Source organism: Poecilia mexicana, unplaced genomic scaffold (assembly GCF_051168715.1).
Source record: "Poecilia mexicana isolate PSO_F unplaced genomic scaffold, ASM5116871v1 scaffold_3, whole genome shotgun sequence".
Lineage (NCBI taxonomy): Eukaryota > Metazoa > Chordata > Actinopteri > Cyprinodontiformes > Poeciliidae > Poecilia > Poecilia mexicana.
This window is the reverse complement of record NW_028263372.1, coordinates 18139784-18267451: the sequence shown is the minus strand read 5'-3', so window position 1 is coordinate 18267451 and position 127668 is coordinate 18139784. Positions and strand designations below refer to the sequence as shown.

General features: G+C 39.4%; 2 protein-coding genes across 3 annotated transcripts; one reads left to right on the top strand and one right to left on the bottom strand.

Annotated features, from left to right (window-relative positions):
- Positions 1–34778: 34778 nt before the first annotated feature.
- Positions 34779–99757, bottom strand: igdcc3 (immunoglobulin superfamily, DCC subclass, member 3). The gene is made up of 14 exons (XM_015002038.2): positions 98259–99757; positions 91877–92182; positions 60142–60286; positions 59925–60055; positions 59205–59342; positions 55878–56036; positions 50208–50373; positions 41329–41576; positions 39519–39683; positions 38878–39066; positions 37764–37868; positions 37487–37622; positions 37140–37350; positions 34779–35966 (listed from the first exon to the last, which is right to left on the bottom strand). Exons 1-14 carry the CDS (start codon positions 98323–98325, stop codon positions 35841–35843), a joined length of 2292 nt encoding a protein of 763 aa, XP_014857524.1. The 5' UTR covers positions 98326–99757; the 3' UTR covers positions 34779–35840.
- A 2333-nt stretch (positions 99758–102090) lies between these two features.
- Positions 102091–126520, top strand: ano5b (anoctamin 5b). 2 transcript variants are annotated; one of them, XM_015002036.2, is made up of 21 exons: positions 102091–102383; positions 107707–107751; positions 113146–113210; positions 114831–114935; positions 116906–116974; positions 117129–117413; positions 117541–117660; positions 118138–118253; positions 118350–118484; positions 118693–118798; positions 119107–119167; positions 119481–119632; positions 120322–120396; positions 120480–120705; positions 120807–120985; positions 121078–121175; positions 121849–121979; positions 122100–122305; positions 122392–122570; positions 123485–123590; positions 123695–126520. In XM_015002036.2, exons 1-21 carry the CDS (start codon positions 102308–102310, stop codon positions 123917–123919), a joined length of 2760 nt encoding a protein of 919 aa, XP_014857522.1. In that variant the 5' UTR covers positions 102091–102307; the 3' UTR covers positions 123920–126520. The 2 variants fall into 2 exon arrangements, with proteins under 2 accessions (XP_014857522.1, XP_014857523.1); XM_015002037.2 differs by lacking the exon at positions 107707–107751.
- The last annotated feature ends 1148 nt before the right edge of the window (positions 126521–127668 follow it).

Here is a 127668-nt window from a genome sequence, read left to right as displayed (position 1 = left end):
CACATGAAAGCTCTTCCCTGTGTACATCCACATAAGCATGGACATGATTTTCTGTTCTTCTTTGTATGTTCCCCCAGGTGTAAGCCTGAGTAATGGGTCCAATTAAACAGTTGCTGTAGCATAGAGCCCTTACATACCATAAGTAATAGTAATGATCAAGACAGTCAGCAGTTAATAGGCAATTCTCCAACCTCCTGAGACACTGAAGGCCTCCTGCTTCCCCCAATCACCTAATAAGGGCATATGTTGCAGATTTGTTATTCCTAATTGTCTTTGGTTTCATTCTCAATAACACAGAGAGCATCAGTGAGTCTATGCGCAGCGTTTGTCTTTGTGAAGCCAGAAATACTATTGGTTATTTCAAAATGGTGACGTCAGAAAATCTATGAAATTAGATTTTAAGATACAGGCGATGCGATGCATTGTTCGATTTATTTCTGCGCGCTCCAGGAAATACTTTGCTTAGCATTTACTGCTAAACAATGAGCTGAGCTCAAAGCAAAGCTCGGCAGAGCTAATGAAAACTTGTAGATTTCTCCTTCAGTTTATCATTGCAACCAACCTCCTTCACATTGTTTTCAGATTGTGTCTGACAAATTGCTCCTGTACAAGTATCGATTGGTGCATCCTTCACTGCTGACTGTTAAAAACAAAGGTTTCAAGTACTCTGCTATCGACTGTAATTACTACGACAGAAGACTGGAAACAACAGTTGAATTGAACAGGATTTCCTGGCAGCTTGTCAGCACTCATCTGAAAATCTGTGCCACAAATCTCCTTAGACGGGATTGTTGTGTTAGCTCTCCGAAATGTTTTCACATTTTAAACATATTGTTTTAATCGTCTTTGGAGAAATAATTCAAGTTATCTGGAAGCGAATTGTGGAGTTGCGCAAGTGAACACGCAACAACTGTCTGGTTTGATTTGATTGTTTTACATTTGGGAAGTTTTAAGGACTCACTGAATGGCACCATTTTAAATGTTGATGCATTTCCTGATTAATCTTGACATTTTTCCTGGTTTTAAAACACGTCTTCTCTGTCTTTCTAGCCGTCCTGCAGACCGTAAGCGATGCTGCTCGTCTGTCACTGTCCCAGCAGAGGGGTGAGGCAGAGAAGAGGCCATCTGGACTGGGTCAGACTGTAGCAGCGACCACACGGGTCGTGGCCAGAACTCCCTTCCAGATCATAATAAGAGTTGTGGTGGGAAGAACCACGACTGCAGCTATGGGAACATTTCCCCACTACAGTGGGACTCTTTCTTCCCATGCACCCCCTTCCTTCCGCTCTGCGGATCTCACTTTCTTCACACCTCTTGAGATACTTCTGTGTGTACATGAGTTGATAAATCCTTTTTTGTGTTGCCCCATTTATCCGGGCTTTGTCTGTGTAGTGCTAGCTTAGCTTCATTCAAGAAGAGAGCAGCGTATCTGTGATGAGGGAACATTTAGGAAAAGAGCTTTTGTTGCCGATTTGAAAGAGTCTGACAATTGGTGGCACACTGATAGGGAGCAAACAACAGTCAGTGCACATTCACAGACACACAATGTCCTGCCAGATATGCACGCTGCAACACTCAATGCTCACCCACACATACATGCGAGGAGAGATCCGCTTTGCTCCCAAAAAGTCCACCACTGGTGAAACAAAAACGACAATTCAGCCTTTTAATCATGCATTTCCATAACACTGGGTCAGTTGCTAGTACACTTCTCTTTCCTCTCTAGCATTGTGGAAATGTCTTTGCACAGTGAATACAGTGCTCTGTTTGGTGTCTGACACTCTTGACCTGCATTCTTTTTTTTTGACCTGCATCCCTTCTGGCCCTCTTTAGCGCTTTGAGAAAGTCCCCACTGTGTAAGGGAATCCCGGTGAACACCTCTCTATGTTCGCTCCTCCCTTACTGTGAAAGATAATAAACTCATAAGAGAGTAGGTCACACTTTTTCACATCTATCATTTCACATCTATCATTGCTTTGTGACAGAGACAGCACTGAGAATGGAAAAGGAAGTAGAAATTACAGAGTGACAGTAATATCCTGGGTGCCGATCAAAAACCTTGGACTATTCTGCCACTTGGTGGTCTTGACGCAGAATGTGGTTAAGTTGCACGTGGCCTTCATCTCCAGCAGGAGGAAAAGGAAAATGTCTCTGTCCTTGCCCACTCAATCCGTGCATTGATCTAGCTCTGGACGACGGAGAAGTCTATTATGTTGGAGATTACCGTTGAAGCTTTTTGTATGCCGTCCTTGTGTTGGCGATTCAGCCGACAACTCATTAAGTGCTCAGAAGCCCGAACTCTGACCTGAATGCAGCACAGACATCATCTTCAATCAAACAAAACATCTCATTCTCCCTCATTGTCTCACCTTTAACCTCTTCCTCTGCTCTTTTTATCTCCTTCTGTTGCTCACATTCACCTTCTCATTGCAGCCAGTCCCCTTCTCTATCTGAGTTTTTTTTTTTTCTACTAAAACAGATACCAACAATATGTCAGAGAAAATTCCATCTGAATTTATGCACATTGTGTCAGATTACAACAACAAACACATAATGACCAGATCACAGAACTCTGTATTTGTGAAGTGGGAGAAAATGACACACGATTTTCACATTTTCTTCCAGTTTTTAGACAGAAATCATATTGTTTCATCACGGGGGTAGATTTACATTGTTGCCTTTAGCTAAAGACTCAAACCACAATGAATGTAAGGGCATTCGTTTATTAATATACTGCATTGATGTACTGTTAAAACACATATCTCAACATGTTATAACTTTTCTGTTACAGTTATGTTACAGCTCTTGACTCATAATAGGACTGAGAATATGCAAGAAGGTTGCAAGCTCAAAAGTGACCACAAAGCAGCAGAGAATGCAGCTTAACTCAGGCATCAGCACAATGGAGACCCGAGACCAAAGCAGGGATAGCTACCTCTGCAGCTCGAGTATGATCTCAAAGGATGAAGCTGGATGTGCCATTTTTATTCTGTGAGTAGGTGGAGGAAATCAGGGAAAAACGCTGCCTGAAAACAGGTGCTTAACATGAATGGAAGACAGAATCTGCCTTGAAATGTTCTGCCTTCATTTAGCTCAGACACAGAGACAAAACAATGTAGAGAGCTATATATGTAGTGACAGGTCAGCGTTTGGACACAACTCCAAAGTTAGTGAGAACATCAAAAGGTGAGATAGCTTAAATTTAAAATGTTTGTTGGGCCAACAATTTGATCGCCACACAGAGTTTGTATTATGATTATTTTTAAAAAGAATGACACAGGGTAAATTTCCCATGCAGATTTAATGTGAAGTGCTGAATGCCAACAACACCTCCTGTCGTCCTGCACTGCCAGGTATGTTATAAAAACCTGCAGCTGTGTGGAGTATGACTGTCTTCGCTTGTTATTTATGTGAATGGCCGGAGGGAGCTCAGATGTGGCTTGTCTTTGTAAGTTCATGGTGGAAATATTTTGGGAAAGAGGCCATAAAAAGTAAAAAAAAAAAAAAAAAAAGGACATTTAAAGAATGCTCTCTTACCTGAGAAACTTTGTTGTGCCTAATTTGTTGTCTTGATGCTCTTCCCTCAAGTTTGGGTTGTTCTGTGCATTAAATAATAATAATAATAATAAAAAAAATGTTTCTTAATCCAGTGGCAAAAAGGGTTATATTGGTACTCTGTAAATGATTATTTTCCCCCAGTGAAGCTCACTCATGTTTCCTGCATAGCAATCTTTGTAGTAAAAATGCTCACTATTTTATTTTTTTCTGGTAAGTGGTGAAAATCATACCAAGATTGCGATATTTAATTCACTCAAAATGTTTAGATTTTTTTTTTTTTTTTTTACATTAGTGACCTTTACTCAGTAAGTCGACAGGAAGAAGGACATGCAGAAAATAAAACTATAACTAAGGAGCTGTGTAAAAATGTGCTACAATTTAAACTGTCTTATCTTGTTTTGCATAAACAGGCTGTTCACTGCTTGTATTTTCCCTGTCAACCTCACCTTTCTCTGAGAACGGTATTTTGACTGCCAGCCATGGATGTCAACACAAGCAATTCTTTTTTTTTCATTTAATTGGATGTCAGCTGTAAATGGAGCAGCAGGGAGTCTGTTGATGTTTTCTGGTTGCTGTCATTTAAATTTTTTCTCACCAGAAACGATACACAGTCAGTGATTGAATAGCTGCATGCCAAGATACACTTAAATGCTCGAAGTATTGAGGAAACAATTTTATTTAATACTGCAAAGTGCTTTATGTTTTCCATGGTATAGTTAGGACAAGGTATTATATATATATGTTAAAAAGATGTGCAGCTTTTTCTCATTGACATTATTTCAGGCAAAACCTGTCTTATTTTACGACAGAAGTATTTCAACATATTAAATACAGGAACATTGGGAAATATATATATATATATATATATATATATATATATATATATATATATATATATATATATACATACACATTTTTAAGATTTTTTATAATTTCAAATTCAGTATCCAGTAAGAATTTTGTTCCTTCTAACAAAGACTGTACAGATTGTGATGTCTTGGCTTATACAGATTTACCTGAAACATCTGGAGAGAAAAAGTTTATTTTTATTTTTTATTTTTTTATTCAGCATAAAATATCTGGCTCACTTCTAGGAGTTTTTAGTGTCTTGTCTCTCACATTAATTAGCTAAGTTGTCCATTAATTCACCTTTCAGAAAGAAGACACGAGAAAAAAAAAATTTTTAAGCTGTTAAATTGGCTCATCATCACATTGTGTCTGCCCTGTAGTTATAGACTGCTATGGAAATTAAGAACATGATTAATAAATACCTTTGCTTTGATACCTTTTAATTTTTCTAATTGATTTTCACCGCAGCCCAATGGATGAGGGTCCAGAACTAGTTGGTCGATTTTTGTCGCGTTCTGGTCAGGGCCAATTGATTTTATGACGAGGTTAAATCCCCAGGACCAAACCGATCAATTAATCATGGTTGATTTCCAATTGCCAGGGCCTGGGGAGTGTAAGATCCCCCTTTATTACATTTGGGACGTACAGGATAAGCCTTGAAGAAATCTGTAGCCATAATGATTTCCTACAAACAGGGAAGGCTATTTAATGTAATAAAGAGTGACTTTCGTCAGTTTAATGCATCACACATTTTGATTTTGTAGAGAAAAAGACTGTAGTGGTGATGTTTTTGAAGTCTTATGTGAGTAGGGTAAAACGTCATGAGACGATGATTAAATGATGGTATTTGATAAATGGCATTAACCCAGACCACAGTCCAGTATGTGGGATGTTTGGTAGGGATTCTGGCTTTGAACATGAGCAGGGATTGTATCTGTTATTTCTGTGTAATTTGTTACCACATGGAAATTATTGGCACTGCTGAGACCGGCCACATTTGGGTAAGGACTTCACAATTCATTTTATAAACTGAGAATATTAAAAGAAGTTACATAGAACATTTTTTTCTGCGGTTTATTTTTGAAAATGTCACAATACATTAAAAGTAAATGAAGAAAATTAAATAAAGTAAAAAAAAATCTAAAAAACAATAAGTGACATGAGATTTTCTACTTTTGATTCATTTATTTCCCAGCAATTCAGGTGAAGAACATTAAGCGGCTACCTAAGAGAAACTTTCACACATCGTGCTGTCAAACTTAAACCTTAGGATCTGACCTAGCAAGGTCACAGGTTATTTGGAGTGACCTGCTAAAAGTAAAGTTTACCTGAAAGAGGGATTTTCTGTTCTGTCCAAAAGGTGGTAGTATTTTATAATAGTTTAATCATGCAGTTTAAATGAACCTGTTGAAAAGCTCTTTTATTTTCTTTAAATAAAATGCCCTACTTGCATTTTGGTATTACACCCAACAGTTAAAGAAAGAAAGTCTGGTAACAAATGCTCCTTTACTCTCTCAACCTAATTAGTAATGTAGAAAAAGGTCATTCTTGTTATAATTACACCTGTGGTACTTTGTTCAAATCAGCTTGACCAAATGTACTAATTATTACTTTCTTTAATCATGCAGCTCCATGAAACTGTGATTGTTTTGTTCAAGTCAGAGACATAGTCAGAGAAGAGGCCTCATAAAAGAACGGTGAGGCACACATTTCTCTGATTCTTCAAACATTATTATCATGCTGTAATTGATCGTGAAGTGTTACAGACTAACTGATGACTCTGTGTTATGAAAATACTCATGCATACTGAGCAGATGGAGATTATTTCTTGGTGTGTCACTATAGCAGCAGGATCTGTGTTATCGATTCATAACCAGGAAAAGAGAGAGAGAGAAATATCTGTGTTATTACCGTGTTCTTGAGAGGCATTATCTCTTCTGAAACTAACAGTGGCCCATTTATTGAAATGCAAATTTACAATCACACACATCGGCATATTTTTCATATTGAATATGAGCGGCTGAACTGTGACATGTTGTGTTGCTCCGTACTCAGGTTTGAGGAGGTAAAATGCGATCAAAATCAGTAAGGGGGAAAAAAATCCAGCTTCTGATGCATGTGAGTGTTGCATCTGTATGTTAAAACCTCCTTTCATCAGCAAAATTGAATGTGCATTTCATAATTTCTTTTGACTGCATAGAATAGAAATGCAGCAGAAGCAGGAAGGACATGAAAGAGGAAAGGGAAGTAAATGATGTCAGGGTCAGACGTGTGCTCCGTTTTGTGACGGAATGAAAAATTATAAATCTATAGCAGAGTTTGCCCTCGCTTTCTCATTTTTCTTCTATGGATTTGCCTTTCGCAGGAGGATACAGTTGTTTTAGGAGTTAGACTGTGGCCGTTGAACCTGCTCCTCTTTGTTCTTTGTTGCAGAAAAAAAAATCTGCATAGTCGCCGAGAACTAACAATTAAAACTAGCCAGCCTTGAATTCCAACTTCCCTTTCTCCCATCTCCATATGAAAAGTGCTGCCAGTGTGATGCACAATGAATTATTCAAGAACTGTCTTTGTGTGCCAGTGTACAGTATGTAAATCGTGGGAGATAGTTACGATAATTGAATAAAGGTGGAGGACCTTAACTGATTTAGGAGAAGAAGTAACTGCTTTTCTTAACACAGCTAAACACATTCATATGCTGATTAGTAAAACTCACTTCACTTGTTTTTTTTAAATTCACCAATCAGCCCTCTCTTACAGTCCACACACATCTGCTGCATGTTTAATTGCATTTGTGCACGACGTTGATTTTGCATTCATCTGCTTGTTAATAGCTGACTATTCCAGCACCAACAGAGGAAATGAAAGGTCAGAAACACAAAGAGAGGTCAAGTAATGAGCACCTTAAAGAGTTCCTTGTACTCGTGACACTATTTCTGACCTTTCCATCATCAATTGTAAGGAATCCAAAGCATGGATGAGATTACAAATCAGGAATGGAGAAAGCAAACATGGAAAACCCAAAACGGATAAGTTCTAATTTCTTCCTTTTTACGTTAAAACATAATTATCCATCTCCAAAAGGCATGGATATATGACCATCAAATTCACATTTGCATACCAAAATTTCTCATTGACTACTAATTTTCAAGTGTTTAGATTCGATTTAGTTCAATTCATGTATGTAGAGTCAAGTCGCAACACGTCATCTCAAAGCCAGAGTACTTTCATGTAATTTACACAACAACCTTGCATCCAGGCTTCCGGTGAGATAAAACCTTGTTTTTCTTGCTTCAGCTCAAAGTTTTCTTCTCTGAATGTTCACTGTCCCTCATGACTCTGTGTGAATACTAAATCTCCAAGACGGTTGTTGAACTCGGCGCATTAAAAATTCATGCTGCAGCTCTTTATCCTGGGAATTCCAATTATGCGGTGGACCACTAAATTGTGTTTGCATTCACAAAAAACAAATTTGCTGCCCAGATTACATTTCGAAACTTTTTTTGTTTCTTTTTTCTTTTTGTGACCAAATTGAACCCAAAGACCCTATTCTGAGCAAAATGTGAGTAGCATCTTGCATCTTGGTTGAATGGTGAATTTTCAGGAGATGTAAAAGTTAAGTGAATAGAATAAAGTAGCTGCCAAACATTTAAATCCTTCTAGTATTCATTAATAATATTACCTTCAATGATGCAAACTCATAAGTAGTTGTTTCCAAAATAATTTAGTTGTAAGTTAAATGTCTTTTATTGCTCTCATGACAAATATTATTTTAAACCCAAACACATTTAAAAGAACCCATCCCATCAAACTTTGGCAAAATGAGATGTATAATGAGGAGGTTGCTCAATAAAATGCATATGAAATTATAATTAATCTGTAGTAGATGTTTTCCAGTGAATTAAGACTCCAGGTTGCAAACTTTGTCTCTTCAGAATATTATTTTAGTCTACGAGTCAATATAACTTGAGATACACACATTCTCTTTAGATAACTTTAGTCAACTAATTTAGTATTTTCAGCTAGCTATAGTAAATCTTTCTCTACAAGCAACAAGAGAGGAACAGACAATGACACTTCCACCTCCAATATTTACATAAATGTGGATTGCTGTTTTCCCTTTTCCCTCCTTCCTCATTTAAATAGTAAAGCTTTAAATATTAAATCATTCTTTATGCAGCAAAGCTTCATTTAAATTATTTCATTTCCCTCTGCTTGCCTGACTCTACTTCACCCCTTAAGTTAAAAATGAATCCTGGAAGTTTAAAGGCTTCCTTCCTTCATTCAGCTGTGTGAAAAGCTCAACCAGTCAGATGTACTCCTGTGCAGATCTTGAGGAATTTCTTTCTTAAAGCGCCTTTAGTTTTTGGTAAATCAAGATGAAAAAAAAGCTATAGTTACAAAATATACAGTAATATATATAAGCGCACCTTTAATTTAACATCTATTCTTCTCCTCTGAACTTATTCATGTGAGTGAATTTAGAAAGAGAGCTCAACATTTCCAGACATTGATTGGGAGTCTTCTGGATACGTATGTCCAGACCGATCCTCCTCAAGTCCCTGAGACGCTACAAGCTACCAGCAGCAGCAGAGCATGCAGGAGGAATATTAGATGTTTAGACAAAAACATAGCAAAATTCTTAGTGGTAAGTGTTCGCCTCTCTAAAGCCCTTATTGCTGTTTGGTTGACTGTACACAGCACCAGTTGACGGGAGTAATTTGGGAATGTGTGGTGTCCTTCTCGGCAGTGAGATTCAGATCTGTTTGTATTGACCTAAGAAGGAAACTGCTGTCTCATCAGCAATACCCCACCAGATAGTCAATCACCCTGCACAACCTGGATGCTCCCATGGTGTAGTTTAGCACAGACACACACACAAATTCAACACATGGACATGTGCGCACGGGTTACACATCCTGACTGTGTGGATTTTTTTTGCATTGCAGGACACCGAGCCAAGAGGTCAAATTGAGCAGGAATCAATGTTGGAGGTAAAACTGCAGATTTTCTCCTCGCAACACCCAAAGACGTGGATCAACTGAGAATTCCCTTTTCCATCACTAATGGGTGTTAGCTTGATGAAGCAGAAATACATTCATTTATTTGAATTTAAGCATCCCACTAAGTTTATTTCAGACATTTAAACATTCTCCCTTTTGTTTAAATAAAGGTGGAAAAACATTGGTACTGGGATTTTTTTTTACCTCATTGACCTGCATGTCCTATGGAGAAGAAAGATGCCATTGTTGCCAAAACTTCTTTGTGGGAGTAAAAGTAAGGAAGACCATCTTTGTCATGACGTACTGAAGATAGGAGTGTCAGAAAGGGTATCAATGGCTACATGTTTTATTCAGTCTCCCAGGAGCGGATCATGGATGGAATCGATGAGGAGGCCAAGCGTGCCAGACTGAAGGGACCGAAGACTGGAGCCAATTGAGGCAAACCAGGCTGCCAGCCTCTTTATGGACTGTGTTCTTTGTCCTGCTCTTAATAAGGAGAGGACGGACAATGCCACTGAGTAATATTCCATACCTGGCTGTGTTTTTTTTTAATTTTTTTATTTGAGACAGAGCAGGACTTTGTTTTGATAATAACAAAGCAAAGTTATTATCAAACTTCTGCATGAAGCAGGAGCTTCATGCAGAGACAAATACCCAATTTATGATGTCAGTTATTTTAGATGGTTACAGATATATAATTTGCTATTACAGAATAGGAAAATTTAGACACAAATATGAAAAAATTAAATTGTGCTTGTTTTACATAAGACAGTTTTTTTTTGTTTTTTTTACAAAATCAGCTTTTTACTGAAAAATAGCTATAAACAAAACAACATTCCTAGTAAGCTGTAATAGAGTTGGGTATGTTATCTCATATATGTATCTATACGCATTGCATTGTTGTATTGCTGAATGCAGACACACACTAACTAAACACACTGCATCAATGTTTGAGTTAAAAAATGTATTAATACTGTTGATTCTGCATGGCTCAAAAATTATGGTTATATTTTATATTGCTTTTATATGAGTTTGCTTTGCAATGAAATGTTTTCCTCAGCAGCAAATTGAGACCAAAAATCCCAAATCTAGAATCTGTTCATGTTTAATAAAAATGTTAACAATATTTCTAGTAAGTTCTGAATGCTCAAGGCCAATCCTTAAAAAAAATGCTGTTCTATATTGCGTACTTGATTATTTGTTAAACTCTTTCATAGATCTAAAAACAAAAGCATAAGTAATTAAGAACATGCAGTGACTACTTCTGACCCTTAGGGGGCAATGCTTCTCTTTCCTACAACGAGATGAGCTTGGTGTGACTACATTGTGTGTCCGTGTGTTCGTGCACCACTTTGTGTGTCTTTGTGTTTCGTCATCCACACATTACCAAGAAGGCAGACCGACAGCATCATGCCCATAGGCTGAGACAACAAAGGGAAAGGCCATTCCCTGTAATGGCTGCAAAAACAGCACAAAGGCCCGTGATCTGCTCTGACTCCCTGTATAACTGGGCCAAAAAAGATGCGTCTCAAAAAACATGCAATTTTAAACTCGGCCGGTTTTGAGGAAAGGCCAAATCTGTGTCAGAAGCAATACATATGTCGTAGTTGAAGTCTTGGTCTGCCAGATTTATACTGTCATCTAGTTACTTTTCAACTCTTTATACAAAGAAATGTCCATCTGGTGAGCTCAGAGGTATTTTATAGTCGCTAATTGATTGTGTGATTAGCAACCCAGCAGACTCCACCCACCTCATGTCCAGTTAAGAGTAATAGTAATTGACTAAGCCGTCAATGGTAAAGAAGGTCGGTGACCAGAGAAGCCTGATGATGGAGGACCAGGACCTGGGGTACCGGCAGTCGTATCCACCGTGACCTTCACCTTTCCCCCACACAAGCTCATTGATTTGATTAGACAAACCAGCAGCAGGGGTTCCACCCTCCTCCCCCCGCCTCTCCCCTTTCTGTGATCACCCACTCATCTCTCTCCACATTAGCCCGAGTCTTGAACACATGAAGCTTAGAAATGGGCTTTGTGTTTCGGTACAGGGGTTGGTACATCCATTAGGGCGAATATCCTTCATCCTGCGGGTGATGATGCAACATGAGAGCAATCATTCCACATGATCCAATCTTAGTGAACCACAGGATTAAAGTGGGCCCTCGGGCCAGTCCTCATGTTTATGTGTTCCTGTTGTCAATAAAACAAACTCAGCAGCTTTATGTCCTTTTGTTTGGTTGTTTGTTGTCCTAAAGCTTCACTCAAAGGCATTGTATGCATAAAATATCCTTGACTGTGTGTTCTGCTGGGGCTAAAGAGAAGAGGATTAAACAGAGTTATTAGTGCCGATGTTCCACCCTGAGAGGGAAAAATAATAATAATCAAACAGACCTAAAAATGAAAAATCCTAAAGCTGGTATCTGAATAATTCAACTGTTCTCTAATCCACGTCTACCTTACAGCCTGAATTTCTAAAATAACAAATCTCATAAATGTAGAAGTGGCTGCACTGAGAAAGAAGAACGTAAATGGTGGGTGCTTGTTTTGCAGGATTGGGTGAAGAAAATGAGAAAGTGAATATGACGTCTCCTGGGACTCTTCTGGGAAGGAGGCCAGGTGACTAATGGAGGTTGGGTTGGTTTGGCAGTATAACAGTGGCTGAATATGAGTTTTGGGAGAAGAAAAATATAATTCAACAAACCACTTATTAGGCTACAAGTCAAACAACAACAGGCCTCTTCAGACAGGTCAAGGAAAGCATGTTTGAAAAATAAGTACAAATTCAACGTGTTGCAATGATTAGACAATTGAAATGAGAGACTCAAATATTAATCAGTAAATTTTACAAATACCAGCTGAATTTTGAGTTTAAAAAATGCAGTAAATTTAATGTGCAGCATGTATTTTCTGTGTGAAGTTAGAAATGTTGTGCCTGTGTTCAATAAAATTAGCTATGATCTACAGTCTGCATTTTCCTCAAAGCTTTCAGACAGATGGCATGCTTCTCATGAAAAGGTACAGAGGAAATCCTTCACCTGCAGAACATTCAAATAGAAAGACTTGGACAGTAACATAGAAAAATGTTCAGTATTTTACAACTGAATCTTTATTGAGTAAAGTCGTATCCAATGAATCTGAAATACCTGATATAATTCATGCATTTGTGATCTAGCTAGGCACAATAATGTTTGAATGAGCATTAATGGTTCGTGTACACTTTGATCCCAATTAAATTTTTTTAATGAATAACTTGAATTATTGATCACAGCAGCAGCAGCAGCAGCAGGAAACAACGATGTGACAAAACTTTATGACAAACTCTGCTAAATTCAAGCATAAAAGAGTGATCAGTTGCTCTCTTCCTATAATCTGTTTGTCGGCTAAGCGCCAGGCTGTGAGTTGCAGTCATATAGTGTCCGCTTGTACCGAACTGTTATTGATCAAATTTTAAATGTAATCATAAAAAAAAAAAATAATAATGTTCATTGTTATGCTTAGTCCCAGAAATGTCTGAAAAGCTGTTTTTTCATGCAGGAAGGAAAGCCCTTCTGGTTAAAATGTTTGAAACGTTACATCTTTTCAAACCTTTTCCGTGGTGATTTTACCCATAATCTGGACTGAAATACCTCTGATTTTATTTTTAATTCACTTCAGTCATATGTCTCGACTTATTTCCAACAACAGCATTTTTTTATTTTACACACAATGAGTTGAAGTACACATGAGCTTGGATATTAGGCTTGCAGAGAGCTGTAAGTAAAGCTGAGAGCAGAATGCAAATGCAAAATAAATATGCAAAATAAATATGTAATGATTAGGGTAATAGCCAGCAGATGTCTTACTGATCCAACGCTGGCTTTCCCTCAATGTGAACACAAACAACAGTAAATAAATGTTGTTTAAGGTCACATTAGTCATTTTTGCACCTGCTCAGCTACAGAGGGTTATCACCAACTGGCCTCATCCAGGCGCAACTTTGGTTTTGTGGTTGAAGTTTACCATGTACCATCCGTTGGTTCATAAGAAGCGAAAGAATTTTATAGCGAATGAAGAAACGCAACCAACTATGAAAGTACAGATTTGTATATTTTTTCAGCTGTTGCAGCTTTAAGGATACCAAGGAACAGCTAACAAGCTTTGAACCATCTCCACCTTCTAAACCATCTCTATACACAAACTTTCCATTCAGCTGCCCAGATGACAGCTGGGCAAACACTGACCCCATGTGTGCCCCTTCCCTACAGCTTATAATCTGCCCCTACCCCCACCAGCTTCCTATTTGGGCCCCTTTGCTCCATCAGTAGGCCCCTTTTTTCAGAATTTCAACAAACCACCTGATTAGTCGAACCGTGGGCCTAGATGCCCACCCAGGTTCATGACACGTGGGACTCAGGGCTTTGAAATTATGAGGAGATCAACACACCACCAAAGTTCACCCAAAACAAACATCAGCATCAGATTTGTTTTGTATTCATAGTTTCATGAGTATTTGGGGGGCTAAGAAGAAGTTACCCATGAAACTAAAACATTGAGAAAAAAGTCTGCATTTAGTCAAAACTGGCATGAAAACATGCTTAATTTCAACGTGCATGAGAAAACCCCAAATGTCTGCTTCCAAAAGCATCTCAGCAAGTTGACTGTCCACATGGTTGCAGCCAAAGCACTATTACATCCCTCATTGCTTCTGTAAGCTGAATCTTAAAACTCCAAAACACGTATTCTCCTTTTTTCAAATGTTTGAAAATGCATCTTATTACAGCTCAAATCTACCAGTTTCTAATTATAATCATATTTATCGACGACCAAGCCACTAGTTTATCTGAGCTGGCAAAATGGACTCGAATAGGCAATATTCCAAAGTTGAATATTCCAGATCACAGTTAAATTTAACTATACAAACACCATAATTTATACACTTAAATTATAAAGTTATAATTTAAGTGTATAAAAAGTTTAATGACTATTGCAGAATTTGACTTCTGACTCTAGTAATATTTTGTCAAGTTATGTAATATGTTGCTGGACCCAAATGCAGCAGGCAGAGTTACAGAGTAGATTTTATAGTTTTAATGAACAAATTAAGAATAACAACTTACAACCAAAAACCATGGAGAACACGGGGAACACAGGGATCCAGAGCTGAGCAACACAGGAATCCAAAAATGACAACAGGAAATGGATGGGGAGATAACGGTGTAATGGGAGGAACCAGCAAGGAGTGACTGAGAATGAGGTGCTTAAATACTGGAAGGTAGAATGCTGAACAAAAGAGCTGGGCTGATGAGCTAAAGTGTTGCAGGTGTGGAGAAAGAGCAGACAGGCTAACGAGAGAGAGAGAGAGAGAGAGAGAGGGAGAGAGACAAAGTAACATAGGGGGCGAAGGAGAGCACTCTGAGGACTAGGAAATTAATCTAATAAAATAACTAAATAAAGGAACATGATAAAACAAGAGTAACTAAGAAAAGACTAGACACAAGAAATAAATATAACTAGAATAACTAAGAAGGAACTGAAGGAAAAGTAGAAACAATGAGAAGAGAAAAAGTAGAAAGAACTAAGGAACATAAATACTAACTAAACTCAAAACAAACTCAAGCAACCCAAGATCCTGACATATTTATGCTGAAGAAAATCCACCCATAGACAAAAAACACTACTTATCACAAAGTAGTACAATACAAAATATATCTCAAGAGATCATATCATTATGTCCTAAAGCTAAGCAGAGTTTCAATGAGGGTAAAAATTATACATTTAAAAGAAAAAGAACATGTATCTAGTTAACTAACAAAAGCAAATCTAACTGCAGCTATCCATCTACGATTATAACACCAGAGGAAAAACACTGTTATTTCAATAAAGATGGGTCCATACAGAAACATGCTATATAAATAATATAGAATATTCTTTAAGAGGAAATTCCTTATTGATTTTCTTTTTTAGCCCAGGGCCCAACAGGGAACCATGTGACTTCTCTGACTGGAAAAAACTGGCAGATATCTGAGAAATTTCACTTCTGTGCTCTAACTTGATGTCCACTGATAAAATAAAATGTCATTTACTCAATAAAAAATTTGTTTTTGTTTGCATTTCCCATCCCATCAGAATTGCACGCTGTGCCGTCTTCACAATTTTCACTAAGCAAAATCGATTAAGAAAAAGTGATTCTACGTCAGAAACCTTTTTTGTTCTTCCTTCCATGTTGCATATATGCATGCTCCCTTCAAAAATTACTTTTTATCTTGTTAATTTTCTACTTTTGTATTTTGTTGGTAGGTTATCTTTTGCATTTGGAAATGTGCTTATTTGTAAAATTATTTATTATTATGACAGTGCATCTTGATTGATAGTCAACAACTCAGTTGTCAATAAAAATCCAATGCCAGGTTGCTGATAACATTCATAGAATAAATGTTTTGATGTTACGTCAAAGTGTTGAAAAATCTGAAGTAGGACAGGAGGAATTGGTAAACATGAATGTTTCTTTTCAGTGCAGTTCTGTCATCTTTTTAGCTCTAAACTTACAGTAAAAAAAAATGCTTTGAGACGTTGACTTCGCCGTATCGTAAAGACCTCTGGTGCTCTCTGATACTAATTGCATCATTTACAGGTGTTGGTTGAAAGGTTTTTTGTTTTTTAATGACATTTCCTCTTATAAAAATAAAATTATAATAGCTAGTCTACTTGAGCTGCATAAATCTGTCACTTGACTTAAATATCAAAGTTGAAATTGCATCTATGGCTGAGTGATTTCTTCAAATAAATTGATTAAGTTCAACAACAAAAAAATAATATGAGTAGATATTCTTTAATTTACATGCCAATAAAGCCTTTACCCCACCTTTGTCAGCTCAGGCTCATCCGGAGGTCAGAGTTATTTACCATCAGTTCTACCAGGAAAATATTTTGCTGCAGTGGACCCACCAACACATCTCTGCCATGCCTCCATCCTCTCCAGTTTATGCTTCTGCTGCTGGCATAGCAACTGCTGGAGCCATTCCTGTCCCGGGTGTGAGTCCACACCCTGGGGTCTAATTAATACAACACACTGTGCATCCATATGGCTTCCTCAGGCAGAGAGAGGGAAGGAATAGCGGGGCACGGACATACAAGATACACTGGAAACATTCAGAGTTTGCCACATTTTTCCACCGCCTGTCAATTTGCTCTACTTCCAGCAGCTTAACTCTGTTTATGGAAATAAAACAGCAATCCAACAAAGCAAGATTAGGCGCTGCAGATTCTATACATACAAATGTTTGAGACAAATAGTCAGTAAAACTCATCCTTTTTTCATTTATTTTCCCATAAAAAAAACAAGGCCACGCATTTAAGTGATGGAACAAAGCCGTGAAAACAGATCGCAGTCCTTGAAAAGCTTTTTGTTGTTGTTGTTGTTGTGAGTATGGATTAGAGACAGGTGTGAGCTGCTGAAGAGAGACTGGCCAGGGCAACAGGCAGAAAGACGAAGAAACAGCAGTGTTAAAAGTCCACCTGTTCGTTTTAGCACTACAATACCCATAGTGCATCTGTTCGTTACCCATGGTGCATCTGTTCGTTTTTTTCTAGTAGTTCGACTTTCATCTATACCAGTAAGTCATCGCTTCTTTCCTGTACTTCTGTGGTTCAGTGGCATTAAAATCCACCAATAGAAAAATTCTGAGCTGCATGCCTATTCCTTCTGACCGAGGAAGATTCAATTGACGAGACATCCGGAATTAGTGCAAGCTAGCACGCAGTCTTTTACAAGTGGTCCTTCGAGCCGGAGCTCGTTGGTTGAATCAACAACATGGCGACTTTACAAGACAACACTTCTCAAGAGGAAAGTCACAAGCATAGTCCCCGTCCACGCAGGAGCAGGAAGCTTCCGGGACATCTGGCGGAATATGAGCATGACCTACCTGATCCAGAGGAGTCAGAGTCATCAACAAGCAGCGGTTCAGACGAACCCGATAAGGATAAGAAGCAAAGATGGGACAAGATGGAGGCAGTATGGAGCAGAGTTTTAGAAACGATGAATGAGATGCAAGTCACCATGAAGGAGACCAGTGGTGCATTAACCAAGCGCGTGGAGCAACTGGAGCGAACATGTAAGTCATGCAGCCCTCTCCTGCCACACGGTCACACTCAGCAACGTGATAGAGCAGAATCCCTTCCTGCGTTCCTACCACAGCCTCGAAGTGTGGGTATACACATCAGTCACACCAGGGATCAGTCGAACACCATGGCACCAACAAGGCAGGATAACAGAACACCTGTGAACCTACTAAGACCAGTAGAACCTGCTGCATCCTTATCATCTCTAAAGGCAAGCCCCACGTTACAGACAGCACTATGGCCAGCTCCACTGTCTTCAGACTCCAGTAATCAGCCAGTTCCACAACCAGATGTACTTGCAGCACCTCAGACTATGTTCCATCCACCACCTGTGTCCCAGCCTTGGATGAACACGGCCTTCCAGCCAGTAGGTCAGTCTGTACCTTCACCTGTTCCACAGCCGAGAGGTCCTCTGGTTTATCCAGGAATCCAGCCAGCATCATTACCAGCTCCACCTCCTAGAGTGAGACATGTGATACAGCCTGCTCTACAACCTGACATTCAAGTATCACAATCCATGCAGCTTGGGAAGCTCGAACCGCATCAGGCTGAGTCTCTACACAGTCAGAGATACCAACATCTGCAGCTACCAAGCAGCACCAACCACGTACACTCTGCACCATCATATAACCTCTCTGCAGGCTCTGCTACACCTCTGTATCAGCCACCACAGGGAGCAGCAGCACAGCAGAACTACAACCAGCATCATGCAGCTCCACCTGCTGATTTTCCCAGCCATTACTCTGCTACCTACCCATCACCTTCAGTTGCATACCAGGCATCAGCCCCCCTAACTTCGACAGCGGAAGTCAGCCAGCCAAATCTGATGGAGATGATTGTGGCCTCATCATATGGCATCCCAAAGCCTAGACTGGTAACATTCAAATCTGGCCGAGAGAGTGAATTTGCACTATTGAAGAAAGGATTGGACAGCCTACTAGGGCCTCATGCACACCTCACAGAGGAATATAAATATCACATCCTGCTGGATCATTTAGAGCATCCATGTGCTCTACAAGTCGCCAGGCGCTTTATTCATGACCGCACTCCCTACACTAGTGCAATTCGAGCATTGGAGCTGAGATATGGACAGCCTCGACAGTTAATCCAGAGCGAACTCAGTACTATCCTCAACTGCTCTCCTATTAAGGCCGGTGATCCTCAAGCCTTTGAAGATTTCTCCTTGGCAGTGTCTAGCCTTGTAGGTCTCCTCAGTACTATGGATGATGTAGCAGCCAGTGAGCTCCAGTGTGGTTCACATGTAGACAGGTTACTAACCAAACTTCCTCCAAGTTACAGAGACAGTTTCATTGAGTACTGCATCACACGTGGCATTATACGCACTGGCAGCAGCCGCACATACAACATGTATGACCTCTCTGAATGGCTCGAGCGCAAGTCCCAAGTTCTTCAGCTATCCAGGCAAGCCACTCAGTCACAGTCATCAGACAGACTACGATCAGAGAGAAGTAACTTCAGAGCGCCTGCAGGGTCTAAAGCACAGAGTAAGTCCGCATCCATATATTATGGCTCCGATCCTGCTCAAATACAGCCAAAGACAGACACCAAGGCTCAAGCTGTTAGTCCTTCTTCCCCTTCCAAGAAGAAACAGAAGTTTAAGCCATATTGCCCATACTGTGAAGGAACAGAACACTACCTCAGTGGCTGTGTAAACTTCAAGAAGCTAGACCTCACAGCTGTCGCCACTTGGCTAAAGGATAAATCAAAATGCTGGCGATGCGGCCGTAAACACACTCCAGAACAGTGCACTCTGAAGAAGCCATGCACCACCTGTGGAGAACAGCACTTATTAGTGCTTCATGACCTGGCTGATGCTAGAAGGCGGGACCCTAACATCCTAACAGTGAGTACCAGCAGAGTATTTCTGGATCCTGTCAGTCACTCTGGCCGTGTAATGCTGAAGGTTGTGCCCATCCAGTTACATCATCAGAGGAAATCTCTAGACACATATGCTCTCCTTGATGATGGCTCAGAGAAAACCATCATACTCCCAGCTGCTGTTAAGTTATTAGGCTTATCACCAGAGGAGGAAACTCTATCTCTGCGTACCATCCGTCAAGATGTGATCCAGATAAAGGGAGGCTACGTCTCATTCCAAGTATCCCCGAAGGCCCAACCAAAACTGCGTTATAAAATAACACATGCCTTTACTGCTCAACAGCTCAGCCTAGCTGAACAGTCGTGTCCAGTGGAGCTCTTAAAGGAGAAGTATCACCACTTACAGCAAGTGCAGCTAGAGGGATTCAACCATATACAGCCTCTAGTGTTAATCGGTTCAGACAATGCTCACCTCATAACTCCCGTCTGTCCAGTCAGGCGTGGCCCAGCCCGTGGACCTGTCGCTGTTTGCACTAAGCTGGGGTGGGCCATCCAAGGTCCAAGCAGTAGTATGCCTACACAGCAGGGAGAGATGCACTGCCTGAATATATCATGCCTTTCTCCTGCTGAGGCTTTGCATCAGGATGTTCAACGTCTGTGGCAACTGGACGCTCCCATACATAGACCTGAGAAAGAGGTCACACGCTCGAAGGAGGACAGAGAAGCCATAGCCATGTTAGAGGCTAAGACCATCAGGATTCCAGTGGATGGTGTGGAGAGATATGCCACCCCCCTGCTGAGGAAGAAGGACTTCCCTCAGATGCACGTCCCTCCAGAAGTCGTTAAAGGCCTGCTGAGGTCCACAGAGCGGAAGCTGATTAAACATCCGGACCTGGCACTCACATACAACCAGGAGATTAAGAAGTTGGTTGATTCTGGTTACGTGGTGAAGCTTACCCCAGAAGAGATTCACAGTTCTACTGAATCTTGGTACGTGCCACACCATATGGTACATCATAACAACAAGGCTCGGGTGGTCTTCAATTGCTCATTTGAGTTCCAGGGCACCGTCCTCAATAACTACCTCCTGCCAGGCCCTCCACTGGGGCCTACACTACTGGGTGTACTCCTCCGCTTCCGTCAGTATCCTGTGGCAGTGAGCGGAGACATAAAGGCCATGTTTCACCAGATCCGCCTGCTCCCTGAAGACTGTCCTCTGCTACGGTTCCTGTGGAGAGATGGTGAAACAGAGAGGCTCCCAGATGTATATGAGTGGAGAGTCTTACCTTTTGGAACAACGTGTAGCCCTTGTTGTGCTACATTTGCCCTTCAGAGACATGTGAAGGAGCACCAAGACACTCATGAAGACATCTATAAATCTGTCCATACAGCCTTTTATGTGGACAACTGCCTGCAGTCCCTTTCTGACCCACAGGAGGCCAAGTTGCTCATTGACAGGATGAGGGAGTTACTCTTCCAAGGTGGATTTGAGATAAGACAGTGGGCCAGCAACCTACCTGAGGTGGTTGCCCATCTGCCCAGCATAGCCAGGTCAGAAAGCTGTGAACTGTGGTTGAACTTCAAAAGCCTTGATCCACAGGAGTCAACATTGGGTCTCAGCTGGCACTGCCCAACTGATGTCCTGGGATACAAGCATCGCCCAGTGTCTTACACGACTGTCACGTTGCGCAATATTTATAAGGTGCTAGCCAGTCAGTATGACCCACTGGGTTATATCTGCCCTTACACCACAAGAGCAAAGCTCATTGTACAGGCCCTGTGGATTAAAGAGAGAGGATGGGACGATCCCATAGAAGGAAGTCTGCTTCAGTGGTGGCTCGAATGGGAAGAAGACCTGTCTAATCTCCAACACATCATCATCCCTCGCTGCTACAGTCCTCACAGCATCAGTGGTACCTCAAACGAGGTTCACATCTTCTGTGATGCCTCTGAGAAATCCTATGGAGCTGTTGCCTATCTGAGAGTCACAGAGCAACAGACGCACATCTCCACTTCTTTCATCATGGCACGCTCAAGGGTTGCACCCCGCAAACAGGTGTCGATTCCCCGACTGGAGCTGTGTGCTGCGTTGACAGGAGCCCAACTAGCCAAAGTGCTCCAAACTGAACTCTCATTACCCCTGCACTCTGTCTATCTGTGGACGGATTCTACTACAGTGCTACAGTGGATCCAGTCCAGCTCCTGCAGGTACAAAGTTTTTGTTGGGACTCGGATTTGTGAAATACAGGAGTTGACCTCCTCAGAGCAGTGGGGGTATGTGAACTCTGATGAAAATCCAGCTGATGACATCACAAGAGGGAAATCGCTGTTAGAGCTTACCATCTCCAGCCGCTGGTCACAGGGCCCCCACTTCCTCACACAGGCTCCTGACACCTGGCCGAAACCCCCGACAGAGTTCCCAGATTGTGGTAATGAAGAACTCAGAAAGACCGCTTTCTGTAGCTTCACATCTATATCTCAAAGTCTGCCAGATCCTACACAGAGCACATCGTTAGAGGACCTGGTTCTGGCCACCCACCAATCCCTGCATGGGGCGGCTGCCACCTCATTCACTGCTGCCGAGCGTCAAGAAGCAGAGACTCAGTTGCTTCGCTCTGCACAGAAGGACAGCTTCCCAGAAGAGGTCCAAGCCCTCCAAGCAGGTGACACTGTGCGCCCCAGCAGTCGCCTTAGTGCTCTTTCCCCTGAGTATGACAGCCTCAGTGGACTGATCAGAGTTGGAGGCCGCCTGCGCCAAGCTATAGATGTATACCCTGACAGCATCCATCCAGTTGTGTTAGCTCCTGATCATCCTCTGACTCGTCTCATCATAAAGCACTACGACGCTCAACTGCTTCACCCAGGTGCAGAGAGACTCTATGCAGAGATACGACGCACCTATTGGATCCTCAGAGGTCGACAGGCCATTAAGAAACACCAGTACCAGTGCGTAGACTGTAGGAGATGGCGCGCCTCACCTTCCACACCAAAGATGGCTGACCTTCCCTCAGCTCGTTTGAGACTCTACAAACCCCCATTCTGGTCTACAGGCGTAGACTGTTTTGGACCGTACCTAGTTAAGATTGGACGTCGAAGAGAGAAACGCTGGGGGATCATCTACAAATGTCTGACCACTCGATGTGTTCACTTGGATCTCCTCCCTAGCCTCGACACTGACTCTTTCCTGATGTCATTACGCAGGTTTATTGCTCGCCGGGGAAAGCCATACGAGTTGTGGTCTGACAGAGGCACCAATTTCAGGGGAGGCCATAAAGAACTGCAGAGTGCCTTTGAAAACATGGCCCCAGTGTTGCAGCAACAGTTGGCCAAACAGACCATCAATTTTAACTTCAACCCGCCGCATGCTCCTCACTTTGGGGGAGCCTGGGAGAGGGAAATCAGGTCAGTCAAATCAGCTTTACAAGTTGTCCTGAAAGACCAAATTGTGGCAGAGGAAGTACTTCTAACAGCTCTCATAGAGGTTGAAGGCATCCTTAACTCTAAACCTCTCGGTTATGCCTCCTCTGACGTGGCTGACCTGGACCCCATTACACCAAACCTTCTGTTAATGGGGCGGCGGGATGCAGGATTACCACAAGCAGTGTATGGTCCTCATGATGCCCTGTCCAAGAGAAGATGGCAACACAGTCAGGTCGTCAGTGACCATTTTTGGAAACGCTTCATCCAGGACTACCTTCCAGGACTTCAGTTACGACAGAAATGGAGGAAATCTACTGATAATACTGCTGTGGGACAAATTGTGATGATTGTTGATTCCAACCTTCCCCGAGGACTGTGGCCCGTCGGGACCATCACCAAGGTTTTCCCTGGGACGGATGGCGTTGTTCGAGCTGCTGAGGTGAAGGTCAAGGACAGCATCTACATTCGCCCGGTAACCAAACTGGTGGAGCTCCCGGAAGTGCCTGAAGATTTGGACCCTTCTTCTACCTAGTGGACTTTGTATGAGTGTATTTGTTTGCAAATACAGGGGCGGCTGTTAAAAGTCCACCTGTTCGTTTTAGCACTACAATACCCATAGTGCATCTGTTCGTTACCCATGGTGCATCTGTTCGTTTTTTTTCTAGTAGTTCGACTTTCATCTATACCAGTAAGTCATCGCTTCTTTCCTGTACTTCTGTGGTTCAGTGGCATTAAAATCCACCAATAGAAAAATTCTGAGCTGCATGCCTATTCCTTCTGACCGAGGAAGATTCAATTGACGAGACATCCGGAATTAGTGCAAGCTAGCACGCAGTCTTTTACAAGCAGAGAAAAAAAAAGCACTGAAGAGCAGCAAGTGGGAAGGAGTGAGAGTGAGTAAATGAGTGCTTTGTCACACGGTGACAAAACACACATATTGCCATGACTGTAAAAGCAAAACATCAAGAGCTTTGACTTTTTCCTGGAAACAAGCACAATAAAACTCTATTTCTATTTACTTTAAAACCAACACTGAAAGCCATTTAACTTCCCCAACTTCTCCACAAAACAAATGTAATTCCCACTAAAGCTTGCTCTTTTTTTTTTTTGAGCCCACTCCCACATGATTGAGTGATCATTGTTTAACATCTTTGTCAATGAATGTATGGTGTAACAATCATAAACTCCATTTGATATAAATATTGCTATTGGCAGAGTTGTGAGACAAAAACAACTCCTGAGGTTGACCCTGCAGAATGATTGGCTTCCTGCATTGAAGACGGTAAGCAAGGTTTTGTAAAAAAAAAAAAAAAAAGACAAACTGGTGATGGTGGGGAGGATGTTAATACTGTTAGGATAAATGAAGGGGTGAAGTTGTACATATATTAGCCACAACAACTGGAAGATTGAGCTGACCGAGCAGCTGAGAGGAGACAAAGATGTGAATGTTGTCATCCGTTGAAATTTTGGTGACAGTTTGTTGATGCTAACCAAAGAAATAATAATTTTCTGTCGTGGCTTTAAGGATTTAATATGATTTTACTGGACCATTCAAATTAAGTGAAGCAGGTTTTCGGGTTTTTCCTAATTCTGAATCAAATAAAGAAAGCAAAGCAGTCGCTTCCCACCATTGGACTCGTGCACTCTTGGCAATTTAAGAGATTCATTTTAAGAAAACTTTATGCTCGCTTCAATCTTGACAATTTCCATCCATGTAACAAAGATATCAGAATCGGTGTACGTTTTATTCTACGTTGGCCAGTGTTGGTGCAAACAAACATGAAATTTGACTCCCCTTACACACTCCCTAAGAGCACAGACATTAAATATGAATATATATATAACCAAGTGACCTCCACAACCAGAAAGCAATGTTAGGACCTGTGGATAAAAATTCAGCGGCACTCTGTCTGCCCAGAAGCGATGTTACTGCTGCTAAATCATGTGGTGAACAATTTCCCAGTTTCAAGATTTCCACGCAGTGTTCAGGGCCATACGCTTTGAAATTACCAAGTGCTTCGGGGCACTTTTGTGTCTGTTGAAAACATTTCTGGACACAATTCTCAAATGTTCAATTTGGCAGGCTTTCTTCAGAGAATATTCCGCATGGTGTTCATAGATGTCAAAGAAGATTACTAGGGAAATTCACATAATTTCCTTAATGATATGAACTTCTGAGTGGAAATTTAAAGCCCTGCCATGAAAATACTAACTCAGGATGTAGTGCAACCTCAGTGTTTATGAGTTAAACCTTAAGTCGACACACACAATCTCTCCACCACTATGTGTTTTCAAATCTTTACACTTTTGTCCATGCATTCCCACCTCCTGCATTAATCGCTCTTTTACTTCTTGAAGCTGAAGCTTGAATCCTCACACCTCCATCCTCTGCTCCCTTTGTTCCTCCCTCATCCTTTCTTTGTCCTGCTCTGCACATCAGTGTGCACACAGGGGATGCAACATCTCTCCCCCTCCCCCTTCCCCATGCTTTACCCTTAACCCTCCTTTTTCCTTCTTGATGGAGCTCAGGCACATGGTATGCCTTAACTGGTGAGTACTCGATCCAATCATGTGTGTGTTCGAGTGATAAACGAAGAGAAAGGAGACGATAAGCATCCATCTCTGCATGTGGGCTCCACACTTATTGCCAAAAGAAAAGGCCACCCGATTTATCTTTAAATACATATAAACGTGTAATGAGGTCAACCGTCCTGCCTGCGTGGTCATCTGCAGCACAAAGATTCCCTCGGCACACATTGCAATCACATCAGCCCTCCTTTTCTCAGAAACAGTCACTCCATTAATGCTTCCAGTGCCACGTCTCCCGTGGCCTCAGCATGTTAATGCTCACATTCTCCATCAGTCACCCTCTACCACAGGACAGTCCGTCTTAAACCAGAGCCACAGGCAACAGCATGGGGTAGGGAGAAGTGGCAGAAATGATACTATCATTTTCAACCACAAAAACCCCTCGCTTGAAACACACCCACAACAACGGTCTCACAGTTTCTCCACAATTTACACAATGCAGTTTATTTGCATTTTTCCCTCGGAAAAAATGTGGCAAAAAAAAAAAAAAAAGAACTCAGTTGCAGAGATTTTTAAGCATATATTTGTTTTCCTTATCTGTATTGTTCATCTGTTTTTGTTCAAGGACTTTTCAACGCAGTGCTGAGAACAAAGAATAATAAAAAAAAAATAAACAGCCCTGAGATCATTAGGCCAATGCATTACCTAGTGTAATGCATTTCATGATTACATAATGCAGAAATGGCACATCACATGCATAATAGATACGTTTTAAAATAGTGCAGTTGCTGAAGACGATGTTCTTTTTGTAAATGAGGTGTATCTCATTTACAATCTTCTTTAAAGATTCTTTTAGCCATCTACTCTTCTCTGTTGTTACTCTCAGGAAAAGTGTGCTCAGCCCTGGGACTTGTATTTCTTCACTCTCGGCCAGTTTTTGGTGGGTTTACATTCACAGGCAGAATCTAGTTCTACTTCGGTTTTTTTTTTTTGTTTTCCCCCAGATGGTTTCACATTTGGGCCAAGCACCTTCTGATACATGGTGAGATTTCCTAGCGGACTCCATTACAGTGAGCTGGCCAGGTCCTGCTGCAGCAAAGTGTTGCCAAACCATTGCACTTCACAGCTGGTATGATGTTATTTTTCTGAAATTCAGTGACTCGCTTATGCCATGCATGTCCTCTGTTCTGCTTTACAAATAATAAAATGTTAAACTCATCTGTGCAGAGAACATTATTTCAAACTTTAGCCCTTCCTTCATGACAGGTAAAACTCTTGTGCTGTCTCTTTCCAGCTTTCATATCAATAGTATTACCTGCTGTAGGTCCCATGGTGTACTTTTAGGATTTTTGAAGAGTTCTTTAATCGTCTTGCATCCTGCTTTCAGGCTGAACATCATTTGAATGTTGGCAATTGTTATGAAACGTAGTCGCCTCTTCGACTTCCCAAGAGTGGATTGGCTGATTTCAGATTGTTTTGGGATTTCTTTCCATCCCTTCTCAACTGGAAGGGGATATAGCTATTCAATTATAATTACATTGTTATTATTGGTATGGATTCCAATATCCATTCATCCCATGTATGTCAGTAGCTGTGTCTTCCTGCTGGGTTGCAGGGCGACTAGTGCCTATATCTCCAGCAGTCACACTGGACAGGTCACCAACCAATTAGATATTTATTCTGCATTAAGTGATCATTTCTAAATCCATTCTTCCTCAGTTTGAATAGAACAAATCACTATCAGCTCATGGTATCATGAGGCCTTGAGTGCTGCAAGCAGGCTCAATGTAATATCTATTACCACAGAAATATCCTTGAAGTCTGACTCATCAAAGAAACTTTGATAAGCTACTTTCTCCTTTTCCTTTTCTTCTGTTGTCTGGATTGTAATCTTTTCTGTCTCACAAAGGCACCAGACTCCGAGATGTCCCTTCCACTGAAAAGGGGATGTTTTTTCCACTCTTTTGCTCAAAAGTTCAAAAAGTTTACAGAGTTTACATCATTAATCTTGCACTTAATGAGATACTTATGTTAAAAGGCGTTTGTGTTGTGACTGAATGGGTCAGTTTCCCTGCAATAATTCAGAACGTTTGCACAAAGCTCACAGGAAAGCTTGCAGACAGCACTTTTCTTCAGATAAATATCTTCTACTGCCAAACATAAAACCTTTTTGAAATAAGGCTGATCCAATATAGTATTGATTTTGAAGTTCTTTTTCTTTTTTTTTTACAATATTTGTGGGTTAGATGTACACAGACCACACAAACGTTACTACATTCACCTTGGAATTTGTATTAAAAACATGAAACAGGAGCAGACAGGATGGTTTTTATTATAAGCGACGTGACTGGAGGGATGTCACCTGGGAAGTGTGTTAAGGCAGAGAGAAAATCTGGAAGTAGTAAAAAAAAAAAAAGAGGAAGGAGAACCAGAAAGAAAACTGTGAACATCAGAGGTAGGCGAATCCGACTGGCTTTGGTCGCTCTGACCTCTGAACCCTCCTTCTCTCTCGGCTGCTCCCTTGGAGACGCTTAAAAGTGATTGGTGTGAGGAACCAGAAGACATCTGCCCACCACCTTATTGTCCTGCGGACTCTCCTGGGACACTGTGGTCTCGCTCTAAATGCTGTGGGGTCAGAGGGAACTGGGGCCCAGCCGGGCTTGACCAGTTGGGGATGAGGTTTCACAGCTTTGGTCTCAAATTTTGTGCGTCTTGGTGTTTGTTGGTGTTCATATGAGGAAGCGAGGGGAACAATTTCCGGGTTGCCACTGTGCTGATACCTATGATGAAGTTTCACTGCTGCTCCACAATAGTAAAATACATTCCTTTCTCCCTATCTCCACATCGAGCTTAAAAACTATTAAAAAAAAAAAGTAAATAAAATAAAAAAAATCCACAATGAGGAAGATGGTTTCTGGGTTTTAAAATTCTCAGAGGACATTGTCCATGTTTAGCTATTAGACATTCATTAGGATGCCTTCCACTGCATTGCTTTTGTTTTATTTGTACTCAGTTTTGTATCCCTGCAAGTATGACTGAAATGAAAACATTCAGTCCGAAAATTGATTATGAATTAATGTTTTGTGGCGGCCCTACTGCATTCCACACTGGTAAAATATCCAATATTGATGGTCAGAAGCACAAACAAAAGGTAAACTTCCTTTGGTGCATTACACAGGAGAGGCAGATGCAGAAGCAGCTGACTTATATTGGACTCCAGATTTGTCTCAAAGTGCAGTCATGCATTGAGATTTAGCGTGATTGTAAGTCTGGCACCAAACCTCATCGACCAGGAGCTCTGGGGCTTGTGCTCGATAGTCTTTGTCTAGCCAGGAGGCCACGAGTTAATGTGCCGAACAGGAGAACAGAAAGGTGGAAAGAAGAGAGAGAAAGAGAGACCATCAAAGTGCATTGCATTGATCAGCTGCATCTCTGTGGACCGCTAGAAGAAAGCAGAAGAAAGCAATCAAACACAAGTTTTTCATGCAAATTACCTCATTTTCCACAAGGCACACAGGTATGCAGACAATAGAAGACCAACACAAGGTTTATTATTACTAGAGCTAGTTTATTATCACTGATATTGTCTTTTTTCCCTTAAATCAGTGTTGCACAATGAACCCTAAAACAATACAAACCACTAAAAATGTTTTTTTGTTTGTTTGTTTTTACATTTATACATACACACATACAGTACATACAGTATATGTGGATATGTATAGAGATTTATAATTTAGACGTGTGACACCCTGGTTTAAGGAGAGTGTAAAAAAAAATTAATGGAAACATACAGTAGAGATCCCTGACAATGTTCAGAGAACACTGGTTAAAACATCTTGTGTTGACCTGAATCGAACTGTGGGTAAAAAGCAGATACTGGCAGTGACCTCAGCAGACAGACACGCAACAAGACAGACCAACAAAAAAAAAAAAAAAAATCTGCCACACAGACATTTTTATGAATGATGATGAGTTAAATATAAAGACTTGTGTCATTCTCATTCCTTCAGTGAAGTTGATCAGAGAGATAACGTGAAAATGTTTGAAATGCACACTGTATATTTTCTGTGTTCAGTTTGGCACCACGTTTGAACCCTGCAGGACATAGTAAAAAAACAAAACTGCATAGATGAAATGAATGTTTGTACTTGCAGCCATTAATCCCTGTGCAAAGTTTAAGATTACCAAATAACCTAATCTTATAGGTAATAATCCATTTTCTCTAATGACTTCTTACTACTGGAGGTAGAGACAACTACGTAAGAAGTTTCAATCTTACAAATCTGAAGTTTAGTTTGCAACTTAAACGATCATGTTAACCTAATAATTTGTTGAATTTTGTATTTATAACTCTTAGTGAGTACCCTAAGTGCAACGGGTTACAGCAGATCAAATTTCCCTACTCCTACGAGTTTATGCTGACAACCTATTGACATAATCTTTTCCCTTTAAGGCATTTTTGAATTCTCTCTTTCCACGTTGGGTTAGCGAGAGTAGCATTGTTCTTTTATTATTTAACAGAAGCCTCGGTATTCAATGTTTTTCACCAGGAGGCTGTTATTGACTTAAACCTTTGATTTTAAATTTAAAGGACAGGTGTTGTGTAGATGGTCACACTTGTAGAGCAAATTCTACCCAGGAGCTCTTTCCCCGTTTCTGAGGCGTAGAGAGTGGCTTTAGCTCACGTTGGTAACATCGATACAACCCAGACATCCTCCTCAAGCAAAGATGGTGTGAGGGGAGAATGAACACAATGTGTTACTTTGTTTTTTAAAAAAAGAAAAAGAAAAAGGTAACAAGACTGACAGGACCTCACCCCGAGACAATCATGTGAACAGGATGCCAGATGGGAACAGGATGAGGATAAGGTGATCATCAGGCGCCAACGAGGGGCAAGACAGACTTTGTCAACTGAAAAGGTCACTCAGCCTTTTTTCATCAATACACACCATTAAGACAGATTGACTGACGATGTGAGACAGGACCATCAATTAGTACCATACTGAGATCACAACATTACTTTTGCCATTATTTGGCTGAATATCACAGTGTTACCATCACAAATCCAAAAAGAATTAACAATTTTTTTTTTTAAATTGAGCTAAAATAACACATTTGCCTTCTTGTTGTTGTTTTTTTTTATTCTATATTTTCCATGCAGATCTACTGTAGAGTTTACTTTGCCCACTACCTTTAAATACACTGGATCTATCTGCCTTCGTGAAGGAAGCATAAAAAAATATAATACTGATCTCAAACATTGAAGAACAATTACTGTAAATTACCATCTGACGACAAATTACTTTAGAAAGTCTTGAAGCCCAAGATGAGCCTTAAGCAATGTGTGGTCTTTTGGGTAAAGAAGAAAGTCTCCAAGCAGGTAAATTCATTGGATTTGTTAGCAGTTCACAATCATATCAAGGTCATTTGGCAGCAGTTTGATTAAAGTCAAGGATCTTTCAAGGAAAAGGGGTGATTGAACTGTGTGTGAGCTTTTAGAATTTTTTTTTTTTCTGATTTCACACACATCTGTGCCACTGAGAACGGGATTACTTACAGACGTACATCACCAATTTAGCTAAACTAAGCCTTTCGTCTTTCCTTCTGACTTGATCTGTTTTCGTGTTTAGATGATGCATATTAGGAGAGAGATAGACGCTCAAGGAAAATGAGTTAGAGTCGCATTTCATCACCTTCCTCCAAGCGAAACAAACCCTGTGAATACCCAGCCCACAGCGGTCTATTTATAATGATTTAACGATTATACATCTACTTTTCTAGTAGTTGCTGTGTAAAAAAATAATTAAGCTTTTGATGATTTTCTAAAGCAACTTAATTTTTTTCTCCTTTGCATTCTGAACCTGAATACATTTTGTCCAAGACCCAAAAGAATCTAAGTCGTCATTGTGAATGTTACTGTTTATCACATTATTTTCCAAAGGCTGCTGTATAACCTGATGTGAAAGCATATCCCTCCTTAGGCGTGCTGCAGAGGCAGATGAATAAAAATATATATGAACTGACTCATTACTCTCCCAAACTGTTTCTTTTTACTTGAATATCAAACAAAAATAATCATACTTCACAGGAAATCATTTTGACCTGAACATATTGCAGAACTGTGGAAGAAATCAAGTTTGAGTCATAAGAGCAAAGATCAATGATTCCTGAGCACAATCTCTCACTAAAATTCAAGGTTTGTTAAACAAAGAAGAGAAAAAAAATGCGAACAGACTGTAAAACAGCTTAAACGAGATTAATCTCCACTTTTTACTCAAGGTGTCAGTAAGAGTCACAGGGTCCTCTGTGCTGATGGAGTAACAGCAGCAGTCAGTCTGTGATGACAGCGCTGAGGAACCCATTAAAGCAGACGACTTTCTAATGTTATTCTGCAACATGACAGCCTGACCTATCAAAGTCTAATCGCGCAAACATGATCGCCGTTGAACCAAAGACCTGGTGGATCAGGTTAAATAGCATGGCACTCAGACCTGTCACATCCACAAGGGTGGGCAATTTCCTGCAGGAAGAGATTAACCTTCATTTACAACGAGGGGCGGGGAAACGAAGTACAGAAGAGAATCACACTACTCATATCCCTAGTGAAACTACTCCCAACAGAGGTTAAATAAAACACTGATTCTCGCTGCAAGTAGCCCTGGAGGGAAAATATCACATTGGTGGCTAATAAATATACACAGAGGAGACATTTAGCTTCAACGTTTGATCGACTATTTTGACAGTTTACTGCATTCCCCCCCCCCCCCCAGCACGTCCAATGTGATATTAACAATTAGGTACAAGAAGTATATGCAAGAACATCTGCAGAGAATTAAGTGTACATAATTTAAAAGGCATACAGCTAGAGACGATCTATAATGATTACTGAGATGGTAACCACATATACAGTACAGAAGTGCTGGTTTGCATAACACGTGAAAATGACTGCAGAAGGTTGGGGGGACTCGTACAACTCTACTTTCCACATTTTTGGAAAATTGTGTTAAGAGAGGAACTTTGTTAGGCTGTTTCGCATTCCGAGTTACGAGGAAAGTTTTTTATTTTTTTTATTTTATTTTCCCACTCTTATAAATAATCTGAATTTAGTCAAGTTAAGGTCATAAGTCAGTCTTAGCCAGAGAGGAAAATCAATAAACCAATCGTGTGGAATTGTGTGAGTTGTGTCACCCATTTTTTTTTTCTCTCAGCTTTCTTGGCACAAACACACCACAAGTGAGAGAAAATAAAATAAAAAAAAAGTGAAGCACATTCACATCTAGAACTAGAAATGAAGTATGAAGTGTTGACATAGTTAGTGTTTGACATAAAGGTCCTGAAAGGTTCTCCCTCCATTTTGTGCGGCCGTGTATCGTTTTTGTGTTTGTCTGTGTACTAAAATTCACTGCTTTACTGTTCATAGTCGATAGTTTCTTTTATTAGGACCTGAGAAAAAGGCCAATAACAGGGTTGAGGTAGGTAACCAAAATGCATCTGTGATGACAGAGAGCACTGAGCTGCATAGAGAGGCCCTGTGATTGTTTAGCAACACAACAATCTCTATGTGAATGTTTCATTCAGCCCCGCTCTCTGTCTGAAGCCATCAGAGTCTAGAAAGGCAGGTGATCCTGAAGAGTCTGGAGGGAGACGGCTGAGCAGCTGTGGTGGTTATGGGCAGAGTTACAGTAGATGAGAAAGACATGGAATATTTTTCATCTACTGGGCACCAGATGTGTAAAAGGCTACTGATTTTTTAAAAAGAAATTGCCAGGTGATGTAATGCTAAAGACAACAAAACAAAACAAGACCAAAAAGTAATGCAGCAACAAATATTCATAAAAGTGTTAGAGATACACTGCTGTCAATCTGTATTGTGAAAAATACGATTACTTTTTTCTTTTTTGGAAACTCATATTTGGTCTTTTTTTTAATATCCAAATCACATGTGTGATGTCGACAACAGCAGCTAAAAATCCACATTTAGGTTCTAGCTTTGATGAGGGATCAATACCACTCTTTATATGCTATTTATCTACACACACGCAAAAAAAAAAAAAAAAAAAGATTAGTGATTGTGGTGGATAGATTATGTTGATATATGACAACCTCCTCCATCATTTTCTGTCTTTAAGTTAAAATAAGCCAAGTTATATTAAGGTCAGCTAAAACTAGGTACAGCTCCCTTAAACCTTTTCAATTTTATCACTGTAAGCCAAAACAAAACAAAGTTTTGTAGAAATAAAGCTATGCAATGTGCTTCTAGCAGTTTGCTTTGGGGATGCCTTTGTTAGGAGGAACTAGTCGGAGTTGACAGGAATAAGGCTGACAAGCTTTAACATCCAGTCAGAGTTGCAATAGAGATGTCTAAATCAGGAAGTGTTAATGTTTTAGAACAGTCCGGTCAAAGTCTAATTATAACTCAAAATTTGTAGGAAGATTTTGAAAACTGATGATCAAATCTGGTCTCAATCCACTGAACCCAGGGAACTGAATATTTATGCCCACCATACTTTTCAGATCTTTCAAAGCAATGTATTATTTTTCCACCACGCCACAAATATACACTATTTGGTCTAGTTGGTTCACATAAAATCCCAATAACTTTGATTAAGGTTTGTAGACGGACCGACAAAGTTAAAATGTTTGAATATTTTGAATAAGGCAGTGTAAATAAGCCAAGTCTTGTGTTCTGGGATGCTGTTGCTTCTTTTACTAACCAACAGCATAGAGATCTAGAGTAATTAGCTACACATTTGTTGTTAAACGTTTTTGCCCGGTTCTGCTGACTCAACTTCTCTGATTGCCAGCTGGACAAAAACGGATGGAGAGATAGATAAAAGAGTAGCATTGATCTTCTCATATCCAGCAAAAACTTACTAAAATGTAGTCATTAAAGTGGTAACACCAGTAATCATAGAAAAATAATTTCATTTTTTTCTTTATTTCTCCATTATCTGTCTGATAGGATTAAATCGATTAAAAACAAAACTATAGAGTATTAATAAAATAGAAGAATATAATAGAAACAGCCTTTATTGTCCCAGAAAGGGACAATAATCACTGCACCACCTGTAGTTGCATTGATAATATACTGTTTCTGGTTTAGCTTGACAATAAATATCAGATCTTTTTCATCTTCAATACTCGTGAGGATATAAACAGCAACGCAGTGTATCTCTAATGAACTTTTCCTTACACTCAACCTATCGCTATTGACAAATGTGACCTTTAAATAAAAAGGAAGATAGCTCCCAACTCAGCTCACACATATTTTTCAACTCATTGTATACAATGTTGTCCGTCTGTCATCTTGCATGAGGTACCGACACTCTACAAACATCTCATTCAGCAACACGGCGGGGAGGGGAGCCAGGACTTCACAACAAGGGGAGAAAAAGAAGGGTCTTCATTATGCAATAAAAAAAATAAAACAAACTACTACAACAACAGTGACAACATTAACTTTGTTATCTTGAGGTAGAACAATAATTTCAGCATTTGGAAGTGCTTTATGTTGGATGCTCTTTTGTCCGTTTTTACATCATTAAGAAGGAGAGACGATTGTTGACTTCTGAGGTAGAGCAGCACCTGATGTCGCAGTTACGCAACCAACTGGTTCCTCCAAATTTGTCGAGTGATCGTGAGCACAGGGGAAGGTAAAGTCATTACAGCTTCCCGCAACACATTCATTCCGGCTGAGGTAGGCTTAAATCCACTTGTAAGGTTCACACAGCCAAGTCTAGAACCTGCATGAAGGCCAAAAACTCATAAAAAAAAATGTTGATATTACTGAAATAAAGTCCTGAGACAGAAGATATCGAATCCCTGGAAGAAGGTTGAGGTTTTCTGAGTACGGAGGTGGACTCATTGGTGGTTAAGAGCAGGCAGCGAGTCTTTGACATCCACAGATGCACAGAGATAAGACCAAGAACTTATAACCGCTTCGACGAAGGGATGAGAAGGTCAGAATGTGGGTATGCATGTGCATCTCAAAGTCTGGTCTCAGAAAAAATGTGAAGTAGTCACAAAATCAGGAAACCTGACTTCTGCACAGCAGAACAAAGCATTTTATATATTTGGGGCTCATCCAGCTAATTGTTTTTATATAGCACCATCCAGCAGACCTTACAACATTCTCTCTTTTTGGGAATGTTTCATGAAATATTATGACTCTGATTTTGCAGGTTATTTTGTAGGAAAATTTTAATGCAAAAATAATAGCGTAAATTACACCTGTGTGCACAAATTGATGCAATTTTGTGACTATTTCAAATTTCCCCAGCGACAGCTCATATATATATAAACATAAAAATACATTTTCAACAAGGACATTCAGGGGTCTCTATTTTCTGTGCTGCCAAACACCATAAAATGAACAAAACATCCCATCAAACCGTCCCAGATCCTCCAGAACCTCTTAACTTACTCATAAAAAAATTTCTTTGCACAAAAGGAAAGAATACTTTGAAAAGAAACACTTGTCGACCTGAGTGAGAGAAAAGTCTAAGTGGACACTAAAAGTGTCGAATGTGAACGGGCCTTCATACATGATTAGCCTTGGTCCGGCTGAGCAGCAGCGACTGAAGAGTGCTCCTGAAACGGCGTCTCCCTCTCCTCTACAAACTCATCCAAAGGTATCGTCGACAGCTGGGTGTTGTTCAGAATGTAAGAGTTTGACTGAAAAAAAAAAAAAACAAGCAAACAAGAGATGCAAGTCAAATACCAACATGGATGTTTAAAAGACCACAATGTTCCCCTTTTAATTCTTTTTTTTTTTTCACTTTTTTCAGACAGTACCTACTGCTTAACTTTAGCATATTATTTAGCTATAAGATCACAAAGTGATTATGTCTATTTAAGTGCAACATTTATTTATAAAAAGCTCAACTTTAACTCTGTGGACTGAAAAAAAAAAGATTAAGTGTTAAATTAGACTGTTCCTGACAGGTAAAAATTTATTTTGGCTGCTTCACACGTTGCTTACAACACGACAAAAATACGGGTGCATTAGCAGCAACTCCACATTTTTAAAGTATCAACGGCACCGTGAACCAGTTCCATCACATATACAAAAACACCAGACTGCTGTCAGGAGGAATCATGACAGAAAACAGTTTCTACAATGGTTGGTAAATAATAAATTAGATGCTAACAGAGATAACAAAATATTTAAGAAAAGAATTTGGATAAGTGACAAAAAAGAAAGTGAGAAATTTGTATTAAAACATGTACTTGGGTTTATTGATCTGTGTGTGAAGTCATTTAAGTTACAGTTTATTTTCTTATCTGTCAAGTTTTTTCACAAAATGTGTATATGTTTAAACCACATACTTAATGTTATTTTTTTTGTTGAAAATGCTTTGTTTTGGAACTTATTACTCTAAATATAAATTAATGACTGACTTTTTAAAAATGTGTCAGTATTTGGAATAATTCATAATTTCATTATTTCAGTTTTTTTCTTCAATGGGAATTGCATATGCATGAAAAAGAGCAAAAACAAAGTAGAGTGCCTGAGTGCCACATCACTTGGAGCTCACCCTCATACTGTTGATGGCCGTGGCTGCATTTTTCACTATTGTAGTGGTAAATGTACCTCAGTTTATTAATAAAACTAAAACAAAACAAATGTAATACATTTCAAATTTTGTGGGATTCTGGATCTGCACACTAAAACTTTGGGTTGTGTGTTTTCAGTGAAGAGCCGAGACTTCATTCAGTAGGGCTGATTCTTATTCTTACAGAAAAAACGAGGAAAAAAAACCGAAAACATTGCAAAATCAATTTAAATATGTGTTTAAAGAACCACTACTTTACGTCTGAACCACAGCTCTGTTTGTCAGCACACACCATGCAGGCATCCTTCGTGTTGGGCTGAGTGAAGAGTCTCTCCAGCTCGTTGCTGTCGACCACTTTCTTCCCTGCAGCGCTGCCATTGACCTCCATCTCTCTCCTGGCAGCCCTGTTGAGCCCAGAGGCCCCCTGAGAAGAGGAAGAGGATTCCAGGACTGCGCTGTGCCCTGCCTGGGGGGTGGCCTGAACTGTCTTACACATCATTAGCCTGGAGATTGCACCAACAGACACACACACACGCACACGCACACATATATATAACACACTTTACTGCTGTATGAACATTAACCCTAGAAAATGCAGGCAGGTTGTTTTCATTCATTGCCGGGGATGTTTGCTCTGACCTGCCACGGTAGCTGAACACGAGGAAGAGCACGCAGAAGACGATGCAAGTCACACCGATGTGGATTCCAATTATGATGCCGGTGGTGGAGGTTTTGCTGTGTTCGTCTTTCACACAGTCACACGAGCCGTCCAGCACTGAAGAAACGCAGAACGTGTTGGTGAGGGAACGGTGAGGTTCACGTAGGAATGATGGGTTAACTTGATGTATTCAGAGAGAAGATGAAGAGGGTCATGTGTGACAGTATGGCGGTTATTCAAACAAAAATAATAAATCACCAGATTTTTCCAGTGCCTCGCGAAGTGAGACGAATCTGGTGGTGGCATTCCCGTCTCCGTGCTGGTTGTATGCAAGCAGCTTTATCTCATAAACCATAGAAGAATCTGAAGAGAGTAAAACAGAAAAAAGGTAAAAAAAAAAAATTATAATCTTTTCAACTTTTAGTCAGAATAAGATATTGTTGAGCTCTTTAACCATATGAATTCAGTTTTAATATTTAGTAATGTAATCCATATTGCTAAGTCTTTCATGGCAGGATAATCATTTTAGATGACAACCTTAATGAGAGATGCTAGCATTGGGAACATCATTCTTTATTTAACCTTAAGTATAAGAACTGTGATTGATGATGTTTAATGACTTTATAAAGAATGCATAATACCACTCTGTGTGTAAAGCCCTCTGCACATTTGTTCATAGACTAAAACAGAGCTTACATCACAGGACACCGAACATGAACCTAAAACTATTCTCAGAAGGAAAGAAAGAATATGTTTCCTAATCTGAAAACGATTAGAGAATTAACATTATTATGGTAAAGAAATGCTTTTTTTTGTTGTTTCTCTAAAATGATGTGCTTTATGTTCTCACTTTTATCCTTCTGAGGACATTAGATTACACTGCAGTACTGAGCAGGACATTAACTACCATCATCCTGAAGTGATGGTAGTTACTGCAGCATGAGCCATGAAGGAAATACAGCATTTAAAAATAATAATACAACAACATTTTCCTTGGATAGAATGAGAATCAGTGCATCAGAGCTCTCGTTTAGCCAAGATTTAGGAAGTAGAGAGTGTCTAAAATGTACATAAAGCAGCCAAAGTCCCACGAAAAGACATTACAACTTTCAAAAAGCCTGAAGAACCATTACATTTACTGGCTTCTTAAGTCTTGTGCATTAGAAGAGAAAATATAGAGAATTTACATTTGCCCATCATCCAACTATTTTCTGTAGCAAACATTAAATTGTGCCATTGTTAATACATTTTGGCAAATCATCTCACAATTGTAGCAGCTTAAGAATATCTTAGTTTGAATGCCAACAAAACACACCCCCCCCCCGCCCCCCCTCATCATAACTTGCAATTGCTGTGCAGCAGTGGGCCTCACCGAGCTGAGTGATGTTGTACTGAGTGATGTTGCGAAGAAAGTGGATGGGACCAACAAACAGTGGTGTGTGTGCTCTCCTGTAGTAGAGTCTGAAGCCTTGATGTGGGCCCATCTTAGAGGAAGAGTCCCACGTTACTTGTACAACGCTGCTGTTCAACACTTTGGTGAAGAGGGAAGGAGGAGCGGGAACTGCAACGCAAAACAACATGTCAGTCAGAAGAACAGCAGCAGGTGGGAACTGGTTGAAAAAGGATCACCGTAAAACACAGACTAGTCAACAGCATAGGGAAAACTAACAAAAATACTTGAATTTCTAACAACAATGGGGTTGCTTGGTCTTTTAATATTTAGAAAAATAAACCAAATGCAAGTGATCAACAATATGTCAAAATTAGATTGCATTTGTATGTATCATATTTATTATCTTCTATGTTTAATAATCTTTGTAATCAGCTTTTCGATCTGACGTTAACAATTGTCAAATCTGAAGCTAAACCAAACCAGATTAGCAGGCATCATCAATCAGGTCTAAGATACTAAAGAAGTAATCCCAGGGTAATTGGTCCGATCCTGCTCTCTTGCACGCTGCGGTAAGTGATTTTAATGGTGAGAGATGAGCTTCCTCTGCAAGTCAGACCCACCCTCGCCGTGAGTGCTCTCTGCAACGCTCTCCGAGGGTTTGCTGGCTCCGTGGGATGTGTAAGCCTTGACGTAGAACGTGTAACTGGTGGAGGGCTCCAGGTCACGGATGACCTGCTGCAGTGTCACCTTACTGACCGCCTCCTCGTACTCCATTTCCAGCGGGTCTGGAAGGGAGAAGATGGCGGAGAAAGAAGATGCTGTTAGAAGGAGTTGATTTTGAAAGGTTCTAATTTAGGAGATGAACGGCTGGCGAGATGAAAATGTTTTCTATTAGAGAGAAAATAAAACATAATATAAAAATGTGATATATAAATTGTATTTTTTTTTTTGTCATTATTGTCCACTTCCTTGATTTTACAGCGGTTCTTCTGTGAGTTAATAAGTACTCCAGTTTGGCCCCGTGAGCCTAAAGATTCGATGATGGGGTAATTGGGTGGAGGGTGGAGTGATGAGTGGATAAACGGGGTAAACGGGAGAGTTGGACAGGTTACAGGATTTTTATTGCTTTTAATTCAGACAGACCCAGCCATAACTGCTATCTACACCCATTCCTCAGTCTGTCGGGCCATTCGATCTGCTGGTAATTACAGCAGATCCTACGGGTTGGTCCTCCCCGGGGCCCTTAATTACCCATCCTAGAGAAATACTGAGGTTACCATCCGATGTGAGTCTCACAGGTTTTGGACGAGTGAAAGTGTGCGTGTCAGTGTGTGAAAAAACCTTACACCTCTCAGTCTTGGCAATGACAAATGTGTTTGGTGATTCAATAACAAATGTGCATCATTTTAAGCCTGAAATCAAAAATGTAATTCCACACAAACATCCATACTACGACACTCTTTTACAATTAATCACTCTCATCTTTAACCCACATAATGAAGTTTTTTTCTAAAGAATATAAGATAAAGTGGAGTAAGACTAATGGTTGACTTTGCTAAGCCTTTCAATCAATATGCACTGAATGTTTTGAATAATTATTGGGTTTTCCCGTTTTCATTCTGCTTTTGGAAATTTAAAGTAAGGTCTGAATCGCTGACAACCATCAGATGTCCGATGTTCACCATCACGCATCTCATGGGTCGGTACACCGCACGTTTCCGTCCTCCTACGCTTCATGTCGAGCTCTGATCTGAATTAAAATGCCAGTTCAGAAGATCAGACCAGCATAAGTCTCAGATATGAGCATGCAGCAGAAGTTACACCTGGCAGCATCCAGGACTCAAAGAATGACCTTCCAGCTTTGGCACTGCACTCAGTCTTCGCCTTCACTTTGAATGCAAAAATAAAGACAAAACAAGCCAAGTAGGCTTTGGCAAGAGATGCATTCAGACTCAGTTTTATGTATATTTAGTGCTTTTTGTTGAAACGCCTGTGAAGAGAAGATCTCCTCTGCTGAATCTCTTACATATGTTAAGACACATTATATGTTCTTTGTTGTAGCCCAAGGTGCAATTGCATTCACTGTGCTGAAAATATGCGGCCACATGGGGGCTAAAGCTCATCTGGATTGGATACCAGTGTTTCCCGAATTTGTCTAAAACTACTTAAAGCTCTAAATTTGAAATCAGATCACACAGTAAGTAATAGCTACTCTCAGAGTAAACAGAACTGTCAGTGTGACAAAATGAGCCTAGACAAAGATAAATACAAAACAAAACAAAAAAAAAAATCTGGATTTGTCTAGTTTGCATCCTTTCACTGGGGATTCTCGGTGTCAAATCTTCATGTTGTGAGACTTGGAAAAATATTTCTTAAAAACAGCAACAGAGGTGTCAACATACATTTCTAGTTTCAGTCTAGAAGCCCTACCTGATGTCTTGCGAATGTGCAGCACATATCCGATGATGTCCTGAGTGTTCTGGTTGGGCTCCTTCCAGGACACCTGAATGGTGGTGGGGGAGAGGGCCTCGGCCTGCACCTGGGTGGGCTCGCCAGGCAGTCCATCCGCCCACAACACGGTGAGCCGAGCGCTGGCCTGAGTGGAGCCAGCGCTGTTCTCAGCGATGCACTGGTAGATGGCCTCATCCTCCTGGCTGATGCTGTAGATCGTCAGGGTGCTTTGAGAGCAGTGGAGGCAGCAGGAGGAGGAGGAAGAGCGAACAGAGACAAAAAGAAGATGGAAGAGTTGAGTTTCTAAAACTGAAAACTAACACCACAGTACTTTCACAAGTATTCAACATTGTGTATTAACTGCTTTCTGTACACGGACTAAATATTCCCACCCTTGAACACTTTGAAATGGTGCAATAACAAATTAATTTTCCAACACAAAGACATGTATACTGGATGTCAATCAGACTGAATGGAGAACTCGCATAAATAACAGTTTAAGACTTTCCACTGATTACCATTTGGATTTTGATTGGGACATTCTAACATAATATGCTCTATTTTAAAGTTTAAAAAAATGTATCAATCACTTGTCTGGTGTGTTCATTTATTTTTTTATGCTAATATGGGAGAAACTTTTTTTTCCACAGATGCTAGATGATAAGTATGTACTAATTATGTGAATTCTTGAAGGCAGTTAGTTGGACTGGTTCTCATTTAGAGGCACCAGAGAAAACCGGATCCGAAATCAAATGAATGCCACAGCTTTCTTTTTTTTTATTTTTAATTCTATTTGAAATTCAGTGTTTGAATACATGTATCTTCACCGTAATTAAAAAAGTATAATTGTCATTCTAATTTAAAATTCGGCACCACTGATGGTAGCTCTAAGACACTAATTCCTAATTAGACACAATGAAGTTTGTGAATGTAAAAAAAAAAGAGTAAGTGGTGTATGAATATTTTCACATTCATACATTATTATATCACTATACATTATATTATACATTCATACTGTATGTTATTATTTGCAAAACACCAACCTTTTGAACGTTAACTTGCAAACACACTATTTCAGTGTCACAACAGCACAATCGCAGTGTCTGCTGCCTGGTGGCAGCCGTGATAAATAAATGACGTTGGGGTACATGAGGACAAATTTCCAGGTGAGTCAGAACGCGGACCACTGAGGTGTGGACCATTTTAATCTATCATGTTGATGTAACGCCGCCGATGGCAGAAATGTCACCTAACCTTGTGGAATCACTCAGTGTTGGTGTGCATGCGTTCAAGAGTTATGGCACTGTATGTCATGTATGCTGCGCTCTGAACAATTTGGTGGCTCCTTGCTGGGGGAAAAAAAAAATGAAAGCACTGTCATATTGTCCTGTGTTATGGGCATTTATTAGGTTCGTGATTACGCTAAAACATGTGAAACAGAGGGAAAAAAGTTTGTGGCGGAAACTGTGATACAGCATTGCATGTTAAAACTGGCTGGTCACAGCACAGCTCAGATGTTATGAAACAGTGGATAATTTAATAAATGTCCAAAACTAAAGATGTCTGCATTTAAGCAAATGGACTTAAATCTATTTGCATCATGTCTTGGGGAGAAAGTAGAGGATACAGCATAAAATGTAAATGGGACATTATTTCTGTCAAGCGCACAAAGCCTGGTGCTCTGCTGAGTGAGAGCAAAGAGATTTGTGACACAAATTCCTGCATGACAGACAGCAGAGGAATGCACGGACCGTCCTCACTCATGCAAACCGCATACGTCGTGTCCTGAAACTCCCCTAGGATCCAATACACCCATTTCAGGGTTTCAAAAAATGTAATTTTCCTGCATCAGTAAAACCTTTCATCTGCCTGCGCACACATGTGAATTCATGTACCTATAGATACGCACGCACACACACACACACGCATATATGCCCCCCACTCTCTACTGCACTGCTGCCACTCACTGCTCTTTGTCCTCGTGGTTCTATCTCTGCTTGGTTGCCTTCCCACTCACATGGCAGATATCTTCTTAAAGAAAACATATAAGGCAGCTTTGTATGCGATTGTGCATGGATATGCACAATATATATTCGCTTATGTGTGGAGGTTTTAAGACAAGAACACACACATGTATTGAAACATTTTCAACACTATGGAGGTGAGGGTAACCTATGATTTTATACGTTTCTTTTCTCTATTTTAAGCCAAGACTATTTTATTTATTCTTTAATATATGGAAGAACAAACTCACAAAGCACAAGCAGCGACAAGCGAAAGAGTGAGCTATGTAGAAGTGCTATTGAAATAAAGCTGATGTCAAGAACCCCCCCGACTGTGACATTTTAAAGAGATTAACAGGACTTTTCTTTTTTATTTAGGTTCTGCTGTGCATTAAGTTTAAACAGGAAAAGTGAGTGGCACATGATTTCAACCTCTCAGAGTACGTCCCTAATCTGTCACCTGCTGTTTGTGAGAGCCTGCCAAGCTAAATGTCATCTCCCTTTGATGGACGAGATTCATCCTTGGAGTGTTGAAGCAAAATTTATCAAGACGCCACCAACTTCCACCAAGGAACTGCAAGTAATTTATGGAAAGAACAGCATGTCAGCCTGGAGGGTTAAATTTCAACACCTCCTGGATCCGGAAAATGGGGCATAAGGAAAAAAAAAAAAAAGAAAAAAAAGTGGCATCTCAGGACTCAATAGTGGCGTATGGTTCAGTTTCTGGGTCAGTACGCAGAATTAAATCATTCCATTTCCTTTTCAAAATAGATGTGCTGGGATACAGCTATGTGCGGCAGAATAGGCTGCGAGGTGGAACAGCCATTATTCCACCCAGCCTGCCAGGTGGATTCAATCTGTATCGTTATCAGGTCAATAAGGTCCAACCAATCTCACCTCTGACCCTGAAGGTGGCTGTACGCCAGGCCTCAGCTTGCCAATCAACCATTATATTTGTGACAGCCTTTCATATTTGCGATGGATAGAGTGTTAGATGGCAGTCAGTCTGACCAGATGCCAGAGAAGCAGGAAAAATAAGGAGGCCCCTCGGGAAGCACCACCGGTGCCACCGGGGCTTGATGGGCCCCCTGTGTGTGCGAAAGGAAGTGGAGGGAGGCGAGGGGGGATTTTCTGATTGTTGACAAGGTACAGTAACATTCAAAAGTGTGTGACAAGCCACAGACGTGTGATCATATCCTGCTGAAGTGTAGCTCAGAAGTGGTGTTGAACACTTTTTTACTGTGACATGAAAGTTTAAGTAGAAATGAACAAACGACAAAAATATGTTAGAGTACAAGTTGGTACAATAGTGCGCTTGATTTGTGTCGAGAATCTGGGACTGGCATTACACATGCATGTCAGAAAACTAGTGCTAGTGGCAGATTGTTTATGTTATTGGGGGTAATTTAGATTACCAGTAGAAGCCAACATCATTGTATTTGTCTTCACTCCAAAGGAACATGTCAAAAAAAAATAGAGGGAATGCTGTTTATACCTGCAACTTGCACTAAATTTTGTATGTGCAGAGGGCATATTGGATACCAACTCAGGAATGCTGGGTAATTTCCAACTTTCCCAGTTAATATTCAAACTTTGGGGATGTCGTTCTTGTATTCCTAACAGGAAATTCAGAAAATCTGACTTTGTTTTTAGTGGAAAGGAAATGCACCATAATTTAATAAAAAAAATAATAATAAAAAACACTTCTGTTGGTATTTATGGATGAGTCTGTGTTCATGTAATCAAATTGCATTACAAACACTTGTGAAAAAAGAAGCATAAGAAAGGAACGATTTTAAATATCAATTTTACAGAATTCTGAACCAAATGAGTACATTTATTTATTTATACATCATGAGGAAAACAATGTGAAACTAAAAATAAACCACATAGCACAAGAAAGAAAGGCAAGAAAAAAATGCATCTTTAAAATAATAAAAGACAAGACACCACAATCACACTCAAAAAACAAATAAAATTAATAAGCTGGAGCCCAAATGTCTATTTGTGTCACCTGAACAAATGATCATATTATCAATAAAGCAAGCTGTAATCCATATATATACTTTTTAGCTTCAAAGCTTCCTCTAAAACTTGTTATCATGCTACACATTTTTTATTCCCGATTCAGTTCGGTACATAACTTAACTTCCAAAACTGAAACACATCTGTGTTTTATGGTAGTTCTCATGGTCCTCTCGAGACACAACTCAATGAAGGTCGCTTTGCAATTTAAATGATTATTCCAATCACACAGTTCACATTGATATGCAACATTAGACCCTGGATGTACACAATGTGCGAGGGACAAAAGGAAGAAAGGCGAAAGAGAAGAAAGGATATGGGAGGCGTAAGACTGGAATTCAGGCTGTTCGCTTGTTGTGAGCGCCCTAAACCAAGCTGTCCTGTCCTGACAAGCTGACAGCATCATTTACTCATCAGTTTGAGGTCACTTCACAGATTGACGGATGAGGCAGCGGGTCAGGGTGGAGGGGGAGCTGACAGTGGGGTTTTAGGATCTGTTGTTCAGCTGCTTAGTCCATGTTTACCCTCTGTTGTTTCCGAGCAGCGCCCCATCAAAAGGCAGTGGGGCCGTTCTGGATTCAGCGAGAGTGAAAAGGAGGAAAATATGGGGACAAAGAGAGAACAGGAGGAAGAGGTGTGGATGGAGGGGGAAGGGAGGCGGAGCTGCCTGCGCCTTAAGAGGAGGGAAGGACCAAAGGATATGACTGATTATAGGCAGGTCAGAGGTCAAGGCCAATGCCCAGGCCTCGTCTCCAGATATAATGGGGCAGGAAGAAATGCATGGGGTGAAGAGAGAGAAAACACAACCCTCCAAAAAGCAGGCAAAAGTAGAAAAGAAGGGAAACGAACTTTGAGACCATTTCAACTACAAATTTCCACATCAGCGTGGAAGGCGGTTCTCAGATGTTGGCCGTTAATTAAATTAAAGAGCACGCCGCTCACACGCTCACTTGGAACAAGTTACACATTAATTATTTCCTGTCATCGGCCACAGTTTCACTTTAAGACAATGCCGACTGAGCTTTCATATCGTTGTGCCGTCTGATGAGAGATCACAGCGTGCGCGTATTGGCTGATCATGCGTTGCTGCTTTGCAGACATGAGGATGAGGTAAACCCTCATATGCATAATTAGCAACAGCTTTAACAGAGGCTTTGAGGAAACGTGTTTCACAGGAGCCTGGTCAGTCGGGGCTGGTAATGAAAGGCCTTACAAAGCAGCGTGTCTGTTTGTGCTTAGGAGAGTGTGCTGCTGCGTGTGACAGAGTCTTTTGAGGTGTGACGATTCACCATGAGCGCCAAGTCGACTCTTCTGTCCTGTCATTCAGCCAGCTTCACTCCCTCCGTTTCTCGGTGTGTGGATTATGCATTCAGATGAGGGGTAAAGGTCAGCATGATAGTGAATTTTTATGTTTTATTATGCACATGTGTGAAATGAATGAGGCTATGCACCACAGGCCTATTTGTGCAAATATACGCGCTTGCTTGCTTTTTTTTTTTCAAATTTTGATTAATGCACATGCAAACGCGCGAGTGAATTAAACGTACAATCGATTCTGCTTCCGATTTGCACTTGAAGGTCAGAGTCATGGGAAATGGCAAAGAGGAGAAGTCTTTCTATGTGCATGCACACAAACACATGGTAATGTGAGCCACACCACCTTAATCAAAATCTTTCTACAGGGGCTTTTGTACTGTATATCCTCTAATCCTCCACCATCAGCCATAATATGAGTACATAAACACATGAATATACACGTGGAGCCGGATAACTCTGCCGCGTGCAGCTCTTGAATTTATTTACATGTCATTACTTCCGATTTGGGTGCCACTGGAAGGTAACTTGTGCCTGATCTAATTTGATATTTTTTGATTTCTAAAACATTTGACTTCAGATGAAACTCTACAAGCTTTCCAACAACGTTGGTTAAATGTAAAATTTACCGAAGGCCCCACTGCTAGGCAGAGTAACAAACATTTTAGTATTAATGCCTTTATACAAATTTTTGCTGTGTGGCTAAAACTGATTGAAAACATAATCAAATGTTACTAATGAGAAGATTGGCTTTCACTGACAATAATTTAACTATTAAAGAAACAATAACTGTAAGAACGAAATGTTTAGCATTTTAACAGTCGGTGTGAGCTATTGCAGAAATGCAACATCGTTCACCCGTCGTTAAAAGCTTTGGTCTTTAATGGAACTTATTATTCATTCGTTCTGAACTTGAAGCTGTTCTTCAACATGCCTTTACAAAAGTTGTACAAAGTGGAGAATCAAAGCACAATTCATACCATCCACAACTGTGACGCAGAGATGTTCGCAAGTATTTTTTTCAAAATCTGAGTCAATTTTAAAGACGTGGAGGCAAGTCCAAGAAGTCGAGACAAAACCGACTGAGCTGAACAGTCGGTTCAGCTCATATGCAGAATCATAACTCTGCATATGATTCCAAAGCTGGACTGTTTGTCTTTAGGTCTAAAATACCAATAATTATATCCCACTATTTTAATCTTTACTAACAGACATCTTTTAATCTTTTAACATTTATTTCACCATCCAAAACAAACCGATAAAGGTGGCTTCATGTTATTTTGAAAATTGATCAAATGTAACATTTCCCCCCATTAAAAACAGAAGTCAGCATTTATGCTCTAAGAAAAATAAGAGAATCAGTGTTTTAGGAGTTACCTTAAGATAAATCAGGTGCACATCCAATTAAATTAAATGTTGAGAATTAACCAGTCAGGAGCTGACAGCATCAAGACCTCATCATCTCAACATTCACGGCTGCTTAAAGATTTAGCAATATTGATATTATAAAGATCTACGTTTGAAGAAAATAGCAAAAAATGAATAAATACCGATTTCCACCAACAAGGGTTCAAATAAACATTTAGCTTGGTGTTAATTTCAGTTTGGTTCATTCAGAGTATTTCTGCAGACAACAATTTATCTCCCAGGACGCGAGCGCAATCCTCCGAACAGCTTTAAACACCTTCACATCTGCATTATTGCACCCAGCTGTGAAAAAGAATGACGTTGTTTCATGTTCTTTCCACCCACTGTGCAGTTCAGTGACACAGTCTTAAGATGCTCTTGAAGCTGCTCTGTTCTCCACACGCCTGATTGCATTTCTTGGCCACCTAGCTGAGTTTATGGGCTCATTAGCTAATGGTGGGGCTCAAGCTGAGGTCTGCCTCTGTACCCAATCACAGAGTTCAGTTTGTGATGCATGGGATTCATATTACAGCGGGTCATCTGTAACGGAGGGACAAGGAAACGAAGTGACGCTCCGACTACTCATTCCATCTTTCAGGTCTCTCTTCCTCTTTGCCCATTTGTTCTTCCTGCAGACTCATCGTTTCTCCCTGAAGTGCTCGTTCATTTCCACCCTTTTTAATTCAACATTTCAGTCGGGCTTCTCATCCATTCCTTTCCTGTTCTCTTTCTGCCTTTAGCATTCTCTCATTCCATCTGTCTCGCTAATACAGGCTAGTAGATGCAAGTAGGAGTGGAGAAATTAATGTGAGCAATGGGTATGTCTGCTCTTTTCACTCACTGCAGCGAAGTGTAAGCATTGATTTTTTTTTTCTCCAGCATATTTCATTCAATACATTTACTTCATTCTTCTTTCATGAAAAATAATGATGTACTTGGATAACTGTGGCCAGGGTCAACTGGGAAAATTGAACTTTGGATGTGCCTTAATCTATAAAAAAAAAAAAAAAAACTTGCATCAAAAGCTCGTTTTAAAATGGGATTTTGACCCATATTCATGTAGACAAAGTTCAGTTTTCAACCATCTCACAAGAGGATTAGGGGAAGGATGGAAACAATGCACACATAAAAAGATTCAAACCACATGCGTAAAAGGAGTAGGACAGGGAGCATTTGTCCACTAAATGAGAAGTTATTAAATACAACATATTTAAAAAAAAAAAATCTCGCAGGCATTTATCAAATTCCAGATTTCCTAAGTTCACTGTGGGTTGGATGGGGAGGCGACGGAGCCCTTCATCGCAGTAAGCAGACGGGGTGCAACGGGTCCAGCGCCACAGGACCAAAACAGAGACAAATTGATCAAACACCCACACAGGCAAATTGTCCACTAAAGTCAACTCAGAATTGTAAATCATCCTAAAATGCAGAATTTTCTCATAAACGTCTAAAAAGTGGCTTAATTTTAACTACAAATGCTGGTATATATTCCAGTAAGGATTGGAGTTTGCCAGTAGATGGTACCGATTGTTTTTTTTTTTTTTAAACCATCAAATATCTACTTAATTATCTTTAAGCTTGTATACATGCCTTCTCAATAAGTGAGAAATGGGAGCGGCTCCAACCCTCCTGTGACCCTGGAGCATAAAGTGAGTATCACAAAAGAAGAAATCAATGAATTGCACAGCCTGTTTAGTTTTTCCCATCCTGCGTAGTTGGTACTCTGTAACCGTAGTAGCATCCAGATGGAGCCTTGAATACACACTGTAGTTGATAAACACATCTCACTTAGGCATAAACCTCGAGGCCCATCAAGTTGAAAGTGGCGTTTGGCATCAGGATGTTCACGGGATTTTATAAGAAGTATTTGGTTTTAATCAGATTATTAGAATGTTTTTCTGAGTAAAGAACTCAATCTTTACTTTTTGCATAAAATGTTTTGCTCCCACGTTAAATGGCGAATTATTGGGTTGTTCGCAGAAAAAGATTCAGCCAACAATTGCCGACTATGTAAACTGGAAATCAATTGTTTCAAACAATTCCAACATTTTATGCACGCAGCATTTTATAAACGGAGACCCATAAATGCAGAGGGTAATATTCTTCTACCTGTTGTTGTTCCTGAGCTTAACATGCCCCCCTGGCTCCAGGACCTGCCCGTTCTTCAGCCAGGTGAGCTGAGGCTCAGGCTCACCCTGCACCTGGCAGGTGAAGATCGCCGTGGTGCCAACTGGTCGAGCGATGGACTGCGGCGGCTGAACAAACTCTGCCGGAGCTGAAAGAGAAACGGAGAACGTGATCAGACAACGTCGCTCCTTCAACCCTACACGTCGCTGGGATGCGAACCTGCCAGATACTTCAAATATTATGATTTTAAAGACTCGGTCCTGAGGTGTCAACATAGCAATGGAAGAGAGAGTAGGTGTGAGAAAAATATAAGTGCCTAGGGTGTAGGAGTGAGGTGTAAATACTGGCTTAAATCTATAATTCAGGCAAGGGTCAATTACCTTGATTATGAAAGACAAAGGATCGATGCTCTAATAGGTAAATAAAAAGGACTGGAGGGAGGTAAACAGAAGGGTAAAAGAAGGAAAGTAAGACAATGTAAAACCTGCTTCACAACATTTCTAATTTGTTTTAAATTCTTCACATAGCTAGTCTGCTACTAATAATCTTTTTTTTTCAGTTATTTACATACTAAATTTACATATCGTTTCATTTAATTCATTTTAATGTTTATTTATTTCTGTTGTCTGTTGCAGAAATGCAGCTCCCAGTCTGTTCAATCATATCAAAGATTCATTAAACCTAATTATTTATGCATGAATGAACACAGACAACATTATGCTAATCATACATTTGTGAATCAACAGCTTAGTTTGATCAGAGATCCAACAGCTTCTTATTTTTATTAGTATTTAAAAAAAAAAATAAAAGTAATATCTTTAATGTTGCTCATAATGCAGCCTCTTACGTTCTATTACATTTGTGTTAATATGTATGGCTAACTCATAATTTTATTTATTTGTCTAGCGGTTTATCCAAGCTAATAGCTTAAATTTGGATCTGTTGTGACAGATTATTAAGATATATGGCAAAGGAAGAGATATAGATGACTTTGGATATGAAGTCTATGTTGGAACCATATGGGCTAAAGGAGTCAGAGGAGAATGGTTTGGGAGAGGGAACAGGAGCTCAAATAACCATTTGTTACAACCAGAATGTGGAATGCCATCTCCAAACGTCGGACCTTGAAGCAGATGGTTTGAGACAGTAGGAGACCACACAGACTGCCAGTGCTGTCAGCAAATAACAGAAAACTGAGGATGCAAATCGCAATTGGATGATAATAGATTTGAAAAAATGAGCGACATGACTGCAATTGTCTACACTTTGACCAGATCTTAATTTGTATTTTGGAAACGCAGCCCTCATATCTACATTGACTCAGTGCAACACAATACAAGTAAAGGTCTACCTAATAAAGTTGTATGTGTACAAATATTTTCAATTGCAGCTGGAACGGTTTAAACCTATAGCTGCCTTTAAGTTAATAACTAGGTTTCTTTGTGATAAAAACCCGGCCAGGGGACGAAAACAAATACACATATTTTGCAAAAGGATATCTTTAAGGTTTATACCCCACTGTTGACAGGATAATGAAATAGCAATATTAAAGTGCTATTTCATATTTTAGTGGTTTTATGCAGACTTATGGGCACTGCTGGCTAATAATTTCTCTGACTGATCTAACGAGGTTTTGCCTGTGTGCCTTTGCTCTTGTTAGATAATATGAGTAGCTTGGGGCTAGCGTTAAGTCTCACTGGGGTCGGAAAATAATAAAAATGCCCATGACAAGGCGAGTTTACAACATGGCATATTCTGCAGAAGTTACAACAGCTGTAAATCGTGGACAGGAATGATGGCTAAATTAGTCTGGGAGAACTGCTGGCACAGAAAAAAAAAAAAAAGTTTACCTTGGTATTAGCTAATATATCAATGTACACAAATAAATATTCAAATAAACTCCCAGAGTGAGTCTTCACACATCCCAGAAGCTCTGGGTTTATGCAGATGGATAGTTATACATATTATTGTGTAAGCAAACATGTCTTATGGACAGCATTGTTTTGGATTTTTTTCTGCTTTTAGCATTTTCATGACTGTTGAGCGCGTCTTGTTTTCACTACCATGATTGCATTGTACCTTAGTAAAAACAAATGGGGATCAGCAATGCTTTCTGCTTTAGTCGTGCTCAAAGTTCTGTGATGAAACAAACTTGCCAATAAAAAACAACCAAAAAAAACCCATTTTATTTTCTCTTAAGTTATTGAGTAAAGTAAATCCCCCGAGAAAAAGGCTGTTCTTCTTCCTCATTTTCTCTCTCCTATATTGTCAAAAACAAACAATAAAGAACAATACTGGTGCCATAAAAAAACAACAAAACTTAAAAACAAACTCTACATCCCAATAACTTCATGTTGATAAGGTTTTATATCTGTTCATTTTTATCTACAGCTTTCAATTAGCCTTGTAATATTTAACTTACTGTTTACTTTTTTATTAAAATATATTATTGTAATGAATTTCACTCTACAGTGTGTCGGCAGGAAATCATTCAACATGCTTGTGTTTTTCTATACAATTTTAAAAGAAAAATCACATTAAAAGTAGGCCTATTTATTGGGATGCTTTTGTACATGCAGCCTATGTTCAAACTCAAAACTGTAATACATTCAGCCACATAACTGACTCATTTTGACATTTTGTTTCTAAAGAAGATGAAACTATTCAACATGTTGGTGAGAACATAAACACCTGAGTTCAATGTTATGAAGAAGCATCTCTTTCAATAAACCTTTGCAATAAAGGAGCAGTAAGCCAAGGGAATAGTTGCATCAACATTTGGCATCAAATGACATATTGACAACAACGAAAGTATAGAACAGGAACAAAATAATTTTATATATATATTAATATATTTGATATTGTTTTAGTTATTATTGTTTTCCTAGTATCTTGTTTTTCTTTGTCCAGATTGTTTCGAGCTCCTCTTTGGTTTTCCTCCCTGCTGTTCAGCCTTTATTCTTGTTCCTATCCTCTAACACCAAACATTATCTGATGCTTTTCCACTCCTCCAATGAAAAAGCAAATGTGCCTCTGGGCAGTGAAATAAAGGAGAAAGCTGAGAGCGTAAGATGTTTCTTTCATTTATCTCTTTGTATCCAAGCCTTATAGTGCCTGTTTTTGTTTTTTTTTCTCCACTCTGGCAGTTTTTATTTTTATTTTTAAAGCTGACAAACTCAAAGGCAGAGATCACCGGGAGCACAGGATGATATTGATTTGCACCTCTAAAGGTGCGGGTCAAATCATCTGCACAAGTCATTTATCTTGCTCCTGCTTTTCACTGCTGGTCCCAACAGTTTGACTCCTCTTTGAGTCTGTTTTTGCACCAGAAAATTATCCTGATATAATTTCTCAAGATGTCTATTTCTTGACTTTGCAAATACCCTTGTCTGCATTACTCTAGTTTGATTTTTTCTTTTTACTGGTCAACTTGTGTTACAAATGGATAATTATTGAAAATCAGTTCCACGAATGTGTTAAATGGCTTATTTCCACAAAGTAATCGTCTAATTCCTCAAGGACATCCAGTAAGTATTGTTGTCTGATATGAAACAGCGGCAAAGACACACATTTTTCTGAAGTTAACAGAACCGCTTTGTTTTCACAAATCAATGACAAAAACCGAAGAAACTGACAGATAATTAACATCTATGGCTTTCAGATGTTGTCCCCAGCTAGGCCAGAGAGTGCCTTAGAGTTGACAGGCTGATGAAATGAAATATTGATTGGGATCAATACCACGATGGGCCGAAGCAAAGTGTGGTCTATTTGATCAATTTGTGAGCAAGGTAGAGGCTGACTGTTTCCTTCTTGGTGACAATTAATGCACAGGGCCACCATCCTTTTAGTTACAAACATCAATCTTTCACCTCTTACACCTTCGAGGCACAGTTATGTGAACAACTAACGCACACAGGGACGCTACTAACCAAAAATCTTTAGGTACATAAACAGGTCAGCTCCAAAGGGCTGAAGGCTCGCTATGCATCAGGATTAAGGATTTTAAAATGTTTCAAGTTTCTTGTGTGACAAATTAAAAACAAGCTCAGATACATCTATACAGTTCCACTACAGCTGTGTTGTTTGCAGCGTATTGTTACAATGTCACTTAAAGATGGCCTTGCTGCAGAGTCAAAAGGGATGAAACAAAAAATGTCTTTGCTGTCACTGCGTTAGATGCAGCGCAATGAGACGGCAGCCCTGGGTGATGAAAAGAAAAAAACAAAACAATAAAATAAAGAAAAAGGATAGGATGATATTAAGAATGAGAAAAATAGGCTTTTTATTATACATTTCACGCAGAAATTATAATACAGAGATATTTTCTTTCTGTAATCGCTCACAAAGCCATTAATAGAAATATTAATTGCAGGCACAATGTGTTTGCTTGGAGGACTGCTAACGGCAGATATTGCCTGGCTTGTTTCAAGAGACAGAGAAAAAACAACAACACATTTTTGATTGGAAGATCAAACTACATGACCCTTTAAATAGATAAAATATTTCATTTTATGAGTAATTTGACTGCTTATCTATTTTCTAATATTTAGAAAATACATAAGCATTCTTTTTGGATATTGTGAGAAAATATCTGTAGAAAAACATTGTAAGGGAAAAATAAAAACAGGTTGCAGAAGGAGAAGAATTGTATTTTTTTTCTTGGCTATGGCAATAACAAAAATCTTTAATTAATTAATGCTTTTAAAAATAAAATTTGTTTAAAGAAAATGTCATTCTTTATACTTTTAATTTTTATGTTCACAGAATCCACATTTTTCTCTCTGAGCTCCCATCCATTCAAAACCTTCGAGTCTCATTTGTAATCAGCCAGTGTCACGGCGCTTTCTGCGCCTACAAATGAAGAGCAGTCTTTGCTCTCACTATTTTAAAAAAAAAAGCCATTTGCCATAAAAGATGTAATCAGACTTGCCTCCATAAATTTATTACTCTGCTTTTGATAGAATGCTCTCATTTAATGGCTAACACTATTAAAAGTTGCTCTTATCTCTATTCATTGTTTGAGTGATTACATACAGCTTCGCAGTATAATTTAGAGAAGTGACTTGTTCATGTCATACTGTAGATGTGATTACCTACTAAGCCCTTGTTAGTTAATGTTAATGGATTGATGGATGCTGCTAAACAATTACCCAGGTAGTTTATCATTTTTGCTCTGCCATTACTGAAGATTGTGCATCCTGACCTTTTGAGTAATTTAGCTTCGTTGAAGCTGCTCAGTATTTTTATTTTTATTTTTTAGCTTCTGAAATTCAGAAATTCATCCTAGATGACAGCAACTGCTTCTGTACTTTTGGGAGAACATTAATTTAAGATATGCTTGCATTTTTCCCTTTGGGGTAGAGTTATGCAAAAACCATAAGTATGAGTATGAGAGAGATTGAAGCCACCCACTAGCTCAGAATTTAAATTAAAGAACACCTACATGAAGCACACTTGTCACACAGGTTTCCCATTTATCACGGTGGAGACACTGCCTCAGCTTAAGGCATAAAAGACTCTGCTAATGCCTTGGTAATCATACAGCTTCATTCTGAGCTGTGCGGTATTCTGTGACCTCAGCTGTACCTGGGCACATGTAAAAAAAAAAACAGGAATAACTAAAACGGAAAACGCTTTTTATTGAGAACTCACCTTGGACTACTAGTCGTCCTTGAGCAGTCCTGCGAACGCGCGTCCCCGGTTTGTTAGCAGCACACACATAAACGCCAGAGTGCTGCACACCGACATCTGAGATCATCAGGTTTCCTGTTCCAAGCACCTGAATTCCCTCCACTCCGATGGGTCGGCCATCTGATCAGAGATGGTAGATAAAGGAGAGCAGTTCACAAAGACAAGAAGGCACTATGCGGGGCAGGTGTTACCCAGATATACCTTCATGTAGTGTCAGGGATTATCAGGAGTGTGTGTGCGTGTGTGTGTGAGGATTAGACAAGGTTTAAAAGCATGAGCAAGAACGAAACAAAATGCAAGAATACGACCACCAGCTGACAGTGAAAGTGCTATTTCTGTCCCTCAAGGATGCAGCTTTCACAGCGAGTGAGGCGCAGCATTATAATGTGGAGATGGCGCTGATGCAACAGACGCAAGGAGGAAGGTCAGAGTTTTTACTTGATCTTTGAGTGCAGCGGTTTCCACTTGTTAATTTTTTCACGGCTACATGATTGGTTGAAACACTGTAGGACAAAGCTCTATTTGTATCACAATTCTGGAGTGCTTGGGTTTTGCATTATGATTATTTCCTTGTCATTTACTTTATTTAGATCTAGTCTTTTCAGCTCACCTCTTTGTATTTAGTTTTGTTTTGAATTTTTGTGCATTTGAGTTTGATTGGTGTTCAGCTTTCCAAACCTCCAGCTGTCCCTTGTCTCCTGATAGCTACACCTTTGTGGGGTATAAACGCCTCTCAGTGTTTGTACTGGGTTCTCCTCATGAAAATCCTTAATTTCTAGGTTCGGGTTCCCCTTCTGCTGTTCCCTGAGTTCTTTGTAAGTCGGAAAAAATAATGTTAAACCTTTTACTCGCTTTAAGAAGATCTCTGTGCCTTTGTTCTTTCACCTTCCCATTTAAAATCTGGTTAACAAATAAAGATCTACATATATTTATAAGCTTATTTTTTGATGCCATCTTTTAAGTGGAGCTTGTGCAGATTTTCTTTTTCATTCGTATTGTCTGAGGTTGCTCTAGATTAAATTTTCTACAGAAATTGCTTCATTTTTTTACCTATGAAAATATTTCAGATGCCACTTTGGGACAAGAAACTATAGGAGCACACTTGTAATCTTCTATTTCCTTACACAAGCCATAGCTGCCTTCCCATTCTGCTCTCACTGCAATTACGTGATAAGCTCACACTTTCCCCATGCCCCCTATCTGCAGCGCCAGGCCCAACAATGACTTCAATCTACCTCTGATATTAGCTGTGAGGCCAAGGGAGCGTTCTAATCCCATCTATGACTTCCTTCTGCAGCCTGAATGATCTGATGTGCTAAAAGGCCAGATTGGTGCCGTTCTGGACACTTGACCAGGAAGGAGTCAAAGATTCAATGTGCTCTTTATTATGTTTTATGTCAATGTAGGTGAAAAGAAATGACCAATATGACATGCTATAATGGGACTGCTCCATTGTAGTTCTCAAACTGTATGTTCAAATTACTTGTAGGCAAGTCCAAATGTTTTTACTTTGTAAATAATGACCATATTCTTTAACCCTATTGTGAATAAGTACCACCAGGCAAGTTGACAAACATTGAAAATCACCTTCGGCTGCAATTCATTTAGATTTGAGTTTTTCAAAGATGCTTTTAATAAACAATGTCCCCCTTCACCAACTCAAAAAACAACAACAACAAGAAAACAAACAATCAAATGAACAAAATTCATTTCAGAAACAGTAACACATTTTTTTTTGTTGGTTTTGTCTTGAAAAACAAATCAATATTTTACTCAAAACAAGTCATTAAAAATCACTAAATCGTATATTCTGTTAATTAATGTTTCTGTCAAACTCTTAAAAATCCTGAAAAAACTAAGGAAACTGCCAAGTTTAAGATCAATTTAAAGAGTATTTCACCATTTCATGATACGCAACAGTTCAGTGATTGTGTTCCAACAAACTTTCTCACTAAATATTTTCAGAACACTTTTTGACAATTTATATTTTGTTCCCTGAGTTTGTGGGCTGTCTTCTCTGCTCCATCAAAGGGTTAAATTTGTTTTACAAAGCTGCTACAACATCCTAAAGCACACGGGGTTCTGTCAATCCGACTCGCCACAAAACCACCTCAGTAAACTCAAATCACGCCTGCTGAGCATCTGTGCTGAGACGGGAGTTTACAGAAACAGCAAGCATACGTTGGAGTCTTTCCTCTTTGTGTCAAAATCCTCTGGTTGAATAGTTTTGCTGATGCTGCGCTTTGTGATTACAGTTACAGTTTTTCTTAATTTTATGTGACCAATTCTGCCCATCCGTACATATTTTCTACACTGTTAACATCCTGACTGTAGTTTGGATTTGAGAAAGTCTGCTTTATTGATTTTTATCACCTAAGTACAGAAAGAACTAACGATTCATTGGACCTTTTGTCTCAAGAGAAGCATTTTTGTTTTATTTGCACTGCATGTATTCCTTTTTCCCTTCCCTTTACTCCACTTAATTACCTTCCCTCTGCCAACCACTAATTAATTTAGTGTCAGGAAAGAAAGAGCACAAGCTAGCAGGTGGTGCTGTTCAATGAATAGCAACAAACTAACTCTAGCATTAAGGAGTGACTGATGTGAAACTATCAGATTCGTTTTGCAGCCTATCCAAGTCTCCCTGCTATAATCTAATACACACAAATCCCATTGTGTTAGCATTTCATTCTGGCAGCATTGCGTAAGGCAATACTGTCAATCTGATTACGGCTGACTTCTTGGGAGGGGCAGCAATTTACATTTAGGATAGCAAATCAGATGGGATAATAGGTAAAAAAAAAAAAAAAAAACAGATAAGAGGCTGAAAAATTGGCTGAGACAGACTTTGAGTGATAGTAAGGGTGAAAAAAACACGTAGGGAGGAGGAACTAATTGTATCTGGCTCAGCACCTCACTGCAATTACTCAGAGGCTCTCCTGCGCTTCGAAGAGAGGTTCAACTTCATGAGGAGATGAAGCACATATTTATCAGTACGGAGTCAAGCATAATGTTTAGCCCTGAGGCTTAATGTTGAGTCCCATTGCCTTGTGTATACACAATAGATTTACTGTCTGAAACGTATTCTGTGTACACATACGCGTCACACAGAGCGGGGCGACCGGGGATAAACAAACCCACCAGGACGTGGCCCCTTGCGGTTCAGCTGAATAAAATGTACTTCATCTTAGCAGATAATTCCTCAAAATAAAAAATAAAAATAAAAAAACATGCAGAATGCATCACTGCTGCAGCCTTTTCTGTGCTTTGATGAGGTATTGTTCTCACCTAATCTGCTCCAGGACACAATGGGGCGAGGATATCCCGTGGCAACACACTCCAGGATGGCGGTCTGGTGAACAGTGAGGGTAAGGTTCTCCGGGCCGACCAGAATCACAGGCTCTTTGTAAACAGACGACTGAGAGCCTGCAAGAAAAAGAGTAGAAGTTGGTATGGTTAAATTGCTTTCTTGTTAATTAGTTAAATATACTGTCACAATAATTTTCAGTAAGCCCATATTTCTGTATTAAAAATGTTTTCATTGGCCTGGTGCAGTTATTGTTTGTAGGTGGGAAAATCACCTTAATTAACAGAATAAAGTTTTGAAACCATATGTCTCTGTGATGAACGAAAGTAATTCACTTTGTGAATTTAATTACTGGAAAAACATGAACTTTTCAACAATATTTATGTGTACTGAATTATCACATAAATAATGTGATAATTCACATTATTTATGTGAATTATCACATGAATAATGTGATAATTATTACATATTATTTATGTGTAATAATTATCTAAATTATTAGATTGCTAAAAACAGTTTTAGCAATGTTTTTAGCAAATACATTGCTAAAAACGTCAATGTATTTCCCAAGAATCTTATGCAGTCCGTTAACACAATGCACACAAACAAAGGTGAAAGTACAATATGCTGCTTAATTAAGAGTTTTTATGGCGAGGGGAAGAAAACAGCACGTGAGAGACAAGTCTGCAAGTAATGACAACCTGAAACAGTCAGGAGAGCCTCTGCACTGTGTTTTACTCCAGCACTGTTGTGTGCCACGCAGCAGAACTTTCCGCTGTCCTCTTCACGCACTCCTGTGATTTGCAGAACGCCTGTCGGCAGCAGTGTATACCTACACGAGAGAAAGAGTCAGGTGAAGGACGTTGACAAAAAAGTAATACTGTTTGAAAGGCAACCTCAGGCCATGCTCAGCCCAACCTCTCATTTGTAGTGTCCACTGGGCGTCTGTCTTTTTCCCAGCTAATAACCGGCTCTGGCAGACCATGGATCTGGCACTGGAATCGAGCCACGCCAGACTCTTCAGCATGCACCGACTCTGGCTGCACATGGAAGTCTGCCATAGCTGTGGAGAGTGAGGGGAGAACGGGATTTTAGGCCGTACTGTCATAAAACAGCTTCAGAGCGAAGATGCCTCTGTGATTACAGAGAGGAGCATGGAGTCCAGGAACAGATGGCGAGGTCCCCATTGAGTCCTGATATCAGTATTCTGTAGTCTGAGGCCACATAAAGATGTGGAAGCAACTGAAACCATAAGTCATTGATGCCTAATGTTATGTAAATCTGAATTAACAAAACAAACCTGGAAGAAAATGTAAAAAGTATTCAGAAAATGCACAGAAAAAAGAAATAATCTATACACAGCGTTTACCAATGATAAAATCTTCCCTTTAAATTTACTGACTTTGTTACTGTTATCAATCTGTACTTAAAGCACAGACGCAGACATATGGATTTCCTGCCACATTTACTATGTGGGTCAACCTTTTATTCCCCCAGCTTTCTTTCAAATTGCTTGTCAATAAAGAAAAAGATACAAATACCATAATAACAAAACCAGTATCATTATCCCGAGTGAGAGCCTCATTCAGCTGCACTTCACATATCTACTCCCCACAGAACAAAAGCATAATCAGAGTTGGAGCAAGCAGTAAACTCAATTAGACAGAGGCCCACTCCTCTCTCTCAGTTCTCCCACCTGCTTCAACAGGAGTGGCCTCTTTTAAATGTCAGCCATAATTAACTTGGACGAAGGACGACTTATTTTAATGTAGTTACTGTATTACAACAGGAGCGTCCAGAACCCCTTATTATATCTTAACCTCTTGCTCCAACGTGGAGCCTACATTAATTTATTGGCCGCAAGAAGAGAAAGCAGAGAGCATTGCTATTTAATGTCTGAAAGCTTTAACGTCTTGTTTACTGTGTATGACCCAATCTCTTTTGTGCACTGTATTATAACAGTTTATGCTTTAACGCTAATAATTGATATTGACATTAACTTAACTATGGTGGTGTTATGTCATTTCAATTTAGAAGAGTTTGCATAAATGCTGAAGTGCAAACATAAAGGTCAGCAGTTGAAAGGAGACTAGTCAGGGAGAAACAGTTCACATAAAGTAGCACACTTTAGAGCAGAGTGGCACCAGTGGTCTAGCAAAGTCTGACACCCTAATTATTTCATATGGCAGCTTAATGAGAAGAGTGGCATTCTGCAACACGACTTGACCTTAGGTCTCGCGATGGATGTCGGGAGCTCTAATGAAAATTAATTCAATGCAATCTTGTTTGTATAGCACCAACTTGTAAGATAAGTCATCTCGGGGCATTTTAGATAGCAGGGTCAGGACCTTGCTATATTACAGAGGAAAAACACAACAATTCCCTTTTGTGCAGTGCTTGGCAACAGTGAGGAGGGAAAAAAGCTGTCCTCTTATTTCAAACAAGGAGGAAACTTTAGCAGAACCAGACTATGGGTGGGTGGCTGTCTGCCTGGAACGGCTAAGGTGAAGAGACAGTGGAGAGACAAAAGACTTGCAAACCTCTCTTTTGACTGCTCACTCCGTGCACTGTGGAGTTTTGACATAAAAGGAAGACATTTGAACAATTTTAGAACTATTTTGTTCAAAAACATTTGACACTAAATTGATTATAGTCGAATTGTTCCCGGTGCACCATTTTTCAAATCTCCCTTATTTACTGTCAGTTTATATATTTATTTACTATTTTGAAAAATATATATATTTATTCATCTCATTCAAAGATAGTGTCTTTTTCAGTTCTGCATGATGACAATATACTTGTCGACTTCAAAGCTAGAACAAAGTAAACAGCAGAGATAGTGGTAAACTATGTAATCTCGCTAAATCTTTTAAATAAGACATGATTTTATCAGTCAAAATTCCCAAGGAAATCCAAAAGGCTCATGGCAAAAGGTTTTTCACAAAATACTTGGAGAAAACTGTTGTTTTGTAAGATGTAGATAACTGTAGATGAATTGGCAACCTGTCCGAGTGTATCCTGTCTCTTGCACAGTGATGGGAGACCAATCCAACAAGAACAGACTGACGGATAGATGGATGGACTGATAGATGGACGGATGCTTGATTTCAACAATTCCAATTTTAAAGAAAACCCGTCCAATGCTCCAAAGCACTCTTGGATCTGTCACATTTATAAGAGTACATTGGTTTGTATCAGTTTCCAAGTGGGAAGTGTGTGAAAGTGGATACACTTTGTGCAGTATATCCACAATGTGTGTACTGAACTTTGTGCAGAGAAAATAAGTGCAGTATACAACCAGAGAAAATAGAATAATCTTGGACAGAACAGATGAAAAAAAAAACTCATGAGGAGGTTAATACTGTAAATCCTTAGAGAGAGGAAGAAAGTGTAAAGGCAGAGAAATGCTTTGTAGGAGGTTGTTCTACAGCCAAGGTCTTCAGAAGAATGACAAGAGTTATGATCTAGAAATGCAAAAATAAAAAAAATAAAAACTTTTAACTTTAATCGTTCCTTCTGAACTCAGCGTGGAAGCTGGTTCAGGAGGAAATGAGCCAGAAATACAGGTGCTGGTCATAAAATTAGAATATTGTGATAAAGTTCATTATTTTCCATAATGTCATGATAAAAATTAAATTGTCATATATTTTAGATTCATTGCACACCAACTGAAATATTTCAGGTCTTTTATTGTTTTAATTTTGATGATTTTGGCAAACAGCTCATGAAAACCCAAAATCCCTGTCTCAAAAAATTAGAATATTATGAAAAGGTTCTCTGAACGAGCAATAAAAATAATCATCTGAATCAACAAAGTAACTCTAAACACCTGAAAAAGATTCCTGAGGCCTTTAAAAACTCCCAGCCTGGTTCATTACTCAAAACCGCAGTCATGGGTCAGACTGCTGACCTGACTGCTGTCCAGATGGCCATCACTGACATCCTCAAGCAAGAGGGTGAGAAACAGAAAGAAATTTCTGAACGAATCGGCTGTTTGCAGAGTGTTATATCAAGGCACCTCAGTGGGAAGTCAGTAGGAAGGAAAAAGTGTGGCAGAAAACGCTACACAACGAGAAGAGGTGACCGGACCCTGAGGAAGATTGTGGAGAAGGGCCGATTCCAGACCTTGGGGGAAGCAGTGGACTGAGTCTGGAGTAGAAACATCCAGAGCCACTGTGCACAGGCGTGTGCAGGAAATGGGCTACAGGTGCCGCATTCCCCAGGTCAAAGGTCAAGCCACTTTTGAACCAGAAACAGCGGCAGAAGCGCCTGACCTGGGCTACAGAGAAGCAGCACTTTGGACCACTGTTGTTCAGTGGTCCAAAGTACTTTTTTCGGATGAAAGCAAACTTTGCATGTCATTCGGAAATCAAAGTGCCAGACTCTGGAGGAAGACTGGGGAGAAGGAAATGCCAAAATGCCAGAAGTCCAGTGTCAAGTACCCACAGTCAGTGATGGTCTGGGTGCCATGTCAGCTGCTGGTGTTGGTCCACTGGGTTTAATCAAGGGCAGGATCAATGCAGCAGCTATCAGAAGATTTTGGAGCACTTCATGCTTCCATCTGCTGAAAAGTTTTATGGAGATGAAAATTTAATTTGGTCTGGAATCGGCCCTTCTCCACAATCTTCCTCAGGGTCCGGTCACCTCTTCTCATTGTGCAGCGTTTTCTGCCACACTTTTTCCTTCCTACTGACTTCCCACTGAGGTGCCTTGATATAACACTCTGCAAACAGCCGATTCGTTCAGAAATTTCTTTCCGTTTCTCACCCTCTTGCTTGAGGATGTCAGTGATGGCCTTCTGGACAGCAGTCAGGTCAGCAATCTGACCCATGATTGCGGTTTTGAGTAATGAACCAGGCTGGGAGTTTTTAAAGGCCTCGGGAATCTTTTTCAGGTGTTTAGAGTTACTTTGTTGATTCAGATGATTATTTTTATTGCTCGTTCAGAGAACCTTTTCATAATATTCTAATTTTTTGAGACAGGGATTTTGGGTTTTCATGAGCTGTTTGCCAAAATCATCAAAATTAAAACAATAAAAGACCTGAAATATTTCAGTTGGTGTGCAATGAATCTAAAATATATGACAATTTAATTTTTATCATGACATTATGGAAAATAATTAACTTTATCACAATATTCTAATTTTATGACCAGCACCTGTATAAAATCTTCGCTTCAAGTGTTTGGTGTATTATTGGGGCATGCCATTAGCAATGCATAAGGAGAGCAGTGACTGACCTGCGAAGCAGGTCAGTCACTGCCTCCATGCATTGCATGGCAGGCACCTATTGTTCTACACCCAATAGAACGCCTGGATATTATTATTATTATAACAACTTCTTCCATTACCGTTAATGCGGCTCGTACCGCTGCGTGCCCACCCACAAAAGTGGTATCAAAACGTGTGTCTCGATCCCGGCATTGGAGCTATTACTTTTATTGGGGATCGGAGTTACGACGGCGACGTAAAAAGCGAAAAACGAGCGAAATTTCCAACTGCCGAAACCTTAGAGTGTAACTGAAACCAACTGCCGCTTTTTAGAGTGAGAAAAAGAGTGGAATTTTGACCCCAAAATAATTTTGAAATCGCTCTCATGGGTGCAAAAATTGCTCTATTGGTATGAAAGTCGGTCATGACATTGATACGAATGCCTGCTCCGGTAAAATGTTTTCAAAATTTCCCTAGGGCTTATGGTTTTCGGTCCAGGTGCTTCAGAGCAAAGTTTTGGGACAGGATAACTGACGCTCCTCTCCAGTGTTTTACATACATTTCTGAAAAATCTCTGAGCTCAGCGCACACCATTTTTCTCTCATCACTGCAATTACTGTGATTGAGCTACAGATATGAATCGCGGTAATAGATGAGATGAGAAATAGCCCTCTCATATGCTTCAAACGGTTTTTGGATCGGACTTACGGAACCCGAACGGGAAGCAGTCGTTCGGACTGCTTTTTCCATTAAAACTGACTGGGTGTCTCATAAAGATAGATAAGTCTGACACACACAGGGCACTTTCATCACTATAGCAACAGAATGCAGAGAGGGAGAACTGCTGGGGTTTGGACTACAAAGACTCTGTAGTTCTAAATATGGCGGAACACTTTAATGCAGAGGGCAGAGCAGAAGGTCAGAACTACAACATGGCGGAACACTCAATTATTACAGAGGAGGCCTGAGCTGGCAGTTAGAACTACTTCCTGTTTTGGGCATTATACAGGTGGATTAACCAAACCACTGTTACACATTGGATTAGTGTGGTTATGAAAATTAAGTTTACTGAAAGTTTCAAAATAAAACTCTGAAAATTGCACTGACAAAAGTGCATCGCCGTAGGCGATGCAAAAATGAAAATCTTTTTTTTATGTTTTTTTTCTCAGGATAGTGAACTGCCTTGCGCAGCAAGGCAGTTCATTAACATTAGCATTTCATGGTTGTCTTAAAGATTGAAATCCTTCCCCAGCTTTCTGTCTCACACACACAGCAGTTGGCTGAGGGCCAATCGCTAGAGCAACAGAATCCAGAGAAAGGCTGCTGGTTTGGACTACAAACCAGCAGCCATAACTGCCATAACTGTAGTTCTATCTATGGCCAAGACTCAGTTAAAATAGAGGCCTGACCAGCATGTCAGAACTACAACATGGCGGAACACTCAATTATTACAGAGGAGGAGTTGGCTGGTATTATAAACAACTTGTGCTTTGAGCATTATATAACTGATTTAACCTGATCACTATTACACATGAAATTAGTGTGGCAATTTCAAATGAAGCTTATTGAAATTTTTCAAAATAAAAGCCTTGACAATTTTTACATCATGTAATTGCTCTTTTTACATACATTTCTGCAAAAAGTTCTGAGCTCAGCGCACACCATTTTTCTCTCATCACTGCAATTACTGTGAATGAGCTACAGATATGAATCGCGGTACTAAATGAGACGACAAATAGCCCTCTCATACGCTTCAAACGGTTTTCGAATACGTATCACGGTTCCCGAATGGAAAGGAGTTGTTCGAACAGCTTTTTGGAGTGAAACTGGCTGGCTCAAACAGATAGAATTGTTTCTCCCCCTGTCTGGAGAAACACAGGGGGAGGCTTGATCACTATAGCAACAGAACACAGACAAAAGCCAAACTGCTCCTTAGGACTACAAAAACACCATCTTTGTAGTTCTAAACACGATGGAACACTTTACTACAGAGGCCTGAGCAGAAGGTCGGAAGGTCAACATGGTGGAACCCTCAATCATTACAAAGGAGGGCTGAGCTGGCAGTTAAGAAGTACATAATGGTGGAACTCTGACTTATTACAGAAAGAAGGTGAGCAGAATGTTATAACTACAGACAGGGCAGAATGTTCTGGGCATTATATATAAACTGGTTTAACCCAACCACTGTTAGATATTGGATTAGTGTGGCCATTTAAAATGAAGCTTACTGAAAATTTCAAAATAAAAGCCTGAATATTCCTCTTGGGCCTTTATTATGTTTTTCTCTCAGGTTAGTGCAGAGACAACTACAGATTTAAATCGTGTTTCCATCGGAGACAAGAAATTGCCCTCTTATATGCTTCAAAAAGTTTTCGGATTGCTCTTATGGATGCTGAACAGTAAGCCGCTTTGATCAGAAAAACTAACTGCTTCAAACAGTTAGAATTCTCTCTCCCTGTGTGTCTCACTAACATGATAGTTGAGCTGCTCTTTAGAACTACAATGACTGAAGGTCAGAACTACAACATGGCGGAACTTTCAGATACCACAGATTAGGGCTGAACTGGCATTTAGAACTACTTGCTGTTTTGGGCATTATATAGTTGGATTAACCCAACCACTGTTACACATTTTATTGCTGTGGTCAATTAAAATGAAGCTTAATGAAAATTTCAAAATAAAAGCCTTGATATTTTTCACATCAGCTTTGGGCTTTATGTGAAATGTTTAAACAAACTACTTTTACACATTGAATTGGTGTGGTGGTTAAAATGAAGCCTACTGAAAGTTTCAAAATAAAAGTCTGCATATTCCTCTCATGCTAGTGCAACGCCGTAGGCGTTGCAATAATATTAAGCTTTTTTCGCATTTTTTTTCCTCAGGATAGTGAACTGCCTTGCGCAGCAAGGCAGTTCATTAACATTAGCACAAGTTTAGCATTTTACTGCCCCCACTAGTGCACTGCCTTGCGCAGCAAGGCAGTGCATTAGCATTAGCATTAGCCTTTTCCCTAAAGGTAGCTATTAGATAATTTTCTTACTTATTAGCGATGTTCAGTATACTGAATGGAGTAAATCAATGACAGAAAACATGCTAGTGATGCCACACATCCTACATGAATATTAGTCTTCATGCTAATATTAGCATTTTGGCTTATGCATTAATTTCAACATACTGAATGGTACAGGTACAGTTTAGTCAACATGTTTCTGACTCACCACAGGTTATTGACTACATTGCAGCTTTCTTTAGCATTAATGCTAATTTTTTGCATCAGAAGGCTTGATTAAAAAGCGACGGGCACACTTTGGCATGCCCCTCAAAATTTCTGCGGAATTTTCTAGTTTTGTTATAAAATCTTATGAATTTTTCATTTTAAGCAGCTATTTATTGTCCAAGCATGTTTACAAGCATTATGAGTGCGATTGTCAAAGACACTCGAGCAATACTTGCTGTTGAAGGCTGTATTTGATCAGACCTTGACTTGTTAATCTCATTGAACAGGTCCTACCATAAATGTGATAATCTCTGTTATAATCAAATATTTTGTTACATCTACATCAACTGTGGTAAAACCCAAAAAGTCATTGCCAAAATTTTTTGCTATATTTACAGAAGCCATTTGTATTACTATCTGGTTAACCCACTGCAAGACTGTGCCTGAGGCAAAGTCTGGAGGAACAGTTTGTTATTTTAACACTTTCGAAGGTGCTGATAAAAAAATGGAGATACATGGGTAGGCATGCAGGCAAAGTCCTCCGGGCAAAAATCCAGCAGTTTCAAAGCTGTGTCTTTAACATAGAACTCTTGAAGTAGCTTGTGCTTCCTTACAGTTAATTGAATTATGAAACACAGTCTATTCCAAATCAAACCAGTATTTTCCTCTTTGACATTGGACAATGTGACCTCTGTATGAGTTTTGGTTCATTTAAACTGATAAATAGCATCAAAGTCTGAGAAACATTCCCCCCCCTCTAGCATGATGCCTAAGCCACCATGCTTGCACAGTTTGAAGTCGGTGTTTGGGGGTCGTCTGTGGCCTCAAACAGAGCGATTTTGCTTTCATCACTCTACAAAATATTGTTTCTCTTCAGGTTGGTCAATGTGTTGAAATAAAAGCTATTTCAGTTCTAAGCTTCATTTTCACAGTTATTATGAACACAGCTGTATCTTTGGCTGGAAGACTTTAATTTCAACAAACGGTAATTTTCACCAGTGAGATTTTGCAAGATGATTTTAAAGCAGAGGAGTGAGTCACAAAAAAAGCACAGCGGTTTATATAATGTACAGCAATGTCTGAATTTACTGGGACACTTAAACATTAAAGAACAAAAGGCGACAAAAGGGTACCACTGTCTAAAGGAGCCATCTTGTGCATCTTTGCCAAGTACTCATGGTGCACGCTGATTTAGCTCTTGTGTGTGTCCTCTGACACACACCCCTAGCGGGCCCCACCCTTGGCCCTCATGCATAAAACATGGGGTTCTTTAAGAGGCCCTTGCCCCCTGCAATCTCTCACAAAATCAGACACAATTGTCAGAATCACAATAGGGAAACATATACGGATAAATGTATACAGGAAAGGGGGACTTGTTAACTGTCTGCACCAGCTGTAAAGAAAAACAGCCTTGAATAATCTGCAGTGTGTTCAAGTCTTTTATTGTTAAAGGTTAAAATCAGTCTAGAAATAAAGCTCAGCTATGGCCACCGTACATAAACATATGTTAATGCAAAGAGGTTGTTTGACTAGAGCGCACCATTTCAACCCCCCCTTCGCTGAAAGAACAGTGAGGCGCTCTCATCCCAAAACCTGGCCCCACCGGACCTGTTCAGCCTTTGTTTTTCGCTCTTCCTTTGCTCTCTGTTGACAGACACTCACACATGATTAAAGAGTGTCCACTACCAGCGTGACGCCGCTGGCTGAAATGAAGCAGGTCTAATTGCCGCAATAGAGGAGAGAATGGACGTGGTGCATGCTAAAAAGAAACCCATACACAAGTGCACAGGGAGGAGATCGCTCCTTCAACATATGTTCGACAGTTTGTGACAAAAGAAGAATGATTGAGGGAATAATATGAGGAAGGGCTGCAGACAGGAAGTGTGAAGCATGGTGTTTTCAACAAGTAGCTGCACTGTAAATCAGATTTTGTCAAAAGTGAAAGGGACTGTCCCGCTGGGTGTTTCACGTTAAACAAAAGCAGTCCGAATCGAGCAGAAATCCGCTTGAAAATCAGGCTGAAAGAAATTTCACCTGCATATGCCTGAATATTTGCAAGCGGGAACAAAGACCTAATAGCAAATGCATGTGGTTGGGCGGTGTTGTGCAGGTATTGTTCAAGAATTTCAAGTTTAAACTCGACAAACCAGGTCGTGTTTACCCGAACCTAAAGCTGGGGGATTGAAGGCACTTTCCTGTCAGCAAGTTCAATCTATTTAATGAAGAAATGCAGATTAAATGGTGATTGTTTCAATTACCCCTCTGTGAATTGGTTTGTTTTTTTGGCCTAATGAGCCAATGTAATGATCTTTATTACTCAGACTCAAACACAGAGGCACTTGGGTAACATACAGATCAAATACCTGCACCATTATCAGCAACACTGCATGCTGCGGTGGCCAAATCAACCAAGAAGATTAGCTATTTTCATGTATTTTACAGCTCTGGTGATGGTTTTTCTTTCCTGTGGTGGGAATGATTCATTGATACGACAGACGTAATGATGCCATCACATGCAGACAAACGTGCTGCAGCAGCAGCAGTCGAACCTGCAGCTAGAGGTGTTATAATGTCATTGTACTCCCGTCCTTTTGCCTCCAGCCACGTCTGGCGTACATCTGCGCTGCACTTGATCGCGCTCCTCACTCCACTCCCACGAGTCCTCTCAAGCCTGTGACATCATTAAGCACATGTTGTTCAAGCTAGTGGTGGTGACTGCTGCACCCACCCTCGCTCTGCTTTGATAAACGAATAAAACAAAGATGAAACCAATAAATAATGGAGAAGGTATACGGTGCAATTCCAGCTTGGACAGCTTGGACTTCCAACAACCTCGAAACAGGCATCCCTTGAAGTAGCAACCTCTGCGACGGGGCCATGAAGAAAGCATTGTTATGCAGATATGATATTTTATTGGCAGACTGCCCAATCGGGACCCCACCTCTTCTCCTGTCGGGCACCCAGTGTAATACGTGAGCACCGCCGTCATCCATCTGCTGATTTGTGCGCGATGCTTATCATCTAAGGAAGGATGGGCTTCACACACACTGACACACTCTCATTCCCCCCCTTTAATGCACTGTCACCATGACACCTTCCTGCATCGGAGCCCGCGTGAGCAAAAGCATCAATTTACCAGAACATCTGCCAGGGGAGCCAAAGTGGCAGATGTTCAGATGAAAACGGGGCTTAGGAAGCAAACCAACTGATCACTTATGGTAAATGCACCCAAGCTAATGTACCTGTAGTAAAATTTATAAGGCATGACCTGACAGTTATTTCTGGCAGTCAACCTTTACGTTTTACTCCTTGTGTTACTTTATGAGGAGGAAAACCTCCATTTGGCTTTGGGAGAAAGACACTGGACCACCCTGAATTAATGCACATCCTTAAAAAACCCGTTTATATCCCAAACAGTATCTGGACAGTGATTGTATTCAAAAGTACAATTATAACGAATGCCCTCTAAAAATTGACAAAACAATGTTTCCAAAATATCATTTTAAGATGTGTAGCCATCCAAAATGGCTCACAATTTCGTCATCTGCACTTGTGTGTGAGGTTCCTTTACAGATGACCTCATGAAACTCAAAATTTACCACCTGTTCTAAAACATCTATTCAAAAGATCGACTCATATGCACAACAAAGAGGACTAACACTTGAATCACAAGAAGATAAAGGTAAATAACGAGGGTGTTTGTTTTGAAGATATATGGTAGAAGTAGATTAGTGTTGTCCACTGTTGGATAATTTATCACTCATGGATTGCCCTTGGTGTACATTCTCAGTCATTCAGTATGATGCAAAGAGAGCGGACATATTCTCTTGTCTCCTGAAGACATTTCATCTCATATCCAACAGGTTTCTTATTTCTGAACATAAGAGCCCCACTCATGACCTTACCTGCCCTTTTAGGGTGATTGTTCTGACTACGATTCATAAGCCTGAAAAATAGAAGAAGTCAAGTTTCCTTTCACTGAAGCACTTAGAACTATCACCTGTGGGCAACAAACTGTGTTGAGTCATTTTAAGATAAGTCATCTAAAGTTGTATTGTTATTTTATGTTTTCAAAGGCAGTTCAACAAATCAGTCTTTAATGTCACCTATTAGGGTGCAATTAAAATTATTATGGTGCAATAAAAAATGTAACCCTCCAAGTCAAATACTCGTGAAGTCGGCTCCAAAGCAACGCAATCAAACACCAAGACAAAACGTTTTTGTTTCCAGAAATGTTCACAGATAAATACAAATTTCTACCCCCTTTAATAGTCAAACTTGTTCTCTTAATCAAATACTTCATTTCACTGTTCAACCAGCTGAACTTGAATTTCCCCTGTCAAGTAACGCAATGTGTTTGAGAACAATTTAATTGCCTTTTCTGCTTGCGTTGCAAGTTCGTCTGCATCAGGCATTGCAGTGGTGTCACCGTCTGCTTGTTGTTGTGTTGATCAATAGCATGGAGCTGGTGTACTCCAAGTCAAACATATTAAGACTGATGGCTGCTATAGGAAAGGTCTGCAGAAAATGGGTGTGGCAGCAAAAGGGAAACTAATACCTACTCAAAAAAATGCTTAATATGTTCTAAGGCACAGTTTACCTTGCTCCATATGTTGCTGTTCCTAAAAGGATTCTGTACAGACGTTCAAATGAACAGAAAACGTTTTGTGAAACATCAAGTCTAGTCACAGGAAGCGTGTTTATTACTTGACGTGGCCCTATATGTGGTCATCTATCACCTGAGGAACATTTCTAGGATTAAAGCGCTGATGCAGTAGACGGTCTACTGCAAGTCACCAAAGTGTAAAAGTACAATGACATCAAATGTCTCTGATCGCTCTTTCTTGACATGTCCAAAAAGCCTGTTTATGCAATCTTATGAAGGAGGTATTAATGCAAGACGCTGATACATATATATGTAAAATAACTTCATATTACTACATATTGCGTACTGCACCTACGTCTTTGTGAGGCCTGGTGGATGGGTTCACAAAACAGAGACGCCAAACAATATTCATTTTCACTCGTATCTAATATAGAATTCCTTACAAATAAATTCTGGTACATATTTAAATCGAGATCATCAGGCTGTGATGCAACCCTGCTGACCACTAGAGAAACCACACAGCCCAACTCCTGCACAATTTATTTCAATCCACTACACTGTCTTAGACATGAAACGCTTACTTAAATTATGCATTATTAGAAAATCTCCTCTCGTGCTTTTAATCAATTAATCAAAATCTTTTAGAATCAAATTACGCTGGTTGCTGATGCCTTAGTGCTGCCTTTTTGAATCAGACATGATGTGATTAAACAAAATGTCAGTGTTTAATGCTCTTGGGAAGGCATGCGTAGGTGGAACCAACACGTGCATTTTAAATGTCGTACATGCATAGATATAACAGAAAACATTGTGACCATAACCCATTTGATGTCTAAGTAAAATATAGGCTTTTCAACATAGTATCCATTACTGTCATAACAAACATTGCGAGACTGGCTGCCAAACGCTGAACAAACACTTAATCAGTGTAATTATGCAGTGTAAACACAGAGGTAGCTCTTCGTGTTGCATTATCAATTTGCAGGATGCTGAGGTAGGCAGATATAATGGCATGCTGCACAATAACATGATGGAGAGGCACATTTCTCAATGTCTGCTTTGTTTTTTTTTTTTCCGGCGGGCCCTCCTCACCCAGCCCATCGACCTCGGAGACAAAGCTGGGGCCTCCTCAGCTCCTCGCCCTGGCTACCACACCCCTCACTCCAGCACCGCCATCAGCTTCCTCTGTGGCACACTACCATCAGTCGTTCCTCTGGCCCCTGCTCCGCCCATTACAAGCCCCCCACCTTAATGCTCCCACCATTCACAGTGGACCTAAATCTCACACTTAGCGTCCTCCACTCACTTCAGCATGCAGACCCTAATTAAAGGGAGAGCCATTAAAGCTCAACAGATGCTGAAAATTAAGGGATTATTCAAATGATTTCCAGTCACGGCTTTGTAAGATTAGGGACACGCACGGGAGAAAGGAGAGCGGATAACAGCAGGAGGGAGCAGGGAGGGAGGCAAATATGTGAGAAATAAGAGCTAGAATAACAGACAACGGAGACAAAAAAGAAAAACGGGATTAAAAATGACATATAAGTGTTTCTTCCTGCCAACTCTTTTGATACGGCTTCTTTTCTAATGAAAACCATGTTTAATAAGTGCTTGAATATGCAAAGACTCACAAGTAATTATTAGAGGATTTGATATGTGAGAACAACAGAAAGAAATGCAGAAAAAGCCATTTCTTTGTATTGGTTCAGGACCCACTGGTTGTAAAACTCATTAAAATCTTCAAACTTTTCCTCACTGCAGTCGGCGACGGCTTGAATAAGCTCAGAAATCTCCTCCGCTTTCCAAACGTGGGCTCAGTGTGATCCTCGCTCTGCCTATCACATGGTCTTGTTTACCTTCAAATGCAGCTGTCTCTCTTTTCAACATGAAATTTGCATGGTCCCCGTCATTAACCGATGTGAGTCGTGCATGCTCTGAATGCGAGTAGCACTGGCACTTTGCCCTCTCCCATTCTTACCCTGCACAGATATACAAAACCTAGATGTGCCGTTTAGTTTTCAGTAGATGCAAGAACAGTCCTTCAGCAATATATTTTGAGCATAATGCCTAAGCGTTGTGAGGACAAAAACTTGCACATAAACACTTGTGAAATATACATTTATTTTTTTGTGATATGAAAACCAACTGCAGCTCCTTGTTATAAATGTAACATCTTTAGAATGAAATTCCCTGCAAAAGAGGCCAAATATTTGACAATGACAATATTGTGATTTTCATACGGACATAATTTTCAGAAGCATTTGGAGGAAATATTCCATTGAGATGATGGGATACTAATGAGAGCAGCTGTCTTCAGAGTCTTGCCAAGTTTGTATCAAAGCTGGAAGACAAAAAGAAGTCAATGTGTTTGCTACTGGCTGCTGGTGGTTTTGATGCTAATGTTCCCAAATATCAGCTAAATTTATGACCCGTCAAAATTATTGCAGAAAGCACTTTTCATTTCATTTGCTAGGAAAACCAGAGCAGTGGCAATATGAAAAAGATCAATGTATAATGTAAAAGCATGAATAAAATGTAAAATGTGTTATTGCTGTCTGACATTCAATATGACTAAAATTTTCCTTTTTTAGATCAGTTTATCACTGATATTGTCACTGTATGCGCAATGCCAGAATAATGACAGAAAATATGTTTAGAGGGTTTTATTTTTAAACGGTCACTTCTCAGAAACAGGAAAAGTGAATACAAAAACTGACAAAAAGGAGGATTTGGGGGAAGAGACACTTCAGTGAATGAGAGTATTCTTCCATTACAGGAGCTTCAAACCGTCTTCTTGAAAGAATTCGATCTCCTCTTAACTCAGCCCCTTCCTTAATTTGTTCCTCTTCCAGATTACCATCTTAATAAGGACATTGAATGTGGGATAGCTCCAGAGGGATAAAGTCCTATGAAGTCCCTTGAAAGTTTCCCACTGACCTCAGCCTGAGCATTTTCTTAAAGGCACAGATTTTGGGGGTTTTTAAATATACTTTTACAATCTATGCATACAGTGCTTTAGCTCACCACATCATGACCAAATTGATTTATGGAATGGTTTCTTGGTGAAGCTTAGAAAATGGTGATATTTACTACTAACGAGGAAATGCCCAAAAAAAAGGAACAAAAACACAATTTAAAAGCTGGAAATTCTTGCATCATCATGAACCAGACTTTACTGTAACTCGTCTCGTGTGTTTTTTTTATTTATTATTTTTATGTATTGATACTTACAGAATATTAATAAATATACTGAAGCTCAGAACTGAGCTTCTCTTTACCGAACCAATATGAGACGAGCATTTATGCAGTTCCCAATGTTAAATATAAGGACTTTTCAAAGAGAATTCTCTGCAAAATGTTCTTAAACAAGGTAAATCTCTTTATAGCTCAGCATCAAGGCCACTTCTCAGATATAATATTGCTCCAAGAACAGCTCTGATCTGTTGAGGCACGGTCACTAGACACCTGATGGTGAGCTGGGTTTGCAGATGATTATGTCAGTCTTGCAAGTTGTGAGCAGGGACTTCTATGGAGTTGGATTGTTTGCACCGTTTATCCCAAAGTTGCTTGATTGGATTAAGATCTGAAGAATCTTCAGGTGAAGTCAACACTTCAAAGTTTTTGTGTTCTTCAAACCTTTCTTGAAGCATTTTTTGTCTTTTGGCAGCAGGGTGCACGGCCTTTGTTTTTAGCTTAGGATTTTTGCAGGGGAATCTTACTTAGTTTTTCAGGCACAGATAATAAAAGGAAAAAGGAAAACTGGATAAATGTAGAGCAGAAGCTATTCTTAGTGGGTCAGGTTTTGGTTCTCTAAAGGCTGATGATTTCCCACCTTTTTTCTTTAACTTCCCTGACAGCTGAGAATAAATGTTTTAAGTTAATGAAATTCATTTCTCTTGAGCATTTCAGGGAGCAGCAAGCCTATTGTTAAGTGTGCTCAAATTCACAAGCCGTGGAGGAATAAATTCACATTCCCTTTCTCATAAATGCATTCGAGCTCACACTGAACAATGCTTATGATGATGGCATCCTTTTTTCTGTCAGTTCTGGAAATATGCTCTGAAAACCATTATTCTCCAGGCACTTATTGCCAAAAGTAATGTACCTTAAAAAGCTGTAGACACTTTTCCTTTCCTCAACTTATTGTTGCAGGAAAGGAGGCTTCTCAGTGCCAATTCTCTATTTGCCCAGAGGCCACATATCTAATTAATATCACCAATACATCTGCATTCAATGATCTCCTTCAGAATTCAAATGAGATCCCTCTTCCATCATCTAGCACTGTGCGAGAGCTCAAGCTCGCAAGAACTATAATCGACCAGTTTACCATATTCTCATTGCGGTAAGTTAAAACATACACCGTTCAATCCTTGCTGTTGGTTTGTTTTTAAGAGTTTTCGATATTTTAAGACATTTAGGTCCAATAACATTTATATTCAAATGGAAATGCCATTAAATTCCTCTTTAGACAGTCTACGCCCCCTGTTTTGTGAGGCCAGAAATGAGTGAGGCCCTCAGACAGACGTGGCACTGAATAACAACCTGGATGGACATTTGGCATCACAATTCTCCTCAGCCTGACACTCATTACTTCCCCCTCATTAGAGGACAACTGTTGGTTAGGGAGGCCACTTTGAGGAGAATGTGATAGATTGCTGCTGAGAAACCCTTTTTTTTAATTCCCATCACTGTTTCTTGATCAGAGATCGCTGGTAGAGAGAATACGAATTCAGAGGAATTAATATACCATGTTTTGTGAGTGTTTTTTTTTTTTTTCCCTGGGAGTGCAACATGCAGTGTTATCTGTCCATCTGACCGTGACTTTGAGGGGGGTTGGTCTGATCCCAGGGGTAGATGGATGACCCTGCATCTGGCACTCCCACGGGAAATCTAAAAGAAGCAGGGCGGAACCAGCCCATGCGCTCCACTGCGTCTCACAGCGCCCTTTAAAACAGGGCTCCCCCAAACGACTGCAACAACTGTGTAAATCTCACGCCTTCGCGCCCCCGCCGACCAACAGGCACAACAACAGAAGCCCAAAGAAGAGGCAGGTCTGCCGGACCTAAGAGGTGGTAGCTCCAGCCTCGCATTTATCTCTCTCACTGCCTGGGCTGATTTACAAATCCTCACATCACAGCTTCCAAGAACGTGGGCCCGTCAACAACCGGCGCAAACAAATCTATCATCAGAGCTGCAACAGGGATCCAAACTCCAAAGCTGTCTGTTTATCACAGATCTACATCCTTTGGGGTTGATGATGAGAGCACTGTTTTTTGCAGTAAACATCAGATGCCGTTTTTGCGAGAGGTCTAGTTTGAGGCCACATGTAGTTAAAACAAGAAGCAAAAATTTAAGTCTTTTAAAAGAATAAAATCCGGAATATTTTAAATTCCAAGCTCTAAATAAAACTACGGAACAGTTAGTCAAAAAAAGACTTGCTTTTCACAATTGTTTTTGCGTGTTTTGAGTACTAAAATTATAGCAGGGGCTGAATACAGGTTAGCCTACTTCTTAATATCCCTGGAAAAGTTATACTTTAAAGTAACATCTCAATTTCAACAGGTAATATTTGTCTGGGAGAAATAGTAACGTTTTGGAGCAGCCCAGTTACAGTCTCAACCTGTGGAGGGAGTTGAAGATGAGGGTGATGGAAACGAGGCCTTCCAATCTCAGAGACTATAGAATAGAATTGCCCTTTGGGAGAAGGTCCATTGTTTTATATTTTAGTATTAACTTGTGATTGTCTAGTGACCTGCAGGGTGACCTGACCTCTCACCTCCTGAATGCTGTAGATTGGCAGCAGCACCTTTGAACCCAACAAGAATAAAGTGGATGCAGAAAATGTATGTTTTTGGATCTTTTTTTCTCAATGCATCCTTCCAAGAATGACAAGTAGACTTGTTTTTTTAATTTTTTTTTTATCATTGATTCTCTAGGACCCTAAGGTTGTTCATCTTTGAATCAGGTAAGATTGAAGAATAGAAATATTCATTAACCTTAGACCAACGACCAATATATTTACTTACTACAGTGGTTCTCAAACTTCATATTCAAAGACTCATATACTTTTCCAGATAACATTAGTTCTAGAAAAGTAGTGAGAAGGAAATATCTTCTATTTAATTTGCTTACAACCTACAAAATTAACAGTACTTTATGCCTGCATCTGTTTGTCTTTCACACCAGCTGTTCTTATTTTATTGATGGTCTGTGATAGTTTTGTGTATATAAGCCTCCCAGTAATAATTATGCTCATAATGCTTTTTTGTTGTTGTTTAAACAGCCACTTATATTCTGTCCCCCCCATGCATTAATTTTGATTTAGAAATATGAAACAATATTCAAAGTGCACTTCACCTGAAGCACTTGTTGGTTTATCATTTATATCTAATGAACTACTTGTTTTGGCACACACAGCTGCAGAGTCCTTTGTTGAAAACAAACCTCGCCTAAGGCAGGAGTTTGCAGAAACAGCAGGCTACTGTTAGCTCCCCTATGGCTTGATATAACTTGTTGATGATTCCATTTATGGCATTTTTCTTTGACATTCCAACTGTATGCAAACAAAACTTACCTTCTCCTGATAAATACATGAAGCTCCTTGCTTTGAACGTTCTAAATGTTGACGTGTTTTAGCAGCGGGAGAACTAGAAAGTTTATATTATTTAAACTCTATTCCATCTAAACATTTTGTTGCGCAAAAGAGACACCAATGCAAAGGAAAACAACAAAAAATGCATTTCAATAAAAGCTCACCCAGTTTATCCTCAGATCTCAAACATTAAAAACGTGTCCCACTTCATTTAAAAAGTCACATTCAACATGTAAGATCAAAATGTTACATATTTCAATCTCTAGACACAGTTGCTGTTTGGTCCAGATCAGAGAGTTGAGACTTGCGATCACATTTTCTGTCATGGACACAAAACTGTCTGTTTTTCTTTTGTTCAGCTCAATAACATGATTATAAATGCCAAAAATGGATAAGACATGCTTAACATGCACAGATGTAGAATCCTTATCACAAGCATGCATCAGAAACCAGATCCAGCCCCACTTGAAAGATGGCGATGCACAGAAATAGAATTAAAGTGGTCCAAAGCTTCAAACGCCATATGGCAGAGGAGAATGACAATGGTGATGGAGCAACACAGTGTGCCGGGGTTATCCATTAAAGACCTCTAAGTCGAACATTTGTGTGCACAAGCCACTGAAAAGGAGAGGCTCAGTCATTTCTGAGAAATTATCCTTGTTACTTGGACACGGGACCTGTGACACACTCACTTCTACTGAAACTCTTATTCACTCATGATAGCTTATGTAAAGAAAGGGTGAACAGGCATGCTATCATTTAGTCACATGTACAGAAATTAGTCTCTCTCTCCCTCTCTCTCTCTCCGTGTTTCTACTACACACACGCACACACACACAGAGACTCCCTCTCAGCCGTCCCTGCGCCATCATCCCAACTGACAGCAGTAATGAGTTTCTTCTCTGCGTAAGCCAACTGGCACCCACTCAGGGGAATTTTTCAGGCTGAACTGTGGCCATTAATCACAATCTCGACCAACACGGTGCCATAACGTGTGTGGCAAACAGAGATGTGTTCGAAGGTTGATAGGGAGGCACAAATGTATAAGCTGCAAAGGAGGAGCTGCCGATTGTGTTGACGACAGAGAGAACGACTGATTACGAAGGTGAAGGAGGAAATATTACAATTTTTAAGTTGGGAAGTGTTTGTCTTTAAATTAATGAACATCAGTTCAACTATTTGGGGAAATAATATTCTGTAGCATCAGGTATAATTAATAGGTTAAACAAATTACTAGGGACGTGTAAAAACAAGAAAAATGTGCGCAGAAGATGGAAACTTATTAGAAAATGTTATGGAAGATACTGGGAAGGCAATAAAATATACACAAAATAATTTCAGGGAAACTGCAAATGGCTTCAGCCCATCAAAAACATGTAGCGTTTAACATAATAACCATGAGGACAGCTGCCCTTAATGTATAGCAAATTGCCACCAGCTCATTTCGCGATACGGGGATGTTGTCACCAGCACATCCTCTTATCGCAGCAGCTGGAAATTCATAGTTTCCAATCCATTCCTTACATTTTTGTTATCGTTTTTAGCTTCTCTTTTTGCCTCCACTGAGATTGTCAGCGGACTGCGGTATTCGAGGATCACCCAGCCCCCAGCTTGCCTCCAAACTCGCTAATCCTGCCGAATTCATGGTAATATCCAATCAGTAACCTCCCTATCTTCTTTTGTCCACACACACACTTATGGGTCTCCAGCCACTCCCACCACACGGAGCAGAGCTCTCACCGAATCACGGAGAAAAAAAAAAAACCTTAACTCAGGCAGCCAAAAAGAGAGGGGAGGCAGGAGCAGGTCATTATCATTCAATGTTACCAGACTTCGGGTAAGACATGATAGACCCTTTGTCTTTCCTGCCGACTATACAATCAAGATATGCATATGAGCGTATTCCTTCCATTAGATAATGAAAAACGTTTTGCAGGAATTGCGTAAACAAAGAAAAGCCCTGGATTTGCAGATAACAGATATTCTTGCTTTTTGTAGTGACAAATCCAAGCCTAGAGCATGAGAACATTCAAATAAATGTGATTTTGGTCCTTATGACAGTTTCCTATATATAAACAATCCAAAGATTGTCCAAAAATATAAAAATGTGCATATGCCACTTTGTATCCCATACAAAAAGGATGTATGGGATACAAAGTGATGCCCACTAATGTGAAAACGCATTGGCAACCTGTAGCTCCGACTCTCCAACCTTCGGGTTTATCAACTCGGTCTCCTCTCATGGTGGATGGGAGGGGCGCTACTATAAACTGTCAGACATAAGCACATATCACTGGCTCGTCCAGCCCAGCATCAACCAGCTAACCCTCTAAAGCTGTCTCCCCACTCACAAATAATGCCCGTGCTGGAAAATGGAGAGGGCTATTACGCTACACGCATCATGTTTCATCTTTTCACGCCACGGCAATGAAGCGGTCTACCTTGCGACTCACTAACGCATGACATAAAACTACTTCTGTAAAGAAAAAAAAAAATCCAGACAGATTCATAAAAAATGATTAAAGACACCAGCTGGTAAGGTGATACAAATTTCCGACCTGCAAAGGAAAAATAAACATCTCATCTTTTGATGCTCGCTGAAGGAGAACTATTTGAAGTATGTCTGCAGATGGAGCCTAAGATTGCTCCACTAGTTGTGGATGAAATTAAATGTTTTTAGTTAGGATTTCACAGAGAAATAAAGACCTCCGCCACATATCTGAGTCTGCATATGTGCAGACTCGGCACACACGGCGCAGTTGCTTTTTTGAACAAGCTGCTAGCAGTCGGTCAGCGTACGTACGGCCACTGAGCACATGTCCCTGCCAGGGTTTTTATACGATCTTAAGTATTTATAATGCACACAGAGATGAATTACAAGTCTGGGGTCTGGAGAGCAGCATTCTGGCATTTTCTCACGGCAAAGGCAGACTCTGTGGAGCTAAGAGGGCACGTCCACTCTTTGCATCCTTATTCTGGTCAAACGCCGACCCTGAATGCAAAGCTGTCGGGGTGAGGAGGTCACGGAGATGGAATGTTACTCCATGGCTCAAGGTCCACGCTCCAGAGCCGGAGAGACCTGGAGATCGCTCGAGACGTCAACATGTTCTGTCTCGATATTTAACATCCCAATCCTTCTGTATAATTAGTTTTTAATCCCTGATTAATGCTGATGTTGTTTATGGCTCTGTTTGCCTTTTTCAAATTGGTCTGTATTTATTACGCCATCAGGAAAACATTTAGTTGAAATACTGTTTCTGAATACTGCGATGTAATCATATTTTCCTGTCTCTTTTCTTCCTTCTGAGTCACAAAATCCCCATCATTGTTTATTAGCTGTAGCCTCGCAGCTGCTAAAATTGTCTTGATCGTTGACAGTGAAGGCCCATCCATCAAGCCGAACATATTATCGAGATGTAGAACTGTCTTGTAAGGCACTCAAAGTGTTTGTTTAAAAACGTCCGCCTTCACCTTTCTTGCCATTGTTCTACACTTGTTAGCATTTGCGCAAAGTAAGAGTGAAAAGATTTTCATTATGATTCAATAAGCTTCAACTGTCCTCATTATGTTCCCATTTTGCCGAAACAACATTCCCCCGTGGTTCACTGTGTGCTTTTCAAAGAGGTAAAACACACTTCTTCTCTAGCATATAAATTATAAAACAAGAAACACAACAAAGTGGATTAAAATTCAGGCCTCCTGGGCCCTGTATTTCTCCAGCCTCCCTGATTCTTAGAAGCAGCAGAGTTACACAGCATACAGGTTGTCAGGGAGAAACTGGCCATCCCCAATATCTTTCATCCTGTGCCATGCAGCAGTAACCTCCTCTAATTGGCTCCTGTGGAATTTATGTTATCCCCAGTGACCGACTCCAAGCATGCAGCAGCCTGACAGGCTTTTGACCCCAAACACTTCAGCGTTTTGGTGACAACTATGGAGGAAATAACGGAGAGTAAAGACTTTGGATTTCACCGAGTTCATGCTCTTAATACAAGATCTCCAATTTTGCCGTCAGACTATAAGGTCACTAACAACTCACACATGCAATAGCTAATTATTTTTATAACATTAACACTTCAATAAAATTCAAAAGTGATTTTAAAAAATACTTACGTTGCTTATAGAAAGCAGTAGAAATTGAGGTATTCCTGCTTGAGCAGAAGTGATACTTTTTAGGTCTGCAGTCAGAGCAGCAGTAAAGGGACGATGTGTGCAGTCACTAATTCCTGTCACTGTGGATCAAATCACTGCATTCCTGCAGAACATAATCACTCTAATTGTGAGAAGCGAGAAGATTTTTAGCCTTGAATTTTTGGCACTCGCAAAGACTCACTGGAGAGGTAAAATATTTTGGCATTGTGGAAGAACAATGAAACCAGAAGCAAATGTGTGCGCCTTTTGAAATTACTTTTAGAGTTTGGACAATGTGCTTATGTTTCTCTTGTCCCTTTCAGTGGATTGCTGTGTTGTTTGTTTAGGAGACATGGGGGCTGGAGTTGGGATGCAGCAGCAGGTTTGGGCCACTTTGTTTCACAGCCAAAGCCAAGGTCACTGCCACTGCCCCGGGGCAAACACACTGGGGGTGGGGGGTGTCCTCTGGGGATATAGGAGGAGCTGCACCATTGGAGGAGGGGAAGAATAATGTTAGGAGATGCAAAAGAAGCAGGCTATTCTGCACTAGTGCACACAAAAAGGTCAAAGTTTCCCAGATAACCCCCAGCCCCCACCACCAACCACCCAACCCCCAGGGGGACCTCTGACCTCTGTGAAACAAAGGAGGGGGTCTGTGTGAGAGCCGGGGTGCGAGGGGAGACACACCCACCCAGAGTCAGCAGTGACAAAAGGGGCCTCAGCCGCTGCTAGCTGAGTCAGCCAGGACAACAAATGCTGAGGCCACCGCCACAAAGCAGAACCACCACAGACTGAACACGCAGCCCCTGCCCGTTCCCAGCCACTTCACCAGCCCAAGCTGCACAATGAGAGCTGTGCTGAGGCGAGAGGTACCCCCAAAACACACAAACACGCATGCAGCTGAGTGGGGGAAGAGATGGCGGAGGCCCAAAGCTGCTGCCTGCCCATCACTGCGTAGCCTTTTGTCTCAGTCTCTTCTGCTTATTGGCAGAAAGATTTCCTGATCCCCGTTTAAATATTGTGGAGAACTGCACCGAGAGGCATACGTTTGTGGCATACGTTTGTGTGTGCATGTGGCTGTGTTTGGAAAAAAAAACATCTACCAGTGGCTTCACCTCTCTGCCCCTTTTCACGTTTTCACACACACAAAACAAAATTTACACCAACGAGCGGACAGGAAGAGGGAGTTTTTGGGCTTTTATTGGTGGACGCCGCAAACCCTGTAAAGCGTTTTAACTGCGCAGTCTGGCCATAAAGCCTCTGTTAAGTGTAGTGAAGCGCGGTGACGGGGCAGAGGCAAGAGCCAGCCGAGTCAAGCCTGCAGTCACTGGAACACCAACATACACACCAAGGACAAAAGACCACAACTACTGCTTGTTTCGTTAGCTGAAAGGTCTAATGATGAAAGGCATGTTGGTTTGTTTAACTTGAACCTAAACTTCACATTAGCACAGTGTGGGTTGGTTCAAATCTGAGGATGTAGTTTTAATGAGGACAGGGCAAAGGGAAAAAAAAAAAAAAAACCTCATTTGGACTCGAGTCTGCCTCGGATAACCTTTGGTCCGGACTCTGCTCCGTCTCCTTTCACCTCTCACCTCTATTACTCTGGAATTCCTCCCTTGAGCCCTAAAAGGAGGCAGAAGGAATTTTTGGCCCCCTATTCATTTGTTTGTTTGAGGATTGCTGGGGTGGTCTGGAGACCAACAGAGACCTTAACAACAGATTCCACACAACCAGCAGAAAAGCGGAAAAAACTGAATGCCAAGTTAACAGATCTTGATTTTTTTTACAACTCAATATTTGGCTTACATAATTTTTATTTTATTTTATTTTCCCTTCCAAGGACACAGAAAGTATATGCAATAATTTTTTACAAGATCCAAACTTTAAAACTATGTATGTTTTTTTTTTTTTTTTACTTTATTTATCTGGGAAGAAAAACTGATGAGATTCAAAATCAGTGTCCAGGTTTGGACAACCAAGTGCTAGGAACAGCGGTGTTTACACAAATACCCACGATAAATCCACTTGGGCATCTTATGACACCAACAAGAAAATCACTTGATTGTTATTCTTGCTCATTCAAAAAATAAGACTGCTTTGGATATTTAAAAAGCGATTATAGGTAAACTGTGTTAATGATCAGCTGTATTCTAGACACATTTTAGAAAAGCAGCTGCTAAGAAAGTGCTCACAGTTGGGGGGGGGAAAAAAGAAAGGTCAAAGTTTGTGAATGTCAGCAGTCTGCATATCAAGTACTGACTGATTTTTTTTTTCCTCTCGCACAAAATGTATTTCAGGTTTCCCTTTGGAAAGATCAACCTGAGTTTACAAGTACTATTTGTCATCATACAGCCCAGAGAACACACTCATAGATGGAAACAATGTATAGCAATTAATGCATGATGCATGCATTAAAAAAGTTAAATATTTACATCACTCCCCCCCCCATCCACCTCCCCAGTAGCTCTATTCACTATTTAAGGCTGTTTACATGAGGGTATATTTTTAGAGCACAATACCCATTCTGCTCCACACAGCAGCTCAACTGTCTGACTTTGAAGGAGGTAACAGAGTGCTGGTGTATATTTCTTCTGTACAGAGGGGAAGTCTTGTTGGCACACTTTCAGTAAATAAGCAACCCATGTGTAGCTGTTTTGTTGATTATGCTGATGATTTTTGGGAAATAGGTCGACTGGAATTCATGCAAATCAATTCAAGCCAGAACAGATCCCTTTTTGTTACCCAATATGCAGCAATATTACATTTCTAATAAAACATCATTAGTGATGAATGCTTTTCATTTTAATATATGATTAGCAATTAACTGCATAAAGTGACTGAAATTGTAATTAGCTTAGAAAATCTCTCTGAAGCCCTGCTTTAAATTTCATCCTATTCTACTCTGCCACATGAAGACATATGGCAGTCTAAGACAATAAGACTGCAGTCTGCGATCCCTTGGTGATTTTCCACAGCTCCAAGGTCAATGATGTGTCATCCTCAAGAATAATTGAGATTCACAGGGCTTCTTTCCCACAGGAGAGTTGGACAACTTTGAGCATTCGTCAATGAAAATATCAAGAACTGTCATGAAGGGTTCAGAGCAGCAGTTTACTCAGCTTCTTGACAATGAAATAACCCCCAGAGGACAAAATGCATCCTTACAGAAAATAGGATTTTCATTGCTCTAAACTTGACACCATTCAAAACCGTAGACTATAAATCAGAAAGTTTAGCATGAAAATAAGCCGTTATCGAGGATGCAATGAAATAACTGCTTGATACCTCATTTTCTGGAACATGGCTCAGTATTGCTGTGGTAGAGACACAAAAACATGGGTGGTTAGCTAGCTAAGTGCAGCAATGGGGGATTTTTCAGTCTTTTACCCCATCCATCCACTTGTCCACCCAACCACCAATCTTTTGGTTTTTTGTGAGGCAACAAGTCCAGGACACAAGTCTAGACTTCCCTCTATAAAGGTAGCCCTGTAAAGTTTATTATGGTCTAGTCCAACACATTTTTAGACAAGTGGCAATGTGTAGTCTACTCAGTGAGTCCAAGTCTGCTTTTGTATCCTATTTTGTAAGTGGATATGACTAAAAAAAATCTCTAGAGGTGCATCCACAGGCATTACCGTGATCATATGCTCCAGTAACTTTAGCCGACTTCTTTTGATGCAGACCAGAAGCAGCTTTACTCTTCGCTCCGTCAAGGGGATCAAACTCCTTAACTTATCTTTAAAGCTGAGTCCATTTGCAATCTGGGACTGCTTTCTTTTAGTCATAATCCATCTCATTGCCATAGGTGAAGGTTGGAGGATACATAAAATGGTTTATTGAGAGCTTTGTCATTTAGCTTAGCAATTCCTTCACCGGATCAGTGTCTACATAACTACAAAGTGTTAATGTGTCCTATCCTTGTCACACTCCATCCTCCTATCACTTAAAACCAAGACAACAAGATACTGAAAAACAACAGGAAGCATAGTGAAAAATTGAAATTATTCCATTTAAATGAGCTGAAGAGAAGAAGGCAGAGTCCATGCTGGGTATCAAGGATTAAAAGTAAATGTAGAAAGGAATTACTACAAGCAAATAAATGACCATCCCAAGGTCATATTTTCACTACCTCTCAATTTGCCTGCCTTTGCTTCCCTGTAATCTATTCTACAACACACCAATGATTAACAAAAAAAAAACAAAAAAACAATCGAGTTGGTCAAGATCCTGTGTGTCATTATTATCAGTCATCCATACATTAGTTTGGGGTGGACTGCTGTAGACGGCACCAGTTTTCTATTGTGGCATTTCACAAAAAGCGATAAAAACATCTTTGTTCATTCTGTGGCAGCATCTCTGGGACTTCTTCTACAGAGGAGCTTTCATGCTCCGTCTCCTTGTCACAAAACAAAAAATATTAATTAAAGAAAAACCCTTTTTGAATCTATCTGAGTCACAGACAGACAGACGGAGCACTGACTTCATCATGACGGACCACTGTGAGTCAAAATCAGCACGCATACCAGACCTGTGCGAGGTACAGGGCAGCCATAAACTGTGTCCATATGTACTGAGATCCTGTGGTGCTTACAGGAGAGGAATACCAATGAGAGGAACGATGAGAGAAAGGCAAATGAGACAAAGATGGTATTTTTAACTGTGTAGGAAAAATAGAAACATTTCTGCTTAAAAAACCCCAACAAAAACAAAATATAGTGGGTATTACTTCATGCATGGCTGAGCATAATCCAAACCATGTGAGAATAAAGAAGAAAAACAAATTACATTCAAGTAAACATGCATCCATTTTCAATTGTCAGTACTATATTTGGTTAATTAATACGACAGGAGAGACAATTTGCTCCTTTGTGAGCAACGGGGGTGGTAAACAAGGGGTTGAGGGATATTAGATTGAGGGTGGACCTCAACAGGCTGAGAGAAAGAGAAAGATAAAAGGAGATGGCAGGGATGTTGCTCCAGTAATCTTCGAGGCAGGATACTGTGAAAGCGGTCGGAGAGAGATAGATGGAGCTCGCCACAAAACAAGCCCTGTCACGTAATCTGACATCAATGCCACACAAATCACTTTCACTATCTACTCATGATAAACCATCCACAGAGCTTTAAGAAGTCAGATGTGACATCTTTGAGTGCTATCAGGCCTGGAAGCACCCTATATTAAAAGGTACACCTTCTGCGAATTTAACCGACTCCTATACGATGCTTATTGGTCACTTCGCTACAATCTCCATGGCTCGCAGGGTCTTTATTTAATCCATAAAAGCCACATTGATAAAATCCACCTTCGTTATCTCAATGCAATTTATCTAATTAAAAAAATGCTGACACTTTGTGTTCTGTAAAATCTCTACGAGAAAATAAGACGTCTAGGTAAGTGGTGCTTTTCTACTGCTACGACAAGCTGTCATGGTGCGTTGCCTGGTGATGCAGTTTTTGCTATGGGGGAGGGAAGGGCAGCGGCTGGGCCCACTGTACGGGCCTTGTCATTCATGTGAATGATAAAGAGCTTCCTGAACCCGAGCTAAGGAGGAAGTAATAGAGGAAGTGGGGAAGACAGGGAGAGACACACAGCAAGAGGAACCCACCATAAAAGAGATAACCTTTGGGTGTGGAAAAAAAAAAAGTTTCTCAGACCGACTACTGATTTATATGGGCAGCAGGGAGTCTGTCCAACACCAGCCACCAACAGCGAACCTCCACAAATGGTTGTCAAGCAAATGAAAAGTGAAATTTAAAGAGGGTGATGGTGTGAAGGGTCCGACGGAGGCTTTATTCACTGGGTGTGCTTTAAAGGGGCTTTGGTAAATTGCGCCACACACCGCATCACAGTGATACAAGTCAGAGCTTTGTTCTGGGAGAAAGTAAGACACAGGAAATAGCCCTCCAAAAGACAAGACCAAATACATTAAAGCATGCTTGTCTTTCAGAAGAAACACTTGTCAAACATATTTCTTTTTTTAATTTTAAAATCAGGAAAGAAGAAAAGACACAAAGCTCATGCAACTTTCTATACTTAGGACCTGCAATTTTACAATCCAGTACATTTGAGCATAATCAACTTGGTTACAGAAGTAAAAATCGGAACAGGTGCAACTATAAGAACACAGAGTGAGGAGCAGGTGAGCACCGAGAGGTGAGGAAAATTGTAATTTTTTTAAAGCAAAGAGTCAAAGGAAAAAGACAATTAGCGAAAACTCTGCAGCAAAGTTATCTCCTCTTATTATGGATGATCTTTATAATTATGCTCCACAAGGCATCCAGAGTCAGCTATAAGAACTAAAAGGGGTTTCTAAAGCATCACAACTTTGAGACAAAAGAGTGAATTATTGGAAGACGAGTATAAAACTCTAGCTTGTGCTTGGTTGAACTATAACAATTTAGTCATTCTACACTTTGACAAAAGAAAGGGTATCACTTTAAAAAAGTATCAGAGGTGAATAGTCAGAATGATGTGAGTTCCACTAATCCTCCACCAAACAATACAAGTCAAAGACAAAGAAGAGAATAAAAAAAACCAGAAGCTCACTATAACAGAAGTCAACATGAATTCTGAGATGTTGATTTTTTTTTTATAAGGAGAGATTATTACTGCATCCAGCTCTTAATTAACACCTCCAAACCATTTAATTATAAAAAAAAAACGTTTCTTTTAATATTACCTTTAAAGATTAAATATGTGCTGCAATTTCATGTTAAATTACACCACCATAAAATCATGTCTAATTATCCCACCATTCAGAGTCACCGACATAAAACTCAATCACCAGCCGAGGACATTAATGTCAAACTGGATAACTGCATCAGAGAATCTCTACTTTGTCATGTTTTTTGGTCCATTTTTCAACTACTAGCAAAACTGGTGGAAAATCAAATTTTATCACGGGAATCATATTTTGGTACCAGTGGTAAGGATGCGTAAAAGACGAGTAACTTTATTTTTTCTCACAATGAAAAAAAAAAATTCAAACAAAAAGGTTCAAACCGTTAATTTGACTACAATTAATCAGTATTATGAAATCGTAATTTAAAAAAAATAAATAAATCACTCCTCGCACTATTCTTGATTAATAACATTGCTGCAAATTTGTATATCCCCTGTTGGGTATCAGATTACTCAGTTGTCTTCTAAAACATTTAATTAGGTTAGAGCAAATTCTCTTTGAACAATATCACTAAGATCCTCAGCCTTCCGATAAGCTCGTGTCTTCTTGTTCCTACAGGTTTTGTAAAGGATTTCATAAACTCAAACATTGCTCTGCTTCTTTTTTTATTTAAGAATTTCCTGCTTCAAAGAAAGATTCATTTGTTTTGAGATTTTCTGAAGCAGGGTTAATTTTACTTTACTTAAAAAAAAAGCATAATCATTGCCTGTAACTTGCTGACGCACAAAGAGTACTGCATGTTTTCTACAACCAATAGATCTGACTCATGTTGCCTAATATTTAAAAAAAAAAAAAAAAAAAAACAGACTTCAAAAATTCATGTCTTAAAGGTTACACGTTGTTTGACAGGAACCAACCGTTGTGATAAAGTGACTTTTCCCTCTCTGTTAGAGACATCCATGCTAACCTCTGTACCCCACAGAGCTGAAAAGCTATATTGGCCACAGTGGCACAGCAGTATTCTGTCTACACATGGTCTAGGAATCAACAGGCTTCTGTGAGCTTTTATCCATTTCTGTCTCAGAGAACACAAGCCTTAACTTGGCACAGTATGGAAGACTGCATTATCGCTTTAAGCTGCTGCGGATTGTGCATCCCTGATGCCTTTGATTTCAAGTGGGATGAGAACTTCATGCTGCGATATGGTAGACAAACCAGGAGGACTGAGCGTCAGATTGTCTTACAATGATCTGATAGAAATGAGGTAAAGACGAACCATGGCAACAAAAGCTTTGAACTTAATGAGGATATTGAATATTTTCTAATAAGGACTTTGGTTGTTAGGTTGGCAAAAATCCATCTTGATGCCTGTACCAGTGAGTAGGTCGCTAAGTTGCTACAGCTTATTTCACTCTTACAAAGCAGTCTGGAGAGCCTCAGCATGAGTTCTTGTTAATGCTTCAGTCAGAGGCTTAAATTTCCAAGCAGCACCAGCATCAGAAAGTTCATTAAACGCAATGATTTATATTAACAATTACACAGCTAGACATATTAAAAACATTTACATGCACAGCAGTACTCAAGTTAACTGGGACTGGTCTAAAAAGAAATTTACAGAAATCAGCTTGGATATATACATTATATATATATATATATATATATATATATATATATATATATATATATATATATATATATATATATATAATGGTCTACACACAAACCATTTCATTTTTTTACTAGGAATACAGAAAATGCTGAAATTTAAAGAAAAGATTTGGATCAAAATTTAACATGTAAAGTAGTTAAACGTAGCCTAGCACTTCCGGGTGTTCAGAAACGATTGCTTTCTGGAGGCGTGGATTGTGTTGAGTTTTTAAATTTTACCCGATTGCTAACATTTGCCTGTGACATGTAGCCTAATGCAAAAGTTCGAAGCCAAGAAGCTAACCGGAAACTGCTTACGATAAAAAAATAAAAAAAACACACAAAAAAAAAACAACCGTCCTCCAGTCCGTACGAGGCTGCTGTTAACGTTCATTCAATATTTGGAAGCGTGACCAACGAACTGAACGACTTCCTTCACTTCCTCCGCTTCCATTACTGAAACTAGGCCATCGTTCACAACTTCTTTAGCAGAACTGCACAGGAAGGCAATGGCGTGGCTAGGTTAAGCGGATAACAGGCATCTAGTTTGTTTCCACAAATGAACAAAATAACCCCCACACACACACACACAAAAAAAACCCCTGATATAGTCAAAGCTACTTACTGGCTGCCTGAATTCGGGCTTTACGGCTCACCACTCGCCCAAAAGAGTTCTGGGCCATGCACTCATAGTCGCCTTCATCAGACGAGCCATCGGGCTTGGTCTTCTGGAAGTGGACGATCAAAAGTGAGCCGTTGATGAAGGTGGTGTGATGGCGGTCCTGAGCTAGGAGCAGGCCATTGCGCCTCCACTGCGTGGTGATGGGTGGGATGCCGTCCACTTGACAGTGGAGCATCAGCGGCTGCTCCTGAACAGCAATGATGTCGCTGGGCTCCAGCTTGAAAGAGAGCTCAGCTCCCAAAACTACACCTGAAGAGACATGCACACATAAAAACAAGTGTTATAAATTTACTTTAAGACATACAAAAATTCACAAAGAAACTGCAGTAATTAAACTTTTTTTTTTTTTTAAATATAGCCACAAACTAACAGTAACATAACTAATATTTTTGCATCATATAATTTCAGTGTTGCGCTTATTTTTCATGCAGCATTTTTCTGGTTTACTAGAGTTCTTTCCACTCGCATGATATCTTTCTACATGGAGTTTGCATGTTCTCCATGTGCATGTGTGGGACTGTTAGCTTAATTGCTCTTTCTAAGTTGTCCTTATATTAGAGTGTGTGTCCATGGCTGTCACTGAGATGGACTGACGTCTTGTCCATGGTGTACCCCGTCTTCTACCCAATGACCTCTGGAGATGAGCACTATCCCCCCGTGACAGACAAGCAGGTGTAGATAATGGCTGGGTAAAATATTGTCTGGCTGAGGTGGGGATGTCGCCTCCACTTGTTGCCGCCACTGAGCAACAGGGCACTTAACCTGTAGTGCTGTCATTTACCTTTGAAAATTCATTTTCTCAGTCAAAACAGTTTGAGATTAATTGTACCCCAAGTCTCAAGTTTGTCAACAAATGCAATACATTTTGACAAAAGTTGACAAAATCATATTAAAATATATTGAGAGATGTTTATTGTTCTAAATGCTCACTTATATGTTTTTTCTTTAAAAGTTAGAATTTGCTAGATAAATTGTGCTAAAAGCTTGATTGTGATTTTTCTTTGAAAATCTTTTTGCTATTTATGCTACACATTGCCCGCATCTAATCTTTATCACTCTGTGCCATGCTCCTGAACTCTCCCATTAACTTTGAACTGCACAAACATTAAGACTGCTCACTGCTAACACAAGGTGCTACTCTCACTGTAACTTCCCAGTCTTGTATATTTAATTGCAATGACAGCGATTTAAGTCTTTAATAATATGAGGGACTTGATTTTGTGTATTTGTGGATGTAAACAGCATGGCATGCCTCAGTTCTGTAAAAACGCAGCTCAGTACGCCCTCTTGGCATCATGTTTCAGTCGCTGATGGACTAAGCACCATCAGTCTCTGCCCCAGGCCCTGGAATCTGGTGGGACGGGCTACGGGAGGGCATAGGAGAGGGGGGAAAGACACCGGGGTCAAAATAGAGAACCTCCGGCCAGATCCACTAACATTCCAAAAGAAAAGTGCTTCCCCTCAGGAACAGGCAACCTTTTCACTGACACGCCCCTATGTGAAGAGCACATGTAAGAAATATTGCTAAGAGAAAAAAAAAAAAAAAACTTCTCTCATGATTGCTTTGTGTCCCTTCCCTCCCTCTTTTTTCCACTCAGAGAGCACGGTAAGTAAAATGGCCATGAGACATCAGTGAGCAACAAGGGGGTGTTGTTAGAGACATATTTAACCCTTGGATGGCCTGATTCTGGCCTCCGAGGTCCAGAAAGCAAAGAAGGCTGTCAGCCAATTACAAGCAGAAGCCCCACATGTGGCTAATTGTTTTATCCAAGCGAGGACTGTCACCGATGCAGAACACTTCCAGATAAAATTTAATTCTTAGCGTTTCTTTGATAGCAATAAATTAAAAGACCGACAGCAGATGACGTTACTGCAGCAAAGGGAAAAACAATGTTGCTGTTTAAGCATGCCACTCATTAGAAGCACATTAAAAGGCTTTTAATGATTTTGTTTTCGACTCAACTCCGAGTATATTCCATTAATGGGGAAAATGTGACTGCACTGTCTTTCCCGATGAATAAAGCATGTTGCCCGAGTGACCGACTAATGCAAATATGAGCTCAGGGTGGCTTGAAGGTCACAAACAGCACTGGGAGAAAATGTCAGAGAAAATATTACTGAGCACAACAGCTAATTTTAACCCAGATCCAAGGAGATAAGGAAACAAACAAAAAAAAAAAGGTTACGGTCATCTGTGCATTATGCGCATCCAGGGGATTGTGAGAAGGGGGGAGTTCGTAGATGGGAGATTTGATGTACAGCTAAGGAGATGCAAGTTTGAAGCTGTACAAATGTGGGTATTCTTGGTACATAAGGACAAATATATCAATACATATACAATATTTTTTTATTAAATGCATGAATGTGAGATTGCCAGACAAAAACACACGAGAGAAAGATTGACTCAGTATGGCTCGGGCTGGAGCCTACCAACTACTACCGAGAAATAAGTGTTGAGATCTGACATATAGATTTAAAGCTACAGTCAGAGGGGAAAAAAGGCATGAATTTACAAGCATGTGAGGTTAGTAGGCAGGGAGCCAAGCTGAGAGATCAAGATACTCCACAGGTTTCTGACAGGCTGCAGTGTGAGGATATCTTACTACCTGATGATGCAAGCAACAATAAAGCTTTGAGATATTTATACCAAGTTTTGAAGTAAGACGTGTAGAATTTTGTTCATTCACAACTCCTTTAATTTGAAATCTCTCCAAAAAACTGAAAAGTCTCCATTTATTTATCTGTTAATGTAAAAATATGAAATGAAAGCAGCATACAGATCGGAAATTGAACTTTGAATATCTTGCTTTGTTTTTTTCTTTACCAGTTTGAAAAATAAACCTCCAGCAACAGCAACATTTTTATAAAATTACACTAAAACTAAATGTGGACGGAAAAGGCTTAAAATTAATTAAATCAGTCAAAATGCTAAAAATCTATTTTCGCTCTTTGCGTCTGCTTAGGCAGGATAGTCTTGCATAATTTGGGTTTTGGAGACCAGGTGCATCTTCGTGTAGTGTTTGAAGGAGTGGGTTCGACAAAATTAGAAATGTATGAAATTTATGTTCAAAACAATGTAGGTTTTGTGAAGTTTTTTTTAATTAATATTCTCATTGAGACTCTGTCTTTCTATGTCTTTGATTGGTTCATCCGTATGAGCACAAATACTACAGTGTGATTACAGTTTTTTTTGTCAAAATACTTTTTTTTGTAGGAATTTAATTTCGTTTCTTTTCTTTCTGAATTTTGATTTATGAACTGCTCTTACTTGCAATAAAGAAGAGACACAGAATTATTGCTGCTATTAAAATAAGAAAAATGTCACCTCTCTTTGGACTGATGTGTGTTAAATCGACATTTCTTTCAGCTTGTTCAGTAGGACTTCTGTTTTAGGTTCAAGTTCATGAACCAAACCACAAATAACATTCAGGTTTAAAGAAGCTAATAAAATGAGCCACATAACAACTCAATTTCTTTTGTACGAAGTCAATCATTTCTGGCTAAAGGGCTGTGTTTATCCTTTTTCTGCAGGGGAGCTATACATGTTATATTGATACTAACATTCTCACTATTGGTTCCCGCTTGATAAATAATTAATCAATGCTCTGGTGTTCTTCCCATCTTAAGCCACACGTGCTCTTTAAATTGTTCACACTATGGCTCTGTTATTCTGGTAGATATTCAGAGATGATTGTTCCGAAGATAATTTAATATCATAACGCAACGTGGGGGTGCGGAGGAATAAAGTTAATGATCTGGAGATAAAGTAGGCCAGCTGCTTCGCTGTTTACTTCCCAACCATTTATGCTCTGTAGAGTCAGTTATATAACAGCAAGAAATCTAATAGTTATAAACTAAACCGAATGCCCCAGTCACAGCTTTTAGATGACTCCAATTTTCAAGCAGTTAAGGGCACTTGAGGTTATTTTAGATTTAGATATGACTTTAAAATAAAAATATTAGATAATTTTGGTTGCAAACAAATACAGAAAAAAAAAATTATATTCTTGCTTTCGTCTCCCGTTGTCTAGGTTATTTTAAGGCTCTTAGTATCTATTTTAAGGTTTCAGCTTATTCAAAGTTGTCCTAGACAGTTGAACTAGGAAGACAGAGCATTTTAATCTGTTTGTAACTGTGTTGCCATTTTTTAATCTTAGCATTATATATGTTTTTTTTTCCTTTTCAAGGTTTCATACAAGTTTGTACAACTATTTAACATATATTGTGGTATTTTTGTGGCGTTGTGGTTGACTAATTAATGTTCCTTTTCATGTATGTGGGGTTTTTTTCTGCACAGTACTTTAAACTGCATGCGTTTGTATGAAAGGTCCTTTAGGACTAAAGAATCACTTATTTCCTACCCGTATACCGGAATGCAAAATTTGTATTCATGGCACTTGAAGTATATTGTCCTACCAAATAACACTTTCAAGCAATGTGACACACACGGATATAGCAATGACAGTGATGATTTGATCTGCTGTAGGCCAGATGATGGTTTCTCTGCTTTTCCTTTTTTTTTATATATATATATATATATATATACAATTCTGTTAAATTGAATCATTTCACAGAAAAACAATGCTTTCTGGCTAATTAGCGACGCTGTTGTCAGTGGATTATTTAATGGCGCATTCCTAAAATGTGACTCTGATTAGGGCTACACAATGTATTGAATCCCAGTCGTCGTAGCTACTATCAGTGTTTGCAGTATTACAAGTGCAAAACACTGCTCTCAGGCAGAATTGACGGACACATTCTTAGTATAGGTCACTCGTGTCTTGCATGCAGATAACAGACTTGGACATTTGCATGGGCTCTCACTCCCTTAGCAGAGTCAGTCTAACACTTGAACAATAGTCAACTAAAAGTTGCAGGAGTAAAGATTATAAATACTTGAGATTTAGACTCGGAAAACATGGGAACACCTTTGGCATGAAGAGTAACTGATACACTGGGATGTCAGAAAACAATGAAGAGTGAAGAGTAAATATCATCATTATTATCTTAACTAAACAATATTAATACAGCTAAATCTTCTAATATCTTCCAACCTTAATTTCAGGATTAACGTGCTTTTAGGAAGATAGAAGAAAGATGAAGCAATTATGAGGTTTGGGGAGAGTCATGAGAAATTATTACAATAGCAATTTCTAAAACACTTCCATAAGTAAGCAGTCACTGACTGAAACTTCTCATCATGAGATCATTTTGGTGATTTTCTGCCTTTTTGTTCCGACTTTTTATCCCTAGCAGATGGAAGGGAGATATAAATGATAATGCTTCTTTCTCCCTTATCAACACTGCTTAAAATGCCATAAAACCTCCTTTATCTCAGCCTAATCTACTCTCTGAGGCAGACGAGCACTTGAAAGAGCTTCATTTCTTCAACGCGCCGAGCAGATTGGAGCTGCATCCATCACAGAGCTGAGTGTGTGTTTCTGACAGTTTTTGTTCCCAGTCCTCCGAGCGAGCGAACATGTTATGAACCAGTAGCCTCTATGATTCCAGCGGGGCCCTTTGTGGGTCCCTGTGTGGTATGCTTTGCAAATACTCAATACACTCTCCAGCCTTTTGAATTAGGGGCCCCCACATAGAGAGAGAAAGTGACTGTCATAGCGAACAAAGGGATGGAGGAGAAAATTTGAAAGGGAGTAGAGAGACAGCCTTGACATTTAATCTGTACAAATATTCTCCCCAGCAGGCAATAACCACAGTCTTTTAATCTATTCTCTGAGCAATAACCACTGTCATTTCACCCAGCCACGGGGTGGTGTGCTCTAATGACTGACCGGTCAATAAATCCATCTACTTTTGAAGTCCCCTGATATGAAACAAAACCCTATCAGAAATCACAACTTTGAAGTTTTAGGAGAGACAAATGTGCCATAAATGGTATTTCTGGTTGCACCGATTTTGGAGAAGCGGCAGCTAAGGCACAAATAAATATAACATAGAAGCACATGTTCGAAACTCCAGCATGCATCAGTCAGATTTTCCACCAAAACAAGGAGCTGAATGCATTAATAGTCTCAATTAGAATTAGCTCACATAAATTACCCATAAGAAGTTCTGCAAAATTCACAAATCAGCTAAGTCCACCCCCCCCCCCCCCAAAAAAAAAAACAATAACGCAAATCAGGCTTCAGCTCCGAGCTTTACACGGAAATTTGCAGATTGTGTACAACCGGACAGCAGTCAAGTTCAGGGCTGCGCTGCGTGCAAAACACGCTTATTACAGTTTCCAGCGTGCATTTCGCTGGTAGCAAAAGGTGATCACATCCGACCAAAAACACCCTGTTCCAATGCGGTGTGTGTGGCTTACCGATTAAAGCATTTAGAAGGATTCCCAAAGAGCACGAAACAAGGCATTGGCGCCGTGTGGATGCCATTTAAACACAGAAAATACTCCGGCACTCGTGAAAATATACAGCGTTGAATGGTGGCGAAGCAGCGGGTTTTAAAAAACAAAACCAAAATTAAAATGCAAATCAAACATCCAGCCTCAGCTACGACATATTCCAATCAACCAATCTGCTGCTCAGTCTCTCACTGGGATCCAAGACGCTCTCGCCATTTTAAGCATCTATGAAGAGTCTGTGAGCATCCCACAGCCTGTTTCCTCCTCACACACTCTGCTGTATCCTACACGCTGCCTCTGTGCTGGCTGTGTGTGTGTTTCTCTCTCTCTCTCTCTCTCTCTCTCTCTCTCTCTCTGGTACACACACACACTGAATCTGGATCTGCTCTCGGAACAAAAGAGCCGACTGCTAAATGTTTCGCTCTCAACGCTTGAGAAATCTGCAAAAACAGCGTGATTTCTTCATCTTGGAGAGCCCACTGCGAATAAAGGGCCTGTGTTACTGCTGCGGGGTTACAGAGGCAAACGGTGGAAATAAAGAGGATGAGCATGTTAAAAAAATATATAATAATAATTTATCAAAGAGACATTACTGTCCACATACACATCCTTGCTTCAGACAGCACAAAATGTAAACCAACAGACTGTAAAAGATTTGTTTATTTATTGAATAAATAAATAAATAAATAAATAAATAAATAAATAAATAAATAAATAAATAAATAAATAAATAGCATTTATTTGTAACCTCTGTTCAGCTTCGACCTAAAGTGCGCAGACATAAAATAAAATGTATCAGGCGCTTGCATATTGTATTTAAAGCTGATGGTTCAGTACATGTGAACCTGACATGATAAATAGACCGGGAGGACCTCTGGCACTCCGCTGGAACAAAGCAGGGGTCGTTCAGTTGCACTCTACTGCCACCTACTGGAGAGATGACGCATCTCAGGTCTCAATTGGAAAGGGCAACGGCTTCATGTTATGTAATATACAAGAAGCATCACACACTAACGTAGCCTACAGTGTTCACGTCATGCAGTCACATCTCGTCCATCTGCTGTATATGGCGGCAACTCTATTTAATCTTTCATCGCCATCGTTTACATCTGATATATTTACATCTATGTCTTGCCCAGCTGCTTTGTTGTTGATAATGTTTTCTGTGACACGGAGGACTTTCTTTAGATTAAATGTTGTCCTGTGTTTTAGACAGACTGCAGAAACAACAACAGTAAAAATAAAACCAAAAAAAGAAAACCACACCTAAATCTGACTTATCAAAACGTTGTTGGATTTAAAAATTAGACATGCAGGAGAAGTAAGACGTTTCCAAGACCAAAAGTTCATGTGATGACATGGTTTTGTTGTTAGATTGATGTTTCAGGAATTTACTAAAACGCAACTGAAACGTGTTATTAGTTTGAAAGACTTTTTCAGAAAAAGCCTCTGATTTAAGTTAATCCCCCCCCTCCAAAAAAAAAAAAACAACAATATTTACTGTGCTGGTTTTTCTTTTTAATGTTCTGTAGATCACTTCAATATGTTGGATATCAACTTTTGAATGATATCCTAACTTATGTGCGCCTTATTTTGTGTTTGGTGTAGATCACTAAGTTTGTTTTCACTTATCCAATATTTAAATGTTATGATCTTAAAAGCATTTTATTTTTAGTTTTTTCTTCTGAAAGCGTTTTATCCTGCTTATAGTAAACAGATTATGTGTAAATTGTGCTTAGACTGCTTGTGTAGAACATTTTGATCCTACTCTTTATTCATGGCAGCATCATTGGGTAATTCTTTTGGGTGGGTTAACTTTCCTAAAACAAATCTAGAAAATTGATCATTTAGATTGAAAATTCCTAGCCATATATCTACCCTACTTTTATCGTAACATTTTTTTTCTTATTATTAGATTGAAAGAGTGATTTCAGACAGACGTTTTCCAAATCTTTACCTATGCTAACCAGACTAAAATGAAGTTGGCTATCAGGGTGAAGATGAGAATGCCTTTTTATTATGAGGTAAACTCTTTCAATTCTAAAATTATATTAAAAACCTATGAGATATTTACAGAAGATCTCTGTACGAGCTGTTCTGTAGATGAAAGAATCAAAAGCTTAGCCAAGAAAATTTTCCTAGCCAGTCTTTATGTCTTTGCTTTAATGGCAAGGTCATCTTGACCTATAAAACATGACATTTTCTATGTTTTCTCTCCACCTTATTGAACTATAAACAGTTATTTGATGACCCACCAGAGGAGCCCCTCCAGAATGAACCATCTAACCCTATGTGAAATAATTAAGAAGGGACCCACCTCAATTACAAGACAGTGTTGCTTACACACAGATAATTAGTTTTACCAGTGATGCCTTAGGGTATCTACCGTTTCACTTTGCAGGGAGTCTTTATGCATAACGAGCCATTTACATGTGGTGTTCATCAATAATTTAAACTGATTTAAAAGGAAGTGCCTTTCATTTCTATTTTTGCCTTCTTTGCACCTTTACTTGTGTTCCTATACTAATTGCAGTAAAAACTACAGAGTAACAGCAGGATGTCACATGCTTTTTGCAAACATATTATTATTCCGGAGGTTAGGGATTTGTGGCTTCCATTAAGGTGGGATTTTTTTTTCTTATCAGCTATAACCAGCAGCTGGGATTTGCATATTGACACACGATGGACATCATAGTGTTTGTTTCTTAAGCTGGTGACCGAGTCCATTAAGAAATGAACACAGATCAAAATGAACACAGTGGTTTTTAAGCAGTGATGTGTAAACCCTAAGGTCTTCTGAACTTTTTGTGATGCTATAGGACATTTAGAATGTGCTGAGAATGTAAATGGTTTGTTTTTCTAATGGAGACAACCATTTAAAAGATTGAATGACAAACCTAATTATTTTTCATAATTTTGCGGTTTAAATACCTGTCCTGCCCATTCATCTAGAGCGGGAATCCTCAAGTCCAGGCCTGGAGGGTCATTGTCCTGCAGGTTTTTCCATGTGTCTCTGCTTCAACACACTTTAGTCAAATAATAATGAGATGTAATTTTTTCAGTCGAGTCATTGAGAGCGTCCTTCTAGACGTATTCCTTCTTCGACGCTCCTGAATCAGATGAACTGAGTGTTATCAGGCCTCTGTGGAGCTGACAGCTGATGAGTGTCTTCAGCCAGCTGATTCTGGGGCAGATGTTTTTCAAGAACAGGGCTTGGGTGCCCCTGGCCTAGTGCTTCTTCTACATTTCTTTCTTGTCCTACTGCCTCTGTAACAAAACTGTTACAGGGTGGAGGAGTATTGAACTTGGATTTATCTGAATTTGACAGAAGTGAATATAAGTGTTTGGAATAACTTAGATTTTATGCATTTTTGCAGATGAGTTGGATCTTCTTATCTCATAAAGACCCTCCCAAGTGTCAAGTCCTTTTTGTCTTTAAAGTAAAAATTAATTACCTATGATTTCCTTTTACGTCGGGTTTCTAAAGAAACACCTCAGCTTGATTTACCTAGAAATTGCCCCTAGATGGCGGAAATGTGATGAAATCCTAAGCCAGTCTTCTCATGTTTCGATTTCAAGCGTCCAGGTAAGAAATTCAGAAAAACAAATCAATATTAAAGCAAATAAACCTCTTAAAAACAAAAAAGTTGGGGTACCTTCTGACAAACAAATGAACAGTTTAAAATAGGAACAATCATAACAATAATAAAAAACTTTTCCATTTTTGCCGACGGAAAAAGAGGCCTCGCCACTCCCCTTTATGCGCGCCTGGTCTGTGCCCGCGCATGTGAGCCCAGCAGGGTACAGTTTCACTGACAGACGGTCATTACGTGATTATGATCCACCGATCTCCCATCGATCTGATCAGACTCAACCCTTTCAGCGTCTGACCGATGCCTGTTCCTTGCACGGTGGCTTCTCCATCGATACGAGGGGAGACGGCGGCATCCTCACTGCCTTTGCTACTTTCCTGAAAAGGTGAAGAAGCCTTTATAATCACACCGTTAGCCGCTATGAGACGACTAACGGGAAAGGCGAAGGAGGAAACTTTGATCGAGCTGCAGAGCGCCTCGGATTCTCTGAACACAGGTGATTGCACACATTTAAGATCATTGTTATTATTAACATCTTTGAGTTTGAGTTTTCGTTCTTCTCAAAACGGGAATATTTGTGAGTAAGACTGGCATGCGTTCACCTCTTGAGGTGAAAGCAGCACGCTGCAGCAGTAGTAATCCTTAACCCACTGAGCTGGTAACCCCTTCCTGCAACTATAGTGAATGTATCCCCATGAGGATACCACATCCAGGTCAAAGTACAACCACAGTCAATCAAGTATATTTTCATTTAGCGGATATTTTCACAGGGCTTGCGTTAAAACACACATTTAACATGTTGCCAACTCCCTTACACGTCAGAAATAAGTTAATCAGTGATGGATGGAGGACAATAGCAGAGCAGTCTATTGTTACCGCGTCTTGAAGATGTTTGGCAAAAACTGGTCACTACTTTACTCCATCAATAGTCACTAATGGACCTGCTTGATCACAGGGCTTTTTTCTTAAGATGCAGAAACGGGCAATATATACTGCAAAAAAAAAAATAAAGGGAACATTTCACTTTAATTTTGTGTGTGGCTCCAAATCCAGGCCTCCATTGGTTAATAAATTTGATTTCCATTGATGATTTTTGTGTGATTTTGTTGTCGGCACATTCAACTTTGTACAGAACAAAGTATTCAATGAGAATATTTCATTCATTCAAATCTAGGATGTGTTATTTGAGTGTTCCCTTTATTTTTTTGAGCAGTGTAATTAGAAATGAGAAAAGTCTGTGGACAAATATGTGTTTTCTTCTTATCTGTGTTCTGTGTAATTGCCTCCTCTGAGATAGTCAGGCTTCACTGACTCTGAGTTGAGCTACAGTTTGTGGTTTTAAATAGCTGGTTCATTAGAAAACACTTTGTCACAGTGTTTGCATATCTTTGTGCAATTAAATTACACAATTTTTGAGTACTTCTGAGAGTAAAAAAAAAAAAAAAACAGACAAAAAAAAGTTACCACTAGTGTAAAATGCAGAGATTAAGCAGAAACTGATTACATGTAATCTGTATCTTTGGTCAGAGAGAGATGAGGTGACTGATTTCTGTTTGTCATCAACAATGGGGAAGTCATTACATTTGAAATAGTAAACAGCGAGTCATCTGCAGTAAGGTGTGAATGGAACTGGTGTTGAAGAAAAAAGAATTGCACTCAAAGGCTTGCTACTCTATATGATTCTTTAAAATAATGTGAAACCTACAGATCTCTTGCATTGCGGATTAGATTGATAAATGGCATCAAAGATTGAAACACTCAATATGCCAATGGCGATTTTATGTCATAAAATCTCATGAGTCTCATTCATCCCAGGTGAGTTTAAAGTCTTCATATGAACAAGTCTTATGCTTAATGCTGGTTGATGAAACGCCATCAAGCGTGAAAGGATACAACTTATAAAATTAGCTGAAAGTAATACTCAGATTTCTGATGTGATTAAAAATAAATAAATAAATAAATGATTTTTTTTTCTATTTCTAAACATTAATGGCAACAGAAACAACCCCAATGTTTACATAGCCTAGTTTTTACCATTGTGGATTGGCCTCTCTTTTGGTTGCTGTGACAGTTTTTGTAGAGGGTAAACTTTCACATTCTTTTAGGCAAAAAATCTTCAGTTCATTTCAAGTTATATGAATTCTGTTTTGCATAAAGTGCAGGATTTAGTTAGAGCTCCTCAGACTGGTGCAACAAGTGGCGCTTTCATGTCGCTGGCATATTAACGGCTTCTCTCTGGCGACGTATCCATGCAGTTCATGTTTTCAGTTATTTTCTCAGACGCTAAGTTTTACCAGGATGTGCAAAATTTATGATCAGAACTGTGTTCATGTTAAAAATGTAAAGATTTTTGCACAAACTGTAATTTTATTGAGTTCTTCGCAGCTAGCTTCAGCTTCATTTGGCTACACTGTTTTTTATTATTATTATTTTTTTTTTTATTAATAACAATTCTAACCCCTGGGTCTTTTTTGGTATTTCTTTTTCCTATTTTGAGATATTTTTTAAATATTATTTTATGGAAAATTAAATTACAGTAAAGAAAATCTGTTAAAAGCAAACAAATTGTCCACTAATTTCTTTCTTTCTTTTGTTCCTTGTCATCCTGGACAATGATTACAGATCCCAAATAATCAGGTTAATGCCATCCTGCATTTGCTTCAAAATTTCAGTAATTATCTACGTAAGTGAGCTCTGCATGAAAGATCGTCATGGAAAAGGAAAAACAAACACTCCTGTTGAATCACTCAGAGATCAACAGGCATAATGAACTCTACATCCAATATTTTGCGTTTTAATTTTTAACCTCCTACTGGCGTAGTTGCTAGTGGAGACAGGCTTTTAATTGTACGTGGGTGAGTTGTGAGTTAATAAACTATTCTTGGTTTGCAGAGGCTTTGCTCCTGCTCTTATCAGGAACATGTCAAAGGGGGAACAGAGAGCAGAGGAAAGCCTCTGTCTTCACTTGGTGTCACAGCTGTCCAAACAGTGATTCATAGACAGCCTTTGCTACATACTTGTAACATATTGTGCTGACTAGTGTGCACTTAATTAACGCGGGCATTGTTTTCCTAAACCTTAAATGGGTGAATATACTTTTAAACTTGATGTTGCCCACATTTCCATTTTTAATAAACCTAAAGAGCCAGCCAGGAAGTAGAATACATTAAGTAGCTCTGGCAATTATAATGATTTGTTACTTTTCAGAAGCATTCATTGGCAGCGATCTCGTTTTGCTGTATATCACACAGCCAGTGAAGTCATCTTGTTGTCCGAGGTGAAGCAGAGCAAAAGGAGTTGCTATGGAAACAGGCTTTGTAATTGCGTTATCCGGTCAGAGAGATCCACGAAACAAGATGAGACAGCAAAAGATTTCCCTTCTGCAAAAGACAATCACAATTGAAAGGCTTGGATTCCAGACTTAAATAGTAGAAAAATACATTAATTCAAACATGCATTAAATGTTTCCGGTGTTTTAAATACAGAAAATATTATCTGCATGAACAGCATTTATATGTCGTGTAAAGAATAGTTACTCAATACTTGTATAAGCATAAGTTGCTGACATGCAGAGGCCATCTGCTTGTAGCTTTTCTGTGTTTTAGAGTCAGATGAATCATTCTCCTTTTGAGAATACTGCATGGATTCTCCATGGGGTTTACGCCAGGCAAGTTTACTAAATTTAGTTCCTCGGACGGTAGTCCACACCTTCTGACTCTTCCATAAACTTTTGAATGGACTTTACAATATTTGTGTCCATTTGTCTATGACACTTTTTTTCCCACTCAACTTCCTATGAACATGCTTCAATACAGTCCTCTGCGAACAAATCAATGACCTTTTGTTGGTTAACGTGTCGTCTGAAACACGTCAGTGACTGCCTGCTTTTCAACTGTCAATTAAGCAAAGCCCCACATGATGTTTTTAAGACACAGCATGACCATAACGCAGTATTTGTGATAAAATATGTATGTTTTTAGTTATAATTTTCTAAGAACCTAAATTTTGGGTGTTTGTTACCAGTAAATTATAATACTTTAGATTAACATGAACACCACCTGGAATATTTTACCTTGCATAATGAATCAGTGACTCAATGGCATATGAGAGATTTACTGAGATTTCCTTTTTAAATTGTATCACTGAATAAATTAAGCTTTCAATAACATCCAGATTCATTTAGATTCAATTGTAGAATCTGACTAGACTTATCTTAGTTCAACCGTAGATCAGAGCTTACGCACATGTCCCTTTCTACCTTTGCTTACTTACTTTGAATTCATTTTCACAGAGCAGGAATTTAAAGCAATCACGTAAAAGACCAGTAAATAATTATTGTTATTTAGATATCAGTTACTTTGAAAGCAAAGAAAGCAAACACATTGTTGGTGTATAGTAGCTCTTTAGAAATGTTTCAGGATTCAGTTGCAGGTTAAAAGACACAAAGGTTGTTCTTATTCTTGCCTTTAATTTCAATCATGTTATTTAAACGTTCTGTGTCCCAGCACAGGTTTTGTAAAGCATGTTTTTATTATAATCTTTTTTCTTCAGAGTCTTCCTGCTTACCTGACTCATGTTGTGGATATAGTATTATGTTTTATATAAGTTACACTGTGATATTTGAAGGTGACATATTATCCTAACCAATCTTGACCTTCTGTGCTTCAGAAAAAATCTGGAAGTTATTTTTTTCTTTGGGTCAACAATATCCTAATGATAAGAGAGGAAGCTGGTATTTATAGGTGTGCTAACAGGAGAACACAAACAATAAGACCGTTTCCTTTTATGTTGTTGTTGTTGCTAATTTATCAAAGTTTTATCTGGTCTTAATGATCGCAGTCAGTTTTGTTTACTGTTTCCACTGTCAGGAAATGTGAATTTACAACGTGAAGGTCCATTTCAAAACACATTTCAAACCTCAAAACACGGAGCCTTATTTATAAAAAGAAAGCCATTTCTTGGCTTGAGCAGTTTATCAAATTTTCCTTCAGAACTTTGCAAGCTGCAGGCTGAGCAGGAAATGTGGGGTGTGAGATAGAGATGATGTCTTGTCAGAGAAGACGTAGGGCTGGGTTTAGATTCAGGATGTTGTGGCTTCTCTTTGACACAGGGCACTGCATGCCTCCTACGCTATCAGGACTTACTGCTTGCCATAAGTGTTTATATATAAACGTTGCTGTTTGAATATAAACACTTATGACTTCGTGGTTTTCTAATTTGTGATAGTGTTCAGAGATCTACGCACTGGCACGAATCAGTTGTGAGATCATTTTTTTTCTGTTTTGCTCCTTGTTCTTAAAAAATACTGAACCAAATAATTTGCTCATTAATATTTCATTTTCTGCACTTGATACTCCTGCGAGACGATTTGGCATTAATCAGACATTTGCTAAGAGTGAAGTCGCAAAATGTGACATTTCTCCACTTGAGAAATGTCTTATGTTGTCATAACCCGCTGCTGTGTTTAGTTACACCACGTGTTTTTGGAGCGCAAAGAAACACAACTCTTGAAAGCCAGAAAAACAAATGATGTGTTGGTCTGAGTGAAATAATCTTGCAAGCAGGAGGCACCTACACAGCCTGCCTGAGTCATAGTGAAAATCTGTTGTCTTGATACCCACTCAGCATGCTCTACAGCAAATGAAAGTGTGTATTTGATGATCTTTTGAACTGCTATATTGCTTTTACTCGCCATGTAGTAGTTTACCAAAGTGGAGCTGCACTACTTGTGAACGTCTGTCTCGTGCACCTTTAAATAAAAAAGCTACCCTTTCCAGTTTATTTCTGGTCTCTAACCATTTTCTATCTGTCCTTTGAAGATGGCCCTGCTGTTCTGACTGCATTCAGGATAAACTTACACTCAGGTACGGGCAGATCAGAGGCTTCATGTCATGCCTTGCTGTCTGTTCTCTTGTCGTCATATAATGCCGTTTCTCCTTTCATGCGCTGCTCTCATGTCTTTGGACTCTCATCTTTGGTCGACCTTATTACTGTTCTCCGATGCAGAAGTGTGTCACCGTTTTCAGATACAAACGTCTGCATGTGTGTCTGTCTGCTTTCGTTCAACTTTCATCAGTCAGCTTCTGGTTGTAATCCCTCTTCTGGTTGCGCAAGCAACCAGAAGAGGGGATGTGTTCATGGCTGTAGCACCGGTCCTGCAGTGGTGCATGCAATAATTTTCTGCAGTAAGAAGGTCGCAAGTGTGTCCTAATGAGGGTAACATCACTGAGCTATTTGTACACACAAATATGAAACCCACTTTTTCTTCCACTTTCTATATACATTCAAATTCGGGTGGTGGGAGTCTGATGTCTAGCTCCACAGCGGAGAGTGTCACCTGGTGTTCAGAGTGCTGCAGGGATAGAAAAATGATGACCAAACCATTCATTCACACTCACAACCAAGTATAATGTAGAATTTCCAGTTAACTGGAAAAGCTTGTTCTTAGGACATTGGAGGAAGCTCAAGCACACAGCACAGCTTTATTTTTGTTTAACAGTCATAGGAAACACTTTTTATGTGTGAATCCCAAGGAGTGCTATCATTCTTCTGCTTTTAGTAACGTTGTCTGTTTTAAGAACAAAGGCTTCATTCTGTAGTAACCTTTAAGATTATTCATCAGCCTTAAAGACCTGCAACATACTAAGATTAGATGATTAACAAAATTATTTTTTTAATCAATCAGTGTTAACATTTCTAAACTGGTCAAGGTGATAATCAAGTACATTCATCCTAAATTGCACTATATTGCACCATGGGAGTACATGACTTGTCTAAATGCAGTTCTTGCTCTTGCATCTTGCTGTGCATTTACATACAGATGGGTGTTTCCAGTGCGAAACAGATGACAGTGAATGTGATATTTTCTTGTGTGTTTGGGTAAGTGGGTGGCTGACATATTTGTTGCTTCTTCTTCTTCTTTTTTTTTTTTTTTTTTACATCTTTTTGTAACAAAAATAGTAAGACGAGCCAGAGAGATGCTGGCTGTCTCTCAGACTATTCATTTCATTTTGACTCAGGAGGTGCTACACTAAGAAAGGACTGCCGTCCTGACATTATGCATGCTGAAATGTAAAATTAAACGACTGAGCACTGCCTGGGTTCACAGATGCTGCAAAGGATTGCACTTTGTTCTGAGAGGGATGATGGAATTACTTGTGTGGACCACTGCCAACGCATTAAATACAGCAAATCAGCTCCTTCTTGTTGTAATTTATGCCTCGACACAAGTGACTTCCTCCTCTGATGTCTTCCACTGAGCTCTGTTCATCCAGAGTATTACTGATACTGATAATACTCTCCCAGCTACTTTGGTGATTAAAATGACTCATGTCACAAAATGCACCTAACTTTGAATAGAAGATCAATTGTATTTTTTATAAGAACATTCAAATCAACTGCAGTTTTATTTATTGTAAGACCCACAATGTATGTCAAATGTCGGCTTACAAGGCTTATGTGAGTAAATTGTTGCACATAAACAAAATAGACCGTTTTAGAAAAACTAGCAACACCAGAGACATTTGATCCATTTGAATCCTTCCCAAAGGTTGAAGCCAATGATAACATGAACAAGAAACAACAAAAATCTGCCTGACCAGAAAACATGGGATATTTACACTGACGATTGGTTACAACTGATATGAGGTGGAGGACGTTATCAGCAAGTGAGGAACAGGTGATAGATAGCAGAGACAAATCTTCTAAATAATAAAATGAAAGAATATAAAACAGACAAGAGAAGTAACACAAACAAAACTGAACACAAACTACAAAATAAAATAAAAAAACTGAAAGAAATCCACATATCCCATACTTTTCTTGACTTTAACGATTGAATGAAATAATGTAATTATTTGAGATCTGAGATCCTCTCAGATCTCTGCAGGCTGAGTGGCAAACTCGAACTGCACTTGATGAATGTCAAGTTATTTATTTCAGTATTGACTTTTACAAGGGATATATTATACTGCAGATATTTTCATGGCCCTGATGAGGTTCGATTTACATATAAACCTGAAACATATCGATCTAAAAAGGCAGGGATCGTGCCACGGATCTTTGCTTCCATTTAAGGAAGCTAGAGTTACAGCGTCCTTGTTTGTCTTGATGATGTTTTGTTTTGCTCAATGGTTTGCTGTTGCAGTTTTTCAACATGCAGTTGAATTTTAATTACCATTGTTAATTGATTGTTTTAAATTCATTTATTGTTTTTGTCTCTATGCACCTCTTCTGACCGCCACTAGCAGCATGCAAGGCAGGTGAAGTGTCATCCCACCAGTTAGCCACTAGTTACAGAACAAACTCCAACCACCAGAGCCACTCACTGTCACCCTACCGCTTTGTGGTTGAGTTGTTCTCTTTACCAGTTCCTGCCAGGTTATTATAATATCTCTTACAGATGACAGCTGTATATTAAGTAGCAAGGACATTTTATTACTAATTGCATAGATGATGGTACCCTATCAATGTACTAAGCTGTAATTCACTGAGCTCTAAAGAGTCTCCCATTCTTTCACAGATGTTTGTAGATGGAATATAAATGCCTCTGGGTCTAATTTAACACACATATGGCCATGGAAGTGAATTCAGTGATTTGGAGGAATGATCCAAAGCATTTTCCAGTGTAGGGTTAAAGGCACCTTTCTTACCATAGGACTTTGTCGTAAAATCTTTGAATTGGGGATGGGTTTCACATAATTAAAGTTCTGTTCATCATCATCATCACCTCTCATGTGAAACTTTATGTCTTTAATTCTGTTGCTTATATTCTCAATTTGACCTGTTATTTTGTCTCTATGACTTGGCATGTTTTAGTCTTCATCTAATGCTTGGGTTTCTAGCGATGGTACAGTTGTCTAATGATGATATGGTGACAGCTTTCTGCATCCTACTTGGACAAAGGGTGGATGCAGATGTTTCTGTTGATAAAATTTAGGTATTTAGAGAAAATGAATATCTGAGTGTTTCTTTCACAAGCTGTCATAAAAAAGGTAAACTAAACGCAGTGTGGACTGATTCTCAGCTATGTGCCAGTTTGTGCCTTGACTAGACAGAGTAAGTAGAGCAGCTGCCCATTTTAATACAGTGTTATTTCTGCTAATAAGTGTTATTTAGAGAGCAAAATACCCCAATATGTCACAGCAGAACATTAGATAAGTTAAAAGGTACTTTTAAATAGTATTTGTTATAATTTTGACAATTAATTTAATCTCACAGAATCCTAAGTGTCACTCAGATGAAAGGACTATTGACAAATATTTTACAGGGCTGGCAGTCTGATGCTGCATGGATTCAAAGGGGATCTTCTGTAAATAGATAAATGGCTCATTAAGATGACCTAGTAAAAAGTGGGTTAGAAAATGAAGTACAGGAGGGTTAAGTTTAAGACTTAACTTTTTCAAGAAAAACATGAGAAGGATAACTAATTAACTTTGAAAGTAAGTATTGTTTGAAAGTATACTTGGTGTAGTTGTCTAAAGTTTCCATTTATTTGTATCTCTGTAGATTTAACACACATTCTCCTGGCCTTTTGCTCCTGTTTGCTCAAGCCGGCCTCTGATAGCTGCCAGTGTGGTTGGAGTGAGGCCAAAACACTGAGACAAAATAAAGGAACGAGGAAAATCGCTGCTTGGAAATAAGCAAAAATTGAGGCAAAGAGGAGTAAAACTGAGGCAAAGAGCCAATCACTCTTCCCACGAGTTTCATGAAGTGATGTGGACTTTTTGAATCTTCAGAGAGACTCTAACTCACAAGGCATATTTCCATTCCTTTCTAGTGAGTCTCGAGGCCTTGGGTTGAACTTCCATGACCGTCTTTGTCTCATTGGCTCAGGCTGCTGCTTGTCAGATGAAAGTTGGCAGCCTGCGCAGCTGTCTCGGAGCAGCAGGAGCCTTTAGACCTACGTGTTTTTCCAGACTTTGTTTCGTTCAAGGGGAGGTCAGTCTCGTGGTGTGGCGGCAGCAGCAGCAGCCTCAGCCTCCAGCTCCTCCCACTCTCCAGTGTCATCATGCAGCCTCCCCCACAGGAAGCATTGCTTTTCCCACCATTCGGGAATAAAAGGAGAGCGGGCAGAGGGGTGCTTCATGAGTACATTTCCAGTGCCATACTCGGCCACGCAGGGAGAGGGAGGAATGCAGTGTGTCAGTGTACAAAATATGTGTGTGTGTGTGTGCTGTGGTCTTTGTGTTACTCATTGCTCTTGACGCCGAGTGCTTGCTAAAATAGTAAAGGTCTGTTGAAAACTGATAAATTGTTATTGGTTTGTTGTTAAATTTAGGTTGTCTGAGCTGGATCTGGATTATTAGACCGGCTTTGTGTGAACATTATTCTTCTGCAGCACATCCCATATCCTAAAAGGATATAATTCAAGCGTACAATGGCTTAGTTTAATGACTATGGTTTTAGGCTGAGGGGAGAAGATTATTATTTTGGGAATCGTCGTTCCCTTTCATTGTGTGTAGCTGTACGAAAGCTGGATGCCTGTTTATAAAGTCAATTCTTGGATTTCATCATATTACTTCCTGTGCAATTTTTTTAAACAATACAAAGACTTCCCCGCATAGTTTCCATTTGATCATGTATTGTTCCAGCTGACAGGATGTTAATATCACATATGATAATGAAACACAAGGAGACTGTATGCAAACAGCATTTGTGTAAACAAGTGAAATCTAAAATTAGCTTAAACCCCACGGCCACTAAACAATAAAAGAGACGCCTGCTGGCTGCTTGAGGTCAAATATACAGTATCATCTACAAGCCCAAGTAAAGACGTTTAGAAAGTCTGAAAATAAACTAATCTTTTAGAGCAGTAACATGTTCTCACACTTACTTGGGCTGTCAGGTTTCTGGGTCCCGGGCTTTGGGGGCCAACTTTGATGCTAGTTGCAGTTTTGATTCAATAAAGTCAATCATACAAATAGGAAACCATATTCAGATATCCTTTTTGTAAAGCTAGTCTGCCCTCGCACATGTAAGCACGCATCTTATCTAGATGGCATGCCTGAAATGCCAAGACGAGACGCATAAAGTGAAATAAAATCAAAAGTGTAATTTTAACAAATTGGGCTGACATGTATCAGAGTGACACGTCTTTTCTTTCAAATTATAGATAAATGTTCACTTGAGCCAGTTGAAGATGTTAATAGCCATTTTCAAAGACATGTCATGACAAAAAAAATCAAACACTGAACTCTAGTCCAAACCTCCACTCTGATTGTCCCGCTTGGTATTTTGTGCTTGCTTTTGTTTTGCAGATGACAGCAGCGGTAATGGGGTCAATGCGTTATGTGAAGGAGGCCCACTGCCTGCACATTCAGAAGTAAGTTCTGATCCATTTGAAGGCCTGGCTGGAGTGAGACGAAAGGCATTTTCAGTGAATTAGAAGTTGCTGTACAGCTCATTTTGAATAAAGACGGCTTCTTCATACAGTAGCTCCATTGTTCTGTCGACACCTATGAACAATTTGTCTCTATATAGCTTAAAGCTATTGGTTTAATTAGCTTTAAGCAATAAACTCTGGACCATTTTTTCTTTTTAAAACAACAGCAACTTCCTGTTTCTGTGCTGGTTACTTAGCAACCTGAAAGCAATGATAACATGTGAAGCTCTTCCACTCTTATTATCATGCTAACAAAATGCTCTATAGCTTTCCATATATCATAAGTTTTGCAATTCAGTAAATTCACAGATTTTTCAGTGTTTGAAATTCCACTGTTAGCCTATTTAAACTTAGACTTTAATGCTCTGCAAATTCAACATTTGTGAATGGATTTACAATTTTCCCTTCTCTTCTGTCACAAAGTAGTTGACAGAGTTTTCTGCATATCTGTGGAATTTCCTCTCTGCTGACTCTGTCTGACTTTTGACTGACGTTGAGTCACAGTTTTAATTGCTGAGTCACAAGACTTTGTGAGTCTCAAAGAGCTCCTTTCATGACTTCATCAGTGAGAGAGGAATAAACTTCAGCTGCTCAAACTGGAGATCCCTGCTAGATGCTTTGGTTTTCAGTGACATGTGAGGACATCCAACTGACCGAGGGAGCTTTCTTAATTAATAAAACTAATAACTGTGTTTGCCAACTCAGACATTAGAATTAAGTACTTAATGTTGGATATTTACTGCTAACGTTATAATAGTTACTGATTGTAGCAGCTCCCTGGTTATAAGGAAGTCTGTTAGTGAATGTCAGGATGTGATAAACAAGCAGGGTGGAGTTCAGCTAACGGCTCCATAAGCTACTTTTGGGCGTCAAGTACAAGAAATCTATTATTAACTTGTCTCAGTCAACAGGACTCATTTATTAAACAGTGGTGATAATTGTGTAGTCCTTCACCCAAAATTATTTATTTGACTTTTCTTTAGGTATAAATCAATCAGTCTTTTGTTTTTTTGATTTGCAGTGAACTCTGCACTACTGACTCTTCTATCGATAAGACGTGTTCACTACAAACTGCTCAAGGGTTTAGTGACTTTTAGCAATAGTGCTTACTCTTATGAAATTCAAAAGTCATTCAAGTTCAAAGTAAAACTCATGCAAAGTTAAAATCTTCCTTCTTTACATGTATTTTTTTAGTTTCTATACAAGAGTATCAGTTTAAATCAACAGAAAATACATTAGGCATTCAATCATCTGAAAGTTTAAAGTTTAAAATTTTACTATGTAAGTGGCTTTAGCCACTTTGAACGTGTTCTTTGCTCCACCGAGTTATTTTTGTGTAATGACAGGCTGGAATTGGAGCGTTTGGCCTCTTCCTGTCTGATGTGGCACTTTATACTTCGGAGTTCAATTCCAGCATGAAAACACAAAATAATATCCCCTCCTATTGGTCTCTTATACTTACTGTATTCAGTAGGTTAAACCCTCTATTGCAAACAGATTATTTTTTGTCAGATTATTCATGTCAGTATGTTTTGGGTTCCATCGTTGTTTCTCTTTCAGACAGAGAGGCTTCAACCAAACAGAGACACGGTGTTCTTCAGAGACGGCGTTCGCAGAATAGACTTTGTTTTGTCTTATGTAGACGATAAAGATGAGAGGAAGCAGGTAAGTTTCAAAATGGTGTTTCAATAACTTGACGACTCAGCAAATATTCAGTGCTGTCACTGACTAACTGCACCGCTGCCAACTTTATTACACAATCGAATGCCAGAGGAAAAGTCCGGATGCTCAAAAGAGGAAGTAAGATTCTGGATTTTTTCTAAAGACATGTGATAGATATGATTAACTGTTGTTTTAAATTATATATACATAAAAGAAACAACTATGATAGGTCAAGTATTCTTCCTTTAGGGGAGGAGACATATTACAGCTAATCATAATAAAAATCTGGCTGTTTCATAGGTTTATTGTTGAAAGACATTAGCAAAAATCCAACAATTTTTTGTGGCATTGTTTCTTTATTGAAGCCACAGAGCTGACAATATACATGCTATTTATCTTGTATCTTTCATCTTCAATTCTAAACTAAACAGCCTGGGCAAAAAACAAAAACAAAACAAAACAAAAAAACTACCAACAAAAAGATCCACTGTGACATAGACCATTGTGTCTGTGTATTACTTATAGCTTGTTTTTGGTGCCCCCAAGTGGCCAAAATAGCTGAGGTGTGAAACAGAGTAAAAAGGTTAATGAAATGGATGATTACATAAGACTGTATGAAGACTGGTTACAAGTTTAAGACTTTTATTTTTTTTTTAAGTTTGTTGTTACTACAACACATTGAGGCATTTGCCAAATTTTATTTGGCAAATCTTATTATCGTCCTTAAGTAGTTCCTTCAAAAATCTACGTTTGATCTTGGCTGCTTTTTCATTTTAATTTTCAGTTCAGACCTTGATTAATCAGAGGAAGCTTTTATTTCTTCCTCTGAAGTAGGCTTACTTGCAGTGGATGTTGATATAAGCAAGGGCGTAGGTTTGGTCTAAGTTTTGGTGGGGACCTTGACACCCCCCCCCCCCCCCCCGCCGGCAGCACAGTGAAATGCCGAAGAGCACCGAACATTTTTGAGAAGGGGGGGGGAAACCACATTGGCTTAATAACCCCCTACCCCCAACCATAACCATATCATACATCTTGTGTATACAACCAGATACAGTCATACTCAGCAGATCAGTTCAAGAACACTTTACTTTTTCCTTTACAAAATTCAGCAAACGTTACAAGTAAGATCAAAAGAAATATCCTCTGGATACTCCCTGGTCACTGGCACTCACACTGACTGCCTCCTATAGAGCAAACAAAGCGTAACCTGGTTTGTATTCACACTAGCTTAACTTAATTTAAGACTAACACTTCAAATGCCATATTTACTGAGATAATTTCACAGTATATTTCATATCTGAGAACTAACACCTCACCTGGAGCCCTGAAGCTCCAGCCACCTCTCCATCGTTCTGCTCTGCCCCTTGCTCTGCTGTCTGAGCATCCTATGTGAAAAAATATTACATAATTAACAGACCTATTCTACCTCACATTCAGTGCTGACCTTACTAAACACCGGACTTTACAACAAATGCGTTGCGTGATAGATATCTAACTTATGGGTCCACTCACTGTACTTACAGCCGACGTAGCGAAATAACTTCTAATGTCTGTCCTTTTCTTTTTTGGTGGAGACATGGTCTCGGAGACTCAGAAGGAGACGCGTGTGCCCAGCTAGCCGCCGCCTTTTGCAGCTAATCAAAGAACGTCCGACGATTCAACTGACTCCCCCTCCCCCCACCCCCCCGACAGCACTGTTCCGACTCGGTCTCGGAGGCTCATAATAAATGTCAAACTAAGAAGCTTCCGTTCCGCGCACCGCCTGTTGCTGCTAATCAAAGATCGTAGATCCACGTTCTTTGAGCCAATATGGCAAAAATTGGTCGGGACTTTTTCATATCCCGTGAATATTGGTCGGGACATGTCCCTACCGTCCCTACCCAAACCTACGCCCATGGATATAAGCCTTCTTTTAATTTCTCTTATTTGGTGGAGTATGTTAGAAATTAGTGAGCTGATGTGTTTACTTTCAGGAAAGGAGAAAGGAATTTGAGGCCAACCTTCAGAAAGAAGGTCTGGAGCTGGAGACAGAAGACAAATCGGTAAGGAGTCCCAACTCTTTAAGTACCAGCGCCATCTAGTGTATATTTTTTTGTGGTGCATGAAAATAAACTGAAGCCATCTTAAAGGGATTGTTCGGTGTCCGGCGCATACTGTATTGCTGGTGACGCGTTTCTCAAATTATTTCTTTGTTAGGAGTCGAAAGACCACAAGACGTACTTTTTAAAGATTCACGCGCCGTGGGAAGTGCTTGCCACTTACGCGGATGTCCTGAACATCAAAGTTCCCTTCAAAGACAGTGACATGCAGCACGGTCCGGACGTCCATCTGGACTGGCTGTCCTGCCCTTTCCGCCTGCCCGACCACATCATGCACCCTCAGACAGACTACTTCACCTACCCCTTTGACAAGAATAAGATGGACTTCTTCCTCATCAATGACAAAGAAACTTTCTTCCCTCCGTCCACGAGAAACAGAATTGTAAGTATAAGACATTCATGTTGATTTGATTGAGGTTTTACGCTGAATAATTTGTGAAGATGTTTGTGTGTTTTAAAGAGTGTATTAAAATGTCTAATCTTTCATAAACTATCTTCCTTGCCATGAGGTGTTTTACATCCTGGCTCGTGTTCCGTACTACAGAGAGGGTTATAAGGACAGAGAGAAGACGGGCATCAAGCGATTACTCAACAACGGGACCTACACGGCAGCCTTCCCCCTTCACGATGTAAGGCTGATATATTTCAAACAGAAGGATTGCGTAGGTGCTGGGAATTTATTTGCTGAGTTTCTTTGCTCCATCTTTTTATCCAGTTTTGTTCTCGCTGCCACTTCTCTAGAACTGCTGAGATTTTTGATTTTTTTAAATTTATTTAAACAGATTTAATGTTCCTGGATCTGATTCTTTAGAATACATTTAAATACATTTAAAATCGAATACAATTAAGACTGCATTCATTTGTAAATTAAAATGATCAGAAATGTATAAGAAGAAGGTTGTTTTAAGGATGCGTATTCGTACGCAATCAGGTTTTTGCACCATTTTTGCACACTCCTCCCTCGCTCTGTTTAACGGTTGTTGAAAACAAGACCAAGAAAACAAACCATTTCCACCGGGAAAACGTTGGGTTTATGAATGCAACAAATGCACTTTTAGTTTAATGGAAGATGTTCATGATTGTGTTAATGTCCCTCTGGTTTTCAGTGTCGGTACTGGAAGAGAGCAAGAAACGCAGAGTGTGAGAGCGAACGCTTCAACTTGTACAAGCACTGGGCGAGGTTTCTCTGCTTTTACAAAGAGCAGCCTCTGAACCTGATCAAGTAACCAATTTTCACGCCAGATTTTACATATGCCTACTTGTTATGTATTTATATATATATATATTTTTCACTTCTTTGTGTGTTTGTTTCTTACAGGAAGTATTACGGAGAAAAGATCGGGATCTATTTTGCTTGGCTGGGCTTCTACACCGAGATGCTGTTCTTTGCAGCTGTCATGGGTGTTATATGTTTCACCTATGGAGCGCTCAGCTATGGCAACAACAAATCAAGGTTAATGCTTCTTTGGAACAGAGAACAGAATGAAGTTTAGATTTGTTGGGCTGTTTTGCCTCAGCTGGTCATAGATACATTTGCCCACTTTTTACAGAAATGTCACCACTTATTCCCTTCCTTCAAATGGTGAAGTTTATACAGCATAAATAAATCCTGTGACATCTTGCTCTAAAAGAGACAAAATGCTTTTTCTTCTTGTGTTTAGTGAAGAAATCTGTGATGCAAACATCGGCGGCAGCATATTGATGTGTCCTCTCTGTGACAAAAAGTGTCCTTTCTGGAAGCTCAACTCCACCTGTTTCTCGTCCTGGGTAAATATCATTGACAGAAACGATAAAGTTTGCAGCATTATGTTAAATACAAATATCATCAAAATGCAGCTGGGGAATTTTCAGTTGAATTTAAGCTGCTAACATGGTTTTTTGTTGCATTATTGTCCTCATGAAATAATATCTTATCAAATATATTCATTTAAAACGGGTTTAGACCGAGCACAGTTAATAACACCATCTTGATCGAATCACCAGCGAACCTGCTGAGTGGACAGTATGTCTCAGTATTTGTGCCGAAAATCCTCTGCTTCTCTCTGGATCATTTTTTTTTTCATTCTATCTTCCAGCAATCCCATCTGTTTGACAACGAGGGAACCGTATTCTTTGCCATATTTATGGGGATTTGGGGTGAGTGTCCAGAGATCCAACAAACTCCCCCCCATTGTTTTACAGTTTGAACCTTTTCACACTAAAAAGATTTAACCTTTTAACCAAACTGTTCCAGAAAAACCTGCCAGCACAATTATGTTATTCTCCAGGAGGAGGGCAGCACCTCATGTCAATTAAAATCCAACACAAACAGCATTCTGCGGCCTGAAAAAAAACGACCTATTTCAGAAAAAATGTATACAGACTACATATAATGCATCAATAAATTGTTTTTTTTTTGTTTGTTTTTTTAAAATATATTTATTAATGTTTCTATAAACCTTTTCGGCAGTAACTCTGTTCCTGGAGTTTTGGAAGCGGCGTCAGGCCCGACTCGAGTATGAATGGGATCTGGTGGATTTTGAGGAGGAGCAGCAGCAGCTTCAAATCCGCCCAGAGTTCGAGATCAAATGCACAAACAGGAGAGAAAACAAGATCACAAAAGTGGGTGATGCCATCATTTCAACAACAAATAAAAAAACTATGTTTTGCTAATATACATATAACAGTGTAAAAGCTATCAATATGTTTTTAAAAGCATACATCTGAACAAAACCTAAAAAGTTCTAAAACAAATAAGTTCCATTGAGTACATATTAGGTTTTAATGTAAAAAAAAAATATTGATTTAAAATTGGTTTTAGACATTTGTTAGACACATAGATGTGATTTGGATCTACATGTCTCTCATTAGAAGTTTAGACAAAGACATTAAATTTAAAATTTGTGCAAGGCTTGGAAAAAAGGTTGGTAATAATGGAAAAATGCCAAAAAGCAAAACCTCAAAGTCAGAAATTAGCTTAGTCACTAAGCTAATTTCAGCAGCAGTTTTTCAGTTGCAATATATTCCAATAACGACATCAATTTACTCTGTATTTTGTATTTGTGGGGTAAATTTGAGAGTTGGCGGTGCATGTAAGGTATGAGACAAATGTTTCTGTTTGTGTAGCTATTCAACCTCACCTACAGAAGTCTTATCGTTAGATTTCAAATAAAAACTAAATACAAAAAAAAAAAACTTTCATAATTAAGTCAAGCATCTGCTAATTTCAGCAAGGAAGCCTTCAAACATTGTTTGGATGTATTTCCTCCTAATAACACTCAACAGGAAGTAAATTAGAGCTCGTATTTCAGGAAATGGAGCCATACCTTCCCGTCACGAGCAAGTGTGCACGTTTCTGCTTCTCCGGAGCCACCGTCATATTCTGGGTAACTGAGAAAAAAAATCCACATATTCGTCTTCGTTGCCACATTCTGGTAGCTCTTCCACATGCACATGTTTCTCTCTGCAGATTTCTTTGATTGTAGCCTGTATCATTGGGGTGATAGCCTACAGGCTGGCTGTATACGCTGCCTTTGCAAGCATCATTAAGGATCCAATGAGAAAGATCCAGTTGGTGGGCAGATTCATCACTCCACAGCTTGCGACATCCGTCACTGCTTCCTGCATCAATTTTGTCATCATCATGATCCTGAATTTCTTTTACGAGAAAGTGGCCATCTGGATCACCGATATGGGTAGAGAGATTGAACTGATTTAAAGCAGAGTCCAACATGCCAGACATTTTTATTTATTTATTTATTTTTTTTTGCTGAAAGTGTCGTTTGCTTTGCTGCAGAAATTCCCAAAACTCACCTGGAATATGAGAACCGGCTGACGATAAAGATGTTTATGTTCCAGTTTGTCAACTACTACTCGTCCTGCTTCTATGTGGCCTTCTTCAAGGGGAAGTTTGTGGGTTATCCCGGCAAGTACTCCTACATGTTTGGGAATTTTACCAAACTGAGGAACGAAGAGGTGGGTTGTCTCGTTCATTGCGGATCATCTTTTCACGTCTGGTGGAGAACGCGGAGGGTTTCATGTGGAATAAAAGATTCTCCTCGTCCCAGTGCGATCCTGGCGGCTGTCTGATTGAGCTGACCACGCAGCTGGTGATCGTCATGGCTGGGAAACAGGTGTGGGGGAACATTCAGGAGGCTCTGCTCCCGTGAGTCCGTCAGATGTTTTCAGCCTCATTTTCTTTTTTTCTTCTATTTTTTTTCACAAACAATATATATATATATATATATATATATATATATATATATATATATATATATATATATATATATATATATATATATATATATATATATACTGCTCAAAAAAATAAAGGGAACACTCAAATAACACATCCTAGATCTGAATGAATGAAATATTCTCATTGAATACTTTGTTCTGTACAAAGTTGACAACAAAATCACACAAAAATCATCAATGGAAATCAAATTTATTAACCAATGGAGGCCTGGATTTGGAGCCACACACAAAATTAAAGTGAAATGTTCCCTTTATTTTTTTGAGCAGTATATATTAAAAAAAATATATATGGGTGATTCATTAACATTTACTTGGTGAATTTTTGAATGAATGAAAAAAGATTATTTTTTTTAGCATTTCTACAATCTCTGCACTGAGAAAAAAAATCACTTTCGAAGGAAATAAACAAGAAACAATTTCCATTTTCTTCTAGTATGGTCAAAATATTCTGCTTCCAACATATTTTGAGGCTAAGAATAGGTTAAAATATGCACTAATTTAGCTTTCCATTTATAACAGGATAAAAACGCCACTTGAGTTTGTATTCAACTCTTCATTTCGTCTTCGTGGCTCGTTGGCAGGTTGATGCGCAACTGGTGGAGCAGCAGAAAGGGACGACACAACCCGGAGAACCATTACAGCCGCTGGGAGCAGGACTACGTTCTGCTGAACTTTAGCCAGATCGGCCTGTTCTACGAGTACCTCGAGATGGGTGAGAGACAAATAGATAAAGACGAAATGCAGCATATACCACTTGAAATAACTGCGGTTTGTAATTGTTTTGCTGCACTACTTCTTTCTCTTTTTGTGGCCTCTCTTCACGTCTTTCCAGTGATCCAGTTTGGCTTCATCACACTGTTTGTGGCCTCCTTCCCTTTGGCCCCCGTCCTCGCCCTGTTTAATAACATCCTCGAAATCAGAGTGGACGCCTGGAAGTTCACCACCCAGTTCAGGCGACCAGTGGCATCCAAGGCCCGAAACATCGGAGCGTGGCAGGAGATCCTCAATTCAGTGGCGATTCTATCTGTCGTCACCAATGTACGTCTGTGTTTCTACGTTTTCTTGAATTGCTTCTCACAGTTTTAAGCATCATCTGTTGAGAATATTTCCTTTTTTCCCCCCAGGCTTTTATCATGGCCTTTACCTCAGACATGATCCCCCGAATGGTCTACCTGTATGCCTACAGTAAAGATGCCAGCATGAGCGGCTATATCAACAACAGCCTGTCAGTGTACAACATTTCACAGATACATCCAGACAACATGCCTGAGGAGAATTGGCATAACTCCACCACCACATGCAGGTACATTTTTAAGAGTGCCAAAACCGAGACTAAGTTTATTTAATCCGTCTTTGTTTGAATCACGTGAATTCAGATATTTTCCTATGTCACAGAGGTTTTCAATGTGGAGAGGAGAACATAACGTTGAGGGATTTCTGGAAATCCTTGATTTTAAAATCCGTTTTCAGTTCACTCGCAGCTCCGTGATTTACTTATCATGTCATGAAGAGTTGATTGGGTTTTTCTGTTGCACAATTTAATCTCCAGTACAAGGTATGGAAGAAATTGTGAGCGTTTAGCCCAAACTATTGCAGGGGATCATTTTTACTTTCAGAGATCGTGTTTGTCTGGACAATGAATCATAGTGTGGTTCATGGGTTTCATCTGTGCCACTGCTGCTCTATTATAGTTGGTAGTCAGGGAGCATCATGTTGCAAATGTACTTTTACCTACTGAACGTACTTTTTCACCTTACAACCACAAACTTCCAACATTTTACTGGCATTTTATGTGGAAGACCAGCACACAGTAGTAGAAGGAAAATTGTTCATGGTTTTCAGATTTCTTTATGGATGAAAACTGTGTTACTGTGGCATGTGTTTGTATTCAAATACTCTAGTGCAACAAGTAGGCTTCAGGAGTCCAATTAGTGACGAAGGTTTACTTGCATGGCATTTGAAATCAGCAGAGTGACATCATGCCGTAGGGATGTGCATCTGCAGCAGACATGAAGATAAGTTGTTGTTGCCAGAGCTACAAGGATTTTAGGTTTTTAGATTGTTCTTTAAAGATACAAAATTTTGAAATCATGTGTAAAGGGAATCTTTAAATGTTTGCAAGCATTCTTCTGGCTCATTGATTGATTTATTTTATTTTTTTTAAGGTTTAACAATATTTCTGTCTGTGATGCCTTTGTGTTTTTTTGGAATTTGTAGATATCGAGACTACCGTTACCCTCCAGGCCATGAGAGGCAGTACACCCACACTATGCAGTTCTGGCACATCTTGGCAGCCAAAATGGCCTTCATTATAATCATGGAAGTAAGACAACACAACTCTGTTCCAAACTTAAGCACTCAAAACCAAAATGTGGCCAGCATGTAAATCTCTGCCACCTGTTTTTTGTTTGTTTGTTTTTTCTACAGCATGTGGTCTTTGTGGTGAAGTTCTTTGTCGCCTGGCTGATACCGGACGTCCCGTCAGATGTGAAGGCGCGAATTAAACGGGAACGTTACCTGATCCAGGAGTACCTCCACAAGTACGAAGTGGAGAGACTGAAGGTGCAGTTGAGTGCCAGCTTCATCACAGAACCTCGGTCGGAAACATCCCTGACACCGGACAAACATGAAGTGGTCTCTGAGTGTTCATAACCTGCATGCAACACTTCAAATGATCCAAGCCAAGAAAAAAAAAAACGTATTTGTCAGGGTTTTTTTGCAAGGGCTTCCATCTTCAAAGTGAAAAATTGTGCTTTTCTTTTTAACATAAATGGGCCGTAGCACCTTTTAAGTTGTGCTCGTATGTTGGAATCCACTAAGGAAGGCATTCCAAAAAAAATAAAAAATAAAACCTGGAATTAGTTTTTATTGTGATTACTGTATTTTCCGGACTATGAGTTTCACCATATTCCATAGTTTGTCTGGTCCTGTGTCTTACAGTCAGGAGTGAATTATAAATGTTTTCTTTCCCCTCTTCATGATGCTTTTTTTTTGACTGATGCATTAAATACTAAATCATACGGCTGGACATGAACCAAGGATTAAACATTCCCTTCTGCAGCCTGAGCAAAGATAATTATGGCCTGAAAAGAAGACGGCTAGAGCTGTGTTCTAGATAACGTCTAGATAGAAATGTCTATCTGTCGGTGTTACCTTTCGAAACTACTGGAACAACTATGGAGGCTTGTGAACAGTGTGTAGAGACATCCTGGCAGCTACCAGCATGGAGACGCACTGGAAGTGGCCAAAGAGATGAATATAAATGACTTTCCAGCAGGGCCTTCTTGGTGTTACCACTTCAATGAGCCCAACCGCCCCGGATTTACTGCATGTGTCTGCTCTCCGCCCCACTGCGCACTTCACCGGCCACGCCGAGTCGTGGCACTTCACTGGCCACGACTTCACTAGCTCTAAATCGCGCTCCCGATTTAGAGCGCGGGCATCGATGTGTCAGAAACCGCCAGCAAACTTCCAAGCCAAAGTTGACCGTTTCTGTGAGCTTGCTGAAATGCAACTGGACACATTTGCACTTACTTGGACATATCATACGGACGAGGTCCCCCTCATGTTTAGCAATTTCTAAATAAATGTGACTTATACTTCAATGTGTCTTACATATGTTTTTATGAATAATGCGAGTTATATTCCAGAGTGATGTATAGTCCGGAAAATATGTTAAAAACAATTTTTTTTTATACCATAAAACATTTTGGAAGAAGTAAAAGAATAAGAAGTAAAAGAAAGCAAACCTAATATCTGCAGCTGCTTCTTTTCTCTAAGAAATCTTCTTAAACTTTCCAAGTTTGAGAGCTAAAAACTCTTATGTGCTGTGATGAAGCTTAATGTGATCTTTGACATGCAAATTAAAGTGTAGATACTTTTTAAAATGCGATTATAGTTTTCCAAATGTTATTTTCTGCAATGGAACATGAAGGACTTATTTAGACTTATTTTATTTATATTATAAATAGGTATGTTTCTGACAAAGGTAATGTGATTGGAATATTACATAGTGAAACTATGAATGTAAAAAAAAAACACAAATATTTGATTATTTAAGATTGGAAACAAAGTAAAAAGATTCTTTTCTCTGTTTCCTTTCAAACTAGTAGCTACATAATGTTCACTTGCTCTGATTTACACTTACAATGTTTAAGTTGTACAATTTTGATTTGTTATGGTGTTAAGGAGTATTATGTTTAGAGAAAGCCTCCTAAAAATAAAGCTTTGAAAAACCAAGTACCTCCTATTCACAGCAGTGATTCTCACAATCAGAAGTAGAGGATTTTATTCTCACAGTTCAGCAGCTGCAGACTTGTATCATTCCTTTCAGATTTGTTGTCAGTTTGTTACAGGACGTCTTACACAAGAACAAAGCATTTTTGCAGATTTATTTTTGTTTTTAATGGATACATTTTGATTCTTGAACTAGTTTCTCAGTGTGTGTAAACATGTACATACAGTAAATCTCCAATTTTAACTGCATGCCTGTGGAAAGGAACAGTTACACTATTAACTTTAAAGAGTTTAATTTCTTATCTGGTATATATATAAAATGTTCAACTGTTTTGTGTAAGATAGCTCTAAATTCACCGTGTTTTCTGTGTAAATAGTTTCAAGTCACACTATCAAGCTTTTCCAAAGTAAAGGTGTAAAGGCAAATAGTTTTGCAATTTATTTTATTGATTTGGTTTTGCCCTGCAGCCTGAACGGTTACTGAGTAAAATTCTTTTATCTTTCCCATCAGATCAGTGGGTGTTGCTATAGCCTTCATAGTTCTATTAATTGCCTTTAAACAATGTCTTTAAACTACATTTCTTAAAAAAAAAAAAAACAGGCTCTTATTAGGTGTCAGGGACCAGCCAAGATTAAACTGCTGTGCATATTGAAGCCAGCAGAGTTTAATGCAGTTTACATTTCTCTTTTTTGTTATCAGAAGATTATCCTTGGCATATTTAGAAATTAGCCTTTTTTAATCTCAGGATTAAATCCAGTCTAGTGTTTGTCATGCAGAACTAACGTGTGTGGAGTTGATCATGCATGTTGCATGGTGAGTTCCCCATCAAATGCCTTAAACATGTATGTTGTCTTTATATGTTTTTAATGAAACATTTCTTAAATGCATTCTGTCTCATGTTGTGTGTTGCAGTTGTTTCTTATTTACCTTGCTTGTTTTTTTTTTTTTTTGCACTTGTCAGTGTAATGTGTTTCTGTTTTAGTTCGCTGTAACTTATTAAACAGGAATATAATCTCTTCAAGAGGTCATTTGGTCTTTTCTGTGTGCTCATTTGATGCAAACCAACAAAAGTTGGTTTGGATTTCAAAAAGCAAAAAATGTCGGATAAACTTTTAAATGCAATTCCTTTTTTTTCTATCAGTAGGCAACACAACGAGAACAAGTTGATAAAATTATTCAGAATGCACAGAGGTTGAGGAAAATCGCATTTTCAGCATAATTCTTTAGGCACAAACAATAAATCAAAGCTATGAACCTCAAAGCCCAGGATCCATTAGAATGTATGTTTTTTTTGGATTTATTTTTTTCTAAAGTTCCTTGAGATGGCATAGATTGTAAATTAACAGAGATTCTAAGTCAAAATGAATAAACATTTTATATCAATTGCAGTTGCTGTTATTGGAAATGTTTTTCATTTCCTCGTGTTTTATCCATTGCTTTAAAATTGGACAAAAACCCTCCATCTCTTTACAGTTAAAACCAATTTTCCATCAGATAATCTCTGTGCAGGAATTGACTGAAATATGTCATTTTGGGAACTGGGCTTTTTTGGGGGGCTTTTTTTTGTGTGTGTGTGAGCTGAATTTAGAAATCATGATATATCCCTCAGCTGTTCATTTTTGATTGATGAACATATTTCTAAATAATTGGCAGACATTAAAGGGACCCTTGTTGTCTTTGCCCTGAAACACAGTGCCTTGATCAACAACAAATCACTATTTTATAGCTGTACAGAATATCCAAACTTATTTTGGAACTGGGGGAGGTGTTAACATAACTAACAACGTTTCCTTGTCATCCTTTTCACTGCCAGGAGCATGGAAATATTTCTTTCTTGAATTAAAGTTTGTGTCCAGTTTCTCTGCAACAAATTTCTAATTAAAACTGATAATGCTACAAAATGCTAAAGACTGATATTCAAGTTACACACAATGACTGGACAAAGATTTCAAATACTCAGAGAAATTGTGCGTAAAAAAAAAAAAAAAATTGTGATAATTTTCCCCAGAGGGGCTAAATAGAACAAACTACCATCAGATTATTGACAGGAAACGCACCTATAGAGTCACGATAGGTGAGAGTGAACATAGTATTTCATTAGTAATCTGACAATTTTTAAAAAATGAGTCAGAAAAACAGGTAGTCAAAACTTCCCCTTTCAGCC

Bases quoted from the DNA above. Each gene is read 5' to 3' on its own strand.
- igdcc3 (XM_015002038.2), bottom strand. From the start codon at position 98,325: ATGGCATCCACACGGCGCCAATGCCTTGTTTCGTGCTCTTTGGGAATC. The intron at 92,183-98,258 runs GTAAGCCACACA...ATGTCTCTTCAG, and splicing joins CCTTCTAAATGCTTTAATCG to GTGTAGTTTTGGGAGCTGAG. The intron at 39,684-41,328 runs GTAGGGCTTCTA...TCTCCCTTCCAG, and splicing joins GCACATTCGCAAGACATCAG to ACCCGCTGGAAATGGAGTAC.
- ano5b (XM_015002036.2), top strand. From the start codon at position 102,308: ATGAGACGACTAACGGGAAAGGCGAAGGAGGAAACTTTGATCGAGCTG. The intron at 118,485-118,692 runs GTTAATGCTTCT...TCTTGTGTTTAG, and splicing joins TATGGCAACAACAAATCAAG to TGAAGAAATCTGTGATGCAA. The intron at 120,706-120,806 runs GTAGAGAGATTG...GCTTTGCTGCAG, and splicing joins CATCTGGATCACCGATATGG to AAATTCCCAAAACTCACCTG.